The 131,710-nt window shown below is 40.6% G+C and overlaps 1 protein-coding gene across 1 annotated transcript; it reads left to right on the forward strand.

The window, feature by feature from the left end:
• The first annotated feature begins 58,594 nt into the window (after positions 1-58,594).
• Positions 58,595-120,100, forward strand: RXFP2 (relaxin family peptide receptor 2). Its single transcript, XM_032611354.1, is given in 19 exon segments — positions 58,595-58,669; positions 74,905-75,051; positions 77,402-77,479; positions 80,951-81,056; positions 81,864-81,935; positions 89,728-89,799; positions 90,373-90,444; positions 92,051-92,122; positions 93,190-93,261; positions 96,143-96,214; positions 97,838-97,909; positions 101,251-101,322; positions 101,430-101,501; positions 103,622-103,693; positions 107,446-107,675; positions 108,281-108,691; positions 116,387-116,605; positions 119,842-119,982; positions 119,985-120,100. Coding segments are annotated over 19 exon segments (2,211 nt in total). The 5' UTR covers positions 58,595-58,626.
• Positions 120,101-131,710: the final 11,610 nt, after the last annotated feature.

A 131,710-nucleotide genomic window follows, 5' to 3' on the forward strand; every position in this document is an offset into this window, starting at 1 on the left:
GGCTTCCTAAGGCCCTCTCTTCTTATTTAGGAAGAAAATCCTCCCTGGAAGCCCCCTGAAAAACTTTTCCCTGCGTTGCTCAGCTAAAGAGGAGACTGGGGTACCAGGTTTCTAGCAAAGAGTAATGGGATTATCATGACTGTCTTAGGCTGATTATAATATAGCCCCCGAAGCTGACACAGGGTCTGCCCTCCCAAGAGATCAGAGGATTTCCTCTTGCTACCCAAACTAATTACGGTTCTGTTAGAGACAAGGAGGAAATGATAGGCAGTAAACGATTCTGGGGACCCTCTGTTAAGATATGGGCTCCATGCGGGTAAACATGGCTAATCCTCAATGGTCAGCATATTCCTGGTATATACTGGGTTCTCACGACAACCAAATGCAATGACGAAACTAATGTATTCAGCCCATCATCTAAATGCTCAGTCTTTACGATACCAAGCGTCCAGGTATTTAGGAGCATTCCCCACCCCATCGCCCTCTTTCTCCCACCTCCTTGTCCCAGGTCTTAGCTAATGTAGGCATCACATTCTGTTTCAGTCAAGGTTTTGGATGCAATGATGTAGACTCTGAATCATGGCTCAGAAAGTGCTTCCACTTCACCTCATTAAAAAAATAGAGACACAGATGTAGAGAACAAATGTATGGACACCAAGGTGGGAAAGGGGGTGGGGGCAGGTGGTGGTGGGATGAACTGGGAGATTGGATTGACATATATGCACTAATATGTATAAAATAGATAACTAATAAGAACCTACTTGTTAAAAACAACAAAAACAGTTCTCCCCAAATTCTAAAACCCTAAAAATGACTTTGTTTCATTAACGCTCACTAAAAATCATAGACCTCAAAATTTGCAGTTTCAGCTTTGACATGTAAAGAGTTTGCAAGGTGCCACCCCTGTCCTTATAACAAGAAAAGGCTGGACAGACTGAAAAACTAAAGTCTTTTCTTGGACCACAGGGCAAACAGCCACCCTAAAGTCTGGAGAGTCAGAGAAATCCAGACAGTCACAGCCAAGAACTGCTTACCTGGAGCAGAAGCTTCTGGAGTCACACTGGTGGGAACAGGTAAATGAAAATTTGGATGAACTGCTGGAGGCTGAGTGCACCAGCTTGAGAGAATTTCCTTGGGCCTGTGATGGGGGAGGGGCAGCAGCACACTTTCATTGGCTTTATCTCCATGAATCCCAATCCCACCAGCATCACAGGATGATGAACAGCTGATATTGATACCCTCCCAGCTCTGGCATGGGAGATGAGGAGGAATGCTTGTGAAATTGGCCCAGACCTTTTCTATAACTATAGTCTTCTCTCCAGAAGGAAAGACTTTACCAGAGACTTGTCCTACAGCTGTGGGGGGTGGCAGTCATTCCTCTATTTCCTGCCCCCATTTAGCCTTCTTGTCTTACCTAAGGAGCATGGGGAGGGCAACTATACAAGAAACACTCGTGGTCATAGGCTATAGACACAGGCCCAATGAAACAGACTTGGAAGATTCTAGAATGTGCCTTCTCCCAAGTAGACCACCACACCAAGAGAGCCCCAGCATAATAAGAGTTATAGCTGAAGGGGCTGAGGGAACATGGACTCCCTCCGAGTAGAACTTAGAGAATCCCGAAGTCAAGAAGGGACACATAATCAAGGACAATAAAAGAATTTGAAGCACCTGGCACCTATAGCAAACATCAGTCACTGCCCAGACCCCAGCCAGGTTAGCATAAAACCTCACACTCAAGGCCTACTGACCTCAGTTTCTATTACCCAACACACTGTGTCCAGATTTCAACAAAAAATTACTCTAAAAGGCAAGAAAAAAACAGTCTGAAGAGCCAAAGCAAAAAACAGAACCAACCTCAGAAATGACACAGATATTAGAACTGTCCAGTCATTAAAAATAAGTCTAATATTTTAAGGTCTATAATGGAAAAGTTAAACAACATGCAAGAAGAGATGCGTCTCAGACAGAAACTCTAAGAAAGAACCAAAAGAAAATCCCAGAATCGAAAACACTGTAATATAAATGAAGATTACCTTGGACGAGCTCAACCGTAGACTGGTCACAGCTGAGTCAGTGAGCTTGAATACAGGTCAGAAGTTCCCAAACTGGAAATCAAAAATAAAATATTAATAATAAAAATAACAATGAACAGAACAAGTACAAAAGGCACAACTATGCATAATGGAAATACCAGGTGAATAATAAAGAGAAACAAGAGCAAAAATAAATTTTAATTTAAAAAACCTATTTATTTTAAAAAATAAAATTTAAAAATAAATTTTAAGAATTAAAAGTTCAAAATGTATGACAGCCACTAAACCCCAGATCCAGGAAGCTCAGAGGAACCACAAAACAAGCAAATAAACAAACTCAAAGCCCAAAAAACCCCCAAATCCAGAAAAAGCCCACACCTAAATATACCATCTTCAAACTGTAGAAAGCCACAGGCAAACAGAAAACCTTGAAAGCGTCCAGGAGGTGGCGGGAGGTGGGCGGCCTTACCTGCAGAGAACCGATGGTAACAACTCTCCGACATCCAGCCCACTTCTCCCGGAAAGCAGCAAAAGCATTTATTTATTCCTTTTCCCCGGGGTCGCGGGCAGGCCCCGGATGGGCCTTGGCCTGGGCACGCGGAGCTGGGCTCCCCAGGAGGGCAAACAGGGCACGGCTGGAGCTTTGGGGGGTGCTATGTGGCCTCGGGTGCGTGGGGAGTCGCCGGGAGAGGATGAGCTGAGGTTCTGCAAGCACCGCTGGCAGCTCACGAAACCGTGAACTGAGGCCCGAGGCTCTGCCGCTGCACCCTCTCTTCCCAGAGGAAGCCTGATCTCGCGGGATCTCGCGGGATCTCAGGGTTCTACTATGCTCAGGTGGGGAGTCCTGGGATGAGAGACACCTGGGTGCTCTGGGTGCTGGAGGGTGCTGGTCCCGGACTTCATTCTCAAGGATTTCGCCCCACGCCACCCATCACGGAGACCCCAGTCCTCGCCAACGCCTTGTCCACCCCTCCCCACGGCCCTCACCTCAGGGTGAACACCTCTGGCCCAAAGCCTGTGCAGGGGCAGGACTGCCGTGGAACAGAGAGGCGAACTGGGCATGTGCAGGCAGCAAATCCAGAAGCCTTCCACAGGACCGTTTGGTGGGAAATCTAGTCCAACCCGTCAAGGTCCAAGGATACAGCAACCCTAACGTGTGGACAGTGAGATCAGTTGTCCCTCCAGCACCTGCGAGGTGGCCTCGGTTCGTCCCAGGAGACCTGTATCCAGTGAATTATCCTTCAGAAGTGAAAGGGAAATGAAGACTTTCTCACCTGGTAAGGAATTCATTACCAGTAGAGCTTCCCTGAGAGGAATGTAACAGAATTGAAGGAAGAAATATAGATAGCTCTCTAGTAATACTTGGAAACTTTAATACCCAATCTAAATAATGGATAGGACAACCAGACAGAAGGTGAGGAAGGAAATAGAGGGCTTGGACAACACAATAAACCAACTAAAACTAACACACATATACAGAACACTAATCAAAAACAGTACAATAACCATTCTTTTCAAGTGAAATGAAACTGGAACATTCACAAGTGTGTGGAATTAAACAACACACTCTTAACCAATGGATTAAAGAAGAAATCACAAGGGAAAGTAGAAAATACTTAGAGATAAATGAAAATGAGAACACAAGATACCAAAAGTTATAGGATGCAGCAAAAGCAATGCTAAAGGGGAAATCTGTAGTTATATGTGTTACATTTAAAAGGTTAAACAACCAGGTCTTAAAAAGCTACATAATGCTGGGTCTTAAAAAGCTACATAATGTATGATTCTAATTAGATGACATTCTGGAAATGGCAAAACTATAGAGATGGTAATCAGGTCAGTGGTTGCCAGGAACTTGGAGGAGAGGTGGAAAGTTGACTAGGGGAAGCATAGGAAATTTCACAGGGAGTGAAACTATTCTGTATGATACTTTAACGGTGAATATAAGACATTAAGCATTTGTCAAAACCCAGAGAACTTTATAGCACAAAGAGTAAACCTTAATGTATACAAATTTTTAAAAAGTCATTTGGGAGATAAGGGATCCCAGGATGGAATGCAGAATGTGACCAAAGAATCTAAATACATTATGAATGTATGAAACAATTTCACTGAAGAAAGTGAAAGAATAAGATGCTGACCTAAATAACTTTGGAAGGGAATGGTTCTTAAGACTGAAGGCAAAAGGAATTATACATAAGCATTGTACTTGAGCTGATGAAGTTTTCCCCGTGGGGATATGGGTCAACAGCTCTAAAACCAGTATACTGGAATTGAGCAATTAAGTAAATGGATGCGGAATAGTGAGAGCCAGGTTTCTCACTTTTGGAGTGGGAAGTGGCAGGTGACAAGAGAAGGAGGCTAGAAGGACTGTGGTAATGGACTAGAGATGGAGACATCAGTATGAACTCATGTTTAACTTAATTCAGATACAGCTGATTACGTATAGAATAATTATAGATGTGTGTACATACACAGGTTGGTATGTACATATGTATCTCCATGCCCTGTCAGCTGAGAGGGCCTAGAAGTAATGGCAAACACTCCAGTGGCAACAAACATACCTACCACCCAGATCTTGGTTTCGAATACAATTATCCAATAAAAGGAACCAGAGCTCCTTGTAGAAATGATTGATTCTGGGACTGGGCCAGAAGACATGCAAAATGAGCCTAGAGCATATTGTAGTTAATGCCAAAAATTAAGAAAATTTCAAAAATTTTTTAAAAATGCAATGATAGGAGTATATAAAAAGGACATAGAATCCAACCAAAAGAGCTTCCAATAACCAAAGCTGGAACAGTTTGAGCAACAAGATAAATATAGTAGTGTAAAATAAATATACATGACTCTACAATAATAAAATTGCTTAAGTGAATAAACAAGGGAGAATAGACAAATCTCCCAAGCAGAAGAATTCTAAATAATTCATGTGCATATTCTGCCCTCAGGAAGATGGAACATAACTCACTACCCTTAAGCGTCAGCTTCACATAGTGACTTTCTTCCAAAGAGTACAGTATGGAAAGAAAAAATAATAATTATAGTGGAGAAACCTGACAGACGCTACCTCAGTCAGGTGATCGAGGTCAACATCAAGAATAGGTTATACTGATGGTATGTACCCTTGACACAACTTGATGAGGATGGTACTTTACTTCTCTGGTTTTCCTCCCAAAACTCATTTTCGGTCACGAGGAGAACATCAGAAGAATCCCAGCTGAGGGACCATCTACAAAATACATAACTGGTAATTCTTATAACTGTCAAGGTCAGCCAGAACAAGTAAGTACGAGAAACTGTCACAAGCCAGAGGAGCCTGAGGAGACATGATAAATAATCTAATGTGAAATCCTGAATGGGATCCTACAACAGAAAATGACATGAGGGAGAAACTGAGTAGATCTGAATAAACTATGGACTTTAGCTGTAATAATGTTTTAATATCGGTTCATTAGTTGTGACAGATGTACCTCACTAATGTAAGATGTTAGTAATAAGGGAAACTGGGTGTGAGGTGTATGGGAACTCTCTGTATTATGTCTGCGATCATTCTGTAAATCTAAAACTGGCTTCATTAAAAAAATTCTTCCTGGGCTTCCCTGGTGGCGCAGTGATTGAGAGTCCCCCTGCCGATGCAGGGGACACGGGTTCGTGCCCCGGTCCGGGAAGATCCCACATGCCGCGGAGCGGCTGGGCCCGTGAGCCATGGCCGCTGAGCCTGCGCGTCCCGAGCCTGTGCTCCGCAACGGGAGAGGCCGCGACAGTGAGAGGCCCGCGTACTGCAAAAAAAAAAAAAAATTCTTCCTCATATCTGAATGAGTTGCAAAGTGATGGATAACCAAAGATCCCTTTAGTAATAAAGGTTACTTATATATGTAACACACATTAAGCATTTTAGTACAGGTTTCACATGTGCTTTAAATAACATTTTATTTCATTAGAAAAAAGACTTGTATCAGATAACATTTAATTATATATCCATTGACTCACATTGAGGAAAATAAGTGGTTGCATGAGACCAGAACTGTTCCAAGAAAATTTAGAGCAACATAGAGATGACCACAAGGTCAGCAGTTGCACGTGCCCATCCGGAATGCCAGCAGACAGCCTGCCCAGTCTTCCAGTGACGTGGTTCTTCAGGGCTGTGCCATCCTGTAGCTGTGCCCCACATATCCCAAAAGGAAACTCCTCCGTGGGGATCACCATTAGAATATTCCGTAGCATGCCTGTCCTCCCCTCACAGAGTGTTTCTGGAGGCTTGAATATTGACTGAATTTAACTTTGTGATTCTTTAACTCTTAACTCCTTAAGAAATTTCTAGATTCTCTTAATGAATGATAAACAGCTTGAGTATTGGATGTTAGATATTTTTCTCCTTTTCCTTTTAAAAAAAAATTTAGTTGGGAATTCCCTGGCAGTCCAGTGGTTAGGATTCCGTGCTTCCACTGCACGGGGCATAGGTTCAATCCCTGGTCGGGGAAATATTAGATCCTACCTGCCACAAGGCACGGCCAAAAAAACAAAACAAAACTAAACTAAACAAAAAATAACAAATTTAGTCAATAAAGAACTATCTCTGATCTCTTACTTCCTAATAGCAAAATTACAATTCAGCCAGCTTTCAAATACAAAGGTATTGCTATATATTTCTGCATTTCTTCCCTCTGCCTCCCATTTTCAGATATTTGGCACAAAAAGGATACCTACTTAGAGAATGACAATAGAATGGATTCACTTGAAAAGCACACATGTTAAATGATATATAAATTCTCATTCCAAATCTTCCTGAGGAAAATGAAAATATTTGAACAACCTTCAAAACATCCAATTTAAGCAAGTTTAGGCAACAAAAGTGGTTTCTGGCACATCACACCTATAGCCCTATCTACACAGCATCAAGCAATGGGGGCTTCTGGATTGTGTAAATCACTCAGAGATAACAGTCACTAGTTCTCAACGCAGAGATCACCATAAATGTAGTTTCATGCCATGGTTACATCTTCTTCTAAAATGACACCAACAAGTGGTCTATTTTGTTTATTCGATTATTGAAATTTCCCAGGTCTCCACTTTATATTCCCTGGCAGTGCCTGAGGTTGCAATATTTTTAATCCTTCCCAGATCAAAACCATACACCTAGTTAGCCCTTTCAGAGATAATTTAACAAACCTATCTATGATCTTCAAACAAACATATCTATGACATTTTCATTTTAATGGCATTTTCATTTTAATGACAGCTCTTGGAAATTTTATTCCAGAGGTTATCTTCCTTTTTTTTCAGAGATTTCATTGCCTTTAACTGAAGAAAGATGAAAGTGTGAATTCTTGTGATCACAAAGCCAAGGACAAATGGTCTGGATCAACACTATCCAGTATGAATGTAACAGAAGCTATTATGAAGTTTCAAATTTTCTAGAAGTCACATCAAAAAACGTAAGAGGTAAAATTAATTTTAATAACATACTTTAACCCAACACATCTAAAATATTATTTCAACATATAATAAATACTTTAAAATTCTCATCAAGATATTTTAATTCGGGGCTTCCCTGGTGGCGCAGAGGTTGAGAGTCCGCCTGCCGATGCAGGGGACGTGGGTTTGTGCCCCGGTCTGGGAGGATCCCACATGCCGCGGCGCGTTTGCGCCCGTGAGCCGTGGCCGCTGAGCCTGCGTGTCTGGAGCCTGTGCTCCGCAACGGGAGAGGACACAACAGTGAGAGGCCTGCGTACCGCAAAAAAAAAAAAAAAAAAAAAAAAAAAAAGATATTTTAATTATTTTTCATACTGTCTGAAATCTTATGTGCTTTTCATCTTTATTTGGACTAGCCACGTTTCAAGGGCTTAATAACCATGTATGCCTAGTGGCTACCATCTTGGATTGGGCACTTATAGACACAGTGGTAATTAAGAGGAGGGAGCTGAGCTTGGATGGTTTAAGAGTTGAAGCCAGCATGACATAATGGGGAAAATGTGGGGTTTAGTTACCAGCATTCAGATTCCACCTTCCACAATTAATTAAGAACCTTCAGAAAAATTTCCTTAAATGTTTGCACGTTTGTCAAGTACAGAGCGTGTTACTTCATCGGGTTATACATAAGATTAAATGAGATAATGTGCATAAATCTTTGGTTACACTGTACATATTCATTAAATCTTATCTTGAATCCTTAAGAGGGAATATATCCTGTGAATTTATTAATTCTGCAGCATATATTTATTAAGCAACTACTCAACTGTTACACACCAGTGAACAAAACAATTATCCCTAGAAAGTAGAGGAAGACAGACAATAAAGAAATAAAATATGTTGTAGTATGTTGGAAGGTAATAAGTGCTAAAGGAAAAACAAAACAAAGCAAAGTAAGGGGAATCAGGTATGAAGAAGATGTGGCATCGTTTTAAATAAAGTGGTCAGGCTTATTGAGGGGGAGACATTTGGGCAAAGACTAAAAGTGAAGGAGTTGACTATGTAGATTTCTGAAGGACAAGCATGCCAGGAGGGGGTCGGCTGGAGCAAAGGCCCTGTTTCCTGGAGTGTTTGAGGAACAACAGGGAGAGCAAAGGGTGGAGTGCAGGGAGTGAGGGGGAAAGAGGTAGGAAAGAAAGTCGGAAAGGTCCTGATCATCTGGGGCTTGGGAGCCATTGTAAGAATTCAGGCTTTCACTCCAAGTGAGATGGGAGCTACTGTAAGATGTTAAGCAGGGACTGACATGCTCTGACTTGTAATTGAAATGCATCACTCTTACAGCTGGGTTGAGAACGGGCTGTGGGTGGTGAGGGCAGGGGGCAAGCAGTGCTGGGAGTAAGGGAAGAATCATAGAGACTGGGGAGGGGCTATGGCAGTCATTGAGGAGAAACTATGGTGGCTTGGACCAGAATGGTAGCAGAGTAGTAATGGAAGGGCTGAGAAGTGGTGAGTCTCTAGATCTATACTGAAGGTACAGCCAACAGTATTTCTCAGTCATTGCGTTGTGGAGTATGGGAGAGAGAGAAGCATTAAGAATGACACCAGCATTTTTAAATGATACAAGTGAACTTATTTACAAAACAGAAATAGACTCACAGACATAAAAAACAAACTTATGGTTACCAAAGGGGAAAGGGTGGGGAGAGATAAATTAGGAGTTTGGGGATTAACAGATATATACTACTATAAATAAAATAGGTAAATAATGAGAACCTACTATATAGCACAGGGAACTATATTCAATATCTTGTAATAAACTGTAATGGAAAAGAATCTGAAAAATTATATATATACATATATATATATAACTGATCACTTGCTGTACACCTGAAACACTGTAAATCAACTATATTTCAATAAAATAAGTAAATCAATTTTTAAAAATTAGAATGACACCAGCATTTTAGAATAAGAGACTATATATTTGTCACTAACAAATGAGAAGACTGAAGGATGAGCAGTTTTGCGGGGGAAGAGCAAGAATTCAATTTAGGAATGTACTAGGTCTGAGATGTGCTTCTATTTCCCAGAACAACAGCCACAGGTGAGAGTTTAGAAGATTCCCTCTCTGGGGAAACCAATAAGCCACGGAGAGGAAGACACCTAGGGGTCCAAGAGTGGGAAATCTCTCATCAAAATATCCCATCAAATCACTTTGCTGAGAAGCTCATCAGTAGATAGGCGTTTGTCAATTCTGAAGCTCATTTTTCCATCTTAAGAACTTTAACAACTTTTTAAGATGTATTTTAGAATAGTAAACATTGTACAATCATCCTTGGCCATGGGACAGTCATGAGGTAGATAGTGTGAAGCTGGTTTTTATTCCTGATAATGAGACTAACTCAACACCGGCAACCCTTCATTGAATATTGATGTAACTAAAAAATATGACATAAAGATATATGTGGGACCTGAATCCTCTGTTCTATTAAAGTTGGAAGTCAATACATAATGTTCTATACCAAAAGAATAAAAATAAAAAAGCAATTGAAGCTATTTTTCATTATAAAACCATGTGGCATCACATTCTTGTACAGCATTGCTAAAAATAAAAAATAAATGATAACAAATAGGACAGGATATAATGATGCAACATTTTTATGCTTTGAGTCCTTTCAGAGATCTGTCCTTCCGAAAGCCACCTTCCACACCACTACTAGAAGAATATTCTAAAACTTGCTTACATTTTGACTATTTCCAGAGATCTGTTTGGAAAATTCTGTCACAAAGTTTTCACATCTTTTAAACAAACCAGAAAAGCAGTGTTCAAAGCTGTCATGGGGGCTGGAGCCTTGAAGGAAAAGAGAAACTCCAGGAATCCTGGAGACCCAACAGGAAGTGAATCAATCTGCCGCTAGATTCCCTCGGGTGGGTGGGTGGGGGGGTCAGTTCGGACAGATGCTGCTGTAATTGTCACTGACATGAAGAAAGGTACTCTTGAGTCTAGCAGCTGAGGGTTCCTTGCCAACTCCACAGCCCACTGACAGCTGCTGATAGACCCACATGTGGCCCACGTGGAATCCTCTGGGGCTGGTGGAGTGAAGCATCAATCTTAAGTAACTGGAACTGTGTTCGTTGTTCACAGCTCAGCTGGAGCTGGGTCCTGGACAGGGATTCACACTTTTTGTTGTTCTACTGATCTATAAATCAGAAACCTATAATTGATCAATATGGCAAACCAAGCAATACAATCTTTTCTAAAGGAGAAATTGGAGGGAAAAAATAGCCTAGGAATGCCAAGTTGATCTGATGCTAAATAAAGGGAAGGATGTATATTTACAGTGAAAGTAAAATTTGAGTTTCAATGATGAAAATAAGAAATTCAATCTGCTGAAGTTGTTGAGGCAAACTAAAAACAAAAAAAGGAAACAAACAAAAATCAACAGCAAAAAAAGAGAAACGTATGTTTATTTCATCAAGTATCCAGAAAGATTAGATAATCTGAAAAACAACCTTAAAAAGATGTAATCAGTTGTATGTCCCTCAAGGTAGAATGCACAGAAATATTTGTTTCCAGCTACACAATGTCTTTTCCATAAGAAGAACAATGCAACCACAAATCTTTACAGTATGCATAAATGAATAAATAAAGTAGGTAAATACAGAACTATTCAAGAGAGCAGAACAAGAAATTAGAAAAATGAGAAAAAGAGGAAAACCATTAAGTACTTAGGGCATGGATACAGTAATGGGAGAAAAAACAAATCCCCTGCTATCAGAAAACTATATTTCAGAGGATCAGGAAAAAACAAACCCCAGTGCAGCAAACCCAAAGCCCAAAGCCCAAGGACAGTGTTAACAGCATAAACAATTCTTTTTTGGTGGCGGGGGGATGAGGATTATCACTGCTGGTATCACTCTGGTCAAGAAAATCTCCTAAACGAACATCCTTTTTTTTTTTTTTAAACATCTTTATTAGGGTATAATTGCTTTACAATGGTGTGTTAGTTTCAGCTTTATAACAAAGTGAATCAGTTATACATATACGTATGTTCCCATATCTCTTCCCTCTTGCGTCTCCCTCCCTGCCACCCTCCCTATCCCACCCCTCTAGGTGGTCACAAAGCACTGAGCTGATCTCCCTGTGCTATGCGGCTGCTTCCCACAGAACCAACTATTTTGGAGGTAGCTGTATTCTAAGAGTATGACAAAGAAATTCATCCATTAAATAGCAAACTTTTCTAGTGACTTTTCTTTTTTGAACCCAGCTATTCCACCTAGTGGGAAATAACTGCATTGGGGGAAATGGTTGACAAGCAAGTGGCTTTTCTAAAACTTGGCAGGGGGGATATAAAGCTGCATTCCTTTTCCAGCCTGAGAAATACCTGAATTCAATGACTGTGTTCCACAGTGTCACCTAGTGGTCTTGAGGGACAGGATCCAGAACTGAGGCAAATACTGGTAATATACGGTTGGTTTCAGAAGCCTGTCATTCCAGACAGCAGCCTTCTCCTTTGATTGGGGGAGGGAGTGGAACAGGATTAATAGCTGACCTCAGGGCTCTGCGGTGAGGCTAAAACTCTCAAGCCTCACCTACACTGTGTTTCACAGCACTGACCTCAATTGCTTTTATAAGCCTAAAGCCACAGCTTTGAAATTGGGTTTCCACTTACCTGATGTGAAACATCTCCATTGGGTTTTTTTTGAGATTTCTATCTGAGAACCAGATAGCGAAAATATCAGATAAATAGATGCATGATTTTCTGCAAGTGTCATTTCTGAGTTGTGTGGAAATGAGTTGTACACAAACAGCCTCATCTCAGGTTCCAGTGTCTCCAGGCTGGTTTGTCATTTCATTACAAGATCGTGGGCCTCACTGACACGGAAATGTTTAGCTCAGGACAGTCTCCTTTGTTTCCAGAATCATTGCAACTGACTTGCCTGCCTGCAGCCTGGGCCCCACAGCAGTTATCACCCACAGCGCTTCCAGTCCACTTTCTAAAACATAAACGTGATTGTGTTGCTCCCGGCCTTAGATCCTTTATGGCTTTCTCTTTGCCCTCCACAGAAAGTTCAGATCCCTTAAGGGACAGGCAAGGCCCCAGACCTCTCCCTGTTTACCTCCCAGGTAGAGCCAGCCACTTCCATTCACACTCCACGCCTGGCCAGACTGAGCCCTCCCGGCGCACACCTGGGACCTGGCCTCTGGTGCTCCCACTGCTACAACACTCTTCCCCATCCTCCTTTACCTGTGTTATTCCTGCTCATCCTTTGTCCTTCTCCAACCTCAAGCCTGGGTTAGTGGCCTCCCCACAGTCCCCTAGAGAATTCCACATGTGATACATCCATAATGTGAAATATAATACTCTGTTTGATAAGTACTCGTTCATCAAACTCCTAACTCCTGCAGTGTCTTACAGCTCCATATCTCTAGTGCCTGGAAGAGTGCCAGGGACATAGTCACTCTTGATAAATACTGGAATAAAAGAAGGCACAAATGATTGAGTCAATGCCCTGCTTCTCTGTCCCCTAGCATATCCAGCCAATCAACTTAGTTCCAAATATAAATGTGACCTGATGCCTAGTGGGACTAGCCTGTGACTATTAAACCATAGAGTCATAGACAAGAAAGTGTGACACATTCTAAAGAGAGCCCACAACAAGAAAAGCCGGATGTCCATCCCTGACCCCAGGCCCTACTACAACTAACCACCACCTACATTCAGCATCCCCCAAGTCTCCTCTGAGAAGAGGTCCTGGGAAAGGGAGGAAAGTGGCCATCATTAGCCTTATGGGGTTGGCGGTATTCCTGTGGGATTTATCCCTCTGCCTCCAATATCAAGTGAAGGAGGAGAGTCCTAGGCACCCATGTGCATCCATGAGGAGTGCCAGCAAGAAAGGAAGCCCAGTTCTTGTTCCCCAACTCGGTGCTGGCTGAGCATGGTGAGAGAGTTCCTGGGAAAGTCTGGGGTGTCCTCAGGAATAAGGATGTAAAAATATGGAAAGTGGGGTTTGCTTCTCAGGTGGATATTCCCAAAGGCAGGAGGATTGATGGTGGAGCCCACATCAAGTAAATAGTTTAGTAAGCAAAAAGGGGCCTTATTATAGTAGCCTAGTGTGCCTGGAAAGAAAAGGACAGGAGTGGACACCCTCATGCTAATTCCTCATGTCCTTTGGTCCCATGAAGGAGCTTGGAGTAGAGGACCAGACACAGGAGGTATGGAGTGGCCAAGATGGACACCAGGCCAGGAGGGAGTCCCCTGCTGGGCGGTGTAAGTAAATGTCCTGCCTGAAGGGATCCTCAGCAACAGAGCGAGCCAGAGAGACACTCAACACCACGTATCCATCTACAGTGACCACTGTGTCAGCAGAGGACACCCAGGAGCAGGTATAACCTGAATAAGGCCAGCAACACTCCCTGCCACCAGCATCAGCCAGTGGATATAAGACATTCCTTATCTTCTCTGTGATTCCTTTCTTCCTCCTTCCAAGTTAGGAGGGACTGGTCCTAACTGAGAGAAGCGTTATTGCAGAGGCAGACCATGCACCCCACCACCTCCTTCAATTCCAAGCAGATGGGTTTACAGGTCAAGCCTATGCTGGGATGTAGGAGCCAGAATAGGCTAGGTGCAGAATAGGCTGCAGCATCTCAGAAAAGTCCCATGTCTCAAAGGCTCAACACAGCAGGTTACTTCTCACTCATGCTGCTTCCGAACCACGTTGGCAGGGGGCTGTACTCACAGTGGTCACTCACAGGCCTGGGCTGAAGGAGCCTTCACCTGGACATGTACTTCCCTCACCAGCATAGGAAGGAAGGGGATGCAGCAAATCATGCACTAGCTCTTAAAACTTCTGCCCAGATGTGATACATGTCATTTCTGCTCGTATTTCATTGGCCAAACCCAAGTCATATGGCCACCCTAAGTTCAAAGGCTGTGGGAGTTCTTTCCTGCCATGTCCTCAGAAGGAGGACGAGAAGATTCTTAAACAGTTCTAATGATGACCACATTGGGGAGTAGGGGAGAAGAGCTTCAGAATGAAATCCAAAACTTGTTTAAGCTTGAGATGTTGAACCAGAGTGGATTATAATATCTGAAAGTGAACAGAAAGATCTAGAATCTGCTGAAGGGACATTAAGGGACCATGAAGCATGATGCCAAAGAACACAGTTGGTGGTAATGCTTAGAGAAGAGAAAACTGCTCATGTGTAGACTTACTCAGTAGATGTTTCTTTCAATTCTTCACACAGAGTCCCATCCTCTACAGCTATGGGAACCAAACTCCAAGGAGGCACTGAATAAATCCTCACTCCTCAGCACATCGTTTCACAGCCTCTTTCCCCTGTCTAATGTCTATTCCAACTCGTATCTACCCATGCTTGTTTGAGCTAAGGAATATGTGCCTGTGTGTTGGAGGGAGGGTATGCAATTCTGAAATTTCTTGAGAAGAAAAGTATTTTCCAGTAAAAATGTTACATTGGCATGCAGAGGAATTACTTAAAAATTAACCCTAACATCCTGGATCCGTGCATGAAAATTCTCAAATATCTAAGGGAATTATTTCACTTTAGAAAATTCCTATTTGAATTTTTTTCACTATATTGTAAACACAAAATTCATTCTGATTCCTTTACGTTTACCTAAGTTGAGTAGAACCCTAATTCAAATATGAACTCCTTCTAAATTGCCTTTATGAAGAAACCGGTGGCTTAGATTTTTCACTTTGCCAAGTGGAAAATACCATCAGATGCTTGGAAAGGCTCCCAACAACTTGATAGACAGTGATTATTTCCATTTGTTGAAATGTTTCCAATTTGTTGAAACTGGTTTTTCTTGATTTATTCCCTATCAAATAGTGGTACGAAAAGAATTTTTAGTGTCAAGGATGATCTAAGGAAATAACAATTTAATATATTTGGTGTTGAATAAATGAGAAATTTTTATATTCTTTTCACTTGTATCAAAGTAAAGGAGGAAAGCCATGTAATAAAATGTGATATAAAGTTTTATTTCAGATCTTATAGAAAAATTTTGGAGGCAATAAATTTTTACATTATGTGTCAAGTATTTTTGTTGAACTAGTAACAACTCTATTAGCAGATGAAAATTTTCTCTCATTGGATGTATCAAGCCTGCCAATCTCCTCCCCAAAGAAATTTATACAGAGTAGTTTTTATACTTATATGAAACAGAGACTTAGTGGGCTTTGTAAATATCTTGAGTGGCCTCTGTAAATATCTTCATAGAAGATAAACTCTGGTTCATACAGAAATGGTCCTTTTGCCATTAATGTTGGAATTTCCTTTCTTGTCCCATTCTAAAGCTATTTTATGATATCTGAAAAGGCCTCTCATACGTTGTACAACTCTCAAGATAACTAACTTCAGAAAGATCTAGAGGGTGAAGTGAAAATATTCTTTCCATTACATCTGCTGAAATGTTGAGCACTAATTACTCACATATATTTGATTTATGAAAGTATATTCCTCATGCTTAAATTTTTGTTGGAACCAAATTGAAGTATGGAATTGGAAGTCTTGTATTCTAGCTCTCTCTTGCTCATTAGCTGTGTGATTATGAATAGAATCTCTTTTTCTGGGCCTCAGGTTTCACATTTGTGAAATTAGTTGAACTAGATGATTTCCAAGATCTCTTAATTTTCATAGAGGCTGAAAGTGATTAAATGTACTAGCATGTAAAAATTGTACTTCACATCAATAGAATATTTTCTTCTCTTGAACTGCCAAACGATTTTACACTTTAATGATGCAGAATTTGCATGGACTGCTCTCTGCAATGTTTTTGAGCCTGTGCAAATTCATAAAAATACCTTCATTGAATCTATTGGTAAGAAGTATTAATCATATTTTTCTTTGAGATTAGAACCTGAGGAAGTGTCTGTTAGATTAGCACTTGATTATAGTTTCAGTTATACATCCTCTAGCCAACATTTCCCAAAATGTATTTCCAAATTGCCTTTATGAAGAAGCTGATGGCTTAGAAATTATTTCACTTTTCACAGTGAAAACCACCAGCTGATACTTAGAAAGGCTTCAGATGCCAAGCTTGATTGACAGTGGTAACTTCCATTTGTTGAAATTGGTTTCTTTTACTCTACTTCTAGCTCTACAGTGAGTTAACAGATATTCTGCTTTTTAGAAAGGAGTCTTGTTGGCAACTCATTTGGAGAAATGATGGGCTGACAGAGTTAAACCAGTCTCCTTACCATGTTCAGGCTATTAAACTTGCTAGTATGATTTTCATTCTCCTATACAGGAGCGCAGTGCGCTGTAAAGGGAGGGGCCTGCTGCCAGACCAGTAGGTAACCCCCTGCACACCCCACTCCACCCCTCAACACAGCTCTCACAGTGAGTAAGAAGACAATGCGAGTTTTGGCCGGAGCAAGTCTTTCTGCACCAGGGATATAGATACTTAGCCAAAGCAGTTTTGTTATGAGAAGTAGGGCAGATCTTGAACCAGTCCAAACATGTTCGATTCATAGTTCAATTTAAGCCATTTACAGTTCTATCTAAAGAAGGACTCTTTACAAAGCAGAGCTAAGTAAAAATGGAAAGGACTCTTTCTGGAGGCAGTGGGTTTTGATCCTGGGAAATGTCCGTGCAGAGGCAATCTGGAATTACAGGAAACAGGTACTCTGAGCATTTCCTGTGGGAAAGGTAGGGTGTGATTTTTAGTTCAGGAACTGATATTTGCTTCAGCTACCTTGTGAAGGGCAGGAGCTTACTCAGTGACAGGCTTCATGGCAGGGCCCTGCCATCCAGTCATTTTGCTGGGGGTGTGGGTTGATACCCATGTGGTAGGGGACAGAGCTTATCTGTATGGCCTCTGGTCTAGGCTAAATAAAGGCCAGGGAAAGGAGTGGCATCTTCCCTGAGGTCTAGTCCTAATTCAGCAGTGCCCACCTCTAGCACCATGGACAACTGGCCCAGCCTGACCCCATGTACTGTCCACAGGACAAAGTTTAACAAACAGGCAGCAGAATTTAGGGGCTAAGAGCATGGCCTCTGAAGTCAGACTCCCTGGGTTCGACCCTTGAACAGGTGTGTACTTTCTGTATCTTAGTTTCCCCATCATAAAATGGACATGACCTTAAGAGCTGACCCAGAGTGTCGTTTTGAGAGACAAATGAGTTAGTCCATGTAAAACAATTCACAAATGTCATCATAATATGTAATACTTAGCATTACTACAGAAGATTTAATTTTTGAAGTAGTATTTCCAAACCTATTATCTTACTTGAATCTCATATAACAACCCTTTAAATTAGGTAGGGCAGATATGGAGTATTATGCTTTTTTTCCCTAAGATATGGATATCGAGATACAAAGCAATTGAGTGACTTAGGTAGTTAAGAGCTTTAGAATCAGGGAGAACTCCTTTTGAATCTGAGTCTACCAAATCACTAGCTCTGTGACCTTTAGCAAGTAACATAACCTGTCTGTGCCTTTATTTCCTCATCTCTGAAATGGGCATAATAATAATATTTACCTCACAATGCTGTGGTGAGAAACCAAAGCGTTAGTACATGTAAAAGCACTTATAACAATGCCTGGCAAGTAAGAACTAGTCATTTTAATTGTTGTGTTTACTATTTCTCCCCTCTGGTTAGTTATATTATTTTCCTACTGCCCCAATTCTTGGTATAGTACTTGATACATAAAAGGTGATCAATATTTTTTTTGAATGAAAATGCTATAGGATTTCAGAAGAGATCATGAGACCTAGGGAATTCTAGAAGGTTTTATGAAGGAGATGGGGCTTGGGTTGGTTTCATTTATGATAGAAAACACTTCAGTATTTTTGAAGGTGACAGAAGAGAGATTATATATTATACATATACTCCTGGATTACATATTTTACATTTTCTCTTGGATTTAATGAATTCTACATTATTTAATTTCCTCCATTTCTAGTTAATTAATGGCAAAACCTGTACAAATTGCATTATAAAACCTAGCTTTATCTTACACATATCTTTTGTGTGTTTGTTGTAAATTCCAGTTAACATAATCAGAAATCAAACTGAATTTTATCATCATTATAAGATATGAAAAAAATCATACCAAACAGCCTTAGGGATATTGTTCAGCTGCATTACAAAAAATGAACCACAATAATTTCACAGAGAACTTTCATTTTATCTAAATTTTACTTTTGTTAAATGAGTCCAATTATAGCTCTGTTTCTCTTAGTAGCTTGGGATTTTTTTTTTTTTTTTAATAGTCTCCAGGCAAAACCTCTATATTTAATCTGCCTGGAGTGAATCTCCTTCTTCCAATGTAAGAAACAATTGAGTTATTACTATGCTTTTCACCTACCATTTTGCTACCAGCCCTAGAGCATCTTGATTTCTTTGTTCAAATGTCTGCCACTGCCAGTGGGGGTACATTAAGCATACTGTAATGTAATTAACACTGAGCGTTCTTCAGAAAGCAGAGGTTTTCTTCCTCTTTTTAACTCTGTATTTGTAGCCCTTCCCCACACTGTGCCACAATATCCAAACAAAAATGAAACAGCACAGGCAACCAGCTGCACATCTGACCGCTCTGATGTTGGTGTCCAGATCATGTGATCATTTGTAACTCGGCAGATGACCAACACCTCTCACCTGAAATCCACGCCATCACACTTGACCTCTTGCTGCTCCTCTTGTTGCTGTCTGTAAACCCCTCCCCACTCCCTCTCATCCTTTGATGATTTCACCAACTGTGCTCTTTCTCGCTCCTGTCATCAATCTTAACAACTTCAACATCCACATAGACAACTGATTCAGTATCCTGGTCTCTCAAATCCTTGGGCTGTTTGCTTCCAGCGATGTGTTCATTCTTCCCACCTCAGCAGCTCTTCTGGAATCTTTAAAAAGCCCTCTGCCTGGTAACCACATCTTTTCCTTCCAGGTTTCCTACCCTGAGTGTCCACTCCAGAAATTCTCAGACCTACCAGAGCATCGACCTGATCCTTTCCTACTACCACGCCCTTGGGCTTGTGCCCCTTCTTGCTCAGCATAGCTTCCATAGATCATTATTAGAAACATAATCCCCTCACGCCTCCCTCCCTAACTTCACTGGCCTTGCAAAGCTGAAACCCTACTTAAGCCCCACTATGCATCTGCTTCCCACCCGCACCCAAGCAGCTCAACAATGCTGCGTCACATATACAATCAAGCAGCCTTGTTTCTCTTTAAGTATATAGTGACAACTCAGATGAGCACGCTTTCTATTATGTGTGCTTGTTCACGCTCCAAAAAGATAATTTCCTGTCTTCTCCTTTCTGCTCAGTTCTACTCATCTCACACACACACACACACACACACACCTGTTCTCTCCTCTCTGCAATCTTTGCTTTCACCAGTGAGCCTGCTTCGTGTGCTACTAAAAGAAATACACAATCAGATATGCACAGTATTGATTGACTTTACCTGGACAAACCTAGATTAAGCTTTGCTCTTAGGTACAATGACAAATCAAGATAGAGAACATGTTTAATAAAAGTATAATTACATTGTTTTGTTTATCTGACTTTGTGAATTGAGAACATTATATCTTCAGTAAAAGCGGGATATTTGACAGTCTTTTAAACCTTCATTAAAGAATATTTTTTAAATATTGCTACAAGATAGTATAATTAGCTGTGTTCCTATCTGGTTGAATAAAAAGAAATCCAGCACTATCTGAAGGATCAGTGGCAACTAAAGATGATCTGTAGGGCCATAAAGCTATGGTCTTGGATCGATCTCTTTGATATCTTATGGGTAAAGGTACACAGATACTAAAAAGTTGGAGAAAAAACTAATATGCTGGATGAAAAAAATGTTGAAAAGATTTGATGTGCTAAAAAAATAGGCTGAAACAAATAAGATAAAATTTAATAAGGATAAATATAAAATCCTTCATTTACCTTTAAAAACAAATTTGTGATATAGTGCAGGAGGGACGACACTGAATTAACAGAAATAAATGCACAGAGTAGTCTTTCATTAACAAAGAAATAGGTTCATCGCCAAAAAAAAATTTATGTTCATCACAAAGAAAGCAATAGACCAACCATCCTATGCACAGGCCAGACCTCAGCTGAAAGAGGAGATTTAATTTGAAAGAGTTGTAACATCTACAGCACATCAAATGAAGGGGAGACAGGGCAGTGAAGAATGGAGACCTTGTATGAAACACCACTCCGAGAGGCTATGGGTGGATCCTGCAGTGACTGAAGGACAAATCCAAGGCTGTCTGGCATAACTGAGTCAGGTGCCCTTCATAAGAAAAGTTCGAGGCTTCCCTGGTGGCGCAGTGGTTGAGAATCTGCCTGCCAATGCAGGGGACACGGGTTCGAGCCCTGGTCTGGGAAGATCCCACAAGCCGCGGAGCAACTAGGCCCGTGAGCCACAACTACTGAGCCTGCGCGTCTGGAGCCTGTGCTCCACAACATGAAAGGCCGTGACAGTGAGAGGCCCGCGCACCGCAATGAAGAGTGGCCCCCGCTTGCCACAACTAGAGAAAGGCCTCGCACAGAAACGAAGACCCAACACAGCAAAAATAAATAAATTAATTAATAAACTCCTACCCCCAACATCTTCTTTAAAAAAAAAAAAGAAAAGTTCGAATCCCAGCTCTGCCAGTGATGCACCTTGTGAACTTGGGGAAGTTATTCCCATCTCCAAGCTTCAGTAGCTTCATTTACAAAAAAATTATGAGATAATCTTATTAACAACTGCCTCATGAGAAATGGTATGAAAACTGAATGAGATAATCCATTTGAAGAACTCTGCCCATTCCTAGAACATAATAAATGTTAAATAAAATTTGTTCTTGGGCAAGGGCAGAGCTGGTAGGAGAAGAACAGAGTGTTACCCAGGAGCCCAAAGTTGGTATTTTCAAAGTTCAGTACTTTTTTTATGTTCAGAAAATATTGCTCTATTTTATCAGTTAATTTGGGAGGGTTTTTTTGTTGCTGTTTTTCCAACCCAGATGATTTTAGTCCTGGTTAGGGGGAAAGTCGAAAAGAATGATATGTTTTTTCCACATGTGAGCCTGAGGGCAGAGGGACAGAAGTGTCTGAACGCTTTACACAGGGGCACATTGTCAGAAACTACTTGGTTTCTGTCCCCCAGAGTCTCTTTTTGAAACCTTTGCTCCTGTCTTGAGGATATGTTTTGTCTTTACGAGGGGGGCGTTTCCTTACCTGCTGCATCAAGGGGACTGGATCCTGAGCTTAGGGACAGAAAGTGACATCCTGTGGGAGAAAGTCAAAATGGCCATTTGACTAGAGCTCCCGCCACTGTGCAGAGCAGCCCAGGCCGAGCTGGGAGCCTTCCTATCGCCATTCAGGAATTAGGCTTCGGGGCCTTACCTCTGCAACAAATACGGCGCTTTTGTCATCGACCCTTTCCAGTTGGGTCCTAACAAGGGTCCTCCTGCCCTGTGTCGCCGGCACCAATGAAACGAGTTCAGAATTTGGTTCAGAAGCAGAAGAAAGCTTTCCTCTTTGATCAGAGAATGGAGAGACGAGCGTTCCCACGATAGAGCAGACGTTCTCCGGACAAACAGTGGGTGGGGCTGCTTCATACGGAAATCAGAAATCAACTGCAGGGAGGGGAGGAGGAGGAGTCTTTGTGACTGGGCGCAGGCGCAGTTGTGCTGCTCTCGCTCCAGCTCCAGTGCCCGGCACCGCCTCTCTGCACACGCCGCTGCCGCCATCTTGGATTGAGTGCCGTGTGCAGACGCTGGGCTGGGGTGTTAGCACAGCCGTTTGTTACCGGGAGCTCTGGTGTAAAGTGCCGGGTGTGACGCCTCGGAATGCAGCACCCTGTGAGCCAGTGAAACTAGACTAAGCACAAAGGAAAAGAAAAGGTTAGACTTTATTTTGTTACCCAGATTCTATTTTTATTTCCCGGGAATTGTGAATGGGCTTTGCCGGTGACGCTTTGACCTACATCCCTCTCGTCGGTGTTAACCATGCTCTTCCTAGACTTGGCCCATCAGAGGAAGAGAAGTGCTAGTCGCTCCTCCTTCAGGAAGAGCACAGCTGCAAAGCTTGCCGGAAGCCTGTTTCTTGGTCCCCGGACCTCCTCTGATGGGCCCTGCAAGGCTGCTAAGCGTGTTTCCACTCTCCCCTGTATCTTCAGCTTCCCAGTCTGTCTTTTGAAAAAGTGCTTTTCTTGCCGTCTTCCCGCTCTGGCTTACATCACTCACTTTATTCTGTCCTTTAGAATCAAACTTCTTGAAAAAGCGGCCCTCAGGGCCCGGTAGATGCAATAGAATTGGCTTGCTCTGCTCTATAGGCAAGTGGTGGTGTTCATTTCATCACTATGTTCCATGACTTACATGCATGTTACATAATGTGTTGTGTTTTTTTTTTGTTTTTTTTTTCTGCGGTACGCGGGCCTCTCACTGCTGTGGCCTCTCCCGTTGCGGAGCACAGGCTCCGGACACGCAGGCTCAGCGGCCATGGCTCACGGGCCCAGCCGCTCCACGGCATGTGGGATCTTTCCAGATCGGGGCTCGGACCCGTGTCCCCTGCATCGGCAGGCGGACTCTCAACCACTGTGCCACCAGGGAAGCCCCATAATGTGCTTTGAACATGTCAAATAAGGCAAAAGAAAAAAAGAGCAGCCCCATGAGTTCCTGTTGCCTCATTGCCTGGTCATTCCTGACCCCCCTGGAACCTGGAGCGCTCCCCAGCACTCCACTGAAACTGCTCTGCTAATGTGACCCATGGCCTTATGTGTCTGTGCCCATTTCACAGGAATTCTCTGAGGTGTTTGATGGAATTAGGACTCCACGTCTCTTGGCACCCTTTCTTGTTTTCTGGACAGCCCCTCTCCTTCCTAGTTGGCCTCTTAATCGTTTCCCCCAGCGTCTCTTTTTTTCTACTTAACCACCTGTAGCTGACCTTACTAGCACCCACTGCAGAGTGTGATCTGTAAATTCTGCTCTTCAGCACACTGCTTGTTGAAGAGGCAAAATGTTGGGGAAAGGTGAGCTGGGCTTGGGAAGGGGACTGGCTGGAGCGGGGCTGGGAATTCTTCTGGAGGCTGTGGCTCCCTCTGTGAGGGCAGGAAGGTGGAAACAGGGAGTGGATGTACAGTTGACCTTTAAAGAGTGCGGGGGTTAGGGGCACTGACCCCTCTGGACAATGGAAAACTCAAGTATAACTTTACAGCCATCCCTCTGTATCCACAGTTCTGCATCCATGGATTTCACGGCCCTGATCATGTAGCACTGCAGTATTGGGCTGGCCAAAAAGTTAATGTGGGTTTTTCCATAAGATGTTACGGAAAAACCTGGACAAACTTTTTGGCCAACCCAGTACATATTTGTTGGGGAAAAAAAAAAACCCTGTCTAAACTGACTGTACTGCTGAACTGAATGAATAAGCATTTTCAGAACTCTAATGGAAAACTGATGAATTCATAAAAGTGGTAACAAAAGATCAAAATAAAAAATATTAATTACATGGGACTGAGTGAACTGATAAGGATGAGTATAATTTTTGTGACTTTCTGTTTGAATAAAAAAAAAATTCCCACAAGGACTCAGAGGCAAAAAATATACAAATCAATTTTCACTGCAAAGTAAAGGAGCTGTTACAGTGGAGGATTCCTGGACTGAATGTCAATATTATGACATAGTATGAGTGTGTTTCGTGTTTGGTAATTGCAGTCGTTGTTGCTTTTGTTGCGGTCATCCATTTACAGTGCCTGGTGTCAGTCTATTTATCTCTTGTAAAAATAAAATACAGTGTGTGTGTGTGAAAAACAAAACAAAAAAACCTGTCTTTATGGGCCCTTGCAGTTCAAATCCATGTTGTTCAAGGGTCAACTGTATACAAAATCCACAGTCTATGTGGCAACATTCCCAGCAGAAGGACGTTTTACTCAACTGTGTGAGCATCAACCTCCATTTGACTGTAGGTCTGAGGCAAGTGGGTGATTTAGACCTGGCTTAGTCTTAAAAGTGTTTTCATGAGGCCTTTTGTTTTTGTTTTTTGCGGGCCTCTCACTGTTTTGTGGGCCTCTCACTGTTGTGGCCTCTCCCGTTGCGGAGCACAGGCTCCGGACGCACAGGCTCAGCGGCCATGGCTCACGGGCCCAGCCGCTCTGTGGCATGTGGGATCTTCCCGGACCGGGGCACGAACCCATGTCCCCTGCGTCGGCAGGCGGACTCTGAACCACTGCGCCACCAGGGAAGCCCTCATGAGGCTTTTTGATAATTGGATAAAATCTGAGACTTCCAGATCTCAGAAGGTGTAGTCAGGAAGGCAGAGAAGGGGAAGAAGCTTTACAAATATAAACATGTGAACCTAGCTTCAGGGAGGCCTCGGCCACAATAGGGTTCTTATCCCCAAAATCAGGCCAAAGTCAGCCCTCTCTGCTCCATGACAAAATGCTCATGTCTTAGCTTATTAAAAAGTCAACTGGGTGCCTGTATGGGGGACCCTCACTATTCTCTCCAGGCAACCGACACAATGTAGAATGGAAGCAGAAGATTGCCTTTCTCTTTCCTCCTGTTAACACCTTAAGCTCAGAGCAAGCAATCAGTTTTCAGTCGGGTGCTACCCAACCCTTCAGATCTCCAGACTGAAATCAGTGGGAGATCATCCAGGCCCCAGGTCAGTCAGCAAGGAGAGAAGCAGGGGGGAGAGAACACTTGGGAAAATGCTTCCTTTAACTTAAAATATTGATCTAGTCTCTAGCTTTCCTACCAGAGGTCTCTACTCCTGTCTTGTGAGGTCTGAAAAGGACTGAAGATTGAGGGGCAGAGTAGGAGGATAGAGGAATCTAAGTTTGCATGTTTCTAGAAATCCATCCTGAAGGTCAATCAGTGGCCTATCTCCAGGGCCTGCTTCGCTCTCCTCTTTTCACCAAGTCGTCCAACCCCCTCCACAGGCTGCCCCAGGCTGTGCTGTGCTGCTCTGCCCAAGTCCATGGGACTCAGGCACACAGCTGAAGACCCAAACTAACACTTGATGGCAATTCACAGAAGACTTGGGGGAATAACACAACTTCAGATGGAAACAAGGTGAATGTCTTAGCCTGCTCAGCTGCTCTAACAGGACACCACAGACTGAGTGGCTTAGAATTTCTCACAGTTCTGGAGGCTGGCAAGTCCAAAATCAGGGTCTCTGGTGAGAGCCCACTGCCTGGTTTGCAGATGGCCATTAGAGGCAAACAAACATACATTCTGTAGCTAGGAGCCTTTTCTCAAGAGTCTGCATGCCCCAAACCCTCCAAATAGGCCCTTGTGGTTCCACCTTTTCTCTGACCCTGGTATGATGCTAAATCTTGCTCCTCACATGGGCAGTGGGCCTCTCCTTGACAAATGTCCCTCCTGCATAGTGTCTAGTTGCCAATATGAAGAAAATGACAAACTCTCCCAATAGATGTAACAGTTGGATAAATGGAGAGATCCACTGAGTTCTCAGGTGGGAATACTGAATCTTTTAAAGATAATGACCCTATTATCTTAGAGGATTAATATAATTACAATTTAAAAGTCCCAAAAGAGCTCTGGAAATTTGCAAACTGATTGAAAATTACTGACAAAGTAATCAGGCAAAAATTGCTTTAAAAACATGAAGTGAACTACTGGGTTTGAAAATCCATCTTAAAGAAAGCTAATGACAGTGATGATGATGATAAACTATCATTTCTTGAGCACTTGTGAGGTGCTGGGCATTATGCTAACCACTTTCTGCACATTCTCTTTTCTAATCTTCACAATAATGCTGTGAAATAGGCACTATTCATATTTTACAGAAGAAGTGATGGAATTAAAGTGGTTGTTCAAGATCACTAACTTCTTCAAGATCAAACAGCTAATCAGCTGTGAAGCCAGGGTCTGCCTAATTCCTGGGCTTATCTCTTCACCCTTCTACACTGACGTGGAACCCACACGCTACTGATGAAAGAATAGGCAGATGGAGCAATAGAATAGAACAGAATGCTCAGGGTAATTTTCTTAGTTAAAAGTGATGAAATAAGACACCAGGAAAATGTCTGTGAAAGTAACTATGCAGAAATTTAAGCCTATATTGTTACAAACACTAACACCCAATACACATACAAATGAAGGCTAAAACAGCCAAAATGACAGCAAATATAACAAAGAGTTGGAATGGGGTTAAGGTCAGAATTGCAGTCTGCAGCTGGGAGAGGAGAACAAGTGCAAGCAGAAGGGAGTTGAGGATGAAAGAAAACCTGGAAACACTTGGAGTAAATTTCTAGCTCAGTATCAGCTGCCCTTTGGCTTATTTGGCTGAAAGCATCAAGGATAAAGCAGACAATGTGTGAGAAACCATATTAAAACAATAAGCTACTCACTCTTACCCACCAAATGATCTCCCCTCCTAGGGATCCACAGCCCCAACCCAGGGCAAATGAGTGACCCAGATGGCAGACTGCCGTCTTCATGCTGGGGCACAATTGTTACTGGATCAGGGGTGGGTGAGAGCCACCCCCGCCCCCAACCAGCTGCCCACTGAACACGCTGTGGAAGCACCAGCAGGAGTGGCCAGGTGCCCAACCCTGACCTTCCTTATATTCGAGTCCAGGAAATGCCCCTACCGGGTTGACGCCCAGGTGGAGGGTAGCAGTGGTTGCAGGGACAGAGAGGGCCCGGGGCTTCCTGGGGTGGAGAGCATATAGCAGAGAACCCATCGTGAGGAGGCGGGGGTCCACGGGAGCCAAGCTCCAAGCCCTCAGCATGTGCTCCATTGTCCCGATGGACGTCACTTATAAAACACAAATTCAAATATGAAATTATTAAGAATTTGGAGGCTGCAATCACAGAGCATTAGACCCCAAGCACAGGGTTCTTCTGAGCATGGGCCCCTGTGGGACTGCGCTGGTCCCTGGCCTTGGGAAGAGCTGGGTAGTTGAGAGAGACCTTACAACCCCTAAAATAGCTATAGAAATATTTTAGAAAAACATTCACAGACCCCCTGGTCTAGAGGATTCTAATAGGTTATTGGATTTGGGGGGGATCTGAGCTTTTCATTGGCTTGACAAGTTTGCAACTCTATAGAGATAGAAGTTAATTCTTAGAGGGCCAACAGTCATGCTAACGACGCCTTTCACAAGGTGAAGATGTGATTGGCTGCTCTGTGCGAGAGGCTAGTTTTGCATCTAATCACAAGTGCACCTCTGTGTTCCTGATTGTTTATGTCTGTGTCTACTCTTTGGATTTGTCCGTGCCCCTCCCACCCTTTTTGCAACTTACTGGAAAATGAACTAAATGAAGCCTTTGACACATGTTCGTTCTGTATTTGTAGGGCCAACATGATTCACTTTTCTGAAAAAAGTTATCCTTTAACAGAATATTGTTATTTATCCTTTAACAAAGTATTGCTATTCTTCCTTTGACAGAATATTGTTATTTATCTGTTGACTTTCCTTTATTCAACTTGAGAAAATGTGTGTTGGTTCAGTATCAGGAGTTGAAGCAGCTTTTTTTCTTTTGTTTTGTTTTGTGTTTGAGATTGCGTGTTAAACCTTTCAGCGGTTGCCAAATAGTGAAAGAGGAAAATTTACATTTTCTAAAGTTTTATTTTACCACAGTGTGGTCCCCATGGGCTGTGAGGTATGAGGGTAGAATGATGAGAAGCCTGACCTGCCGGCTGAGCGATTGTTCTGGGCAGTGAGGTAGGTGCACAGGCACGGCTTGGGGGTGGAGACTTCCTGCTCTGCGGGGTCTTCCTCCAGGAGGACAGGTCTGACTTGCCCTAATCTCCTGCTGGCGGTGGGGTGAGGAGTGGGGGAGAGAAGAGGCTGCCGTGGGCGGAACCATCCCTGCTGCTGTTCCCTGTGTGGGTAATGCAGCACGACCACTGTCATCACGAGCCCACTGCCGACCCGTGTCAGTGAAGACTGGGGCAAAAGTGGGGGAAACTGGTGCTGTTAAGCAGGTATCACCCCTGCACCCCGTGGACTGATGGATGGCCAGCCTTCTCTTCCGGTGTCTGAGGTTTCCCAGGGCTCGTTGGGGTCCCTTTGGGGGATCCTGTGCACTCATTTCCTAGGTGAGGTCTCTCCTTTGCTCATGCTGAAATGTAAGCAGTCTTCTCTGGTTCCTGCTATATAGTCTAAAAATGATTCGTTATTTTCCCCTTGTTTATAGTAATGTCCCTAATTTTTCAGAGCTGATACGGGATTTCCTCTTAAAAATTTCCTCTTAATTCTTTGCCAATTTCAGTAGAATTAAGGACAGGGCAAATCAGTGGACTCAAACAGTTATCAATCTACCTCATTTCTACTTTTTAGCTTCTGTAAATAGCGACGATGTCATCTTCATATTTGGATGATTTTCTCAGGATCTAGTCTCACAGTGAGATTACTGATCTATGCATATTGACATATTTATGTCTCTTGATATATAATTACTAAATTGCTTTTCTAAAAGGTCAGTTCCTTTTCCAGTGACTTCAGTGATATATGGAGGTACGAAATGGCAAGACTGTAGCTCATTGTGAATGTTTCCCTCCCTATTTTGATAGCTAAAATAGTGCCTGGTGCTTATTTTAATTTGTCCACCTTTTATTCTTTTGAGGAAGAATCTGTTACCTTCACATAAGCTGCAGGGATGTTAGCAAGCTCTCCTGCTTGCTGGTTTCACCTTGTTCCATTATATTTATTTATTTTTAAATTATTATTTTTAAATTTATTTTTGGCTGCATTGGGTCTTCTTTGCTGTGCACGGGCTTTCTCTAGTTATGGCAAGCAGGGGCTACTCTTCGTTGCGGTGTGTGGGCTTCTCATTGCGGTGGCTTCTCTTGTTGTGGAGCACAGGCTCCAGGCACACGGGCTTCAGTAGTTGCAGCATGTGGGCTCAGTAGTTGTGGCTTGTGGGCTCTAGAGCGCGGGCTCAGTAGTTGTGATGCATGGGCTTAGTTGCTCTGTGGCATGTGGGATCTTCCCCAACCAGGGCTGGAACCCGTGTCCCCTGCATTGGCAGACAAATTCTTAACCACTGTCCCACGAGGGAAGTCCCTCCGTTACATTTAAATTAAAATATTCAGTAGCTTCAGTTCCCTTGGGTGATGAAAACCTAGTGTCCACTGTGACAGATCTGGAGTCTTGATACTTTTTGTCTAGTCAATTCTTATTCCAATTTTTTGAATCAATGGAACTCTCAGTCTCTCCCATTTCTTACATCATGTGACTCTCATCACTCTGTCCCCTTTTCTTCATTCCCCTCAAACACTCTTCATACGAGGGGCAGCAAAGGAGGGATGGAACTTGCAAGTATACAAAACCTCTTAGGACGGCAAACAACCTAAAAGTTAAACATGAGACGTTTCTATCATAAAAGGGCACAGCTGGGACCTCCCTGACGGTCCAATTGTTAAGACTCCACGCTTCCACTGCAGGGGTACAGGTTTGAGCCTTGGTTGTGGAACTAAGATCCCACATGCCATGTGGGCAAAAAAAAATTTTTTTAATTAAAAAAACAGTTATCTCATTTACTTTAATTTACTTATAAAAAATAAAATAAATAAAAGGGCCCAGCCATTCCTGCTCCTCGGAAATGCTCATTGATCCCTTTCCTTCTTCGATCCTGGTTCCCTGCATCTGGCTGGCCTGCCTCTTCCTGGCCGCACCTTGTCAAGCTCCCCTCTCTCCCTTGAGTCCTGCGCTCCTTGCCCTGTGCTTCTCAGAGGGCTGTAGTCCCCCTCTCCTTTCCACCTGGCCATGTCCTAGGGCTATCGTTTCACAATCTGAAATGGCCCATTTAGTGTTTTGCTAAACAAACGCAGTTTTCTCCCTGAGTAATTATGCCAATCACTTTTAACCATTATTTTTTCCTCCCTTTTTCTCCAGCCGTATTTCCTCTTTTGTCTGTTTTCTGCTCAGGCTCTTTGCTCATTTATCTACTGATGTCTTAATGTTTCTCTTATTGGTTAATGCCCTCTTTTCGTTCACTTAAAGATTCCTGAATTAAGAAAAAAAAAATCATAATTAACAGATGTTCTCTTTACAATAAACAGAAGGTACTATTTCTTAGTTTCTGAAGAAAACTACTTTCTCCTGGAAGAATCAATAAATCTTTCAAAAGATTCCATATATGGCTTCAAGCTAAAAAGCAGAAACTCAGATCCCATTTTATATATATATATATATATATATATATATATATATATATATATTTATATATATATATATATATAAAATCAGAAGAAATTTCCCATAATTGTGTTTATTTATCTCTGGTTTATCTTGGTAATCAGTATCACATTGTTACCCATAAAAATACAATAAATAGTCAATATCTGAACTTTACTAGACAAAACAAACATCTTTGCTTTGAATATTAGACATGTGTTCTTTTATTTTGAATCTTATACTTAATAGTTTGAAAATCATCTAGTTCTAGAAACTTATTCTATCACACTCAAATCTTTGGCCATGTCTTTGCAGAAGTTACCTTATCTTGCTGTTTATTATATTTCAAATGAAAAGCGGTAGATTTTTAGAAAATGCAATTCATAGTTGTGTACGTTATATTTTCTTTTAAAATCTGAGCAGCTACATGGCCAGTGCAAATTAATAAAAATTCCCAGACCTTTGCCAGCGTTTCTCAAGTCTTCCCCAGTATACATGCAGTGACCCTTTGAGGAAAGGGGAAGTGCTCTTTACAAAAAAAAAAAAAGAGTCAAGAATGATGTACAAAGGCAGACTATAAAGAATCAATGGGGAATCAAAATAAATAGAATATAAATGAAATAAATATTCAAATGTATTTTATAAATTTAAAAATCACATCAAAATAAAGGGGTTTGCCAAGGCTTCTCTGGTGGCACAGTGGTTAAGAATCTGCCTGCCAATGCAGGGGACACGGGTTTGAGCCCTGGTCTGGGAAGATCCCACATGCCACAGAGCAACTAAGCCTGTGCACCACAACTACTGAGCCTGGGCTCTAGAGCCCGCGAGCCACAACTACTGAGCCCACGTGCCACAACTACTGAAGCCCACATGCCTAGAGCCTGTGCTCTGCAATAAGAGAAGCCACTGCAATGAGAAGCCCGTGCAACGAAGAATAGCCCCCACTCGCCACAACTAGAGAAAGCCTGCGTGCAGCAACAAAGATACAACACAGCCAAAAATAAAAACAAATAAATAAATTAACTAAAAAAATAAATTAACTAAGGGGTTGCCATGTCAAGAGCTTGAAGGTGAAAGTAATTCTCTGCCACCAAATCTGTGTGACTAGCTTTGGGCTTCTGTCAAAGGGTTGATGTGCATCTCCTGAGCAATTAGCAGGCTGCAGAAAAACAATGAGGTTTCACCTGCCTTAGATCGCAGGTGGAACCTTAACCCCCCCCCCCCCATCTCCGAATGGTGGTTAATGAATTCCAGCCTTTTCTGGAGAGGTCCCTCACGTCATCCTAGGCACAAGGTTCACCACCTGACTTTGTTCTTTATGAGGTGCTATCCAGCAGAGAGCCTGCCAAAATACAGCAAACCTCTTATTGACACTTCAGCTCCTTGCATCTGCCCATACATAAGGGAATAATTCATAAAAACTGAAAAGACCTGCAAAATATCTCCAGTAACTTTCAAGTGCTGGGAAGGAAACTATAGGTCTTAAGAACACAGACAATATTTTCAGGTTTTCTTTAACTTTGGAGGCCAGGTCATTGAAAGTGAAGAGAAGATTGATAGGATAGAAGTGAAAACTTTCTTTCATGGATGCTGCCAGGGAATGGGATTTGCTAAACACGCTTTCTACCACTGAGCTACACCCCTGTTGTGTAGGAGTTTGCCTTTCTAGATTATGGCCCAAAGTTCCCAAACAATGGGTCTTTAATAAGGGACAGAATGATTGTCCTGAAGTCCAGGAAAAAAAGCATTTTTTCCCTTTCATTCCAATTTACAAAGGCTAATTATCTGAATAAGAATTCAGATATTCTCTGAATAAGAATTCTCTTTCATCAATTTGGATGTAAATTTTTAAAAATGCTCTGTAACCCTTGATATCTGAGGCCATACTAGCTTGTGGGAAGATAAATAGAAGTGTGATTAGTATTCTTGTCATCAATGAATATATTCTTTGGTTCTGAGCCTAAAACAAAGGGTGTTGAGAGCCCAGCACCCGCTGCATCATCTCCCACATCCTAGCCTTTGCCAGGTAGATGGGTGGCTTTTCCTCTCTTGTTGTGTATGTGATGTTGGTGGGGGGTGTCAGGTGTGGAGGTGTGCTGTGCAGAGGGAACAGAATAGGTTTGTCTCCTGCTGTCTGGAGCATCTAGCACAGTTCCTGGAGCATACTTCCTACGGGTATGGTGAGGATGCATGGAATAATAGGAAGAATTGTAGCATTGTACAAAAAACCCTATTTCAGGAGTCAGATGATATGGTTTCAAATTCTTTCACTTCCTGACAGCATAACTCGGCAAATCACTTAACCTCTCTAAACCTCCAATTCTTCAGCTGAAAAATAAGGATGATAATAGTCTCTTGTTTTGAAATGTTGACTCCTTACCAAAAATAGGATAAGTCCAAATTCCTTATCAGTACATATAAGCTTCATATTTTAGCTTTGAACTAACCATTGCTGTCTCTTATCTCTTCCTAATGCACCTTATTCTCCAATCCCACCAAGCATCTGACCTTTTCCTAGTAGGACAGTAGGACACGGAAGGATCCCTTAATAATTGGTGTCTGTTAGACAAGGTAACTATTTTTCTGCCTTGTAAACTCCTTCTCACTCTGTTTCTTTCAGAAATCTCCTGCCCTTTCTGATTTCTCTAATTTGTGGGAAGGAGTTAGATCCTCTCCTCTGAGTGCACAATGAACTCTGAGTTTTCTGCTCTCTACCAAATATCTGTTTTACACTCTTTATGCTATAACTTCTGAGCATCTTGAGAGCAAAATATGTTTATCTTTGTCTACCATCTCTAGCACAGTAATGGTACACAACAGACTATCAATTAGTGTTGAATGAATTAAGTTCTTCCTTATGTGTTTTTTAACATGTTTTTTTAAAAACTAAACTTAATTTGACAAATAGTCTTATATAAGAGTTTATACAATAGCTCAATTTGATCAGTGAGTGAGGTAAATGAATCTTCTTACTATTGAACATATTCACTGATGTTCAATTCTGTACCTTGAGGCTGGTTGATTCTAACTTAGCTCATAGAAGAAGAAAAACAAATAGCCAGTAAACATGTGAAGAAAAAGGTTCAACTGAACTAATAAACAAAGAAGTTAAAGTATAACAGCAAGATATGAAGAACAAAACAAAAACAAACCCAATGGAATAAGCAAAAAAAAAAAAATTAAAGATACACAATCCTGGTTAGGGTGCTGTAAAACAAACTCTAATACATTGCAGGTAGGAGTAGTGATCTAATACTTTTGTAAAGCAACTTGATAATATGTATAAAAAGTCTTAAAAATCTTCATGTCTGTTTTGAGTAGTCAACTTCTAACAAACTCTCACGAGGAAATAAACAGAAATGTAGACAAAGCTGTGTGCACATAGGTACTCTGCACACCATAGTTTATGATAAAAATTGGAAACAATCCAACTGGGAAGAGTTAAATTATAGCCTATCCATGCAAGAAATATTATGTAGTCACTGAAAATTGTGAGTATCAAGAGTCAGTAATAGTGTTAGAAACAATGAGGTTTGAAAGGGCATCATCAACTTCAGCACAAAGATGATGGCACATAAGCAGTCCGTAATGGCAATGGCACTTCCATTGGGTACCTTTTATTTATTTTTTTTACTACATTTTTCCTGTCTATTTTCAGTTTTCCATAATGAACATATATTTTATAAAAAATTAAAGCATTAATTCAAAATTAACACACTAACTTATCAGAGAGCTACAGTCGTGGCCTCAAGTGATTTCTTCCATAAATGGATCCTCTAGCCATTCTTTCCTTTAAGAGCACTCCTCAGGCAAGCGCTCACTAATATTTAAGCTGAACTTTGAAGAATCAGAAGGGGTTTGTCAGGCAAGAAAGGAGAATAAATGGCCTTGGCACAGGACATGGGATATCTTGACAATCAGTCTTTAGGAATTGCAGAGTGGGATATGAGAGATGGGTCTGAAACAGACCACAGGTTCATGGAATGTAGGGCACTGGGGTCTGTGCTATGGAGCTTGGACTTAAACCTGCTGCTTGTGAGGAGCCTGTGGCTGAGCAGTTCTGCTCCTAGGTATTGATATATACCCAACTAAGTACACACATACGCTCACCAGAAGACACATCTACAGATGTTCATGGAACCACTGTTTGCAGTGGCCACAGACTGGAGCAGTACCAAAGTTCATCTGTGAAGGGTGGTGGATGGATCTACATACAGTCGTTGGTGGAAAACAGTGAGAATGGATGGAGGTTTAGTTGCAAAATTTAGTTGAGTTTTGCAGCTGTGGTGCTGAGTGAGGAAGGCTACTCACACAGCGGAATGTGTGCGTGATTCCACTTGTGTGGAGTAAAAGAACAGGGCCAAAAAACGTATGCTTTTGGAAGTCATAGCGGTGGTTGCCCGGTGGCAGTGGGCAGCGATAGGAGGGAGACGTAGGAGGGGCGGTCTTTGGTGCAGTGCAGTTTCATAATCTGTGTCTGCAGATCACATGAGTGCATTCACTATGTGAAGATATATTCAGCTGTACGGTTAAGATTTGCACACTTTTTTGCATGTTATACTTCAAAAATATTTACAAAAATAAAATATGTTAAAATAAAACCAACTCTGGAAAAACTTTTCTTTCCTGCTTCTCCACTGCAACATACATAGTCAGAAGTCCCAGCTTCCTGCCTACAAAGGTCTGGAGGAGTTGAACAGCTGTCTTCTGCCTTCCTAGCTCCCAATCCATCAAAGATCCACAACCACTCAGGGCTCCAAATTATTGTATCTGGCTTTTACTTAATCAATAGAGTAGCAAGGGGAGAAAAGCTGTAAAGGTTACCTTAGACCTGAGATAATGGCTGGTCTAATCCAGGAAAATCTGCAGCTGCTTCTTTGCTTTTAGAATTCCTCCTTTGTAAACAGATTCCATTCTGCCCCTAAGGAGTGATAATGTGATGAATCATAACCCTGAAGCAATCCAAATTACAGTGCCTGGCTTTCCTCATCAGGCTGGACTTCTATATTGCCAAGTAATCCAGATGTTTTTCCCTATTTCGGTTTAAAAGTTGTTACTATTTGCTACATACTTACTCATAATGGATTTCATTTCAAGCAAAAATTATGGACCAGCCCCTGCAAGGTGGTTGGAGAATTTCTTACCCAGAAAGAAGCTACATTAAAGTCATAAAATCCCTTTGGGGCAGCAAAATCATTTCAGCTCTGTTTTCTGGACTTACTTCTACTTTCCAGAGTCCTTTCTTCAAATCTTTTCTTTAGATAAGGTGACCTTAGCAGACCCTGATGGTTCTTCCTCCAGGTAATATGTTCTCAACACAGAGGAGCCTTGTGGTTTATTGAGAGCACATGTTCCCTACTGTCATCACTCGGTGTGTTGGCCGTTCCATGCACCAAAGCCACGAGCAATGACAAAGCCGTTAAGCTAGAGAAATTGCTCCCAAGTATCAGCATGCCAGCTCTTCTCTCTTAGCACTCACTGTACAGAGGTTTTCGTTCGCTCATGAGTTCACTCACTCAGTCCCTCCACATGTAATTTATTGAGCATCAGATATAGCCAAGCATGTTGTAAGTACTTGGGATAGATAATGAAGAAAACAGTCCCAGACCTTGGCCTTGAGGAACTTACATTCTAAAGACAGGAGACTGACAACAAATATATAAATATATAAAATGATTGTGGGTGGAGAGAGGGCTAAGAGGGAAAGCAGAGTGACGGGAGGTAGCGGGATGGTGTTGGATATTTTGGATAACCTAGTCAACAGGGCCTCTCTGAGCCTGGACCTGAGTGAAGTGAGAGCTTTAACTCCACCAGGATCTGGGGAAAGCGCATTCTGTGAAGAGGAACAGCCTGTGGAAAAGTCTGAGGGAAGAGCGAGTTTGCTGGGTTCAGATTTGCAGATCAGTGTCCAGCAGGTTGGCCACCTCGATCGGTTCCAAGGTTTACTCTCTGAGCCAATATCTAGTTAAATGCCCTTTAGCTTCTTCTTGGCAATTTGCTCCCCAAAATGGATTTTTCTTCTGACCATTTCCAGAAGCGTGTTGTCTGGGGAGTGCTGTCGGGAATGTCCGCCAAGATCCCTTCATCGGTGCCTTCTGGGCCTTCCTTTGATGACAGGCTAGAACACTTAGCACGGGGGCTGTATAAATCCATCCTTTGAAGAGCCACCAATGATAACAAGCTCCTTCTGGATTGTAGCATTAGGTGCCTAATGGCTGTGCTCCAAGAGCCAGGAATGTGTTCAAGGATTCAACACAGACCCAGGGCTGACTTTGGATGCTGGCTCTGCCTACCTCAAGCAACTTGACCTCTCTGTGCTTCAGTTTCTTCATCTATAAAATGGGGGCAATAATAATAACCACCTCATAAAGTTATTGTGGAAATCACTTTAAGTAATATAAAAGTTTAATATCATGCCTGGTACATACAAGAACTTCATAAATATTATGAAGTTCCACACTGCTGACAGACATATCTTTCTTATTTAATAACTTTATTTTATTTTACTTTATTTTATCTTCTTCTTTCTTTCCTTCTTTTCTTCCTCCCTTTTATTCTGAGCTGTGTGGAGGACAGGCTCTTGGTGCTCCAGCCAGGCATCAGGGCTGTGCCTCTGAGGTAGCAGAGCCAAGTTCAGGACACTGGTCCACAAGAGACCTCCCAGCTACACGTAATATCAAATGGCGAAAATTTCCCAGAGATCTCCATCTCAACGCTAAGACCCAGCTTCTCTCAATGACCAGCAAGCTACAGGGCTGGACAGCCTATGCCAAACAACTAGCAAGACAGGAACACAACCCCATCGATTAGCAGAGAGGCTGCCTAAAATGATAATAAGGCCACAGACACCCCAAAACACACCACCAGACGTGGACCTGCACACCAGAAAGACAGGTCCAGCCTCATCCAGCAGAACACAGGTACTAGTCCACTCCACCAGGAAGCCTACACAACCCACTGAACCAACCTTAGCCACTGGGGACAGACACCAGAAACAACGGGGACTACGAACCTGCAGCCTGCAAAATGGAGACTCCAAACAGTAAGTTAAGCAAAATGAGAAGACAGAAACACACAGCAGATGAAGGAGCAAGGCAAAAACCCACCAGACCTAACAAATGAAGAGGAAATAGGCAGTCTACCTGAAAAAGAATTCAGAATAATGATAGTAAGGATGATTCAAAATCTTGGAAATAGAATGGAGAAAATACAAGAAACATTTAACAAGGACCTAGAAGAACTAAAGAGCAAACAAACAGTGAGAAACAGCACAATAAATGAAATTAAAAATTCTCCGGAAGGGATCAATAGCAGAATAACTGAGGCAGAAGAACGGATAAGTGACCTGGAAGATAAAACAGTGGAAATAACTACTGCAGAGCAGAATAAAGAAAAAAGAATGAAAAGAACTGAGGACAGTCTCAGAGACCTCTGGGACAACATTAAACGCACCAACCTTCGAATTTTAGGGGTACCAGAAGAAGAAGAGAAAAAGAAAGGGACTGAGAAAATATTTGAAGAGATTATAGTTGAAAACTTCCCTAATATGGGAAAGGAAATAGTTAAGTCCAGGAAGCACAGAGAGTCCCATACAGGATAAATCCAAGGAGAAACACGCCAAGACACATATTAATCAAACTATCAAAAATTAAATACAAAGAAAACATATTAAAAGCAGCAAGGGAAAAATAACACACAAGGGAATCCCCATAAGGTTAACAGCTGATCTTTCAGCAGAAACTCTGCAAGCCAGAAGGGACTGGCAGGACATATTTAAAGTGATGAAGGAGAAAAACCTACAACCAGCATTACTCTACCCAGCAAGGATCTCATTCAGATTTGATGGAGAAATTAAAACCTTTACAGACAAGCAAAAGCTGAGAGAGTTCAGCCACCAAACCAACGTTACAACAAATGCTAAAGGAACTTCTCTAGGCAAGAAACACAAAAGAAGGAAAAGACCTACAATACCAAACCCAAAACAATTAAGAAAATGGTAATAGGGGGCTTCCCTGGTGGCGCAGTGGTTGAGAGTCCGCCTGCCGATGCAGGGGACACGGGTTCGTGCCCCGGTGTGGGAGGATCCCACATGCCGCGGAGCGGCTGGGCCCGTGAGCCATGGCCACTGAGCCTGCGCGTCCGGAGCCTGTTGCTCCGCAATGGGAGAGGCCACAACAGTGAGAGGCCCGCGTACTGCAAAAAAAAAAAAAAAAAAAAAAAAAAAAAAAAAAAATGGTAATAGGAACATACATATAGATAATTACCTTAAATGTAAATGGATTAAATGCTCCAACCAAAAGACATAGACTGGCTCAATGGATACAGAAACAAGACCCGTATATATGCTGTCTCCAAGAGACCCACTTCAGACCTAGGGACACATACAGACTGAAAGTGAGGGGATGGAAAAAGATATTCCATGCAAATAGAAATCAAGAGAAAGCTGGAGTAGTAGTTCTCATATCATATAAAATAGACTTTAAAACAAAGACTATTACAAAAGACAAAGAAGGACACTACATAATGATCAAGGGATCAATCCAAGAAGAATATATAAAATTTGTAAATATTTATGCACCCAACATGGGAGCACCTCAATACATAAGGCAAATACTAACAGCCATAAAAGGGGAAATCAACAGTAACAGAATCATAGTAGGGGACTTTAACACAGTACTTTCAACAATGGACAGATCATCCAAAATGAAAATAAGGAAACACAAGCTTTAAATGACACATTAAACAAGGTGGACTTAATTGATATTTATAGGACATTCCATCCAAAAACAACAGAATACATATTCTTCTCAAGTGCTCATGGAACATTCTCCAGGATAGATCATATCTTGGGTCACAAATCAAGCCTTGGTAAATTTAAGAAAATTGAAATCGTTGCAAGTATCTTTTCTGACCACAACGCTATGAGACTAGATATCAATTACAGAAAAAAAAATCTGTAAAATATACAAACACATGGAGACTAAACAATACACTACTTAATAACCAAGGGATCACTGAAGAAATCAAGGAGGAAATCAGAAAATACCTAGAAACAAATGACAATGGAAACACGATGATCCAAAACCTATGGGATGCAGCAAAAGCAGTTCTAAGAGGGAAGTTTATAGCAATACAATCCTACCTCAAGCAACAAGAAACATCTCAAATAAACAACCTAACCTTACACCAAAAGGAATTAGAGAAAGAAGAACAAAAAAACCCCAAAGTTAGCAGAAGGAAAGAAATCATAAAGATCAGATCAGAAATAAATGAAAAAGAAATGAAGGAAACAGTAGCAAAGATCAATAAAACTAAAAGCTGGTTCTTTGAGAAGATAAACAAAATTGATAAACCATTAGCGAGACTCATTAAGGAAAAAGGGGAGAAGACTCAAATCAACAGAATTAGAAATGAAAAAGGAGATGTAACAACGGACACTGCAGAAATACAAAGGATCATGAGAGATTACTACAAGCAACTCTATGCCAATAAAATGGACAACCTGGAAGAAATGGACAAATTCTTAGAAATGCACAACCTTCTGAGACTGAACCAGGAAGAAATAGAAAATATAAACAGACCAATCACAAGCACTGAAATTGAAACTGTGATTAAAAATCTTCCAACAAACGAAAGCCCAGGACCAGATGGCTTCACAGGCGAATTCTATCAAACATTTAGAGGAGAGCTGACACCTAGCCTTCTCAAACTCTTCCAAACTATAGCAGAGGGAGGAGCACTCCCAAACTCATTCTACGAGGCCACCATCACCCTGATACCAAAATCAGACAAAGATGTCACAAAGAAAGAAAACTGCAGACCAATATCCCTGAGGAACATAGATGCAAAAAATCCTCAACAAGATACTAGAAAACAGAATCCAACAGCACATTAAGAGGATCATACACCATGATCAAGTGGCTTTTATCCCAGGAATGCAACGATTCTTCAATATACACAAATCAATCAATGTGATACACCGTATTAACAAATTAAAGGAAAAAAACCATATGATCATCTCAATCGATGCAGAGAAAGTTTTCGACAAAATTCAACACCCATTTATGGTAAAAACCCTCCAGAAAGTAGGCATAGAGGGAACTTTCCTCAAAATAATAAAGGCCATATATGACAAACCCACAGCCAACATCGTCCCCAATGGTGAAAACCTTAAACCATTTCCACTAAGATCAGGAACAAGACAAGGTTGCCCACTCTCACCACTCTTATTCAACATAATTTTGGAAGTTTTAGCCACAGCAATCAGAGATGAAAAAGAAATAAAAGGAATCCAAATTGGAAAAGAAGAAGTAAAGCTGACACTGTTTGCAGGTGACCTGATACTATATATAGAGAATCCTAATGATGCTACCAGAAAACTACTAGAGCTAATCAATGAATTTGGCAAAGTAGCAGGATACAAAACTAATGCACAGAAATCTCTAGCATTCCTATACACTAATGATGAAAAATCTGAAAGTGAAATTAAGGAAACACTCCCATTTAGCATTGCAACAAAAAGAATTAACTATCTAGGAATAAACCTACCTAAGGAGACAGAAGACCTGTATGCAGAAAATTATAAGACACTGATGAAAGCAATTAAAGATGATACAAATAAATGGAGAGATATACCATGTTTTTGGATTGGAAGAGTCAACATTTGCATATTTGCAAATCCTATATCTAATAAGGGGCTAATACCCAAAATATATAAAGAACTCCTTCAACTCAATAGGAATAAAAATTTGATTAGAAAATGGGCAGAGGGTCTGTATAGACATTTTTCCAAAGAGGACATTCAAATGACCAACATGTATGTAAAAAGATGCTCAACATCACTAATCTTCAAGGAAATGCAAATCAAAAACCACAATGAAATATTGTCTCACACCTATTAAAATGACTACTATAAAAAAGACAAGAAATGACAAGTGTTAGGGAGAATGTGAAGAAAAAGGAACTCTTGTGCACTGTTGGTGGGAATGTAAATTGGTGCAACCACTGTGGAAAACAGCATGGAGTTTCCTCAAAAAAGTAAAAATAGAACTACCGTGTAATCCAGCAATTCATATGGGGCATTTATTCAAAGAAAACAAAAATTCAAAAAGTTATATGCACCCCCATGTCCATTGCAGTTTTACTTACAATAGCCAAGACATGGAAAGAACCTAGGTGACCACCAGTGGTTGAATGAGTAAAGAAAATGTGGTATAGGGGAAGGCGGGGGGGGGGCCCGGTTGCGGGCCGAGAGGCCGGGGGTTGGAGTCGCGGGGCCGGCCCCGCGGGCCCCTTGCCCTGGGGGGGGCCCGTGCGGGGCCGGAGGGTCCGGCGGCACGCGCGTGCCGCCGGGGACGCGTCCGGGTCCCTCGGCGCGGGCCGGGGGCTGCCCGGACGCTCGCGTCCCTCGCGCCCTTCCTTCCCCAAAAAAAAAAAAAAAGAAAAAAAAAAAAAAAAGAAAATGTGGTATATATGTATATACAAAGTGGAATACATTCGTCCATAAAAAGAATGAAATCTTGCCAAGTTTTACAACATGTTTGGACCTTGAAGGTATGCTAAATGAAGTAAGTCAGACAGAGGCAAATACCATATAATCTCACTAATATGTGAAGTTTAAAACAAAAACAAAGAAACCGAGCTCATAGATACAGAAAACAGGTTGGTAGTTGCCAGGGACAGGGAGGGAGTAAGGGTTGAAATGGGTAAAGGTGTCAAAAGGTACAAATCTCCAGTTATAAAATAAATAAGTCATGGACATGTACACCATGATGACTATGGTTAATAATACTGTGTTGTATATTTGCAAGCTGCTGAGACAGTAAATCTTTAAAGTTTTTATCACAGGAAAACCAAATTTTGTAACTATACATGGTGAGGGATAACTAGACTTATTGTGGCGATAGTTTCACAATATATACAAATATCAAATTGTTATGTTGTACACCTGAAAGTAATATAATGTTATACGTCAATTATACCTCAATATTAAAATATGTATGAAGAAGAAAGATACTCTCAATGGAGACCAATTACCTGTGAGAATATTTGGGCTAAAATCTTACTATTTTAATTTTTCAATATTAAGAATAAGCTAGAATCAAATATATCCTTAATTTAGCAAAATTTTCTCTGAGCTTGACACTTAGCATGTTTCCTGGGTCCTTGCCAACCCCATTCCTACCCCCAGGTGGTTTGTAAACAAGTCAGCCAATTTTGAAGCCTGAAACCAAGCTTGCGATCTTGCTTCTAAATGAGGTGTTTGATTTCTGAGAAAGGGGCACAAAGGTGTCTATGAAAAGCACAGTTTTCCTCAGTTCTCATGTTCATAATACACCAGGGGTGGGGCTTTGTTCCCACACCCACCGATTCTCCCACACCAGCTGAGTGTCCTACAATTCCATTCATTTCTAACACTAAACAGAGTTATCTTGGAGTTATCAGTGCCCCCTCCTGATATCACAGAGGTATCACAGAGTTATCAGTTTAGTGTTATATCTAACACTAAACAGAGTTATCACCGCCCCCTCCTTCAGATGCCCGTCACAAGGGTTGAGTCCTCAGGTTACCCACCATTTATGTCCTTCTTGGCTAAAATTAGAGGTTCCCGTGACCCTCTCCTTGGGTTCAGTAATATGCGTAAGCAGCTCACAGAACTCAGGGAAACAGTTTACTTACTACTGCTGATTTATTACAAAGGATATTTCAGTGGATACAGATGAACAACAGGAGAGAAGTGTTACATCGGGCGAGGTCTGGAAGGGTCCTGGGCCCAGGAGCTTCTGTCCCTATAGAGTTGGAGTGCGTCTTCCCCCAGCTTGTAGATGTGTTCACCAACCTAGAAGTTTCTCTGAACCCTGCACTCTTAGGGATTCTTTTATGAAGGTTTGATCATTTATTTACTCAATTGCTAGCCCCTCTCGCCTCTCCCGAGAATGGGAGGTGGGCCTGAAAGTTCCAAGCTTCTGATCATGGCTTGGTCTTTCTGGTGACCAGCTCCAATCCAGGAATCCATCAAAAGTCACCTCATTAGAACAAAAGACATTCCTATCACGAGGAGATTACAAGGGATTTAGGAGCTTTGTGTCAGGAACCAGCATCGAGGAACAAACGTTATCAGGAACCAGGGGCAGAAGCCATTAGATATTTATTTCCTATTATTTCACAAAAGGTTTGTCCTGATCTCAATTTCAGCAGTGCCTGCCTTACCCATTCATCCTCTTTTTCAAAGAACTCCTTTTTTGTTTTCACAATTATTTTACAACTAGTCACAAGGGAAAGTGAAGACTTTGGGGAAGAACAATAATTAATTATAAGAAACTCCACAATACACTTAAGGTTCCCTGCCCTTGTGTGTCTCTTCCCCAGAGCCCCACTGTTGGGTGGTCTTAAGGAAGATCTGTAGGACTTCTTCCCTCAGGGAGCCTGCCAGCAACCCCATTTCCTGCTATAGAATGAGAAGGGGGATAATCATATCTGTTCTGCTTCACGCTGAAGGATGATGGGGGGATCAACTGAGAATAGGTATTTAAAAGTGCTTTGGTAACTATAAAAATCTCTATTCAGATAGAATGGATCGGTATTTGGTTTCCAAAACAGGCTTCACTACTAGGAGGGATAATGTGTTGATATTCCCTGTCAACATTCCTGGCAATCATTTTCCTCATTAAAAATGGCTAAGTTGGCTTTTTGCTTCAACTTGAACTGCTATGGGTTTGGACAGCATCGCCCTATTTCCCAGAGTTTTATTGCTCTAGGTTAACTCAGCCACAAAAGAAGCTTGAGATTTCAATTCTGCCAAGCTGACAGAGCAAACGGAAGTCATGCGTCTTTTCTCACCACCATTGGGAAATAATCATAAACGAGAATCTTTAAAGTGGGGCTAGTGCATTAGACAAGGAGCTGAGATACATGGGCAGTGCTGAAGTGACCTTGAGGAAGCCATTTGAACTCTGTCAGCCTGAATTTGTCACCTGATAAAAAAATGGGGTGAAAAATATTAATCCTGCCTATTTCAGAGCTGTTACGAAGATTAAACGAGGTCTGTAAAGACACTTTGCAAAGTATAAAGTGGCCCATGGAAGTGAAATATTATCAGTTATTATATTTATTGTTATATAACTGAATTACTAATTAGAAAAGGGATCAAGTTAAAACCGAATTGAAAAGTCAGGCATTTCTCATAAAAGCCAGTATTTGAGGAGGTCATAAAATAACAAGGCTAATAAACCATGGTTGAAATGTATTATCTCATTTACTGCTCATAAGAACAAAGCTCCCAAGAGGAGGGGAAAGTCTCCCACTTTCATTTTTCAAACTTGAGATCAGACATACCTTTTATATTACAGTGAGCAGATAATTACAGAGGAATTACTATAACCGACACACTTTAATGCACCATGGACATCAAGATCTCTGCCACTGAAGAGCTTAGAACTTAGAAGAGGAATGAGAACATATACCCAAAAGAGCAAATAATGTCACCACACTATATAGGCAGCAATAAATTATATATTGTGAACAAAAACTGCCTTAGAAATTGAGAAGAGGGAGAAATCTGTGAGCTGGGAAATTTGGAAGAGTTTTGATGAGAAGGCAGTGGGACTTTTATCAGGTCTTGAAGGACGCATTATATGTATTTGGACAACATAGACTCCTAGGCAACCACTGCAGGCAGGGAGAACAGTATGTGAGCAGAGGTTGTAGGTGAAAAATCACAGATGCATTTGAAAAGCATTAAGGTAGACTGAGTAGCTGGAGTCAAGGAAGCATGAAGTGGCCAAAGGAAAACAGGGTTGCAGGCTTTCCCAGCTCTGCTTTGTCTCCATCAGTAATTCAACTCCAGGGATCCTCCATTCCCAACTTCAGCCCCAGCCCAGTCATCACTCCTACCCCATTTGCAGTGACCTCCCAAGGGAGTCCCAGTCCACTGTGTGGCACACATATACCATCTCAAGTTAGGAAATGAACTATAGGGAAGACACCGCAAAGGAGGAATATTCTAAGATAATACTTGTGTCAAAGCATTTTTTCTAATTGTAATTAAGTATCTTTTCGTTAGGACATACCTGTTCTTGATTTATGTAACGTGGTTAAGCTTAAAAACAATGATCCTGAGTGTTTAAAGTAAACCTTTTAGAGCCTAGTAACTTGGGAAAAGAAGCAAAGCAAAAGTTTTGCTTACTTCAGTGCTGCTCTCTTAAAATTGTTTTTGGTGCTTTTCTAATAATGATGTTTAGTTAGTTCATCAAGTAGTTAAGAGCAATAAAATAATTTTTTTCTCTCAATAACTTATGTCAAAGAGAGAAATCAACTAAGATTTAAAAATAATCTCTTTTTCTTTTCTGAGAACTATAAAACAGTCAATTTATCACTTTACTCATGGAGTACATAAATCCTAAAATTCTTTTCAGCAAATAAATTCTTTTATGGAACTAAAACCATTGGAATCTAAATGTATTTGAGCTCCATGTTGTATTAATTTAAATGAAGGAAACAGTGAAAAAGAAAACGAAAAAGAAGGCGATGAGAGGTGGTGAGAAACAGAGATTAAAGAGAAAGATTGATGAAGGAAATATCCCCCCCTTTACACAATCAGCAAATGTTTACTGAGAGTCTACTCTGCACCTGGACCAACGCTAAAAAGGAAGAGGGGGAGGAAGAAGGAAGGAATAATAAACAACAGCAACAACAGCAACAACAGCAGCAAAGGAGAAGCCCTGTGGTTTCTGGACCAGAGGGAGTCCAGGGTGAACTGCTTTTCTCTAAAGCTGTGCTGTCTAAGGTGCTGTTACCTGGAAGCTGAACCTTCTGTCCTTCAACATTTTGTTGAGTTAAAATCTGCAGTTCATTGGTCTCCCAAAGCATCATTAAACCTTCACAGACTCTTCTCAAATTTGAATAATCCCAGCAATAAAATTGCCCTGAGGGCTGCAGAAGCTGCTGTGAGGCCCACACTCACACAGGGGATACTTGTCAAGATTCAGATGAACTAGAGTTGAAGCCAAATTCGGCCCATGGGCTGGAGATTTGCCAAATCCAAAGTAATCCAACATGTTTCTCCAGCAAATATTATACAATATGTGATCATGTTCTGAGTTCAGAGTTTCATGATCCTAATCAAAAGTTACGTATTTATGGAATGCCAACCTGTTTATATTCCTAAAAGACACATTAACTGAAAAGTGGTCAATTATTCAATATAACTGAATATATAATTATTCAAATACATAATTGGTGCCTGTTATATAATCCAACAGATTCAATTTGCTAAATTCAGTACTTAATTTTTAAGCTACAGAACTACTTCAACATATGCTAAAGACAGACTCTGCCGACTTATCAGAGTCTCAGTGTTTGTTTCAGCAAATGAGGTTTTCTGGTTTATTCAATGGCCAGACTTTCTGGATTGTTAACACTATTTTGCTCTTTCAGTTTTTTCAGACTCAGGATTCTCTCTCCCCTCCCCCTCCCCCTCCCTTTCAGTCTCCTCTTCTCTCTCTCTCTCTCTTTCTCTCTCTCTCTCTCTCTCTCTCTCTCTCTCATACATACACACATACTACATACACATATCCTCCTCTATTTCTGTAGTGTTCTGTTAGCAATGGCTTCTGAAAGGGACAGAAAACATGTCTGAGAATACAAACCAAGGAAAGATGAAATATATTCTGCTTTAAAATATTGGAGAAAGAGTTTTACAAAGCTGCAACTTTCTAATTTAGCAAAAGTGTAAACTTCATATTATTTACCATTTAGAGCTTTAAGCAAAACAAGAAAAAGAATTGTGTAGATTTAAAATATATATATTATTAGAGTTTATTTGCATTTGTTTATTTATTTTACTGGAACTGCAAAATCTTTCTTTATATAAATTAAAGGATATGCTGTATCATGAAACATGGTTTTCCTGATATTTTAGGGCCAAATGTTTTCTAGAGAAATATATTTTTGGTTTTATAATGAAAATCAATGGGTCTTATTGACTCAATGGAAAGACATGTATTTTACAGATACTATTGTTGGGAATGCAACTATTTCAAGATTCTGTTATACATTAAGAATCTGAAGTTTTGGCAAGATTTTTTATTTTTTTTGAGAAGACAATTCCCATGGAAATTCTATAATGTGGGATCTCTGTAATAAAATAGAACCCAACTAGTGGCCCCTGATTTGCCTCCTGCCAACCTGTCTTTAAAATAGTCATGAAAACAAGAACAAGGTATAGAACTGATGCACCAGTAGAAGCTAGAAACATGGGTCAACATTTATGGGAAGAATTCACCTATCCAAAGTGAAGATGGGGCCCTCAGGTAGAAGAGTGGGAGTGAGGGAGAACAATATGGCACCTCACATGTCTCTCTGTGAAGTCCCCACTTCACAGTTAATGGAGAGTTTACTGGGCAAGCATGGACAGTCAGCCGTTTAGATCACAAAGTCTCTTCTTCAGGTAAATGAGCTCTTTAACAAATATAGTAAACGCTTCCCTCCTTAGAAAAGCTCTTTCTATTTAATTTAGGGACTATAATTTCCAATGACACGATAAAGCCATGAGTAGAAGTGGCAGGAGTTGTTCAAGCAATATAATTCAACATATTATACATATGTATATGACAAGGACTGTGATAAGAACTCAGGATAAAATGATGATGAAGTAGTCTTTGCTATTGAATATAGTGGTAAAGTGAACAGACATGAATTACTATATAAAAAGCATCCAAACACTGTGGTAATCTAAACGGGAGGGAAGTCCAGAAGGGAGGGGATATCTGTGTGTGTATGCCTCATTCATTTTGTTGTGCAGTGGAGGCTAACACAACATTGTAAAGCAACCATACTCCAATAAAAATGATTTTTTTAAAAAAAAAAAAAGCATCCTAAAAGAGGTTTCCTAAGACCTGCAAGCTAAGGAAGGGTGCTTTAGAGATTGCAAGTTGACCATTGCAACATCCCTCTCTCCTTCCTTCCTAGTAACTTAGCCCTGCTTTTTCGTTTGCATGTTTCCACCTGGAATGAAAGACTACATCTCCTATTCTCGGTGTGGCATGAGCCCTTGTTGACATAGCGAATCTACCAAGCCAGCCTGGACAGCCAACTTTCCAGAATTATTTTATGTGAGAGTTGGTTAAATTTTTCTTTTACACCATTATGCAGGGGTCTAACAGGTGAACCCCTAAATATGATACAAGGGCTAGTCAGAGGCGGAGAAAAGGAAGAAAGTGCTGCTTGGAAGAAAAAAGACCTCTGAGAGCAGAGCACTCTGCTATTGTAGTTTTTCATACCCTACTTCTAATAAAGGAAGACCTAAAATCACAGAGCAGCTGCTTCTCATTCTAATAGAGCCACAGTAGATAAATGAAACCCTGGCCCAATATGTTAAACAGAAAGACCAGCACATCAACACATCACCCAGCATTCTAGTAGGCAATGAGCTAACACAACAGTGAGGGTTCCCATGAGAAAGCACCAGTAGTAAGCATATATGTATATATATTTTTTCTTTTATTACCTTTGCATTTTTTTTTTTTTTTTTTTATGCGTTACGCGGGCCTCTCACTGTTGTGGCCTCTCCCGTTGCGGAGGACAGGCTCCGGACGTGCAGGCTCAGCGGCCATGGCTCACGGGCCCAGCCGCTCCGCGGCATGTGGGATCCTCCCAGACCGGGGCACGAACCCGTGTCCCCTGCATCGGCAGGCGGACTCTCAACCACTGCGCCACCAGGGAAGCCCACCTTTGCATTTTGATTCATAGTTAGAAAGTCTTTCCTTACACCTTAAAGAAGAATTCATGTTGTCTTCTAGTGCTTGTGTGCTTTCATCTTTTACCTTTTGAGCCCTAATCCATTTGGAGTTAATTCTGATGTTCAATGTGAGATGCAGATCTAATTTTATCTTTTTTCCAAATTGCTCTCCTATTTTCTGGTCTCTCCCTCTTAACTCTGTTCCATCGTTCACACCACTGCTTGACCTGTCTCCCCAAACATACCTTCCCACACACGCTTCTCCTGCTCAGTGGCCACAGACGGCTTCTTGTCACCTGCTGCATCAAGCCCAAAGCCTTCATGCCAAAAAAATTAAAGCCCTCTATAATATTTACCATCCAGCATATTCAGTGCGTCTCCATAATCCTAGACTGTAACAATTTTCTGGTCTTTTAAACTTAAATGTAAGAGCTAAAATTTATATAAATACATACACAAAATTGGTATATAGGCTATATTTTTAAAAAAGTTTATTGTATATAATCTACAACTCAGTAAAGTTGTTAAAATATATAAATATATACGTATTATTGTACACAACATTTTGGTTTACATTGCATATAATAGAAGAATGAGTTAGAAGTGATTTTCCCCTGGGAAGATAGTGTTTAAAGAGTGCTCTGTTCACACCATGAGCTCATTTAGGACCCAGAGGTCTGTCCTGGGAAAGTCTTAGAAATCAAATATCTCCATTTCTTAAGAAACACAGAGTTGCATATTCTGTTTTAATTTTGTAGGGATTTCCTGTGTGTATCTGTTATATCCACTGGCGACTTCATTGCTACATTTGGCAATAGTTACAAAATTATAATGTGAGTTTCAGATTTTTTCTGAAAAACTTCAACAGCAAAAAACTGAAGGTAAAAATTGAACAGCATAAAGATAAGGAAATGACAAAAGAACTCTGCTATAGGAAAGTCAAAATTCTTTGGAAAATTTTATAGGAATTTTTTTGGGAAATTTTATAGAAGAGCTAAATATTTCTTGAGCGCCGGTTCACGTAAATGTCATATAGTCCGTGATGATGTAAGCTATGGCCTTCCTCAAAAATCATCATCCAAGCCACTCCTGGGAAAACTGCTGTTTATTGCTGAGCCTTGGATTGTTGTTCTATTAACAATTGTCTGTATATGATCCTGCCTGGTATGGTTGTGTGACTTCCAGAATAACTGGTTATTAACTGTCTCGAATAGAAAAATAACACTACCAGATGTGAGATGAACAAAAACTGTAATTATTATTAACATATTTTTGGAAGCTTTTTCACCCTCTGAGCTTTCCTGAGCAGAAAAGAAAAAAATGTATATAAGTATACAATTCTGGATTTTCCCTTTTCTTCCATGGGCTCACTCTTAAGTATGGCTGTGACATTTGGAAACATCTCATTTTAGCCTATTTTTCTTCATTGTTCTCCAGTGTACATGTTCACTTCGTAAGTTCTTGTTATCAATTGTTCTACTACTTAGTTCCTTCCTCTTGGCCTATTTGCTTCTCAAATACTGTACTCTGATGAGGCATCCCCTCCCTCTACCATCTTCCTATGTCATGTGTGTCTGTGTGTGTATACACACACACATATATATATGTTAAATATGACTAAAAGAATGGGAGATGTCTTAAGCCTACAGAGGCATGTGGACAGGAAGAAAGTATTGATTCTAGGCAGCCTGCTATGTTGCCTGACTCACGTAAGAACTTTAGGCCACGGTTGGCACTAGCCAGTGAGATCATTTCTCTTTCTCTCTCTCTCACCTCAGCTCCTATCCAGGCTGCCTTCCAGAGTCTCTTTGAGCTCCCTTGGTGCTCATCGGAGCTCAGGGGACTCCTAAAATACCTAGAGAAGTCATCCTTACATGCATCTGCCTCAGGGACAGCTCTGTGATTTAATAGAGGATTTTAACCTTTATCTAGCCCTGTGCTTGGCCCTACTTATTTGGATTCATCAACTTGGTTCTGAAGTTAGCTGCTGTATCAGATCCCACAACATAAAACTTTTCGATATTTTCACGAAGTTTAGTGTTTACTCCTATTCATTTGTCAGCTTTATGTGCCTAAAGTATGCATTCTAAAATCCAGTACCATTGTATTGACAGGATCTAACTGATTTTCTGCATATGTGCTTGGAATATCCATGTGTACATATAATTACTTCACCTACTCCCTGTGATATTGTCATTTTTTTTCCCGTAGATCTTTTACTTTGGTTTACCCAAATGGAGACCAGGTATACTAGTCCTATAATGAATGTTCATTAGATGGTAATCTGAAATTAGCTGTGTGTAGCTCTAGTGCCTTAGAATTTTAATGACTTTTAAGTAAAGCTTCTAATGAATATCTTCTTATATATATGTATAGCAACTATATGATTAAAATTTTTTAATTGTAGCTTTTCAATGTCTTTGTTTTAAAGTATTTTAGGTGATTATTCTATGAACGAGACTCCTTGTTTCCCACACCTTACCTCTTTCCTGAATTCTAACTTCTGTTTCCAACTGTTGGCTAGACATTGCTATCTGGATGTGCCTCAGGACCCTCAAGTTCAGCACATGGAAATATTCAGTCAACATTGTCTCTGATAAAACACTCCTCCTCCTGGGTCTATTACCCAGTGGCTCGGTTTAGAGATTGAGAATCACCTGAGGCATCTTTCTCTCCCTTCCTTCCATTGCTCACCATATCCCTTCAATTTTACCTCCTAAGTATATCTTAGATTTGTTCCCTCTTCTCTGTTCCTTCTGCCTTGGTCCATGCCTTCCTGGGCTACTGCAGTGGATCTAATGGGCCCTCCTGCTTCCAGACTGTGTCCTCTCCAGCATACCCTCCACACAGTGGCCAGCCCGCTCCCCCTTCTGTTTGATTAAAGCTTCTCAACAACTCTGCCTTTCCTGCCACATAAAGTCTACGTTTCTTCCCATGGCTTAAAAAGCACTCCCTAAGCTTGTCCCTGTTCCACGAAAGCATTGGGCATCCTCCCACAGCCCCGTTCAGTCCACCCTCTGTAAGGCCACATGCCCCCCACTCTTCAGCTCCAACATAAGTAAACTCAATAAAGGTTTGTTGAATGAATAAGTCCACAAGTGAAATGAAAATATCCATCATGAGTTAACAAAGAGTTGCACAAAGGTGAACAGCGTTAACTCTGCTATCCAGAAATTAACCGGTTTATTACTTATTTAGGGTCTTCCGCTCACTCTCCCATCTGAGGCCAACAATTTGGGCACTTTTCTGGATACTGCATCCAGCTGTCAGAATGTAAAATTATAGAATGAAGAAGCAGTGCACAGATCAGTGTTCATACTCAAGGAAAAGGCAAAATAAGAGAACAGGATGAGAATAATGGCCGTCATGAGCATTCGGGCTGATTTGAGGGCATTGGTAGGCTCTCCCAGGTTTGTGTTTTTATGATCCTATAAAACGAAGGGCTGACATAATGCGAGAAGAATTTAGATAAAAATGATATGTGGCTTTTCACTTTACATCAAAGATCATTACTCAGCAATATACATGATTGTATTTTATAAATAAAGGTACGTTCATTCAGGGTAAACTCAATACACAGACCTGAAAATTAAAACATTCACCAAATAGTGTTCTAATTTATTTTGTTACCTGAACCTTTAAAATGAAGGCAATTAGAGACCACGGTACACATGCACTAGAAAACAGCACCTATTTGTTTATTTAAGCTCAGTCATATTATACAGAATTTCAGAAAAACAAAAGAACTTAGTAACTTTAGGAATGATTTTGTGAATAATGAAGGGAATGTCACCTCTGCAAGTAATACCTGAATAATTTACTCTCAGAAATTTGGGAATAGTATATAATGTAAAAGACATTCCAAAAGAAGAAAATTTCTTCAAATAAAAATGGAATTTGTGCACTAATTTATTCCATATATGTAGCACATGCTGCTAACCCAATATCCTCAGTTTTTGTCCTGAAAAACTAAGATCAGGACCAATGACTTCCAGATCCATCTGTCTGAGTTAGGGTTTGTTGTGGCAACCAAAACAGCAGCAATAAGATAGAAATCTCAGTGGCTTACAACAATAAACCCACGGGTCTGTGGGTCATCTGTGGCTCTTCTGGGCTTGGCTGGACTCAGGTTCAAGCATGCTGCACGTGACTCTCGTTCTGGCTAGGGAGTGTGGGGGGAACCCAGCCGCACCACACAAGCAGATTTAAAGCCTCTGCTGGAACGTGGCACATGCTACATCTAGTCACATTTGATTGGTCAAAATCAGTCTCACGACAAAGGCAAAAGTCAATGCAGCAGAGAAATATACACTACCTATAAGAGGTACTGCCAAGTCACGTGGCAAAAAGTGGGAGTGCCTAATCCTTTTACAGAAAGTGGAATAATCAGGAATGCTAATCTAATGTACCACAATATCTCTCATATGCTTTTTGAGTAACTGTCCTCTTTTTGGTCTGGCCATGTATGTGTGGGCTGTATGTATTCTCTCAGTCTCACTCAGGTACAAGAATCTGCTTTGCTTCCTTCTGCCATCAGCCTGACTTGAGAGTATCTTAATACCTCTGTAGAATAGCTGACATGACTTCTTAATCTCTCAATCCGTTATATTCAAGATGTGCAGAGCACAGGTTTCATCTAATGGTCTTTGCATCTCAAACAGATTGTTCCCTTCTCTGAAAGGCCGTTTAACTTCTTATCTGTATCCTTCATTTGGGTTCTTACTTAACTTTTTAATATATCTTTTGCTCCCTTTAAAATATAGTTTTCCTAGGAACACGGTTTTTAGTTGCCAGTCATTTTCTCTTAGAATTTAAATGCTATTGCACCTATGCTGGCTTCCCTCATTGTTGCTGAGAAGTCTGCTAGTATTCTAATTTTCCCTTTGTAGCTCACCTGTTTTTTCTCTCTGCTTTCCTTTAAAGCCTTCTCTGTATATTTGATATTGCCCAATTTCAACACCAAATGTCCAGATGTGGATTTATTTTTATTTGCACTGCCTACTAGAAATTGTTCTTCCTATATCTGTAAATTTTATATTTTATCATTTCTAGAAAATTCTTAGTCATGATCTCCCCCAAATATTCTCACAATTCACTCCTTCTGGGACTCTAATTAGCTGTATGTTGAAACTTTTCACTCTTTCCTCCTAACTCTTAACTTCTTTAATTTTGTTCATTCCCTGTTTATCTGTACTACATTCTGGATAATTTCTTTACCTCTTTATTCCAATCTACAACTTTTTTTCTCAACTATGTCTTAATGACTACTTTTACCCATCCATGGAGTTCTTAAGTTCCACAAATATGTTGTTTGTGTCTGAAAATTCTCTTTGGTTCTTTTGAATGGTTTCTTATTTCTTACTCATTTTTGTGATTCCATGTATTTCTTCCTGTAAACATTTTATATTCCATAACTGATAATGTCAATATTTGAAGTTCTTGGGGTTCTAAATCCATTGCTTTTATTTCTGCTAAGTGTCACCCAGGTGTGCTTGGTTGATCTTTGATAATGAGCCTATATTTGGTTGATGTTAATCTGGGTAAACCCTAAGGAACTAAATTAAGGATGTTTTCTACAGAGTTTATGTTTCTATTTCACGGTGCTACAGGGTGCCTCTTTGACATTGCTCAGCTTAATCCTCTGGGGAGGCTGAGGCTGATCCCTGAGGCCTTGCCACTGACACAAGCTTGGTCTGAAATTTGGTCTAAAAGTTGATATCCGCATTTGTTTGCAGGCACGTCTTGCCTTTTATGTTTGTTTACTTGTTTACTGTTCTGCATTGCCGTTTCAGCATTTTGTTTTTGTGTTGTCTTGCGCTTTTCCTTTAGACTTAATTCTTCTCATTTTTAACACTCCAGAAATGCAGTGAAAATTGTTTTATGCAGGAGCTATTATTTTCAAGCAAGAAGGCTTTTTCAGAGTATCTAATTTACCATCCTGCCAGGAGTGGATGTCTTGGTGATATTTTTTACTCTGGGTTTGTAGCTATGCTCCTAATCACTGAGCTTGCCAAGAGTTGAAATTCCCAGATAAATGGAGCATGACTTAAATTATTTTAAATGTAAAATATCAGAGTTAGAACACCTAACTGACACTTCCCCTCTCAAAATGGACCCTGTATCAGGACTGGTTTGCTTAATTGACTGCACTCTATGCTAATGAGATTATGTGATTCAGTTAGGTTTGCTCTGTCTACAGAGTGCAAATAAGTCTGCTACCATTGCTGAAAAGGTTACTCAAAATATCAGTCTTACTGAATGACGAGTTAATGATGTAATCTCATGAAGAAAGGTTAACATAATCACAAATACTTAGCTGGTATAGCTGAATATCTAAGGTTTTACTCTAGCTTCATATATGGAGGCTATTCAAGTGAACATTGCCATTGTTGGCCTAATATCATGAGCGTGGGATCCCTATATTTATTATTCTATAATTTATCTTTTTGGGGAAAATCTTATCTATTAACATAATTACTTCATTGACTATCCTATGTCCTTTCCCTCAAAACAGAAAGTGATACTAAACAGCTAATGAATAGGTTTTGTGAATGAAAGACTAGAGACTGTGGAAATAAGAGGCATTTAACAAGCCTATACAGTGTGAGTGTTTAGCAAATATCTTGATTGAAAATATTGATTTAGCAAGATAGTAGCTTATATGAAAAACAATCACACACTTCTGAAAGTGAGTTAATATCAGGGTTTTCTGACCATATTTAAATTATGTTCTGGATTTCAGAACTTTATATGTAACAATGGCTTCTAAGATGTGAATAAAAGTTACAGTAGAGGCTAAGAAAATGCCCCTACCTCTCCACCAACCCCGCCCCCCCACTATTAAACTAGGTAATTAGTCATTTCAGTAAATAAATTCCCTTGAATTAGCGAGAATTGTATTGAATTATGCTATTTATTAAATACTATATTTATATGAGCTTTTATACTGTTATTGCCAAAAATATGAGTGCTACCCACAGGAGATTGGAATGAAGGAATAAACTGATTCAGGCAAGGATCAATAAAATACACTTGTGCAAATTTGAAGTTAATATCCAGGGATGAATCAGTTTGTACAAGTCTTCCTCTCAGCTCTGCATGAAGCACTCTCTGGAGCTTCCTTACCAACTGTGTCTCCAAGGAAAGAGTAAATCCGTTCACCCTTATTTAAACACATATATTATATCCTTGTGTACCTTTCAACCATTTGGGCTTCGGTTCAAATGCTGGATACTCATACTAAGTAAATCAAAGTTAAAACGTATTAAATGAAACACGTTTCAGTACTTGCACTCTCCGTCTTTAGAAACCAGTAATGAATGAGCCTAACGTGTCCTTAACTATTATTTATAATTATGGAGTTCTGAATTTTTTATGTTAATATTTCAAAGATTAACTTTGAAAAGCTTAACACAAAGGGATGGTGATTCAACTTTTTAACAATTTAAATCTATTTCTAAGGCTTAATATTCACGAAGAAATGGAAATTAAGTTCTTTGAAATCTTGACATTTCTTTCTCCAAAAATTGTGTTTTCATGGAGTATATATTTAAACTTCAAATAAACTTGTGATGGGCAATTCATGGTATTTAATTGCACTTAAAAATTCATGCTTAAAATTTCAGTACCAGAAACTAGCACCCGTCATCTTGTTAGTAGAACACAAAATGTAAGAAAAACTGATCACTCTGAATTTTTTTTACATGAACTAAGGCAAATTTTATCCAAAAAGACCTCGAGGTTAATGAAGAAAAAAAGGTGCTTGAAATATAAGAAAAAACCTTGAAATACTTCTTTTCATTGTTTTTCCTTTATTTTCTTTGTTGCTTTCTCTTTTGGTTTGAAAAATAAGATGAGAACACATCTAAATGTATCTGGAAAAAGTCTTAGGGAATTTAGCTCACTTCTTAAAAGCGAAAAGAACTAACTACATTATGTGATAAATAAAATATTTTCTATTTGAAATTCCCTTTGAATCCTTATTCTATCAAAGGCTGGAATGAAAGAAAGAGCAATGAAAACCCCATCTCTTATGATTTGTGATGACAATAGCCATTTGTCACAGGATAGTTTTTCAGTGTTGTTATGATTAATAAAAACATATAAGAGAACCTGTATCATTCCCTTACAAAATCCTATGCCCAAATCAGAACTACAAAATGTTTCATATGTCTACATAGACATTTCTCAGAATTTCATAGACAACAAAATTCTACAATGTCCTTTTGTAGACTCTTTATCATTACACTAGGATCAACTGAATCCTACAACCAAAGTCCCTTTCTATACTTTAACTTGCACTAACTATGCTGTTTTAAAAGCTGCTTTCAGGATGTGAGAACTGAATTATAATTAATATTTTCTAATAGGTATGCAACATGGGATTGAAAGCAAGAATAAAATTATCCATTTTAAAAAAGAATATGATTATAGAGGAAGTAAATGAAGTTTAAAATATTGTGTGAGGACTTCCCTGGTGGCGCAGTGGTTGAGAGTCCACCTGCCGATGCAGGGGACACGGGTTCGTGCCCCGGTCCGGGAAGATCCCACATGCCGCTGAGCAGCTGGGCCCGTGAGCCATGGCCGCTGAGCCTGTGCGTCCGGAGCCTGTGCTCTGCAACAGGAGAGGCCACAACAGTGAGAGGCTTGCGTACCACAAAAAAAAAAAAAAAAAAAAAAATTGTGTGAATGTCTTACAATAAGTAACTATTAAACATAGGGCCGTATATTTTAGTTATTACTTTCTGTATGTCATTTGAAAGCATTTAAGTGCATTTGAATGGAAGTAGGAGTTCTTCACGTATTTGCCAGTGAGTAGTTTTTTTGTCACTTTTTTATTGCATGAAAAATACGCTTGCAAAAAGTTTCGTCACCTTTTCAGTGTAAATCTATATCCCTTTCTATTTGAGAATTTCTGTATATGTTTGGATTTAAATTAAGAGCAAATTGTACTACATGCTCTAAGGGGAACATATTTTTAGAGTGATTTTAAAAAATGTTTCTTATCTAATAATACCAGAGTCTTATATATGTCTCTCTGTGCATACTATAATAAATTAATGACCCAGAATACAACTGTAGATTTAAAATAAAATGAAACCAAAAAGGAAAGTATGAAAAAGATAGGCTGCACAGTGACAAAGACCGTCTCCTCTCGTGCCAGTAAAGTTCTAGCTGTTGAGCATGCTCAGACACGGGGGAGGCACTGAAGTTACTATATCAGAACTCCTTCTGAGGTTAAGGAGCATACATCTAATAACTCAATTGCTGTGAACCCGTTGTTATTTTTCTGGTATTAAGCGTCTCTTCAGCCGCAGATTGATTGCAATGTTCCTTCTACTTCATTTCATCGTTCTGATGGATGTCAAAGGTAAGGTTACTGCTTTCTTGCTTGAATGAGTGCAATTCCAAAAGAACAGAATACTTCTACTTGGTTCTATCATATTTTTAATACACTCATTGCAATGTTTGATAGACATCCAGTTTGCATTGTCATTATCACTAGTTGCCTATAGTCCCATCCTAGCAATTTCTAGATGCAACAAATTTTTCATGGAAACCTGCCTTTAAATGTTGTTAAAATTGTAATAAGATTAGCTTTAAAAAACAATGTTGAAGAAATCAGTTATAATGAAGAAACTTTTTTTAGTATTTGAAAAAATGTATGACAATTAATAACTTAAAATTTTGCCTTATGAAATTTCAACCTGTTGAAATCTGTTCATAAATTTTATATAATTGTTAGTTGCTATGTTTCATTGTTAATACAGTTAAACTGGGAACTGCAAAGCCGAAGGCAAATCTAAAAATCAGTATCTCTCCCTAAGAGCAAACCTATGTAAAATAAAATAATTAAAAATGGACAAAAGTTACCTATTCAGATAATTCTATTTTCTGTTTTTTATTTTTAAACTTTTCATTTTAGCCAAACTGCTCATTTTCAAGTTGGCAGTATTTTTATTGTAAAGCTGAAAAAATAAAATAAAATTTAATCTTCCCCTGGTTTTAAAGAAAAATATAGACTTGTTTTGTTATGAGCGTGTCCACTTGTAAATAATCTATTCATCATACCCAAGGCATGTTGGGTTTATTATTATTATTTTAAAATGTATTTAAATTCATAGTCTTGCTTAAAGACTTTTGATAAACCTCTGAGACTAAAGTTAGAATTCAAAATTATTTTTCTTTTCTGAGAAATTCATTTTAGGTTTTTAAAATGTTTAATTTTATTAAATGAAGTCAGCTGAATATTTTAAATATTGAAATAAAATGCAGTATTTATGAGCAGTGATTTAAGAACTTCTAACAGATAAAAGATTTTTTAATATTTAAATTTGTTTGAATTTGAAATACTAAAACTTTGTTGCAAATTATTTTAAAATATTTTAATACATGTAACATGATTTTTGTCTTATATTTTAATCTTTCTTACATGAAAACTTAAGTGTTATCTAAGGAGAAACAATCTATGAACTCATTTTGCAGGTAATACAGTTGTAGAAAGCAGTCTACTCTTGATATAAGGTCTTCTTCCCTCAGAAGTTAGTGCCCTATGCACATTTATAATATTCACTTCTTTATGATTTTTAAGGATAGACAGTTACAAAGTAGGTTCTTGGATTCAACACATTTCATAGAGGTTATCTATGCCCTTAAAAAATTCTTTGATGTACAAGACTGTAACTATAGTTAACCAGTTTTAACTACTTTTGCTTATGGTAATGCATCTAATTGATTTGCCTTAGAAAAACAAAATCTTTATGAGAAAAAAAATATCTATTACTAAAATAATGTTTCAAGATTTACCACAAAGTAATGGTGTTCTTTAAAAAAAAGAAGAAAAGAGGGCTTCCCTGGTGGGAAGATCCCACATGCCGCGGAGCGGCTGGGCCCGTGAGCCATGGCCGAGCCATGGCCGCTGAGCCTGCATGTCCGGAGCCTGTGCGCCGCAACGGGAGAGGCCACAAGAGTGAGAGGCCCGCGTACGGCAAAAAAAAAAAAAAAGAAGGAAAGAAATTTTAAACATGATTTTTTTTTATTTCTAAGTAAATGTCATATTTAAAATCCATAGTATCAATCTGATATTTGATTGTAATTCCCTGGAAATTTTTACTTTCTAATTTTATATTATTTTCAATTGATAATTTATATTTAAAATCATTTATTTTCAAAGTTAGATATGTTAACCAATGCTTTGATATCTTATTCCTACTTATAAAAATAATAATTTGCTATATATATTAACAAAATTTTTTTCTTTTTCACAATAAAATTAAATTAGTTAAAGCAGTTAAAATTATACAGTTAAAGCAGTAAGGCTCTTTATCATAAACAAAGAAAAGTCATTTAGAATTATGTAAGAGTAAAAATTGCTTTTTAAATTTAAATGAATATTTGTGATAGATTCTTAGACCAGATGTAAACAGAGGGAAAAGTTAACAATTATATGATTGTCTTTTCTCTTCTGGCCATGATCACCCTTGCATGCCTAATGGATAAATGATGCAACCATCTTAAGCTATAGACATTAATTGATAAGTAAAGATAACATGTCTTATTATCACTTTTTCCATGTATTTTATCATCCATTTATTCACTGGGTATCCTTGTTAACCAGCTTCAAACTCCCTCCAAAAAAAAGTTTTTTATGGACTAATTATGAACAATATTGCAAACCAAAAAACATGGGCTTATATGGGAAACTGAAAGCATGAAGTATTGAGAATGCTACTGGATAACTACCAGTTGCTACTTATTCAAATAATTTGCTAACCTTGAAAAAGGTAGTCATCAAAAGCAGGGCTAGAGCAGCATTTGGATGTGAACAGTATTTGACTGCCCCCTAATGGACTAGTTCAAATCGCATCTTGGTCCTTTCTCAGTAATGTCAGTTCGACTTGGATGCTGTGACTTAAGAAAACGTTTTTGAACTAAATTTTAATTTCACACAATTATATCCATGCTGCCGATAGCTGTGAAAATCAATTATATTGCAGGACAGTCATACTGAGAGGCCAGAGCAGCACCACTAATGAAAAAGAAACTCACTTGCTTCAGGGCTGAATGGAGCCTGCTGTGAGGGAAGAGGAAAAATATCAGAAACCCAGAAGTTAAGGCCATTTGAGATAAGTTATCTCTAAAGGCACTAACTAAATACACCTCACAACAGATGTTTATTCATTTGTTCATCTTACTGTGAATGAATGTGACCAGATGCAATAAAAGATTTTTAAGGACTCTCACTTGAAGTGACAAAATTGGCTGTCACCTGAATTTTAAAGACGAAAATGGGGATGTTGCTTCAAATAAGCTGACGTTGAAAAATGGCACATTCGTCCTAAGAAATTGTGGCTTGAATAAAATTCAATTAACTAAGAATAGTTTTTGTATACATAGTTATATGATGATAAATGCACAGACTTTTTAGGAGTATATATATGTTTGAGAACCCAAAACAGCTTGGTTTCCTTGTTTGGTAAAAATGTAACTTACCCTTCATCAGGCAAGATGAATGTGCTTGGTTTATGTAAGAAATCATAGTGGAGGGCTTCCCTGGTGGCGCAGTGTTGAGAGTCCGCCTGCCAGTGCGGAGGACACGTGTTCGAGCCCTGTTTGGGGAAGAGCCCACATGCCACAGAGCAACTAAGCCCGTGAGGCACAACTCCTGAGCCTACGCTCTAGAGCCCGTGTGCCACAAGTACTGAGCCCACGCACCACAACTACTGAACCCTGTGCACCTAGAGCCCATGCTCCGCAATGGGAGAAGCCACTGCAATAAGAAGCCCGTGCACTGCAACGAGGGGTGGCCCCTGCTCGCCACAACTAGAAAAAGCACATGCACAGCAATGAAGATCCAATGCAGCCAAAAATTAATTAATTAATTAAAAAGAAATCATAGTGGAATTAGAGGAAACATTTTTAAGTGCTTTGTTCACATGCATCAATTCTTCATCCCTGTAATTCTAGATGTTGTGTGTGTATAGAAAAAAACTAAGGTTGCAATAAATATTGTTCTCATCAGTGGTATATCACTTTTTTTTTGCCCAGGGAAGTTCTGTGTTAATAGGATATGTTTGATAAGGGGAAGATAATGTTATCTCCCAGTTCCCCAGGTATGAATTCTTTCTTTTTTGGAGGCCTGGATATTTTCATGAAGTTGGAGGGATTTTTCTCCTGCACATGTCTCCCTATGAGTGGTCTCCGAATTGCCTCAACAGAGTCCACTGGAGTGTTCAGTTCTGAGCCATAGTTTATGAGTATCTCAGGGATTTTACCTTGTGGGTGATCCAGTTCCAAATCTCATGCTCAGTTTGCAGAGATAGCACCACTGCTTTCCCTACTGGCCATGGGCAAGGGGCAATATTCAAATCACAACCTCAGGTGATCAGCAGAGGCATTTCATCCCCCATGCATTGTTAGGGGCTCTGTCCCAGCAGGTAGCTTCATGTAGGGCCCAGCCTCTGCCGGTCAGGCTGCATTCAGCCAATTTCTCAAACAGGCATGGGAGTCAGATCTAACTGCTCATCCAATCTAGGCTCCTGTCAACCAAGTGGGCTTAGCTCCTCTCACAACAGCAGCTTTTTCTCTGTTCACGTTCTGTGGAGATTCTCTCTTCAATAAACTGAGTATTTCAGTGAAAAAACATAGTAACAGTCTTCTCTATCTTTGGAAAAGTAAATGTTGTGGGAAGCATATTTAGGATTTGCTCACAATAGATCATCTTTGACCCAAAGCTCAGAAAAGAAGGTAGTTTTTAATTCTTCAGATTTTGCTTAATCAGAGACTGGACATGAAAGGGCATACACACCAGAGGTTTGAAATCATGAAGGGGTTAGGATAGGAGAGGCAGCAGAGTGGCAAGGATGCTAGATTTAGGGGTGAGCCAACCTGTGTTCAAGCCACAGCCCTGATCCTCTGAAGCCTTTGACCTTCAGCATACCAGAGAACCTCTCAGCCATAGCCAAACATAGGTGCAATTATTGAATTGCTAAGAATCACTTGTGATAATGGTAAAGAAATAGATTCTAGGACTCTAGTCCCCCCATAGATCTGATAAGTCTAGGGTGGGGTGTGGGACTCTGTACATTTAAGAAGCATTCTAGGTGGTGTGATGAATCTGCCCCATAGGTCACACCTCTGGAAACACTGGTAATTGCACTTAGCACATCAAAATATGAGTAGGCTTTTTTTTCTGTAAGGGATGCTAATTCCTTGTTATACTCTTTGTGCGTACCAGGATTGTTAATTGGATTCACTTGGATTATTTGACATGTTAATACTACCTGAAAAGTCTTCTTTTTTCAATTTTGGGGGTTATAAGGACAAATTAAGTATTCAGCAAGGGAATAGCTGATCTAATGATCAATATACTGACTCAGTAGACAGTAAAATTCAAAAAAGTATAATTAATACACAAGTTTAGCTATAAAGTAGTCTTGTTGCTAATTACCACTCCCTCCTTAAGAAATAAAAATTAGCAAACCAACGACACAATGGTTTTGCTGAGTACACAAGAAATTAAAGATGATACAAACAGATGGAGAGATATAGCGTGTTCTTGGATTGGAAGAATCAACATTGTGAAAATGACTACTACCCAAAGCAATCTACAGATTCAATGCAATCCCTATCAAACTACCACTAGCATTTTTCACAGAACTAGAACAAAAAATTTCACAATTTGTATGGAAACACAAAAGACCCCGAATAGCCAAAGCAATCTTGAGAAAGAAAAACGGAGCTGGAGGAATCAGACTCCCAGACTTCAAACTATATTACAAAGCTACCATAATCAAGACAATATGGTACTGGCACAAAAACAGAAATATAAATCAATGGAACAGGATAGAAAGCCCAGAGATAAACCCATGCACATATGGTCACCTTGTTTTTGACAAAGGAGGCAAGAATATACAATGGAGAAAAGACAGCCTCTTCAGTAAGTGGTGCTGGGAAAACTGGACAGCTACATGTAAAAGAATGAAATTAGAACACTACCTAACACCATACACAAAAATAAACTCAAAATGGATTAAAGACCTAAATGTAAGGCCAGACACTATAAAACTCTTAGAGGAAAACATAGGTAGAACCCTTTATGACATAAATCACAGCAAGATCCTTTTTGACCCACCTGCTAGAGAAATGGAAATAAAAACAAAAACAAACAAATGGGACCTAATGAAACTTAAAAGCTTTTGCACAGCAAAGGAAACCATAAACGAGACCAACAGACAACCCTCAGAATGGGGGAAAATATTTGCAAATGAAGCAACTGACAAAGGATTAATCTCCAAAATTTACAAGCAGCTCATGCAGCTCAATATCAAAAAAACAAACAACCCAATCCAAAAATGGGCAGAAGACCTAAATAGACATTTCTCCAAAGAAGAGATACAGATTGCCAACAAACACATGAAAGGATGCTCAACATCACTAATCATTAGAGAAATGCAAATCAAAACTACAATGAGGTATCACCTCACACCAGTCAGAATGGCCATCATCAAAAAATCTACAGACGGTAAATGCTGGAGAGGGTGTGGAGAAAAGGGAACCCTCTTGCACTGCTGGTGGGAATGTAAATTGATACAGCCACTATGGAGAACAGGATGGAGGTTCCTTAAAAAACTAAAAATAGAACTACCATACGACTCAGCAATCCCACTACTGGGTATATATGCTGAGAAAACCATAATTCAAAAAGAGTCATGTGCCACAATGTTCATTGCAGCTCTATTTACAATAGCCAGGACACGGAAGCAACCTAAGTGTCCATCAACAGATGAATGGATAAAGAAGATGTGGCACATATATACAATGGAATATTACTCAGCCATAAAAAGAAACGAAATTGAGTCATTTGTAATGAGGTGGATGGACCTAGAGTCTGTCATAGAGTGAAGTAAGTCAGAAAGAGAAAAACAAATACTGTATGCTAACACATATATATGGAATCTAAAAAAAAAAAAATGGTTCTGATGAACCTAGGGGCAGGACAGGAATAAAGACACAGATGTAGAGAATGGACTTGAGGACACAGGGAGTGGGAAGGGTATGCTGGGATGAAGTGAGAGAGTGGCATGGACATATATACATTACCAAATGTAAAATAGATAGCTAGTGGGAAGCAGCCACATAGCACAGGGAGATCAGCTCGGTGCTTTGTGTCCACGTAGAGGAGTGAGGTAGGGAGGGTGGGAGGGAGATACAAGAGGGAGGAGATATGGGGATATATGTATATGTATAGCTGATTCACTTTATTATAAAGCAGAAACTAGCACACCATTGTAAAGCAATTATACTCCAATAAAGATGTTAAAAAAAAAAAAAGTAAAGGAGAACTGCTCACTGGCTATGCTTGATCTGAAATCACTTTGAATGACTTTTTGTTCATTTTCAATACTATATAGTATACCATTGATAAATATACCACAATTTTTATCCACCTTATTTTTTTCAAGGACGTTTGTATTGTTTCCAGTTTGGGGCTATTATAAGTAATGTCTCTGTGAATATTGCTGTCTGTCTGAGTCTCTTGGTGCACATGTGCATGCATTTCTTTTTTTTTTTTTTTTTTTGCGGTACGTGGTCCTCTCACGGTTGTGGCCTCTCCCGTTGCGGAGCACAGGCTCCGGACGCGCAGGCTCAGCAGCCATGGCTCATGGGCCGAGCAGCTCTGCGGCATGTGGGATCTTCCCGGACCGGGGCACGAACCCATGTCCCCTGCATCAGCAGGCGGACTCTCAACCATTGCGCCACCAGGGAAGCCCAGCCTCTACATATTCTTAATGGTGACTTTGTTTTATTTTTATTTTGGGGTTAACAGAAGTTCTGAATTTTTATATAGTCTAATTTAGCTATCTTTTATGATTAATGCTTTCATTTTTTGTTTTGTTTTTTATTTCCCTTAAAATCCTACCCTAAAGTGATAAATCTTTTCTCCTATATTATCTTCCAGAAACTCTGTTGTTTCACCTTTAATCTTTAGATCCATAATCTACTTAGAGGTGACTAACCCCCAGTACTGCTCTGCAGTGCCACTTGGTCCTAAATCAAATGTCTGTGTGTATCTGTATTTTTCTGAACTTTCTGAAGTATTGTATCATTATCGTAAGTCCTGATATACAGGTAAACAGTTCTCTCACCTTGTGTTCCTTCTTCAAGACACAGCTAGCTCCTCCTGTCCTTTATCATCACCATATGCCTTGGAGAAACAGCTTCTCCGTTTCTACGCACACATACATATACATGTACACTCCTGGATTCTTATTGGAATTGCTGTGAACCCATAGGTCAATTTGAGAAAAGAATTAACTCCATTTATTTAGGTCTTTTTCTTTTTAATGTCAGCTTTTCAATTATATATATATAAAGCTGTTTTTAAAAATATTTACTTATTTTTTATTTATTTTCTTTATTTTTTTGGCCGTGTCGGGTCTTAGTTGCAGCACGTGGGATCTTTGTTGTGGCACTTGGGCTTCTCTCTAGTTGTGGCGTGCAGATTTTCTCTCTAGTCGTAGCACGTGGGCTCCAGGGCACATAGGCTCTGTAGTTTGCGGCACACAGCTGTCTCATTGAGGCACGCGAGCTCAGTAGTTGTGGCACGCGGGCTTAGTTGCCCCGGCGGCATGTGGGATCTTAGTTCCCCGACCAGGGATCAAACCCGCGTCCCCTGCATTGGAAGGCGGATTCTTTACCATTGGACCCCCAGGGGATTCCCCAGTTTGAGAGCACTAACTCCATTTATTTAGGTCTTTAATGTCTATCAGTAATTTTATATACTTTACATAAATGTCTTGCAGGCTTTTGTTCGATGTATTCCTAAATATGACACAGTTGATGCTATAGTAAAAGTATTTTTTAAACATTTCACTTTCTAATTGTTTGTAGATGATATATAGAAATTAAATTGATTTTACAGAAACCTTGACAAACTCTCTAACACTAATAATTTATTATTTTGGATTTTTTATGTTCACACTCATATCATTCATGAATAATGACAGTTTTATTTTTCGCAACTTGTATATGATTGATTTGTTTGCCTTGCGTCACTACATTTGCTAAGTCCTCCACGACAGCCTTGAAAAGATGTAGTAATGATGGACATCACTGCCCTGATCCCAACCTCAAACTAAACGTCTTCAGAAAGTTACCATTAAGTATATTATATGCTAGGGGCTTTTATTATAGAATATTTAAATATTTTATATAGAATATTCTAAAAATAGAATGTTTTCTATTTTTAGTTTGCATAGTTATTTTAAAGTCAGGATCAGATCTTTCCTCTCTGGAGCCTCTGTTGTAAGCAAAGTTAAAGACAAGTGACAAACTGGGAGAAACTATTTGTGAGTTATAGAACAGAGGGCTAACTGCCCTGAAGAATTCTGGTCAACATTGCCAGATTTGGTTTTCTCACACATAGTTCCAGACACTGTGTTCCAGGCCACTGCTGTCAGGAATGAAAGTTTCACCAGTCCGTGAGCAAAAATAAGTTCGCTTTTTTGTAAAGCTAAATGTATTCCTTTCAAAGGATTGTCTTTTATTCTGTGCATATATTCTCTCAAATTTTTAGCAATAAAATACCGTTTTTCTTATAATCATTATTATAATGGTGGTAATTTAAGTTTTTTTAATGTTCTTGTTTGACAAACTAAAATACTAGAAACTCTTTGCAGGTCCCTCTAAATTCTCTAATTGATTTGATTCTGACCCAATGCATATCAGTGACATTCAGGATATTGACAAAGAAAAAAAGAGCCAATGCATTAAGGAGATGGGTGGGAATAGAGACAGGGCCATTAGAGAGTGTGGAGAAGAAGGAAGTAGACCAGGACAGTGAGACATCACAAAGCCAAGGGAGAAAAGGTTTCAACTGGGTGACTGTGGTTGGCCGTGTCACATGCTGCAGAGAACTAGGTAAAATGAAGACTATAAAATATGTCTGGTGTTAGTAACGAAGAGGACATTAGTGATTCCAGTGGGAAGGATTTCAGTGGAGCAGCAAGGCCAAGACTGAATGCTGTGAACTGAAGAAAGGGTGGCAAGGAAGTGGAAACAGTGGCTAGTATGATCTTTCTGAGAAATTTAACTTTGAAGAGAGAAGGGTGTCTCAGTTCCAGTGTGACTAGAATAGGATTTGGGTTGGTTAGTTGGTTGGTTAGTTGCTTGCTTGCTTGACTGGTTAGTTGGTTGATTGATTTGTTTGTTTTGAAGATGGGAGATGATTGAATAAGATTAGTGTGAACAGAAAAACCAGTGGAAAGACAGGAATATTGGAAATACAGGAGAGAAAGGAGATAATGGAGAGAGATTCTGAGAAGAGGAGATGGAGTGGAATATAGAACACAGATGCGAGGCTTTCCCATGGGCAGGAAGGGAGCCCATCAACCTTTGTGCATCATAAAAGAAGCATCCAGGGCCTCAGCCTTGTACTGTGTGGCTTCTACACAGCTCAACACTAGCAGCTGTGTGAACGTGCCCCGTACTTGTGCGAGGTACATCCTGCCCAGTCATATGCAGCAGCCTAGGATACAGGTAAATATGTAAGTTGATTTGACTAGAATTTGAGAGAATTACCACCAAGAAGAACAGCCGGTGAAAGTCCCTAGAGACAGAGCAGTCAGCCACTCAGAGAGGAATTGGAAGAGACAGCCATGAAGGGAAAAAGCTATCATCTTCTCTCCTCTGCACATTTCCCTTGCCCAGTTTCTGTCAGGTGTCACCCTGTCTCTTTCATAATCACCCTTTCCATGTTCTTCTTCCCTTGATCCGCCACAGTGTTCGTTCTCTGAGTTCATTGTACACAGGCAGATTTTAGGAAGAAGCCAGTCTCTCAAACTCATGCAGAACAAGATAAGAATTTAAATACTAAAAAACAAGATATGAACCTAAAAGAATGCATCCCTTAAAATGAAGCTTCAGCAGTTTACTGGTCAGTAGAAGAGATGTTTGGGGAAGAGAAATCCTTCTTGTGCCTGCGTATACCTTAGACCCCACCAAGAACCATGGTGTTCAGTTTGTGACCCACATAAAAGCACCCAGCCAAGGGGGACATAGGATGGAAATCCATCCCTGGTGAGCATGATGTTGGCAATTTAAAATTCTGGTTTTCTCCTATTTAAATCAACACGTATTGAAGCTATACTCTGTCCCACATAGTTAAGCATCATTTCCCCAAATCTGTCCAAACATTGGGCAATAGTCTGAAGAGGGAGATGGGGTGATGGTTTCTGCAGAAAATCTGTGAGTAGGATCCCGAAGGTCATTCACCAGTCAGAGGTGGTGGGTTTGTCTCAGAAGAACACTACAGAAAATAGGGGCTTAGAGAAACTCAGTTAAGGTAGGAATCTTTGAAATGGGAAGAAGTTGGGGTGAATGTGTGCATGCAACTAGATCTGAATTCTACACATACTGACTGATATGGCCACACAATATTGTCAAAGCTGGGAGGACTGAACAGTAGCATTAAGGGACAAGATTTCTAACTTCAAAAAACAACCACCAAGAGGGTAATTTCTCTCCACTCACCTTAACATAACCACTTTTCCCGTTGCGGAGCACAGGCTCTGGACGCGCAGGCTCAGCGGCCATGGCTCACGGGCCCAGCCGCTCTGCGGCACGTGGGATCTTCCCAGACCGGGGCACGAACCTGTGTCCGCTGCATCAGCAGGCAGACTCAACCACTGCACCATCAGGGAAGCCCTTCAACATAACCACTTTTTAAAGCAGACTTTACTAGTTTCCTTCAAACAAATAATAAATTTGGTGCCCTAGAAAGGTGAGGTTTTAGTGGCGTTCAGACTCTTCCCAGAAGGAGGGGGGCGTCCAGTAGGTGGACTCAGTGAATGAACTGGTTCACCTTTGCTTCACTGAGTAGCACGCTGCTCCTCTTGGAGATCCTGCCACCTGAGCTCCAGGTGGGAATGGACGTTGTCTGCCTTGTTGAGGTAGCACGTAGTACGCACTCAGCTAAAATTTCCTAGATGTTAAATGAATGTTTCTTCCTGTGCTGCAGTAACTGGCTCTTTAGAGTAAATGGCAGAGGCTCCCCTGCATCCGAACTGGATTAAACTCCACTAGGAGCAGTGCACGCTGGGAAATGTTCTCACTGGCCAGGTTCCTCTGGGCTCCCTGGGGGTGGTGGGACCTTCATCCCTGGCGGGGCTGTGGAGAGAGTCTCAGCCAGAAAACTAGGCTGAGACGATAAAGGCTTGCTTCAGCTTCATGCAGGACAAGCATTGGCAGAGAATCAGAGAAAGCAGAGAGGGTCTTGATCACCTCCGTCGATTCTCAAACTGAGCACCTATAAGATCATTCTCACCAGTAGTTTCCCAACAAGGAAGGGGTTTCTGGGCAACAAAGTATGTCCTTAGGTAGCAGTCAGTTGGTTTCCAAAAGCTATCAAGGAGTCATTTTAGAATCCCTTTGCACAGATATGTCCAGAACATTGACCAGAAGAGAGACGAGAAAGACCATTATGGAGAAACGTTCTTTCATATGTTCAAACCTCCTCTCAGCTGTGTGTTTGACACAGGTCCCATAGAAACTGCTGCAGAAACTACTGACACAGCTTGTATGTAGGCATCCTCCGTTTTTATAATCCCCGAGTTTCAGTAAAACTATCTCCACTTCCACAGATGGCAGGAGGAATAGACAGCATAATATGCTGTCTACAGATGGGTATTGATTCTTTTTCAGTATGTGCCAAATACAGCAACGATTCTTTTTTTTTTTTTTTTGCGGTACGCGAGCCTCTCACTGCTGTGGCCTCTCCCGTTGCGGAGCACAGGCTCCGGACGCGCAGGCCCAGCGGCCATGGCTCACGGGCCCAGCTGCTCCGCGGCATGTGGGATCTTCCCGGACCGGGGCACAAACCCGTGTCCCCTGCATCGGCAGGCGGACTCCCAACCACTGTGCCACCGGGGAAGCCCAGCAGGGATTCTTAATCATTTTCTAAATTGTATAATAACCGAACGATAAATACCTTGAAGACTAAAAAAATACTTTCTCATCAAAATAAAACCATTACCCTGCACCTATGGCAATTCTGCATTTTTAAAGGGGCTATTCCTTCAACTGTTCTTTTATTCCTAAATCACCCATTAATTCATTTGTTCATTAAAAAAATTTTATTGAGCACCAAGTAAGTATGAGGCACTAGGTTAGACAACTGGGATTTAGGATACAGAAGGCAAGGGGTAGGTAGGGAATAGATTCTATTTATTTATTTTCCTTCCACACGAAATTTATACCTTGAGTCGTTTTCAGGAATGTTCCATTCTGGGGTGAAAATGTAGAATTTTGAGAAATACAGTTGGTAGGTGCCGTTTGTACATGGTCAGTCTTTCTCCTCCCCTTTCTTCACCCATACTTGCTAGGTGAAACCCATTTTTTCCCCAGGGAAAAGGAAATAATCTTGATCCTTCTTGTCTGTGACACTTGATTGTTTGTCTCCCTCGGAATGAGTCTGCATCTGTGAGGATGCACATTCAGTTGAGTCCAACCCTCGGAGAATTCAAGGATATCTTCATGATAAAACCCTGTCACGGAAGACAATATTCCACCTTCAAAATATCTCACACAGCCTCAGTTTTCTGTTTCAAAATTGTCTTTAATCAAATGCTTAATCACCTCTTCTAGATCGATAAAAAATATTATTAGGAAGTTGTAAGGACATTTTTGTTGCTTAATCATTTACAACCCCCCTTCAGCTTTCAAAAGAGATTTGAGGCTGCTTAAAATAGAAAGCATATATGTCACATGGCTTTTAAAATAGAATAACATGAAGAAGTTGGAGAAACTTTACTATAGTCCTATTATTTCTTTCATAGAAGTCATATAAAAAGATCGTGCAATTCTAAGGCACGGCAACCTTCCATTAAAGTCCTAATTTTTCACTTTGCATTGAAATTGCCTGTATGCCAACGTTAACCAAGGGTCTACCGGGGACCAAGCACTCTTCAGCACCTCACAAGCACTAACTTGTCTGGTTCCTGGGATATTATCATTACCCCTATTTTAAATATGAGAAAACTAAAGTTTAAAGAGGTTAAGCAGCTTGCTCGGAGTCACACAGCTTGGGAGTGGCAGAGAGGGTTATAATCTGGGTCTGATGGTCTCCAGAGGACTTCATTACTAATGAATATTTTAAAATAGTGGGTCCCGTGCCATTAGTGGCCCGTGAGATCAACCTTTTGATGCCTTTTCAACTGAATAAGATAGAATAGCAATGATCAGAGTTCATCCACTGTAGTAAAAGGTAAGTAATATTTCAAGAAATTTTGCTTTCTGTGTGTGTGTATGTGTGTGTGAGTTTGTCTGCCAGACTGTGATGTGATACCAAACATTTCTAACTTGAGTTACTATTTTAAACAATTCTAAAGCTGCTACACTAAGAAATATTGACCCTTATTCATGTTCCAAACACAGGAGGACAGCTAGTTTTTATAAATCTGCCCTCTGTAGAAATCGTTATAAGAAAGAAGTTAAGAGATTTTAAAATCTGTGACTCAGCATCCCTCTCCCTGTGTGAATAGGCTTAACAAGCCAAACCCCAGAGCCACACAGCAGAGAGTTTTCCTAAAATAGTCAGACCTGACTGGTCTTATGCCCAGTTGCTCATACTAAATCATTCATCGACCACTGCAGCAGAAGCAGAGAAAATGGTTCTTGCTTTTGTAAAAACAAAAATCCAGTGGGTAGAAAAGAATCTGAGGGCCACACTCGCCACTCAGGGCAGGCCTAGTGGATGCAGCAGCAGCAGCTTCCATGGGAGGATGGACACTGCTTCATCTGCCTGTGCCCAGGAAAGGGCCAGATGCTGCTCTTTTATGTGTTTGCTGGGTCTTGAGGGTCACCATGACTAAAGGACTAAAGCTCAAAAACTCAAATAATCTACTCATCCTCTCTAACAATATCACTAAAAGCTTGACAATGCACCGTAACTCAGACATAGCTTTAGTGCCTGTAGCACAAGGAAGGCCAGCAGCCTTCACCGACTTTAGGAGAGCCTGGTGATCCGTCTGGTGGGAGAACACCTCCATGCAAGGCAGCATTTGCTTGGAGCGCCCAGACCTCGCCAGGGTGTTTTCCCAAGAACCAGAGTAGAAGTGCCTTCATATTCTCAGCCTTCATTCCTCATCTTTACTTGGAGATAATAATACCAACAACACAAAGTTGTTGTTAGGATTACGTGAAATAATTAGGAAACACCCAGCACACAGTAGAAGATGCTCCACGAAGGTTGGTTCTCTAGTTCTCTGCAGTATTAAAAAGCCCCGTACCCCCAGCCCAAGAAAATTCCTGGCCATGACGCCAACCTTCAGTGGTGTGGTTAGGAAAACTTTGCCAACAGCCCTTGTTCCCTTCAATTAGGATGAGTAGACTACTGCACTACTCTAAGTCTGCATTCTCCTTAAATCTGTTTCTGTGAAGTTTCATCTTGCACTCCTTTCCCCCCACCCCCACACTCACATTTTATACCCTTGACTCATTCATTTTGCAGCTGGGAGTTTGTACCTCTTAATCTCCCTCGCCTATTTCTGTCCAACCCATACTCCCTTTAAAAAAAAAAATAACATGACTTGTAAATTTTTACTAAAGTATTTACGAAAAAAACACATCTGTTTATTTTCTGGAAAGTACTCTTTCAAAATTAAAAGAGTGTCTCTTGCATCTAAAATTCTGGAATTCCTTTGGTCATCCTATCCACAGTTATAGTAACTTTGTAAATGTTAATTATATTTCCTTCCTGTGCTTTCTCATTCAACCCAGCAGTTGTTCAACTCTCATTCATCTTCTCTTACATTCCCAGCACAAGAAGACTTTTAAATTCACCCTCATAGAGGACTTATGCTCCTTGAAGTGCAGGTTCCTGATTACCCCTAGCAAGATGGTTAAAAATGGGCCTCTGGGGTCAGAGGGATGATCAAATCTACCTGTGTGATTTTGCATTCTACTTCCCTAACCCTGAAATAGGAAGGATACTATCACCCACACATAGACTTGTTGAAGGAATAACTGAGATTAACCACTGCGCAAACTACCTGGCACACGATAAGCCCAGTGAGTGTTAGATGTTATTACTCAGTATTATCTCTCCTTGTTCCAATGCGGTTCTGGATTTCACTGTCATGCACACCTAAACTCTCCTTTTGCATGTGTATTTTCATTATGTCACCTCAAATCTTCCTTATAAAGGATTAATAGATAAATAAATACACCTATTTGGTCCTGTTAGCTCATAGTTTTACCTTTTGATTTCCAGGAGTGGAAACCAAAATTAAACAGGTCTTTAATTTCATACAAAAGTAGGACAATTGCTTTGGTTTGTTTACCGTTGCCTTCCTGAAGCAAATTCAAAATGAGCCTTGATTCCACTCTTGGTATAGCTGGTGTTTGGTATGATTGTGATTATTTTAAATGTTATAATTAAAACTATAACATTATATTTTTTTCAGAGAAACTGTACACCAAGAATAACACCAGACAAACTCAACTCATAGCATTTTGTGAAAATTAAATGGAATAACACAAAAAGAGCTTGGCCACGTTAACAAGTTCTTCTCATTACGTAAGACTTCTGTCCCCTCTTTCTCATAGATTTTGCACTGACCGAAGGAAGTACAATCACTCCTTTGTGCCCAAAAGGGTACTTTCCCTGTGGGAACCTGACCCAGTGCTTACCCCGTGCTTTTCACTGTGACGGCGTGGACGACTGCGGGAACGGAGCTGATGAGGAGAACTGTGGTGAGTCCTGGGCTCAACTCCATACGGACGCCACCCCTTGTGAACCGCCCAAAACTGTGGGTGGATCAGATGCTAATGGTGATGAAAAAGGGGAAAAGGGGATTTGGTACTCTATAGGGAATGCTATTGGGACACAACTAATTGCTTCCCGATGGATTTGTGATAATTACCAGAATTTTCATATATTGAGGTTGCTTAAATCAGAAGTACAGTATTACAAAAAGTTGTATTTGATGAAAAAATAAAATTATTTAAAGTTCTACTTGGATACCCATATGTTAATTTTAAATGGCTTACTGTGACCACTTCCCTATGGCTTGGTAATTTGGTTCAGCTTCAGGAATATCCTTAAAGTGCAAATGGGCCTGCCTAGAGAATTAAGTTATTCAGTAGACCTATATCCAGTGCCCCTTGTGAGCTCTCCAAGTCACCAGGACTCAGCAGGCTCAAGGGAGCCTCATAAGCCTGCCCTTATGCAGTTCACAGGGACCATGTGAAGAAGCAGGACAGTAAACTTGTACGTAAACAAATTAAATAATTTCAGAGAGCGATAAGTGCCATGAAGTCTATAGAACAGGATAATGGGATAGAAAGTGAGTTGGGGGAAAGGCTACTTTAAAGATATAGCCAGAAAAACCCTCTCTGAGATGATGACATTTGAATTGAGAATGAAATGAAAAGAAGAAAGAAACCATGAAATATTCTGGCAAAGTTCCAGGCAAAGGAGACAGCAAATGCAAAGGCCCTGAGGCTGAATGAAACAAGACAATGTGTTTGTGGGAAGGAAAAGCTGGATTGGCTTGGGCGGAGTGAACAAGGATAAAGAAGAGGTTACAGGGGTCAGATCACGAAAGGTCTTATAGGCCATTTTAGGTCTGTATATCAGGACTGTACATGTCATCTAATCTAACCCGTGTATTTTTCTCTCGAAGAAACTGAAGCCAAGAGAGGTTGACATGTCTAGTTAGTCACAGAGTATACGCTAGAACCCAGGTCTCCTGAATCTGAATGAATCCTGTGTGATTTATACCACACAGAACTGCCACTCCTTGGCACTGCCCAGCTAGCAATCAGAGGCGATGGCAAAGTCCAGGAATGCCGGTGTGCAATGCCAGTAGAATCTGCTCTCCTGCCCCAGCACCGCTGCCTTCACCACCTGTGAATCACTCCTGCTCAGCCTGTAGGGTGCAGTTTAGGTGTCCCCTCCTCCCCTGAGAAGCTTGGCTTTCCCAGCCATGCCTCCCCACCCTGAAGCTCCACCCCAGGTCTAGGGCAAGCACCCTTTCTCTCTGTTGCCATAGCACCCTTGGTATACCCGGACGACTGTACTAAGGACTGCCTTGTCTTCACACTGTACTTCTCTCACTAGACATAAACTCCTTGAGGAGAGTTCTCATTTGTTTTAGTGTCGCCAGATCCTGGAACAGTAGAGTACAATCAGTGCTCGTGATGGGGCAGCTCTCCGGATGCCAATGGCAAGCCACTCAAATTCTTGGCCTTTCCTCTTCAGTGGAAATCTTAGACCGTGCATGTTAGCTACCTCATGAGGGTGTTAGGAACGCAAATTAAATAGTTCATGTAAAGGCATCAAATAGAATAATTTTAAAAACCACTGAGGTTATCAGCAAGAAATAAACTAAAATTTTCAGAGATCAAAGGGACCTGCGGGCAGTTATTTAAATTTACTTTTCTATTTGTATGAACTTCAGTATCATACATCATATTGTGTGTTTTATCATTTAATAGCTTATGCTAAAGTAATGATGCTTCAAAAATCAAGCCTTCTTTTTTAAAAGAATGCAATTTTATTGCAGAAAACGGAAGACTTGGCAAATAAGCAGATTTTATCATCTGACAAGTTGAGAAAATATTTTTCTCATCAGGACTAGACAGACTTTATTAAAAGGAACTTGGTTTTTTCCTTATTAAAAAGGTCAGGTGCCATAAACTTTGTCAGAACTCATTGCGTATATCAAGTATGTATCTACATACACGTATGCATATGACAAAATAAATTTCAGATTATATTTTCTTCTGAGGACCTCAAAATTAAGATCAAACATTTAAAATGTCAGCATTAGAAACAGGTGACATTTTTCAAGATGGATACACGTATGGAAAATAATCATCTATTTTCATTATATATTTTATGATACACACATTTAAACTACTTGTAATTGCAGAAAAAGACTCCAGATGTTTGCCTACCTTTCCCTCCCTTGTTATCTTTCTATTACTTAAACAAATTTTTAGAATTGATTTCATGATCAAATTTTTATACTTTTGTTTTGTAATTTGATATTTTATTTCTAGAATAACTGACACATGTTCATCGCCGTGTGTTTCACAGGAGACACCAGTGGATGGGCGACTCTGTTCGGCACAGTCCATGGAGATGCTAATAATGTGGCATTAACACAGGAGTGCTGTAAGTGGTATTGGTTTGAAGACTCAGCCTCAGCTTTGCGAGCAACGTTATTTATGGGGCATGGATTTATATGGGTAGTGTGATAAATTCCCTTTAGAATTTCAATTTCAGTTCAATGTATGTCAGTGGTCAACTGGTCTGTTATCTGCTCTTGGGACTGAAAAGATAGAAAGAAGAAAACAACATGCTCCACTCATGCTCATTCTGTGTATTAGCCTGAGTGCAAGAATGCATAGGTACTGAATACTTGTGACAAATAATAAAGATCTTGCTCCCTTTGCTTACTTTCTTTAATACAGATATTAAGCACCAACTACTTTCTAGGACCTATGTTAGGCACTGAGAGTGCAAGGATGACTACGGTCCTCAAATACCTCACACTGTTGCAGGAAAGACAGACCCTTATAGAAGCAGGAATGGTACAGTATTTGTGCGAAACTGAAGGAAGGATGTTTGCACAAGGGAATGTGGAAGCCCTTTGGGAGGAATGATGGCTGTGCCAGGGATGGGGAGAAATCCACAGACAAGGTGACATTGAGATGGGCTTGGATGGAGGGAAGGGGAAGAGGTGACAGGATGAGCAGGGTAGTACGATCTGCACAACAGCGGGGTCAGTCAGAGCCTGCTTCACATTCATTCTAGTACCTGCGTTGGAAGGGTGGAGCCAGCCCCCAAAGGGTTTGGGGTGCACTCTTTGGAGTCCAGCCTCTATCCCAGAGATAGAATTATATCTCTCTATATACACAGATTATATTATATGTTAATATATTACATATAATATGTATATACATAGATATAATTATGTAGGTCTATATACAATTACAAGCATACATTAGTATGTATACATAATATATGTATATAAAGTCCATATATTAAATACTACACTATAGTATATTATGCACTTTATAATACCTGGTTATAATTACCACTTATTATGTACTTTATTATACACAAATATATCATACATAAAATTAGAAATTGAAAAGAGTAAACTAAAAAGCTTAAAAATAAATATAACTGAAAATTCTAACATTTTCTTCCGGAACCACAATGGGTCATCTTGCACACATGCCATTGTGGAGATCACTGCTGTACACAAGGTGTAACCACCAAAGTTGTGAGCTTATTTCCATTTAGTGAAGAGGAAGATGAAGTGATAAGAAGTGTATGTGAAAATGATTCTTCTACCAGAATTTTAAAGAATGGATTAGAACATTGTTCTCACCCTGAGACAATTCTGCCCCTGGAGAACGTTTGGCAATGTCTGGAGACATTCTGGGTCGTCACAGCCGGAGAGGGGTGGGTGACTGCTGGCATCTAGCGGATGCAGGCCAAAGGTGCTGCTGAACCTCCTACAGTGCACAGGACAGCTCCTCACGACAGAGAATGATCCTGACCTGACCCCAATGTCAACTTTGCCGAGGTTGAGGAGAAAGCTTGGTGAAAGAGACACTGAACATTATGTTTCTTGCAATGCTCCAGACTAATACTAAGAACCTGAGCCCAGAAAATACCTCTGGGAAGAGTGAGGTAGAGAGAGCTTCAAGAGGCACTTCAGAAGAAGAATCCAGAGGTTGGGGTTTGACTGACCTACAGGTGAGGGAGTTACACTCACATTTCTGGTTTAGTCAACTGGCTCAGCTTGGAGTACACGAAATTCTCTTATTGGTAAATAAGAGCTTCCAGTCCTAGGCTTTCAATCTAATAATGTAACCGCTATTTTCAATGTCAATTAAACATTGAAGTAAACAGTCTGGAGTTATCTTTAGGAAGTTGAGATGATTAGCATAAGCCTACGAACACCACAGAATATTTTCTAAACACTTATACACTAGAATGCATCTTTTGGATTAGGGAGGCACTCAATAAAAGTTTGTTGGATTTACTAAAATTTGGTGAAATTGATTTTAAAGATAAAGTTTGAATAAAAGTGATCTAAAAGAAGCAGAGCAATTAGAACTTATAATCAGACTTAAATAAATAATAAACATTTGAAAATAACTCTCACTTCTTTTAGCTCCTTCAAAAAAAATACCCACAGGATCAGAGGCAACATCAAATGCTCCATTAATATCATCCCCCAACTCTCTCTCTCTCTCTCTCTCTCTCTCTCTCTCTCTCTCTCTCACACACACACACACACACACACACACACACACACACACACACACGAGTCATTGTTCTGTGGACCAACTTGGCCTGGTTTCTCCACAGATTTCTCATATGCCATTATTTTAACAACTAACATAATTAATAACTACATAATATATAAATAAAAGAATTATGTGATAGTGTTTATATATTATTAATATGATAAATCTTACTGATTATGGTAATATGCCATTGTATTAATAATTATGTGAGTTCCTTCAAGGTAAATCCTAAAGTGTTTTTCTTCCTTCTGAATGCTTCAGATAGATGGATCTTTGGTCTTTTTCTGCTTTACAGTTTCTCTACAACTTTTACCTACCACGTTAACTTCATAGTAATGAAAAGCTAGTGCCTTTTTAAAGGCACCGGACCCCGATTCTCTAGTAATGAAAAGCTAAGAGCCGGAATGATAGGGTGTTTGGGTTGGTTGATTTCACTAAGGCACAGTGATGGCCATGCCCAGCCTGCATCTCACTCTTGTCGCAGCTCTAAGAGAAGTTTGAAAGGGGGAAAATAATTGAGTTTAATTTTAACCAACAAGCATTTACTCAGCAAACTCTTTGTGCCATTCAGTTAAATGGAATTGACTCAGTTACACCCATTAAAGATTTACTCAATCATACTCATGTTTTTCATTGAGAAGAACTTAATCTTGTTCACCATATGCTTTTATGCTATTTAAACATCCCTGTGGTTTCTTTCTAATCCCTTGTTAAATGCCTCTGAAATGACCACTGGAAGCTAGAACTGAGATGAATACCACATGAGTCTATATTTGTTTTTGGTTTTGTTTTTCATACTTTATTTATTTATTTATTTTTGGCTGCATTGGGTCTTCACTGCTGTGCACGGGCTTTCTCTAGTTGTGGCAAGCAGGGGCTACTCTGTTGCAGTGCACGGGCTTCTCATTGTGGTGGCTTCTCTTGTTGCGGAGCACGGGCTCTAGGCACGCGGGCTTCAGTAGGTGCAGCACGCAGGCTCACTAGTTGTGGCTTCTGGGCTCTAACGCGCAGGCTTAGTAGTTGTGGTGCACGGGCTTAGTTGCTCTGCAGCATGTGGGATCTTCCCAGACCAGGGCTCGAACCTGTGTGCCCTGCATTGGCAGGCGGATTCTTAACCACTGCGCCACCAGGGCCAAGTCTATATTTGACTAGGAGAAAATTCTTGTTTGCTTTTATTATGGACCAGAATAAGTTCATTTAACAAGATGTGAATGTTATACATTCAATGGAAAAAGAACAATGCCAGTTACTAGAAATAAAGTCATAATTAAAGAGGGTTTTTTTTTCCTATTGAATCGTTACTCTTTTTGCCCCCTAGTTTTAAATCAGTACCCACAACGCTGTGACTGCAAAGGAACTGAGTTGGAATGTATAAATGCTGGCTTGAAGTCTGTGCCAACCGTTTCCAGCAATGTGACATTACTGTGAGTAAAGTTCAAATCTGATATTTGCTCTTGAAGTCACATGAAAACCGTGTAGTCTAGTCTAACCTCTCTTTGTTCTGTTTTATGCTACTTATATATTAGCAAAATCATAGAAAGTCCCTTTAAAACCACCAGCCATCAGAGAACTCTGCATGCGTCTTCTCCAGGGAAAAAATGTTTTAAACACTGTATGTTAGATTTGCCAGGTTATCGTTTAGCTCACAAACATCTGTGGCCTGGAGTTATTTTCAATTTCCAATTCATGTATTATTACTAATATGCCAGGACTATACAAGTAAAAATAAAAATTTGAAAAAAAAAGGAAAGGTACTCACTTATTCTATCTCATTTTAAATAGTGGTAATTTGTCCAGGACTTTAAGGTATAAAAGATCCACGAAGCTAGCTGTGACATAATTGTGCAAGTTTTTCTGAACTCTGCATAAAAGTTTTGAGAGCCTCAGGAATTTGCCTGCGGACATATCATAATTTGGGCATGCATGAGTTGGTTAGGATTTTTGTTGTGTTTTGTTAAATTATCTAGAGAAGAAAAAGTTAAATCACCATAGATGTTCCAGTCTATTATATTGCACTAACTGGCTAACCTTGTCAGATATTTGCAAACTGCTTTAATTTTGCTTTATGGACTTTTCGTTCTCACACGAAGGTTCTTATTTATTATGGGCATTTTCAAACGTGTGTGACGTAGTATGGAGCATCATCAAGTATTCTCAAGCATGCAGCTTCTAGGGAAGAGTTTGGTTGGTCATAAAATCCATAATAACGTTTTCTTTCCATGTTATTTTAGGTCTCTTAAGAAAAACAGTATTCACAGTCTTTCAGATAAAGTTTTCATCAAATACACAGAACTTAAAAAGATGTAAGTAACTATTAATAGTGTTTTTATGGGAAAATCTATGGGATGTTTTGTTTAAGATGTTTTTAATCTAAGAGTAAAATGAAGTATAAGGTTGATTACCTTTATCATTAAAGTTATTTTTCTAAATGTAATTAAGATTAGACAATAAAGCATTGAACAGTATGCTTTCTTTCCATTTCATAATTTAAAATAACAACTGGTTTTACTTAAACCTTCCGTAGAGAGTTAAACTGGATTGAGCATCTCAGTAAGAAAATACATAATTCCACGGTTTTACTCCAGATCATTTGGAAAATGACATTGCCGATTCAGAGGCACTAGATGCACTTTTTAACCTGGAAGAGTGTTAGCATAGACAAGAACCATCGTTTAAAACATACAATGATAGGATATGGACTGTCTCCCAGGACAAAAAGAGCAAAAACACGATCTTGGTGAAATCGGTGATATTAGCATATCTGAGGAAAGAAAATAACAAATAGGACAAGGTCAGCCATGAGAAACAAAGTGTCAGGATGCTTCCAGCATCATCAGAAAAAGAAAACCAGAATCTGAGAGATACAATCCCTAGAGATAGTCTCTGTTGGGGGGCAGGGATGGATTGTGCATCTCCACCATAACTCCCATGAACTTTACTGTGACGCTGTTCATATCAAGATGGAGAATGTCTTTGCTTTGATTCCCTGCTCATCAATCAACCTTATGATGACTAATTAACTTCCTAAATTATTCATACTAAAGTATCTGGGAGGTTACCTTGGATGGGGAATAATAACATTCTAATTAGTGGAATGGAATACATCCTATTTAAATAAAGCAATTAGGGCATTCCCTGGCAGTCCAGTGGTTAGGGCTTCACACTTCCACTGCAGGGGGCATGGGTTCGATCCCTGGTCGGGGAACTGAAATCCCACATGCTGCACGGCGTGGCCAATAATTAAAAAGATAGACAGATAGGTAAATAACTAAATAAAGCAATTAAATACTCAACCTCTTGAGAGTTTGGTTACTCTGTGTCAGTCCCTCTGAGCCTGAGTCACTCTGGGATAATGGAGAGGTCAACTTTCTGCGCTTGCCAAGGTGGTCATTAGACTAGATTAGAAAATTAGCAAGACAATGTTGTAAGGCCCCTAAGTAGTACCATCATCTTACAATTTTGCCCTTTAACGTTCAGAATAGAAGGGAAAGTTTCTAGAAATGTGATATATATGAAAATCCAGGATAGAAAAGAATCTGATCCTTTGCTGATACTGGACAAACATGTTTGGTTTGAAATGCCATCAGCAGTTCTGTGCTGCTCATGTATTTGGGTACGGACTCCCTTATACAAGAAAGGAAGTCCCTGAAGGAAGTCCATTAGCGAGGAAGCATCTTGTGTGAGCATAGAGCATCATGCCTGTGTTTGATTGTAGCCTCTGTGATTCAGTGAGCTCCTTCTTCTCCATCCTGGAGAATGTGGTCCTGTTGTTATTGTCCCCTGGAGCAGCTATGCATTGGCTCTGGGGTTCCAGATTCCTCTAGAGAAGAAATCTTAACTATACTGCTTCTGGTCTTACTGGAAATGCTTAGAATCACAGCCTGTGCATTTCTACAAATCAGTATTGTCCTTGCGCTCCCTGAATAATGCTGAAGGGAAGAAAACTAAAATAGCCTAGCAGAAAGGAAGGAAAAATATTCATGCTTTAGAGTAGCTGTTTAAAACTATTATCTAGAGTCATAGAAGTCTTATGAATTCCTAATTAAGTCTTCTCATTATTTACAAGGTAACTAAAGTCTGCAACAGTTAAATGACTTACCTAAGATCTACAACTAACTAGTAGAAGAGCTAGAATTTACAGCCCATATCTTCTGATGCCCAGTGCAGTGTTTATTCTACAATAACCAGAAACCTAGAGATGGAAAGAAATTGCTCTAGCATCTAACTGAATCTTCTACCAACACATACTCTTCTGTCCCACGCAGGACTCCCTTCTATATCTTTTGCCCCCGAATTTGGGGAAAGCTGACTTCTGGGGAGGCAGAGGTATCACTAGAAGGTTAAGCAAGGAGATTTAAAATTAGACTTCACAGGCCAAGTCCTTCCCTGGCCCACTGATTCATAGCTTTGTTCTAAGCCTGAGAAAACTTAGGTACCACATCATAACCTGAGTACCACTCAGCAGGGCTTCTCTGAATGCAAGCTGTTATTTGATGCTTTCGAGGCAATTTGATTCTCCCAGAGACTCAGAGAGAAAAAAATTACAAGACTCTTATCAATAAACATTCACCAAGTGTCTCTTAATGCAAGGCACATGAAGGGGGATTAAACGCCATTTCTTACATCCATCTACCACTTTTTAAAGTTGACAAAGACTTCCAACATTTGGAATTCTCATTTGGACTTTGACCCTCAAGGTCTGTGAGGTAGGGCAGACAGCGTCAGGTTCCTTTCAGGAATGAGGAAACCATCCTTGGGGAAGAAAGGTTGTTTGTCCAAAGTCAGCCAGCTGACAAGTATTAGAACTTGGCTTCAAAGCCAGACCTCTGACTGTAGTCCTCTGGAAGTCCACCCACATGGGCCAATCTCAGAATATTGTTACCATCGATGAAAGTGTCCAGAAAACAAACTTTGGTTTCAAAATAACCGAAGTTCTTTATAAACATTATTCAAATATCCTAAAGCAGCTCATAAGCCCAGCAACTCTTCTTTAAATCTCCTTCCCCTCCCCCATCCCGTTTTCATACCACTCAGCTCCTCCCGTCACTCTCCGGAACCCGCAGAAAAATCTCCCCAGTGTCAGCAAGCCCTTGTCCTGTCCTGTCCCTTCCTGATCCTTCATTACAACAGTCCAAACAACCAACGTAGCAAAACACAAACCATCCCCAGGAAGAGGTGTCAGGGGAAGGAGGAAACTAGATGGACAGCCCCAGAACTCTTGGTAGAGACAGCAGGAGGGTAAAAGCTGGCCAAGCCCACATGTTCGTTCATTCTTTCAACAAATATTTATTGATACCTATGAGGTGTCAAGGATATAGCGGTAAACAACACATATGAAAAGCCCTCTCCTCAAGGAGCTCAACTTCCAATGGAGAAAGATAAAAATGCGTAGTGTGTTAGATGGTGATTATGGGGGAAAAAAATAAACCAGGAAGGGAATTAGGAGGTGCTGAGGGAAAGGAATTTCAAACGATATGCAAATAAACTGTCCTGTCATATAACTCTACTACCTCCCAAAACATCTGAAAAGCTCCCCTTGATTCTGGGCTTTACCCCAGGAGACTGATCAGAACACACCCAGTAAGTCTTCTATGTAACTCCTCTGATATTCAAAGCTGGCCATTATCACCATGCACCCCACCACAGGTTTCTCCCCATGCAGCCTCGAGTCCTTAACTTCTTCCCCAAAGGGCCTGGTTTCAAATCTGTTTGTCACTCCGTATATGGTCACCTACATATTCCTTACGTGTAGTATCTAGAATAAATGTAATATTATCACTTGTATGACACATACAAGGGCAGAACAGGGGGAAGCTAGCAGCCCTTCCTTTCTAAACTCCTTATGCCCTAAGGTTACGTTTGTTCTTTTTGTGGCTACTTCATACTCTTAACTCCTAGTGATTGTGTCTCTAAAATCCCTCATCCTGTACCATATGCATAACTGACAAGTGACAGCTTCTCCATCCTGTACTTGTGCGCTTAGCACCTGAGAGCTAGTTGTGACACTTCAGATTTATCCCTGTTCAGTTTCACCCTGTTAGATTCAGCTTTTCTTACCAGACTAGGAAGATCTTTTAGGCTCATCCAACAGATTCACTCTTCATCCCAGCACTCTGTCATCTAAAAATAAGATGAGCCGTCTTTACCTAAGTCATGGAGCAGAATATTGAGCAGGACAGTGCCAATATTCTTTATTTTGTCTATAAAAGCATCATAAAACCACTTAATCAATGCCTGGTAGACATATAAGCAAAGTCGACCACACATTTTTATCTAATCAGTCTTTGAATGAAGAAAATCAAGTTGGTCTGACGTGCCCTGTTTTTCGTGAACTGCCCTGTTCCTGTTCTCTCTGAGGTGCTCACGAAGCAGCATCAGAATATCCTGTCCTACGACCTCGCCCAGAACCAACTTCAAGCTCATCCAACTATAGCTTGTGAAATCGACTTACCTTTTGGAAAATCAAAACGGCATTTGCCCCCTTTAATTTTCCAGCCGCTCTTCCTTTTTCCAGATTCCATTGATCACGACTGAGTGTATGCATTTTCAGTGTTTCTCAGTTTCTAGGAGAAATTGTCCAAACCAGAGGCTTTAACTCATTTTGATTAACTTATTCTACCATTTTGGGATTTCACTGCCACAATGCTGTATCCTATTTATTCACTTCAGTCCTGAGATCACCTTCGTTGACCAAGAAGACAAGAACAATGTAGGAGTTGAGAATTTATATTTTTTTATTATTTCATGATAATATAAAACATGTCCCACACAGCAGGCTTGGGCTTTTCCTTAGCATTTTCTTGTTTCCAAAATATAACTAGAAATTCATTTCTACTGCCCATTGTATTCTTCACTGTCTGAGTTTTGAACATGTCTTAGGTCATTCTTTCAATTATGATTCCATTTTGTGAACCCCTCACCTTCATCCTTGGACTTTGAAGAAACCCCTTATTACCATCCTATCCTCTTCCTGGACTGGATGGTCCTCTGGCTCTCTCCTAGTACCATGTACCGCCACTGCCAGCACCCCTCATTGTCACATACGCTGAAACATATATGAGGATCAGTGTGCATTTGTTAAAGGAATGATGTGTAGGACTAACACACAGGGCTAAAGAGAAGGTGGGGCGCATCTTCAGCAAGGAGGACCAAAAAAGCATAAGCAGAAACACTCAAAGGATGTTAGGAAGAGAGTGACCAGCGAAGTTTGTCTAAAGGAAAAGAGTTCCCACAGGACTGATGGAGTGTATGCTGGAGAGGTCATTGAATCATGATTCTAGGGCCTTTGAACGCTAGGCTAGAGCATCTGGGCTTTATTCTGTTTGACCAGGGAAAAGACATGCATGAATATGTGTTTTAGATTGTATTGAGCTTATAAAGTTGATATGCATCTTTAAGTTGTATTGGGATATATCCTAAGGGATCACCCAATTTAACGTCAAGTGCGTCTCCGGTCTCGCATGCTCTAAATATTCACAGTGAAATTAAGGTCATTTAGGCATCCAGAAAAAGAAATTCCTAAGTCAAAATAAAATGTTAATTGCTAGATGAACAAATGTCACTTATCTGAATGCTTTCACTAGCGATCAGTTTATTCTTTTTAATATTCTTTTAAGCTTTCTAACATTAGGGGGTAAGAAGCAATTTAAGATGATCTTTGAGAGAAAGAAATAAAATACAGTTTATGAACTTGACCATAGTACTTCATCACTGCTACCACGGAAACCAACAGCAGTTCCTCTCCTCACTGTGACATAAATTTTATTTAAATTAGGAATTCCTTCTTAAACTGGGTTCCTGTTCAACGCAATCATTGGCAACAAAATGTAATTCAAGGAGTCTGCCTGGCTCGTGAATACAAAATGTTGCATTAAAAAAATAGCCTATAAACATGCATGCCATTAAAGCATTTATTTGCTTTAGTTTCAGGTACATAAATTCCTGGCGTTTCTGCTTGAAAAGTCCTGACAGCTGAAACAGCAGGAATTCATGAACCAGTAAGTTATTCTTAGAAGAACCATTCAGTGTAAAGTGTATCAAACGGGCTCATGTCTCAGCTGTGAAGAAAAAGAGGACACCACTTGCCAAATTGTCATGTTTCCAAATTTCCCCTCATATTCACCAAGCTACTATTCTGTAAAGAAGAAAGCAGATACTGAAAGATCAAGTTAAAAAATTCAGCAGCCTAAGTCTGAGATGAGAGACCTGGGACTCTAGTTCTCCGTGGGGTGCCAGCAAACTGGCTAAATAGAAGACTAGAGCTTCTTTATTATTTAAGACGTTGGAGTCTTAACTGGTGTCAGTGAAGGCAGATAGACTGAACATATCGGGTGAGTCGTGCAGATCAAAGGCACAAGGTCAAATTCACAGTTTACAACTGCCCCCATCTCTTCAAGACTGACAGCGTGTAGGTAAAATGCGCAGTGCACTTCTGACTTAATTATCTTAAATGAAATGTAAATAACACTAGTTAGGTAGTAAATTTTATACTTAAGAGGAACTTCAAATATGTAGATTATGGTATTATATTCTTTTTCTATTTTCATTTGCTACTGTAATATAATTCACCATATTAACTTTCATTACATCACTCTAAGGGCTCTGAAAATGCTAAAACAGATATTGATATGTATGGGCTCATTCTATTCATAGCAGAACTTTAAAGCAAAAGCAGAATTTATGCTACAGTGTGAAGCATCTCCTTACAGACATGTTGCAGCAGGGAGAGGGGGATGGAATGGTACGAGTTCTTACAGGGTTTCAAGTTTACTTTGTAGGATTGAAATTGTTGCTTTGTGTGTCACTATAATGGTAATGCATGTGCTCTGTAGTAAGCAGCTTTTCCACATGGTGGTACACAGAGAAAATGACAATATTTGGGTTAAATATTCAATATTCGTAAAATATTTGGGTTCAATATTTGGGATAAAAGATGGGTTTGTTAATAACTGGAAGCTAATCTTGGCTTTACTTTGCCACCTTGTGGGCTGAGGACATCGATATCCCAGCACAGCTACAACGCAGTCATGACTCAAAGGCTGGGAAGCTTCGCTGGGAATAATTGTGGTGTAACAAAATTCAGAGTACAGCCAGCTGCTGAACAAGCAAAAGATCTACCAGTAGTTTTGCAGTGAAGTATCACAACAATGAGAAAGTGTAAAATATTTTAGGAAGCAGTGGCGGTCCAGTGGTTAGGACTCTGCACTTCCACTGCAGGGGGCATGGGTTCAGTCCCTGGTTGGGGAGACTAAGATCCCACAAGCCACGTGGCCAAAAACAAAACAAATCAAAACAAAACTTTAGGACCCAAATCAAATCAAAATAAGAGATAGGGAAGCCACTCAGAAGATTATGTAGACCTTAGTTACTATTGATAGCGTGAGTATTTCCTGCCTAAAGTTCTTTAGAAAATATGAAATCAAGGCTAACCTCCCATTGTATTAATATACTGAGCACAGGAAATGGAAGTTGTTTGCTTAGATACTCCTGAAAGTGCTATTATTGAATCCATACACTCTTGCTAGATTGCTTCAGCGGTTAAGTAGCTCATGGCCCTGTGGGCTGAAGTTGGTACACTGGCCCCAGTTCAGCCACTGATGCCATTTGCGACCTTGAGCCCCTCTCTAACTAGCCGCACCCTTCTTACTCTGCATCTTGAAACAGAGCGAGACTTGCCCTCACCTCGTTTCGTGGGAATAGAGTGAAGAGAAGTGAGGAGTTGAAGGTGGAACTCTGTACTGAAAGAGCGAGAAAGCTTGGCAGTGAGAGCCTGGCTCATCTCACGTGGTGGGCAGCTCCTGCGTGTCACAGAAGGGCGGCCACCAGAGCGCCAGTTTGCAGAAATAAGACTAGTTCTGTCCCCACACACAGCATACTGGACCTCAGTGGTTCAAGTCAGAGATGTCGGGGTCTCATTGCACGGGCGCTGTCAGGACAGCAGGCACAGCCTTCTCTCATTGGCAGTGCTTCTACCTCCCAACGTGAGAATAAGACAGGACTTTGTGTGCCAGGTGCACAAATTGTCTTTAGGTGAAGAAACCACCTAACAAATACATGAACCATAATCACATGGCTCTTCTATCTTATTCCTACCAGATTCCTTCAGCATAATTGTATTAGACATATATCCAGGAAAGCATTCTTTGGATTACATAATCTGCAAATACTGTGAGTAACTTCTTTATGAGTACAATATTAAGTAACAATTAAAAGGGTAGAATGAATGGTACTTTTTTAAAGGCTCGACTTTGGATGTAGAGAAATGGGAGAAATAAGTTTTCACAAAGTACAGTGTAATTAGTTATTACATTGAAAGAACTGCTAAAAAATTCCAAGTTTTACCCGAAGACAGGTGTAAGGCTCTCTTTAATCTTGTCTCCTCAAGTTTGGGTCCTTTCCACAAATAGAAAATATATAACTTACCTATACACTTTCTTAAACTGTTAGTCTACTAAGGATGTGACCAAAAGGACAAAAGCAAAAGTCACCTCACATATTTATTCTGCCGTTATACTCTAACATAATATAATATCCCAATACATTGTCTTTGGCGACTTTCCTGGTCCTGACCCTGGTGCTTGTCTCACTGGGCTTTGGGTTATCTGTATCTCCTGCCTGTTCTTTGATCTTCTGGCCTCTGCTCATCCAGTAGAGTGCTTTCAGAAACAGATGTCCAGTAATTATACGTGACTAAAGTGGAGTATTAAGTTTGCCTCATTTACTCACCCGTGCTATTTGTAGATATCTCAACCACAACTGCATTACAACTCTCAGACCTGGAGTATTCAAAGACTTACATCACCTAACTTGGCTGTAAGTATTCTAGCTTTTCCTTCCCTCGGATCACAGTCCTAAGGATAGTCATCAAGGCTCATAGTTTCCATGTGTTTATGTATCTTGTTTATTATACTTATTTTTCTGCTTGCCACATAACCTGGAGCATGTTACCCAAGCAGTTCAGATAATGGCTTGCCAAATGGTGGTTGTGTGAAGAGAAATCACTGCTACGTTTTTTCAGGTGACCTCTGCGCCCAGAAGTCGGCTTGCTAAGTCATCCATCCACCTGGTGTTTACCTATAGCAGGGTGTCTCAGCCCAGCTCTACTGGCATTTTGGCCCAGATAATTCTTTGATTGTCGGAGGCGGGGGGGGCGTGCATTTTAGGATGTTTAGTACCATCTGTGGCCTCTACCCCACTACCCCACTAGATGCCAACAGTACTCGTTCCCAGAGTTGTGACAATCAAAAATGTCTTCAGACAATCCCAAATATCCCTTGGGGGAAAGAGTGCCCTCTGTTGAAAACCACAGACCTAGAAAGTAAGCAAGATAAGGCCTTTTTTGATTTCCAGAGAATTCATAGAAAAGACTGAAAATATGTGAGCTTGTTGTGTTTCATCACTTATCAAGCTGAGCCACCAGCTCCATCCTAAGGAGTCTCACATCAGAGATCTGTGTTTTCATCAGGAAGAATGAACAAAGGGCAGTTAGAAGGCTGTGTCAGTTTTCCCATTTTCTGTAGGCCAGCCTGGTCTAGGGGAAAGAGCTAGGACCTCAGCTTTATCCAGATCCTTGTGTATGCCATGGCCCCATGCTTAATGTTGCAGACAATTTTCATGATCTTCCTAGGCCTCTTTTTCCTCATCTTTATAATCATTCCTTTTTTCTAAGAGGGATGTTGTGAGAATTAAATCATATAACATATATAAAGTGTCACATGCAGAATGCCTGGCATATAGTAGGTGCTCAGAAGGCCCCTTCTCCAAATCCTACCCTCAGGTACCTCTGAAAGTAAGAGGAAATGGTACCTGGCTTCAAAGGCAACGAGAGAAAAGAAGGCATATTTCCTCTTATCTATTTTTTTTTCTAGGAAAATACCATATAGAATTAAAAACAGTGATTTGAATTTATAAGTCTTTTCACTCTTTCACCCTCAAAGCTTCAAATAAGTTCGTTTGCATAGGCCCCACTAATTACATCATTTAAACGCCGTGAGACCAAGGAACCATTTGTGATTTCCTAAGAATTTTTTTTCATTCATTTTTCATTCGGTCAATCAGTAGGTCAAAGCATTTATGGAGTCCATGATCAGCCAATAGCTAAGTGCAGCTTGTCTGGACCCAGGAACCCAGAGGTGAAGGTTCTTAAGTCCAAAGGGAGGTGGATACAAGGAGCAAAGACCATCGGGATGGACGTGAGAAATCCTGGGATGGGGATTATGGGGGTTTGGAGGAAAGTGCTGCCCCAGCCACGGGGTGAAGGAAAAGCTCTCTGGGAAGAGCCCTGAGCCAAGTGTGGACAGACAGGAAGGAGGAGAACAGGTGTTGGGGGGAGACAGGATTGACACGGCCTTTTATTTCTTCCTGATTTAATTTCGCAAATGTATGTAACATTGGAAATGTTTGTGATACGTTTTGTCAGAATTCTAGATGACAATCCCATAACCAGAATTTCACAGCGGTTGTTTACTGGATTAAACTCCTTGTTTTTCCTGTAAGTATTCATCTACCTTTTAATCCACCTGTCTATAAATTGCAATGACATCTAAAACTAGCTTACAAAAAGAGCTTTAAGAAAATCAAGCCCCCTAAAATTTATACTAGTCAAAACCTTTCCTGTATTTCAAGCCACAATTACTGTTGCTACTTCCTGTCCATGACTCATGATATATTTTAAGCCGACTAGTTCAATTCCTTTTGATCTCCTTTAATTCCCTTTAGTCCTAAGGCATGTTCTGTTTTGTTTTTTTAAGGCATGTTTTTATTTGCAGTGGTTCACCAAAGATAGTATTCATTTTTATCTCCTTACTACATTTAAATTTGTTAGAGTCTTCCAGGGGTTCAGCTCCAACTACATTTTTAACAAAGGAAAACGTGTCTTTATCCAGCAAGAGTAACTGAAAATTCCAAAATCTTTGTCTTAGCAACTAAGCTTTTCTCGTAATTACATTTTCAGTGTTTATTAATATACTGGGATGATTTAGCAGCAGGGGATTATTACGTTCCTTTACAGTTGATCATACAGCATCATCAATTTTCCATTTGTGAAAAGGGACCGCAGTATCATGTTAGTCATACAGCTTAACATGCTCATGAGTTGTTTTCTTCCCCAAATGCCTCCCACTATCACTTCTTAGATTTCATGCAGTTTCCAATGTGGCCTTTTAATATTGTAAATGATTAACATTTCTCTTAAAATGAAACTTTGGATGTGTGATGCTGGAAATGATTGCAAATTTGAAGTTTACAAGGAAAATTACCATGAACTTCAAAATTATTACCCAGTATATACTTTTGTTTCATCTCATAAAGTCAAACTGTTTCATATTTATTCTTAGGTTATGTATCGCACTTATGCATTCATAGTTTCTCTGACATCTGCTCCCTTATCCATGCCACACACATATCTAGAGACCATTTTGAAGAGGTAGTTATGTTTGTATTCTTCATCCTGATATATTAATTTTAGCATACAAGTTCCCAAACTGTGGAAATAGTAAAAATACTGTTCTTAAAGTGGCATATCATTTCGTTTCTAATTAATCTCTTCTTTGTGTAAAGGTCTATGGTGAATAACTACTTAGAAGCCCTTCCCAAGCATATGTGTGCCCAAATGCCTCAACTCAACTGGATGTGAGTATACACTTAGCAGCTAATTTGTTATTCGCCCAGATTCAGGAAACTAGCCCTGAAGTTAATTCACAATTACACAAAAAGCTCATCTCTGCTTTTCTTTCTAAAACCAAAATCTGATCATGTCACTTCCAGGTTGAAGCACCTGGGAATCCCCACGGGTGTGAGGGTAAAGTTCAAGCCTCCCAGTTTAGCACCAGAGACCCATTGTCCTCTATCCCTGGTCTCTTTGCCAGCCCCTTCTCCTCTTGTGCCTTCCTTTCAGATACACCAAACTACTGCTCCTTCAGTCAGTTCCCTGAACACATGTTGTTCCTTCAACTTGAAAGGTCTTGCTTCTTTACTCTCCGACATTTCCTTCAAAAATCAATTTAAGCGTCACCTTCAGGAAGCCGTCTCTGACACACCCACCAGTTCAGTGGCTGCCTCTGTGCCCCGATTATGTTAGGAGAGCCTCCACCACGCCTCCCCTCCTCCCACTGCACTGCTGTCTCAGGGCACTGTCATCATAGAACCATCTGTTTACCTGTTTATCCCCTACCGTTCAGTAAATTCCGTGATTTTATACCCAGCACAAGGATCAGCACATAATAGTGCTCAAAAAGAACTCTGTAAATGAACATGCTAAACCATTTCCACTCCTTGGTAGCTTTCGACCAATACACATTTAAGCCATTCATTTGGTTTCACCACCACTACCCACCATTCCACCATGTTCATATTCACGGTCTCCTGAGACAGGCAGGATTGGCACAGGAGCGACTTCCTGTGCTGGGAAAATGCCAGTTGTACTGTCCCCCCAGAGCTCTCCCCATTGTCAAATCAGGGGACTCAATACCCATAATATGATAAAATTTTAGTACCTCAGCTTTGGATCCTCTCTGAATTAGCCTAACTTGTTACAGCACTATTAGATGACCTTGTGTTTATTTACTGACTTAAATTATTTACATACCTTTATCAAAAGGCTTTTAAGGCAATGGGGGTCTCACGTAAGTGTGCTAAATGTTAAAAATGGGAGTGATGGGACTTCCCTGGCAGTCCAGTGGTTTAGACTCCATGCTCCCAATGCAGGGGGCACAGGTTTGATCCCTGGTCAGGGAACTAAGATCCCACATGCTGTGCAGAACTGCCTTAAAAAAACAAAGGTGAGGGGGGGGAAATTGATGATCTGAAAAACATGAGAATAAAACTCATTAAGAATAGGTGGGAAATACTTAGAAACTAAGCAAGTACATCCACACAATGGGAAAGCAACAGGAAGGAGTAAAGTTAACAGAAAAATATCAGGCCTCCAGCCTGTACCCATCCCGTCCCCAAAATGGGCATCAGCAACGAGGAGGAGACCCGGAAGCAACATCCAAGCCCTGGGTTCTGGGGACACTCATTTTCACTCTAGGCTCCCACAGGCACGAGGGAAAAAATAGACACTCAGTGAAAAGATGTCATTAGCAAGATTGGCTGATCACAAATGAGAGCTGAGAGGTCAGACCCAAATCGCCCCAGTTCAAAGGCAGAAAAAACCCCGCCCTGGCCACGCTTCTCCTCCCTCACTTGCTATCAGCTAGGACTGTTGCTCACAACTGCAAAGTGTTATGAGATGTAAAAACATTTTCCCTATTCTACTGAACAATATTTAGACTTTCAAGGGACTACACTGTTTATTATTTGCAATTGCTGTATTTTAAGAGTGAAGAAAATAGTTGAGTTCCTGCAAGACCTCCAAGATGGCTTTAAAATAGGATTTTAAAGGCAATGACAAAGGAACTGGTGATATTAACGTGAACGTGAGAAAGGTTCAGGGGCAGCAAAACAGCTATTGTCGTGTACGGGAAGCCTGTAGGAAGCCAACGGTAAACGGAATGAGGAGAGTTGGCAGAAGAGCTGATCCTCTCCTTCCTTGGCGCTGCTGGAAGCGGCCATGTCAGAGTGTTCCTGAGGTTGTTCCCTGACAATGTGGGTGCTGCTGTCATAAGGTTCACCTTGGCAGAACGTAATCTCTCCACCAGTGCTTCTCCAACGTCAGTGTACAGCACAGGCAACGCAAAGACTTAGGACAGACCGCTGGGCCTCAGTCCTAGGGCTTCTGATTCAGTGGGTCTGGGGTGGAGCCTGGAAATCTGCATTTTGACAAGTTCCCAGGTGATGCTGGGACCCAGGACCCTCTGAGCAGCACTGCCCTCAGCATCAGCATCACGGAGGGAGGTAGAAAGAGCCGGCACTTGCCTTCACACAGCTTGGGACTCGCCATCCTGACTCTGGCATCCAGTATTTGGTAGACAGTTTGGCCTGAGTTTCTCCTGCAGCAAAATAGAGACACATATCTACCTGACCCTGGGGGAGGGGAGGGGAGAATATAGCGATCTACGATGCCACGACTAAGTGTCTGGGCATTAGATTCAGATGGGTCTGAGTGAGAAGGTCAGTTCTACCCCTCAATAGCTGTGTGACCAGAAGAAAAGTAAATTTCCAAGATCCTCGGATTCCTCCTATGTTAAATGGGAGGTAATGATGCCAACTTTGTGGGGGTGTGTGTTATGCACTCAGAACAGTACCTGACACTATAAAAGCCCAATAAATGGGAGTTACTATTATTATAGTACAAATTTTATGCTAATTAATAGCATGGTATCTGGCACAGAGACACATTCACTAAATGGCGGGCTGCCCTTTCGGTCAATTTTATTAAGTTCTAACACTAATTAGAAGGGGAAAAAGACGCAGAATATTAATTATACTGACCCTGCAATAAGTAGGAGGAAAGCCTAAAATTTGGAATGAAGTAAAAATAAAGTTCAGAGCTGTTGTATCACCAGAAACTGCCTTTAGACATATGATTTGTGCAAAAACATTAAAAATGTTTTTCCTCCATGCCTTTTAGGGATTTGGAAGGCAATGGAATAAAATACCTTACGAATTCCACCTTTCTGTCGTGCAATTCACTCACAGTGCTGTAAGTATACAGTGTAATTCAGAAAATGAGGGGAAACCCAGTAGCTTTGGAAATCGAAAGAAAATATTGGCAAGGAATTTTAGAGTATGTTTTATTTACAGCCTTGGTCTGAAACTGCAGTACTAGAAAATGTACACATGGATCTATTGACTTGGATGGTAGGGCCAAGCCTTATGTTTAGCTGCCAACCATTTAAGCCTCCTTCTTTCTGAGGGCAATCATCGTTTCTGTGCACCCTCTCTGCTGAACTTGTACCTAACCCCATGGTCAACAAGGAAATGAGATAATGTATGTGAAAGTGGTTACTGCTAATAACACTTATCACTTGATGTCTCTCTCTTTAAAGAAAACAAAATTTTATGCTAAAGAGAAGAGCCTCTAATGTATTCTGATTGGCCAAAGGTTCTGCCTGGTGATTCTGATTGCTGACTGTGTTTTTTATGGGGGCAGGAAGGCAGATGGATCGGTTAATTGGCACATTTGCACTGGTAAGCTTAAAAACACAAGAATGTGCTTTTGTTTTCATCATAGTTCTCCATATATAGTAAGTACTTAGTAATGTTTGTTGCTTGGATGGGTGGTTGGAAAAGAAGAATCAGAGCACATCCATTTGTAGTAATCGAACCACTTTTCTCCAACAGACTAAGAGATAAGGCTGTTGCCAGGTTGCAGATTTATCAATCAGATTGAAGATTAGCATATTAAGTAAGAAAAGAGGCTGTCCCACATAGGAGATGCAAAGAGTTTATTCTTTGTCTCACGGATAATGAGAGAGAACACTGGAAGATAAACAAATACCATCCACACCTCCTATTTGCCGTACGTACGCGGGCCTCTCACTGTTGTGGCCTCTCCCGTTGCGGAGCACAGGCTCCAGACATGCAGGCTCAGCAGCCATGGCTCACGGGCCCAGCCGCTCCGCGGCATGTGGGATCTTCCTGGACCAGGGCACGAACCCGCGTCCCCTGCATCGGCAGGTGGACTCTCAACCACTGTGCCACCAGGGAAGCCCCACGCCTCCTATTTTATAACACCATGTAGCTTTTGAATCACCTTCATACTCATTATCTCATTTGTTTACACCCCTATAAGGTAGTTAGCTGATGACCCCCTCTTTTTTGCCGTTTGTCCTGGAGGATTCCATTTCTAGACAGAGGAAATGTAAAATCACTGTTCCCCCACCAAATTTAAAATTTGTTTGTGGCCCAGATGGGGTTGGTTCAAGCTTTGCTCTTTTTCTGGACTTCTTCTTATAAGGAATGTGCCTTACCCAAAGATCGTCTCAAAGCCTTCACAGAACTATTAACAGGGTCCAAATTTGACTTTGCGTGTGTGTATGTTGGGAAAGAAACACTTTCTAAAGTAATCAGAATCCAAAGGAAGTGCAGCTCCGTAAGCCACACTCAGCAGCTCAAGTTCCTTCCGGGAGCATGTCCTGGAGAGAGCCTATGGATACATCCTCTGGAAGAAACGCCTGCCTGTGTTCCACACCAGAGCATGCCTTGCTTTGAGACTTCAAAGGAGGCTTATTAAATTACACGTGGATCAGTGGCATCTCCCAATGAGAACTGATTACTACAGCAGACACAAATCAACAGTGCTGACTCTTACCATGTCTTACAGGTTTCTGCCTAGAAATCAAATTGATTTTGTTCCAGAGAAGACATTTTCTTCATTAAAAAATTTAGGAGAACTGTAAGTAGCGTTGTCTACTAGGAAAATATGATTTTGCTTCTTCAGGATTACAAATCTAAATGACTAGTGAGACTGCTTTTCATTAGTGGCAATCAAAATCCCGTAGACTACTGGATATTCAAAATCAATTAAGAAAACCAACATTATCCTAAAAGCAAATTAAAAATCAGACAGTGGGCTTAATATGGATTTAGCCTACTCTAATTTCTCTGCCCATTTTCTTTGACTGATTTCATACATATGTGTGTTTGGGAGTAAATGAGTTTTCCATGGCTCCTTAAGCTCAGGGATTCTCCTCTCTAATGTCTGGAGTACAGTTAATTCTCAGTACGTGCTTGCTGAATGAATAAATGACTGCAATAATATTAATCAATCATAACTAAACAAAAGAATGAACATGCTTATGATCCCTTAAGATATTATGACTTCCAGAGCAGATGACGCAACTAGAAATGTCTAGAAAGAGGCTCATTGCAAAATATTCAGAGAGCTCATGTACATTTCTCTGTTCAAACATATGTTGTGTAGATCTAAACCTTTTGAAACTCATCTGTCTTGCTATTAATTCATCGCTACCTGCAAAATGGTGCATCATTGGCATTTAAAACTGTCTGTTACATTACAAATAGTGGTGATTAGGGTAGAGATCTCCTCGTCCTGATCTGAAGTCTAAAAATTGGAAATGAATTTCTTAATCACCTTCTCCCCCATTCTTTATACCTTGCTTTGAAATCCAGAGGGGACTGTGAAAAGTAGTTCAATAAGAGGAATTTGAAAAACAATGCACAAATAATTAAGATAATTTAATCTAATGAATGAGTATCATAAACCAAATCGACAAATATTTAAGTGCCTATAATGCGCAAAGCACCACATTAGAACCAAAATATTAGCATTCTGTGGCAAGAAATTAAAGACAGCTCACTCAGAAGACCTCACTGCTTTCTCACAGGGGCATTCCTCATCAGACCTTGGAGGATGGATACAGATTTGGGTTACGGGGGTGGAATGGAGGAGTAGCCCAGGACAAACAGGAGTGTGTTTTTATACAAACTAAAGGAGACAGTGGTATGGAGTCCACATTCTGAACATTTTCCTAATCCTCTTCTTATACTACACTTAGGCAAAGCCAACCCCCTGCCCCCGCCAAAATAAAAGAGCCTAAATAAGAGACGCTACCTTTCTTCTTTTAGGACCACCAGTAATTCATTCCAATCCAGATAGCACCAGTATGCTAGAAGAAATTCAGAACTCAGTAGAATTAACTTGAGCAAGGCATTTACGTTTCTTAAGTTTACAAAAATGTTAGATAATTTTACTGTGCCCTCTTGACCACAAACCCCTTCTGGAGAGGAATAAGCACTTAGATGAGGCCACTCAGATCCTTTTCGCACAGAAGACTGTACTTTATTTTGCAAGGTAACACTTTGCAGGGCGTTCTCCGGGCGTACAAGGTCATCGTCATTTTGTTTTGTTGTCACTCTCCCTCTGATCTGTGCACACCCGTGGCTTTCTTCTGTGCCATAACCCACTTGTGCTCCTTGCATCCGGAGCACCAGATCAGAACACCAGCTGGCAGGCTGTCTACACTTGGATGTCATGATAGTCCCTCAAAATCTATTTGTTTAAGTTAATTTGCAGATGACCCTTACCCCACAGCCAGCTTCTTCCCCTAGGCTTGTCTGTCTTAGTGGAATCTGCATTCTTTCTGGCAGCCTGGCTAGAAGACTGTTCCCTTTCCTTCTAACTCTCTTTACACTTGATGTCCTATCAGACCGTAAACCCTGCCAGTGCCTCCTTCAACCCGTATCAGCTCTCACCTGGTCCAGGGTCACAGCCTCCTGCCAGGTCTCCCTCCTCTGAATCTCTGGCATTTCATCCTATCTTTCATTCTTCGAACAGAATTATCATCCCATAACCCAGGGCATATGTTCCCACTGTCCTGTTTAACATTCTCCTTCCTTGTTGCCTGCCATAAAGCAGAGTCCTTGACATAATTCTCAAATGTTAACGTTCAGAAGAATCACAAGGAATGCTGGCTTTAAATGCATGTTACCAGCCTCCCTTCCAGAGATTCGGGTGTGATAGTTCTGGAGTGGCACCAGGAAAGTGCTCTTATTATAAGCATCTTCCTTGTTTCCGATGCCTGAACTGCACTCTGGGAAATACTGCCTTGGAATGCATTCATGGCCTTCCCATTTTGTCTCCAGGCTCTTTTCCAGGCTCACCTCCTCTACATCTCCCCATCCTTTCTATCCTCCACGCACGTTGGACGACTTGCTGACTCCTGGAGATGTCACTGACTTCCAAGCATCTGTTTCTCTGGTCCTGCGTAATCCTCACTTGAAAATCTGCTCTTGTTTGACTCCACCTATAAAAATCATCAAACTTTGCTCAAACGCTTCCTAATTTCCCAGGCCAAGTTTGATGATTCCTTCCTCTGTTTTTCCTCCGTACTTGTGTAATAACACTTGTTTCATTCTTTTGTTTCATAATCTAGTTGTTTACTCTAACTGTAAGCTTTTTTAGAGAAAGAACTAAGTCATAGTTATTTGTCGCTCCCATATATCCATCAGGAGCACCAAAAAATCAAAAATAGATTAAGATCTTTTGTTTGACTCCTAGGCTATTTCACATCTGTTTCACTTTTAACATCTTTTCTGGCTTAGAGGATATTTTGGACCCTTCAAGATTCCTGATTCCTTCTTATCCTGACAAATCTCTTTTTCCCATTCTGTAGGGATACTGCCCTGCAATTCTTTCTGGATTGGACAGCCCTATTATATTTAGATCTCAATTCTCAATTTCTTCTAAAAAAGAAGTACCATATAAAAGTAGACTAAAAATATGTGAACTTATCCATTCAAGATCATCTGGGCAGATATTATGTGGTCAAAACTCTCTTAGTTGGAATGCAAAATAAGTGGAGACATAGGTCTTGATCTCAGAAAGCTTCTAATGTAGTCGGATAAACAAGATATCCCATACATGAACCGGATAGGAATCACAGAAACAGTGAATGGTTGAAGGTACAAAGAGTACCTAAAACAGAGGGAATTAATCAAAGTAGACATTGAAGCCATGTTGGGAGTGTGTTGGGGAGGGGCTGAGAGGAAATTCCAGATGGGAACTGGGTGAGCAAAATGTCACCTATCTGAAAGCGATGGAGGACATATCCATTTGGCTGACACACATGACTTTGTTGGGTAACAAGCTATCAGTTTGGTTAAATTGGATTGTGTTTTCTGTTACATCAAATGGGATGATGACAGTTGTGAGGAGTGATAACTATGTCATTTATTTCCAATGTAATTGCTTTGGGGTTTCACTGTCACCAACAGGGACCTGTCTAGCAATATGATAATGGAGCTACCACCCCACATTTTCAAAGACCTGAAGCTTCTTCAAAAACTGTAAGTCCTTCTTCCCACTGTCATCAGATTTAAATGGCAACATCTTGAGTTTCCAAAATAATAATATCCTCATGCTTCTTTCCTCCTCCCTTCTAATGGTACAAAAGGAATCTGTCGTCCAATCCTCTTTTGTATCTCCACAAGAACCAGTTTGAAAGTCTTAAACAGCTTCAGTCTCTGTAAGTCAAGTGTAACCATATGTTGATTATAATTTTAGTGTGTGTGCTTTACCTAGGACCACATTTATTTTCAAACAGGTATTTGACACACAGGAGGGCTTTTAATTTGAGCATGCGTCCTCAGACAGTTGTTAATATCATGATTACCATCAAGTATGTACCGAATGACAACAAAATCTCATTTTTTACCATTCAGTGTGTGTCAAGACCATTTCTGTGTTTAAAGCTACATATAGCTCCTTCCTGAAAACAGGATTCATATGGAAAAATCTCTTACAGTTTTCACAAAGAATTAAATTTGCAATAGTTTTGTTACTAAGCGGTCGGTAAAAAAAAATAGCAAATTATATAAGACCTCTACTTTTTCACTTTTTCCCTTTCTTCTTTCCTACAACAGTCTACTTATACCAATCCTCAGAGCATGCTTTTTACTTTTCAATCAGTAAAGAAAATATTATCCCATAAATATGAACATTCAGACAATTAATATTGTTTAGTATTTTAAAATTTCAAACATACTAGATTTTAAATGGTCCCAAGAACTCTGCCAGTTGTTCTTTGAACCGCATGGGAGTTCCTCTCCCATGAATAGCCATTGTTGGTTAAAGTTTGGTTTTCTTTTCCCCACAGAGTGCATATTACTTTACCTCATCCCAGCCCAAAGCCTTTCTTCATTTAATTCCAAAGACCAATCCTTAATGTCACTTTTTATTCTTGCGAAATAGTTTTCTGTTGGAAATTAATACAAGATTTAGATTCTCAATAGATATTAGTGAACATCCAGTGATGAAAAAGACTTGGTTCCTGCTCTTATGAAGCCATAAGATGTGGAGAAAATGATCTTCCCTTCACTCACTACGTACTGAATTCCGAAAGGCAAAGTATCAAGTTACACATCGTGCCTTTCTGAAAAGTCAAAGTAGTAACTATTTACCCCATACTTCCCTTTCTTCATTTCTTTTCTTTCTTTATTGTCCCATTTTCTTTTCTCTAAAGATTCATTTACACATTTATTTTACAAACATTTATTAGCCACCAACTTAATCATAGCACTGTCTTGGGCACTCAGTGTATAGTAGCCTCTGCTCTTTTGAAAACCACAGGCTATTCATCAAATAATCACATAATCCATGTAATGGTAAAATTGTGATAAGTTCAGGAGAAGCTAGAGACCAAAAGAAAGAAGTGGGGGCGGGGGGCGGAATCCTTTAAAAAGGACTCCAGAGTTTCCTGCAGGAGGGGCCCTGTGATGATTCAGTGGTAGAATTGTTTCCTAAGTCTCATTTCTGACCACCAAGGCCCTCTATAAAGGACTCAGTATGCAAAGGAAAACTCAGAACCTTGTCCAGAAATCCTTATTCAGATTTGCCCAAAAGAAGCTGAGTGAGAATCAAACGTCTTTCGAAATAAGCCTTTAAAAAGCAAAAGGTTTCTATCTTTTTAGATTATCCTCTTTCCGTCTATGTTTCCTGAGAACATGGCAGACTCCCCCTAATTCATGCCATCCTAAAGTGTCTTCTAAGAATCCATATTTGAAGAAGCTTCTGGATAAATGAGGAGTGTTAGGGGTTATCATTGGAGCCCCGTGTGGACATTTTATGGGGTTGGAGGAATTACAGGAATTGTGCTTCCCACTGTTGTCTTAGAAAATGATTGTCCTGAATCGGAGCTCCTTTGATAATTACTTCCATGGTTTTCTACCTTAAAGATACATAGGCCAGGAAGAAATTACTGTGTTTAAATCCAGATTCTGACAAAACTCAGGCTGATAATATCAAGTCCTGTCTGAAACCCTCTAACTCATATTTCGTGGTTTATAAAATCAAACTACAGAGCCAGTTCCACAATCATACAAATCACAACTGTCGTTTTTCAATCAAAGAAATGAATGAACGTATTTTATTAGAAGGTTGTTCTGCATATGAAAGTGATAAATCAGCTCCAAGTTACCGGAGGCATAAATAGAAATGGCAGTTTTCTAAGACAGTTTATTGTAAAATTTTCATCTTAATTTGAATTTATAACAAGATTTTAAAGCATGGTTTTTAAGATTGACCAAGAATACAATGATTTAAAAGTTAAATCCTAAAAACATGAAGCCTATTGTGCATATTTTCCAGAGACCTGGAAAGGATAGAGATTCCAAGTATAAACACACAAATGTTTCAGCCCATGAAGAATCTTTCTCACATGTACGTATGTATGAAAGAATGGGGGAAAAAGTATGGTGAAATGTTGCCGATGTTCTCTTTTAAACTGTCTGATGTATCACTGCAATGTGTTTTTTTTTTTAGTTTATTTATTTATTTATTTATTTTTGGCTGCATTGGGTCTTCATCGCTGTGCGTGGGCTTTCTCTAGTTGTGGCGAGTGGGGGCTACTCATTGTTGCGGTGGCTTCTCCTGTTGCGGAGCACGGGCTCTAGGCGTGCAGGCATCAGTAGTTATAGCACGCGGGCTCAGTAGTTGTGGTGCACGGGCTTAGTTGCTCTGCGGCATGTGGGATCTTCCCGGACCAGGGCTCGAAGCTGTGTCCCCTGCCGTGGCAGGTGGATTCTTAACCACTGCACCACCAGGGAAGCCCCTGCAATGTGTTTTTATGCAAGAAAAGTCTTTTTATTGAGAACTTTTAAATTTTGTCACCTTTGGTCCCTGTTCAAATAGAGCTCAATATTATGATGTGCTGATATGAATGATACTTCTCTCTGGAAACATGCTGTTTATCCAGTTGAGGCCCAATAAGAGATTAGGGTACCAGAATGCCACATATGACACAAGATGAGGTCACTGGCTAATGGTACTCAGGAGACCTGGAAACATTAATTCACCTCACATGAGTGAGCAGTCAGCTACTCTAAGTTTTGAGCCCTTAAGAGGAAAGGTGCTATGTAAATTCCAGGTGTTGTTTCTGTTACTGAGTGCACTGCAAAACGGAGGTAATTAATCTTTATAGTAGGTCTGATAAGTCACGTTAATATATTTGGCTAAAGTGCACTGTGTAAGTTGTCTTAATATAGGAGTTTATGACATGATCATTTGTTTATCAACTGTGTAATCTAATGTGTTCATGACTTCAGAAATCAACCATTGTTATCCACAACAATAGGGAGGATTCGATGTAAGATATCAAGTTGTGATCAGCAAGGGGCTGAAATGGTTGGTGTGAAGGAGACCTTTTGGGAGAATATTTTGTTTATGTCTATGCGGTGGGTGTGATTACCCAAAGACAAGTATTTGATGTATATCCACATGGTTTTCATAACTTCTCTTTCTGTGGCTCTAGTAGGTAAATATTTCATGAGGCTATCATTTCCTTGCTGCAGGCAGAATGTGAAGTCTCCTTAGAAAAGAGAAATTCAACCTTTGTAGAACTTGATGGAGAAGCTGCTGCTCTAAATATGAACCGCAGGCTGAGGTCAAGAAGGACCCAACAATTAACAGAAAATGTGTGAACTTAGTTACTTCCCTACTAAGTGACCTAGCGATTCTTCTTTCATCTTCCTTGCCCATCATTTATTGAAACACGTCCACCTGCCAACCAGCGTCCTGGTCCCAGTGGGAGGAGAGGTTGGACCACCATAAGCTACTTGAGGGCAGGGATAGCCTTCAGTATCTCTGTGTGACATACCCAGCACTAAACCATGCATCATTCATTTGCCATCTAACAAGTATTTGTTGAGTACTTCCCTCATGCCAGGGAGAACACAGGGATGAATGGGAGAGAGAAGTGTCTGCCTCACGGAGCTTCCATTTAGCTTTGGGAACCAGAAAGTAAACTAGTTGACAAATTAATCATTAAGAAATGCTGGGAAGAAAAGTATAGCAAGATAAAGGGAAGGAAGGAGGATGTAGGTAGTTCACCTAGAAGTCAGAGATGTGACAGTCAGGCAGCCCTGAGTGGAAGGAGACAATTCTTCCTGGAAGATTCTTCCAGCAAGAGAGAAAAGCAAAAGCACTGCACTGAGAAGGGGGTGAGCCTGGCTTGTTTCGAGGATTAGAAGGGAGCTGACGTGTCTGGGTGGAGTGAGCACGGACGGGAAGCACTGAGGCGGATCAGGGCAGCCGGGGGTCCAATCATGGGAGGCCTGGAAGCCGGGGCAAAGTAAAGCTTTCTTTTTTTTTTTTTCCCTGCCTCTCATTTTTTTTTCAAATTTTCTTCTACTTTATTTTTATTTTCACTTTTTTACTGTGATATAATTGACATACAACATTATGGTTTCCTGTGTACAACGCAATGATTCAATATTTGTATATATTGCAAAATGATCACCACAGTGAGTCTAGTTAACAGCCGTCACCACACATTGTTACAAATTTTTTCTGGTGATGAGAACTTTTAAGATCTACTCTCTTAGCTACTTTTAAATATACAAGACAGTATTATTAACTATAATCACCATGCTGTACCTTATCTTTCAAATGTTTTTAAATTGTTGTATTATATTGAACGTCAGAAGTTTTTAAAAAGTGCAGAGGATATAGTATTCATATGTTGAGAACATTGGCTTTTTAAAATAAAACAGTTAATTGCTCTTCTAATTGTATCCAATGGAATTTTTTTTACCAAAGCAATTTTATCTACATATATAAATATAAAAAATATATAAACAAACTTTCTTTAACTTGCTAGTTTAGCAATTGACTGGGCAGATGACAAAAAAATATTAGATGAAGAGAAAAGAACTAAAAGAGGTGGTGAACGAGTATAAAAATAAAATGAGTTTTATGGGAGAAAATCCTAAACATAACAGGTTTGGAGAATGGCAGTAAACCAAATGATCTCCCCAATTCCAGCCCTTCAAGATTCCACACACTTAGACCATAAACACATTGATCACAGACAGGCCTGTATTTTTCTCTGGAAATGGAAATGGTCTAAGTCCTTCCAGGCCCTATTAAGGAATCTGTGTTTAAGGCAGCTGCTTCTCCTCCTCACTTCAATGAGACTGAATTCTCCTAGTCTCAGGGGCCTTCCCTTCCTGCCTGTATCAGGGAAAAGAAGGCTAGTTTAAGTGAATATACTTAAAACTAAGTACAAGACAGGAATGTTTTTGTTTGTTTGTTTGTTTTGTTGTTGTTGTTTTGTTGTTGTTGTTTTGCGGTACGCGGGCCTCTCACTGTTGTGGCCTCTCCCGTTGCGGAGCACAGGCTCCGGACGCGCAGGCTCAGCGGTCATGGCTCACGGGCCCAGCCACTCCGCGGCATGTGGGATCTTCCCGGACCGGGGCACGAACCCGTGTCCCCTGCATCGGCAGGCGGACTCTCAACCACTGTGCCACCAGGGAAGCCCAACAGGAATGTTTTTAGTGAGCTACTCCGTGGGTCCCTTATATCCCAAACTGAAGCCCCTGAATGTTTGCTAAAGATCAATTTAACAATGACAATCTACTTTTTTGTAATACCCTAGACAATCACCCAATGTGATGGGGAAAAGTAGAGTCCTGGAGATTTCCCATTCTCATGTCCTCCCCGACTCACCTCAGACAAGCCACAGCATATACCTATGTTCTTTAGGTTCTTCACCTTTAAAGGAAGAACACTGCCTAGAGTAATGTAATATTTAATGAAGAACTCTGTAATTACGTAATCACTACTAAACAAAAATAACCAAGCCTAGGGGCTTCCCTGGTGGCGCAGTGGTTGAGAGTCCGCCTGCCGATGCAGGGGACACGGGTTCGTGCCCCGGTCCGGGAAGATCCCACATGCCGCAGAGCGGCTGGGCCCGTGAGCCATGGCCGCTGAGCCTGCGCGTCCGGAGCCTGTGCTCCGCAACGGGAGAAGCCACAACAGTGAGAGGCCCGCGTACCGAAAAATAAAATAAAATAAAATAAAATAACCAAGCCTAGTGAAGCCACATACCTAACACAGCTGCAGCCCCAATAGGACTGCAACTGTCATTTCTGTGTCATTGCTGTAAAGTGACTCTTTTTTCCCTTTGACTTTAGTTATTTCAAAAACTTTCGATACTGCTCCTATGCTTCCCATGTCCGAATATGTATGCCCTTGACTGACGGCATTTCTTCATTTGAGGACCTCTTGGCTAACAATATCCTCAGAATATTTGTCTGGGTTATAGCTTTCATAACCTGCTTTGGAAATCTTTTTGTCATTGGCATGAGATCTTTCATTAAAGCTGAAAACATGACCCATGCTACGTCCATCAAAATCCTTTGTTGTAAGTATGTTTCCTATATAAATGAATTAAGGATATCTTCGGAGAGCTATGCTCTAGATTATATTGGCATTCAGCAGATGGCGTTTAATATGAATTATATATGCTGGGCAGTTTTTTTAAGTATGAAGGTACTATTGTTCTCTTTGGCTACTCTTTTCTGGATTGCATGAATCTGCAGTGAGTTATGTCTTCGAAATGGGGTAACAGGGAGCCAGTGAGTTAAGGGATGGATTATAGAGGACAGGTTGTGGGTTACAGAACTATGTTTTGTTTAACCTTCAATTGCAATAGCATCCATGCTCCTCAAGCCCAGAAAATTATTCCTTTTATTAACTATGTTAGTAATATTTTTTACTGTTTAAAACCTAGACCTCCCCATACCCCTGCAAATTATCTTCCCACCACCATTTTTTTCAAAATTGTAAAACAAAGATGCAGTGTAGTACTTAAGACATAGTACACCTTTTGAAGTCCATTGGCTTCTAGGCACCATTGTAGGTTTTCCGTTAGTTCATTTAATACAGGAAGAAGGAAGCAGACCTAAATCAGAAAACTAAGACAGAGGTGCTGGAACTACCAACATACATTCTATGACTCTTCAATAGGTGCGGACTGCCTGATGGGTGTTTATTTGTTCTTCGTTGGCTTCTTTGATCTAAAATACCGCGGGCAGTATCAGAAGTACGCGTTGCTGTGGATGGAGAGCTTACAGTGCCGCCTCCTGGGCTTCCTGGCCATGCTGTCCACCGAGGTCTCCGTCCTCTTGCTGACGTACTTGACTTTGGAGAAGTTCCTGGCCGTCGTCTTTCCCTTCAGTAACATCCGTCCTGGAAAACGGCAGACCTCGGTCATCCTCATTGGCATCTGGATTGTGGGATTTTTAATAGCTGTGATTCCATTTTGGAAGGAGGATTATTTTGGAAACTTTTATGGAAAAAATGGAGTATGTTTCCCACTTTATTATGACCAAACAGAAGATATTGGAAGCAAAGGGTATTCTCTTGGAATTTTCCTAGGTAAATTATATTTTTCATTTCCTGGACAAACGTTATTTTTGTAGCAATACCATGGATTTCAGTAAAGCCATAGTTCTCCGTTTCAGAAAGTAAACAAATATAGTCAAGACTGTTTTCTTTTTTAAAGAAAAGTCCTTGCTGTGTATTTATAGGAGGTTTTATTAAATTTTTTATTATAGAGATTTAGTATGGAAAGCAAACACATACTGTCAGGATCTCTGAATGATCTTTTTATTATCTGTAAGACCCTTTGATTTCATGTTCATACAAAGTGACAATGAGCTGGAGGAATTCTAGTTCACTGCCTTGTCCTGTGACACTACCAAGTTATTTGAACTCATTTTTTTACAGTCTAGATATGAGCTAAATAAATAACAATAAAATTCTTGAAACTGACTAGCAGGAGATTATCTGAATGGAAATACCAGGAAGGTTTATTACCTTTTGTAAATGCAGTTCCAAAGTCCGCAACGGAAGGGTGCTTAATAAAACTCTTTGCTTTTTAGTTTTCTTAATTCTCCCTAATTAAAGAGGGAGAATTAAGGGTTTTAGAAAAGAAAACGCTACCTTTTCTATTACAAATGAATGAGAAGTTTAGCCCTTAAAGATTAAAAAGACTTTTAAAATTGTCTAGTAGGTATCTCTCTTGCTTAAAACTAAGGCCATTCCCATGTCCCCTCTTTAACTAGGACAGTATTATCATTTTGATTCTCCCTTCTCATCTTGTCCCCTCATCTAAGAAGTCAATAAGCTCCATCATCCTTTCGTTTTTTTTAATATTCGTTACCTTTTTAAAAAATTAATTAATTTATTTTTGGCTGATTTGGGTGTTCGTTGCTGTGCGCGGGCTTTCTCTCGTTGTGGTGAGCGGGGGCTACTCTTTGTTGCGGTGCGCAGGCTTCTCATTGCGGTGGCTTCTCTTGTTGTGGAACACAGGCTCTAGGCGCGCGGGCTCAATAGTTGTGGCTCGCGGGCTCTGGAGTACAGGCTCAGTAGTTGTGGTGCTTGGGCTTAGTTGCTCTGTGGCATGTGGGATCTTCCCGGACCAGGGATTGAAGCTGTGTCCCCTGCATTGGCAGGCAGGTTCTTAACCAGTGCGCCACCAGAGAAGTCCTTATCCTTTCTTTTTCATCAAATACTTTTCCCTCGAAATACACCTTTGCCTTCTCTTTCTTCCAGTCTCTACCTACTGCTGTCACCTTTGCTTAAAGCCTTATGACCTCTGCCCTGAATTATTAGCCCTCACTGGTCTTTTGGCTTCTGGGGTCTTCTCTTTCCTATTTATCTGTTCACTACCTGAGTACCAAAAGGACTGAGTATCTTCTGCTCAGAGACTTTCAGGAACTCCCTACAACCAAGGCCAAGTTTAAATTAGTCACTTAAAGCCCATCACAAAATGGTCCTAACCACCCCTCCCAGCTATTCTCCATCTATTCCTTCTCTTCTTCCTTTGAAAAAGAAAACACTTTATTTGCACCATTTTAATAATACTCCTCACATAAACCCTATTTGATAGCCATTTTTTCGTGGCTATGGCACACCTACAATGTTGTAAGCCATTCCTGGCATAGGTGCACTTCGTGGAAACCCTCTCTCCCTCACACACACATATGCACACACACTACTGTACATTCATTGGTTCAAACAGGATTTATTAAGCACCTCCTATAGGCCAGGCACTATTTTAGGAACTGGAGAAAAAACAGTTCTGGCCCCACAGATCTGCAGCCAGAAAGAAGGATGAAGACAAGGAAACACGTCCTCATGTCACAGGCTGACAGATGCCACGAAGGAGGAGTACAGGATGTTCTAGGAGCCCCAGATCTGAGGATCAGGGAAGACATCCCAGTAGAAATGAATCCAAACAGAGCCCCAGAGGATGAGGACACATTAGCCAAGTGAAGGCAGAGGTCGTGTTCCAGGAGCTAGAGACCCACAGCCAGGGAAAAGGCCCAGATAAAGGGCAAAAGAACTATCATCTATTGAGATGATCATATGGTTTTTCTCCTTCAGTTTGTTAATATGGTGTATCACATTGATTGATTTGCGTATACTGAAGAATCCTTGCATTCCTGGGATAAACCCCACTTGATCATGGTGTATGATCCTTTTAATGTGCTGTTGGATTCTGTTTGCTAGTATTTTGTTGAGGATTTTTGCATCTATGTTCATCAGTGATATTAGCCTGTAGTTTTCTTTCTTTGTGACATCTTTGTCTGGTTTTGGTATCAGGGTGATGGTGGCCTCGTAGAATGAGTTTGGGAGTGTACCTCCCTCTGCTATATTTTGGAAGAGTTTGAGAAGGATAGGTGACAATTCTTCTCTAAATGTTTGATAGAATTCGCCTGTGAAGCCGTCCGGTCCTGGGCTTTGGTTTTTTAGAAGATTTTTAATTACAGTTTCAATTTCAGTGCTTGTGATTGGTCTGTTCATATTTTCTATTTCTTCCTGGTTCAGTCTTGGAAGGTTGTGCATTTCTAAGAATTTGTCCATTTCTTCCAGGTTGCCCATTTTATTGGCATAGAGCTGCTTGTAGTAATCTCTCATGATCTTTTGTACTTCTGCAGTGTCAGTTGTTACTTCTCCTTTTCCATTTCTAATTCTATTGATTTGAGTCTTCTCCCTTTTTTTCTTGATGAGTCTGGCTAATGGTTTATCAATTTTGTTTATCTTCTCAAAGAACCAGCTTTTAGTTTTACTGATCCTTGCTATTGTTTCCTTCATTTCTTTTTCATTTATTTCTGATCTGATCTTTATGATTTCTTTCCTTCTGCTAACGTTGGGTTTTTTTTGTTCTTCTTTCTCTAATTGCTTTAGGTGTAAGGTTAGGTTTTTTATTTGAGATGTTTCTTGTTTCTTAAGGTAGGATTGTATTGCTATAAACTTCCCTCTTAGAACTGCTTCTGCTGCATCCCAAAGGTTTTGGGTGGTCCTGTTTTCATTGTAATTTGTTTCTAGGTATTTTTTGACTTCCTCTTTGATTTCTTCAGTGGTATCTTGGTTATTTAGTAGTGTATTGTTTAGCCTCCATGTGTTTGTATTTTTTAACAGATTTTTTTTCCTGTAATTGATATCTAGTCTCATAGCGTTGTGGTCAGAAAAGATACTTGGTACGATTTCAATTTTCTTAAATTTACCAAGGCTTGATTTGTGACACAAGATATGATCTCTTCTGGAGAATGTTCCATGAGCACTTGAGAAGAAGGTGTATTCTGTTGTTTTTGGATGGAATGTCCAATAAATATCAATTAAGTCCATCTTTTCTAATGTACCATTTAAAGCTTGTGTTTCCTTATTTATATTCATTTTGGATGATCTGTCCATTGGTTAAAGTGGGGTGTTAAAGTCCCCTACTATGAATGTGTTACTGTCGATTTCCCCTTTTATGGCTGTTAGTATTTGCCTTATGTATTGAGGTGCTCCTATGTTGGGTGCATAAATATTTACAATTGTTATATCTTCTTCTTGGATCGATCCCCTGATCATTAGGTAGTGTCCTTCTTTGTCTCTTGTAATACTCTTTATTTTAAAGTCTATTTTGTGTGATATGAGAATTGCTACTCCAGCTTTCTTCTGATTTCCATTTGCATGGAATATCTTTTTCCATCCCCTCACTTTCAGTCTCTATGTGTCCTAGGTCTGAAGCGGGTCTCTTGTAGACAGCATATATATGGCTCTTGTTTTTGTATCCATTCATCTAGTCTGTGTCTTTTCATGGGAGCATTTAATCCATTTACATTTAAGGTAATTATCAATATGTATGTTCCTATTACCATTTTCTTAATTGTTTTGGGTTTGTTATTGTAGGTTGTTTCCTTCTCCTGTGGTTCCTGCCTAGAGAAGTACCTTTAGCATTTGTTGTAAAGCTGGTTTGGTGGTGCTGAATTCTCTTAGCTTTTGCTTGTCTGTAAAGGTTTTAATTTCTCCATCAAATCTGAATGAGATCCTTGCTGGGTAGAGTAATGCTGGGTGTAGGGTTTTCTCCTTCACCACTTTAAATATGTCCTGCCAGTCCTTTCTGGCTTGCAGAGTTTCTGCTGAAAGATCAGCTGTTAACCTTATGGGGATTCCCTTATGTGTTATTTGTTGTTTTTCCCTTGCTGCTTTTAATATTTTTTCTTTGTATTTAATTTTTGATAGTTTGATTAATATGTGTCTTGGCGTTTCTCCTTGGATTTATCCTGTATGGGACTCTCTGTGCTTCCTGGACTTGATTAACTATTTCCTTTTCCATATTAGGGAAATTTTCAACTATAATCTCTTCAGATATTTTCTCAGTACCTTTCTTTTTCTCTTCTTCTTCTGGGACCCCTGTAATTCGAATGTTGGTGCATTTAATGTTGTCCCAGAGGGCTCTGAGACTGTCCTCAATTCTTTTCATTCTTTTTTCTTTATTCTGCTGTGCAGTTATTTCCACTATTTTATCTTCCAGGTCTATTATCCATTCTTCTGCCTCAGTTATTCTGCTATTGATCCCTTCTAGAGAATCTTAAATTTCATTTATTGTGTTGTTCATCATTGTCTGTTTGTTCTTTAGTTCTTCTAGGTCCTTGTTAAATGTTTCTTGTATTTTCTCTATTCTATTTCCAAGATTTTGGATCATCTTTACTATCATCACTCTGAATTCTTTTTCAGGTAGACTGCCTATTTCCTCTTCATTTGTTAGGTCTGGTGGGTTTTTGCCTTGCTCCTTCACCTGCTGTGTGTTTTTCTGTCTTCTCATTTTGCTTAACTTACTGTGTTTGGGATCTCCTTTTCACAGGCTGCAGGTTCATAGTTCCCATTGTTTTTGGTGTCTGTCCCCAGTGGCTAAGGTTGGTTCAGTGGGTTGTGTAGGCTTTCTGGTGGAGGGGACTTGTGCCTGTGTTCTGGTGGATGAGGCTGGATCTTGTCTTTCTGGTGGGCAGGTCCATGTCTGGTGGTGTGTTTTGGGGTGTCTGTGGCCTTATTATGATTTTAGGCAGCCTCTCTGCTAATGGGTGGGGTTGTGTTCCTGTCTTGCTAGTTGTTTGACATCGGGTGTCCAGCACTGTAGCTTGCTGGTCATTGAGTGAAGCTGGGTCTTCGCGTTGAGATGGAGATCTCTGGGAGATTTTTCGCCGTTTGGTATTACCTGGAGCTGGGAGCTCTCTTGTGGACCAGTGTCCTGAACTTGGCTCTCCCACCTCAGAGGCACAGCCCTGACGCCTGGCTGGAGCACCAAGAGCCTGTCCTCCGCACGGCTCAGAATAAAAGGGAGAAAAAATAGAAAGCAATAGAGAAAGAAGATAAAATAAAGTAAAATAATATAAAATAAAGTTATTAAAAGAAAAAATAATTATTGAGAAAAAAAATTTTTAAGTAATAAAAAGAAAACACACACACAAAAAAAGGACAGACAGAACCCTAGGACAAATGGTAAAAGCAAAGCTATAAAGACAAAATCACACACAGAAGCATACACATACACACTCACAAAAAGAGAAAAAGGAAAAAAATATATATATCTTTGCTCCCAAAGTCCACCTCCTCAATTTGGGATGATTCGTTGTCTATTCAGGTATTCCACAGATGCAGGTATATCAAGTTGACTGTGGAGCTTTAATCCGCTGCTCCTGACGCTGCTGGAAGAGATTTCCCTTTCTCTTCTTTGTTCACACAGCCCCCAGGGGCTCAGGTTTGGATTTGGCCCCGCCTCTGCGTGTAGGTCACCTGAGGGCATCTGTTCCCCCGCGCAGACGGGACGGGGTTAAAGGAGCAGCTGATTCGGGGGCTCTGGCTCACTCAGGCCGGGGGGGATGGAGGGGTACAGATGCAGGGCGAGCCTGCGGCGGCAGAGGCCGGCATGACGTTGCACCAGCCTCAGGCGCACCGTGCGTTCTCCCGGGGAAGTTGTCCCTGGGTCACGGGACCCTGGCAGTGGCGGGCTGCACAGGCTCACCGGAGGGGAGTTGTGGACAGTGACCTGTGCTTGCACACATGATTCTTGGTGGCTGCAGCAGCAGCCTTAGTGTCCCATGCCCGTCTCTGGGGTCTGCGCTGAAGCCGCGGCTCGCTCCCGTCTCTGGAGCTCGTTTAGGCGGCGCTCTGAATCCCGTCTCCTCGCGCACCCCGACACAATGGCCTCTTGCCTCTTCGGCAGGTCCAGACTTTGTCCCAGACTCCCTCCCAGCTGGTGCACTAGCCCGCTTCAGGCTGTGTTCACACCGCCAACCCCAGTCCTCTCCCTGCGCTCCGACCGAAGCTGAGCCTCCGCTCGCAGCCCCGCCTGCCCCGGCGGGTGAGCAGACAAGCCTCTCGGGCTGGTGAGTGCCGGTCTGCACCAATCCTCTGTGCGGGAATCTCTCCGCTTTGCCCCCCGCACCCCTCTTGCTGTGCTCTCCTCCGCGGCTCCGAAGCTTCCCCCCTCTGCCTCCCGCAGTCTCCGCCCCCGAAGGGGCTTCCTAGTGTGTGGAAACCTTTCCTCCTTCACAGCTCCCTCCCACTGGTGCAGGTCCCGTCCCTATTCTTTTGTCTCTGTTTTTTCCTTTTTCTTTTGCCCTACCCAGGTACGTGGGGGAGTTTCGTGCCTTTTGGGAGGTCTGAGGTCTTCTGCCAGCGTTCAGTAGGTGTTCTGTAGGAGTTGGTCCACGTGTAGATGTATTTCGGCTGTATCTGTGGGGAGGAAGGTGATCTCCGCATCTTACTCTTCAGCCATCTTGAAGCTCCTCCCTTATTTTATTCTTAACTAAACTTTCTGACAATAGGCCTGAGATAAATTAATTTTGTGAAATTCTATTTATATGAATATATAATGAGGTTCCATGGAATATGAAATCTTTTGGATAAAAACAATGGGACACCTTGAATTTGTAGATTTTTTCCCTAGACTTCACCAGTCTTACATACAGTCTAATCAGAAGAACATTTTTTAAATAACTTTGAAATTATATGGGAATTTTATGTTCACTATAAGGAATAAGATGATCAGTTTTAGGATTTTTACGATAGCAAGAATATAACAGAGCAACAAAGAAGTCAGCATTATATGATAATGATAAGTGAGAATCTTCTGAACATATTTGACCCTAAAAGAGTAATTTATATAGTTGAATTTTTAATTTTTCTGTTATTCCTTGTTTTTCTAAAACAAGTCTCAAAGGTTCTGAATTTTAGTTTAGATTACTGTGGGCAATCTGAAGAAAAAATAAAAATGTATTTTAGTCCTATGTATTATTTTTTTAAGACCAAAAAACATAAAAAATAATGTTTCTGAGGCTATTGTCTTCTTGATATTCCAAGGATATCTTATTCATATTTATAAGTTAAAGGAATAGGGGCATATTGATTTCTTGAGCTGTGCATGTGATTACAGTAATCCCTTAAGGTTTGAATTTGCAGAGAACTAAAAATGAAATAGCTGTTTTCCTGCTTTAAAAAAGCTAAAGTTTACCTCATGATATACGTAGATCTGAATTTCAAAGTCTACAATTCTTGGAAAAGTGTTTATGTATTTAAAATATCTTTTTGATCTGGCAAACCCAGTTTTTTTAACTTGTTCCAGTTTATAGCCTTGGATTCAGGGTTTTAGCTGATATACCACTGGGCTTATAACAAGAATGCTTCCTGGAAGTACAGGGGAGGGGAAGAGGCACCATATTGAACATCTGAGTAACACAGTATTTCTACTGTTGATTTATACACCTGAGATGTTAAGAGGTGTGCTTTTCCCAACAGGTGTGAATTCGCTGGCTTTTCTCACCATTGTGTTTTCCTATACTATTATGTTCTGTTCCATTCAAAAAACTGCCTTGCAGACTTCAGAAGTGAGGAATAACACTGGAAGAGAGGCGGCTGTCGCAAACCGTTTCTTTTTTATAGTGTTCTCTGATGCCATCTGCTGGATTCCTGTATTTGTAATTACAATCCTTTCCCTCTTCCGGGTGGAAATACCAGGTCAGTCCCTTCTGTTGTTCCCAAGTACGTTGTGCTTTCTTATGCCCTTTGTTTGACGAGGCGAGAATACAGTCCGTCACATATAGTAAGTTCTCCATAAATACCTACAACTTGAATACAAAGGTTTAGGATTTCCTAAGTGTTTTATAATCAGTATTCTAAGATAGGAACCGAGTAATGGTGCAACCCAGACAAGAATCACAAAAACACCGGAGACAGAGGAAAACTAAGTCTTAGTGTCTTGCTTCCACTTGAGCTGCATAGTGGTGCTTCACGAAGAGTACCTAAAACAAAACAAAATATACATGTCCAGGTTTCACCCTGGGCCTCTGAATTTAGCCTATAGGGGCCAAGGCGTCTACATAGGCGTTTTGTGATTCTAAGGTGCACACCCCTGGGTAAGAACCACCAGCCTGTTTCATGGCCCTAGCCATGTGGTTGTCACACTGTGCCCTGTGGAGGTCTAATGTTCCCGAAAGTGCCTATCTAAAAGGCCACACCCCTACTTCAACCAGAGAAAATCACCTTTCATTAGTTAGGATTTTGCTTGAAGGCCTTTCTGGGACCTAGAAATTGTAGCCATCCTAGGGTCCACCCAGGGCTTTTGCCCAACCCTCAGGGAAACAAACTTTGGGATCATCTTCAACTCACTTTTTCAGCCTATTGCAAATCTATTTGGAGTGTTCCTCCGGGGCAGGAATTGTCTTCTTCATCTTGGTAGAAGATGTTTTCAGGATTTCTACCAGAGGAACATCTTTAACAGTCATCTTATTTTATTCTTAACTAAACTTTCTGACAATAGGCCTAAGATAAATCGATTTTGTGAAATTCTATTTGTATGACTTTATAATGAGATTCCATGGAATATGAAATCTTTTGGATAAAAACAAGAGAAGTGTCAAGCATGGGGTTGACACATCGGAAGCCCTTATAAAAGAGTGATGAATGTACAAATAACAAACACCTGCAACTATTTATGTCCCTCTGCCTTGCCAAATGCCTCACTGCAAAATGACATACAACATTTGCAGCATTCCCTTAACCTATGAGCTTAGTCTCACAACAAGGTTTTCTGATAGCAGGGATAGTAATCATAATTCTTGGAGAGACGCTAAGACATTTTAGATCATGATATGGAACTAGAACAGGAAAAAAAATCATGAAAATGTTATTGGGCCACACATTGGTCTTTCTCTACATTTTATAGTTCAGTCCTTTGAGGTCTGTCTTGAATACCTCAGTGCACCTAGGAGAGAAGTCTTTACCACACTTGACTAAGCCCCTCCTCGTTTGCCCAACTCCCCATGGTATTGTAAAAATTGCTACATTCATGGACCTAAATGCCCCCTGTCCCCACCCTCCAAGAACTCTGGGGTCTGCTCCATCATGGTAGGTCACTGAGAGTACATGGGGTCAGCCCCAAAGATAAGCTGGCTTCAGCCCTCCCATCTCAGGACTTACCTGCTAACCTTACATCAGTGAGTCATCCTGAGACGAACAGAAGTCTCATTCCTGATCACAACCTCCTTTGGGGACACAACAGACAAAAAACAACTGACTGTTTTTCTTCAGTCACAAACTGTTCATATCTAATTTTTTTTTAATTAAGGACAGATAATATAGTAATATCATTTAATAAATCTAAGGTATGCTAAATACAAATGTATTTCTTCCGTATTCTTTCCAGTTAAAAAGAAATAAGGAAAAGAAAGAGAAGATGGGGTGGAAAAGAGGAAAGGCAAACATAGAAAAAGGAGAAGGGAGAGGTCAAAGGGAAGGAGGAAAGGGCAGATAAAGTCAGAGAAGAAGTGGAAAAGTAAACGGGAGGAGGAACAGACGGGATGTAGGGAACAGAGCAGGGCTAAGAGAAGAACAAGCAACAGTGTCTGAAGGATAAGAAATTTACAGGATGGGGAGGGGAGGAGGGGGTCACAGAGGAGAGGGGGAGAGGAAGGATGCTAGGCTTATGTCCAGCTCTCACCTGAGATGGCAGTTCTCAGACTTTTGAAGATGGGGGAGGAGACAGCAGAGTGTGGTGGGACTGGAGAACCCCAGGTTCTGAAAATGTGCTGAAAATGGTTGTCTGCAGAGCCGGCCCAGCTCACTGACTTCAGTCATATAAGTTATCGTCAGCCCCTTTCACAGATAAGGCAGTTGAGGTCTGGGGAGCTTGGGGGATTTGCCCACAGTCACACAGCTAAGAAGTGTGTAACCCCGGGAGCAGGCTCTGTTTAAGGGAGAAAATAGATTTCATCCTAACCAAGCAGCTGATGTACCGTCGGCCCTCCGTAGCCCTGCGTTCCAAGTCCATGCCTTCAACCAACTGCAGACGGAAAATATTGGAAACAAATGTCCAGAGAGTTCCAAAAAGCAAAACTTTAATTTGCCTTGTGCTGGCAAATATTTATGTAGCATTTGCATTGTATTTACAACTCTTTACATGGCTGTACATTGTATTAGGTGAAGTAATCTAGAGCTGATGTAAAGTATACGGGGGGGATGTGCATAGGTTATATGCAAATACTATGCCATTTTATTGAACGGACTTGAGAACCTGTGGATTTCGGTGTCTGTGGAGCTCCTGGAACCACTTCCATGGTGGATACTGAGGGACAGCTGAATTCAGAAAGGACACTGCCATCCTAAATTTCTCCTCACTTTTTCTGGCATATTTCCCTTAATATTCTATTAGCCTTTGTAAACCCTCACACAGAAGGAATTCGTTGAGTTTGGAGATATATTCTTTTTTGCTCTTCAAATCTTCTGACTGCACTCTGAATATAGCAGCGGGGATATGAGGGCGGGGCAGGAAGACCTTCAGGACTGAAATTCAGACCAAGGTCAGAGCTGACTCTGGACCAGAACCTTCTAGTTCTGGACACTGTCCTATTGATTATGAATTCTTTCCTCATTTTCTTATTTTTCTATAAGAAAGGGCAATAAAAACAAGAAAAATACGTTATGTATCCATTTATAGTGTATGAAGTGTTTTCACATATCTCCTCCCATGTTGTTTCGTAACAACGTGCGAAGTCGTTTCTGAAACTCAGAAAAGTCGGTGGTAGGACCTTGAATTCGTAGCTCCCGTGCTCTTCCAGCAGAGAGCTTTTCCATGAGGTGAGAGAGGACGTAAATGAGCCAGGTAGCCGTCTCAAAAGTAGCTTTGACTATAAAATGTTATGTGTCTTGTGTCTATGAAAACCTCAGCTTTCTTTCACACTTCGTTTCCTTCTCAGAAACAATCACTTCCTGGGTCGTCATTTTTTTCCTCCCAGTAAACAGTGCCTTGAACCCAATCCTCTACACTCTCACAACCAGCTTTTTCAAAGACAAGTCGAAACAGCTGCTACACAAACATCAGAGGAAATCGATTTTCAGAACCAAAAAAAAAGTTTGTCTACATCCATCGTGTGGGCCGATGACCCCTCTTCACTGAAACTTGGAGTTTTGAACAAAATAGACCTCAAGGAGAATATAGTGAAGCCAGCTTCCTAGTACTGGTTTTGGAGCACTGGACTTTCAATGGACTACCTAAAAAAGCACAGCATTTGGAAGATGACACCTGCAGTCCTTTTCATCTTTACCAACAGCGAACCTTTCCACACAGACCGCACGGCAGGGTGATGTCAGGCACTGCATTCCGGCGGCAGCTGTACTGTTTATCAGCTGGGCTGAGAACTGTACCTGAGAGTTCTCCTCACCGATGTGCCTGAAATGCACAAGTGAATCCATAAATAGTAGGCTGATAAGCAGTTGTTCTCTAGCTCGTCAACGCGGCCAACCTACCCGCGGATGCCCACACGTTGGCGCTGCATGGTCTGTTTTTAAATTGAATTGTGCTGTCCATAAAATAAAAACAGTCACGACATCTAACGCTAGCGTGGCGGAAACAGCATAAGCCTAACATCTCTCTCCTTGCTTTTTCAACGTCAAATGAAATCATCAGCGTCCTGCTGAACTGATAGCAAAGGATTTCCGAGATGTCCACCCACCTCCAGTCCTGCCCTGTGGAGGCCCGCAGATTAGCGGCTCTGAAAGCAGAACTTCATACGAGGTTCGAAGTCGAACATGTGACCAGAGAGGCACGCTGACCATGTGCCTAGTACCATTCACCTTTTCAGCTTGTATTTAATGTGAGAAGAACTGAGCTCTCAAAATATTTTTCTTAAGGTTGCCCCATGCCATAAAGGAAAATTGGGCACTCCAACTGCCAAAAACTACATTTTAATATGTTTTAAAGTATAATTTCTTAAGAGCAGTATCCCTATTGCCGGCAAGTTCTGCCATCATAGAACACACAGGTAAGAACTGTTAAGTGGGATTTAAGAACACTGGACTCAGATCAATTCCTATTGTTTTTAACCAAAAGGCTGGTAAGTTCGGATTTGTTTTTTGAAAATGAAAAGTAGTTGTGAAGTCCTGGGCATGTTTTTATATGGAAAGTTTATATGTCAAAAAAAAAAAGAATCAGGTAAATAAAATTATATTTTGCATTTATCTATACATTATTTTAAATTCAATAAAGACCACAGGTAGGGCTTATTGACTGTTACCCATGTTTTTCTTGGTAGAGAATATACCTAGGAAACAAACACAGCACCGCAGTTAACAAGACACCTCTTTACACTTTTCTTTCTCTTCCACCCTCTTCCAAAGCATGAAGCAGTAACTTAATTTCTTTACTCTTCACTTCATTCTGAGTTCCTTTAATGAGATGAAATGTAAGCAGCTGACTAAGAACTCCACATCACCTCCTACTGCATATTAAATGAGATGCCCTTTTATCCGGTAGCATCCAGGAAAGAAAGAATCCCAGAGTTTCTGCATCACAGCTGTGTCGGTAATTTACCTGTCAGTATCTAATATTGACTAAAACCATCATGGGAGTTCCTTTATTTTGATCAAGTGAGATATTTCTTACATCAGGGAAATCTTTTCACTCTTATTCTAGAAATAATGTCCCTACCCATTGACTAGGCCACCCTTTTGCCTTATAGTTTCAAGATTTCCTCCATCTTATCTTCTCACTATGATTCGTTGCTTCCCAACTTGTCTATTTTTTAAAATGTCCTTTGCCGGTCCTTGAACATCACATGATTTATTTCTAATATATTTTCCAACATCAAAAGCATAAATAAGGAATAGACGCTGAGCGTAGGGTATCTCAATCTTAGCACAAATGTGTCTCCCAGTTTCCCATTCTCGAGCCTCAGGCATGGGCCGGGAAGCGAGGATCTGGGAACTGTGTTTGTGAATATCTGCACTCTTACTGTTGAGCTTTGGACATGAGGAGAAGCACAAGGTCAGATGCACCAGGGAATTTGGCAGCATATTTCACGGAAAAATGGAGGCTCTGTCTTGGTCAGCAGAATGATAAATGGTATAAAATTGAATTCTAATAGCTTAGTGATTTACAATCTTATTCTATACTGCTATATAAATAGAGAACCATCAGAAATACGTTTGATTTTAGCTAATGATAGTGTTTTATCTGGGCTGAGTGAAGTCTTTTGTGTTGGGTCAGACTTGTTTTCTAAACCCAGTATTTCTATGTGGTTGTGAAAATACCACCTCTGTTCATGAGCCATTTTCCATGACAAGGTAAACATCAATTAAATGTCACTCCAGAATTTAAGGGGCCACAGACTGTGCCATCTCTGAGTAGGAGAGGGTGAGGGCAAATTACCTGATACCACATCCGATTATGCCTCTGTGTATAACGTATCTTGTCTTGAAAAGAAAAAGATATTCTAAAAAATCAATATGGAACCTCAGACATCAGTGCAAAGAGAGGCTTTGTGGTTTATCTGTACTAGACATAGCCAAGCTTTTCTAGTTTATGCCAATCACAGTTGCTGAAATAGCTTTTTTTTTTTTTTTTTCCCCCCCCCCGGTACGCGGTCCTCTCACTGCTGTGGCCTCTCCCGCTGCGGAGCACAGGCTCCGGACGCGCAGGCTCAGCGACCATGGCTCACGGGCCCAGCCGCTCCGCGGCATGTGGGATCTTCCCGGACTGGGGCACGAACCCGTGTCCCCTGTATCAGCAGGTGGACTCTGAACCACTGTGCCACCAGGGAAGCCCTGAAATAGCTTCTTGATGGTCAGGTGCTTTAAGTGATATTAGGCATATCTGAGCTTTTGTATAAATAGTAGTATCACCTTCCCCCAATCCCATCTTGCACCCCAATTCTGAGGCTTCATCTACCTGGTCCCTATAAAAGCAAGGAGCCACAGAAGCAGACCCATCTCCCCAGTGTTTGTCTCCTAAGGATGACTCGGTTGCCAGATCAAATTAGCATTTGGTGATTTGCTACCTATCTACTCATGCCACATTTTCAAGATTTTATCTCACCCCAGGTGATTCTTCACTCTGCTTTACCATCCTCAAGTTCATAAGCAGTGCAGAAATCCAGAGAATGCACATGTTAGAGATGAGAAATGGTAAAGACTTCACATCAATCATATCCACCCTATCGTTTGACAAATACTCCAAGGGAGTCTGAAGGAAATGTATCTGCCAAAATTAACAAGAAATACACGTAAGACATATTGCCTTTTAGTTTTTGCAGTATAACGTAAACGGGCATATGGTTCTGTTTAATAAATAAACTTAGGCAACTTTACTCAAGAAACAAAACATTGAAGATAAGTATTTGTGTTTTATTTCCTTATTCTGGTAGATAAGAGAGAATGATTACAAAGATCTCTCTCTGTGTATCTAGTTATATATTTATCTGTTTATGTATGTTTCTGTTTATGTGTCAGTTGTCTGACATCTTGTTTATGAAAGACAGAAGATGTATATTTAATAATGATAATGTTTATCTCTGACCAGGAAAATGAAATGAAATTAGATGATTCTCCTTTTAAATGGCTTTTCAGTGGGAGATCTCAAAGTCCTTGAGAAATGCTTCCCAAAGCCGTGAAAGCTAGTTGAAAGCTAGTACTCCATGTATTTCATTACACTGGTCTTCAGGATATTTCTCTACATGACACGTACGGAAGAACCAAATTACAAACAAAGAAATAGCGGACAAAAAGGCCAAGTGACAAAATTGCAGATCCAGAGTGGGGATCTTCTGCTATCTGAACAGCCTGGTCCCAGTCCATAGTGACACCTCCTACCCCCAGGACCTGAAGAAACTCATAACAGTTTTGAGTTACAAACTCGTAACTACTTTATACAGAAGAAATTATTTCTGGACTGTCTTCTGGGAGCTGGTAAAACGTTCACTTGTTTTGTGATTCTCTGACATCATAGTGCGAGGGTGTCTGATTCAGTATAGGTTTTGTAATGAAAGCTGTATACTTTCTTGCTAAGAACACACACATTTAATACAAGGAAATACACTGTCAAAAGTGAGGGTGCTGGTGACGTAGTTCAAGGTCAGCCATCAACTACTTCCAAGACCTCAGACAAATATCTTTAAATCTCTATCATTGTCTATAACTGACTTTCCTTAAGATTATATCACATAAACTGACGTCTTGGCCCGTTTCTGGGAAGATCTATTATGTGGATTAAAACACTTGCTGAAGGTTGATATGGATTAAAAATGCAAAAGTTTACATAAAGTTCAAAGATCATTCAATTCTCAATTTCCCTTTTCTCAGGAAGAATCAATGCACAGAGCCACCAATGTTCAGAAATCCACCCCTTTCAGTGGATTTCCTTCCAGGAGGCTTCTATTCTGGAAAAAATACTGAAGCAAAGCCTCAGACATTGAAGCTTTTCTAGGACACAGGCACTTACAACAATACAGCAGTAAGTACAACTTAAAAATTAGGTGGCCTATTGCTAGCAAAATCCAGGAATGCAGAGATCAGGATAATTAACAAGCAAACATCTTAACTACAAATCAGACTGATCTCTTCACATAAGTGTAAAAATAGGTCTACTATCACCATTCTCCTCTTAAACAGACATAGATGCACAGGGATGTCCAGCACTTATGACTGGGTATACTCCTGGGAAAAATGTTGTTAGGATAAAGAGACAATGACATACCTGATTTCCCCGTGGAACCAGCATAGAACATATGGTTCTTGACCCAGGATTCAGTTCCACCTCCAACTTTGCACCATCACCTGTAAACTCCCTCCCCGTGTCACCAGCCTCTCCCTCCCTCTGCTGGCTCTTTCTCCTCAGCTCACAATGCTACAATTCTCACCGCAGAGAAGACAGTCCCACCATCCTGCACCCTCCTTTAGCATCTGTCTTATTCTCACCTTCTCTTTATAGCTAAACATTTTGAAAGAATAGTACATTCTTGGTCATCAGCATCTCACCTCCCATGACTTCTCAACCACTGACCTCCACCCTCACCACTGCACTGAGCTGCTCTCATGAAGATCGAGCCACTATGTTGTACACATGAAACTAATGTAATGTTATGTCAATTACACTTCAATAAAAATAAATAACTTTTTTTCATTGAAGTATAGATGATTTACAATGTTTCAGGTGTACAAGAGTCTCTGGCTCTTCCATCACTTCCTGTTCAGGAAGACGCATCAGGCCACAGGAGGGGGAGAGCGGAGGAGGGGTAGTAGAATCTGCCTTCTCCAGCAGCTACTGAAGAGGCCAGGGCATGTAATCTGAAAGTGCACGGTGATTTACTCCACTCTGAATGAACTTTGTCCATAGTTCAGTAGAGAGAGAAGAGAGAAGGGGGCCAACAGATCCATTTCCACTTGTCCTGCTCCAGGGAACTGTTCCTAGGAATATGTTCCCCTAAAGCCTATCCAGAGACACCTCATGTGGCCAAGTGGGTCCACCTGCCCAGCTGCTCGTCTTGGCTCGTTCTGAAGCTGTGGCATTTGCACAAACCTTGCATTTGCTCCCTGTCCTTCTCTGCCTCACATTCTGCTTCTGTCAGCCTCACTGCTCTAGGATTGGCTTCCTCATAAAGCACTAGCTCTTAAACCTTGCCTCAGGCTCTGATCTTTCTAGGGGATCCAGGCTAAGACATCCCACAAACCAGCAATTCAACTTGCAGGTGTTCACCCTAGAGAAATCGAAGCACATGGGCACAAAGAGATGAATGCAGAGATGTTCAGTGCTACAATGTTTGTTCAATATTTGTATTAGCACAAAAGCAGAGGCAATCTAACTGTCCTGCAGTAGGAGAATGGGTAAACTATGGCTTACTAATTAAAACAATCCATTATCATACAACAGTTAAAGTGATCTCATGTATCAAAGTAGAGAAGTGTCAAGAACGTAATATTGAGTGAAACAAAGTTATAAAATATGGAGTACACTATATCATTTACACAAAATTTTAAAACACAAAACAATATATCCCTTATATATCTTATCCATGGGAATGATATTCTGCAATTTTAAGAAAGGATTTACCTCTGGGAAAGAGAAAAAAATTTTAATCTAACAATTGTTCTAAAAAAGAAAAAAAAGACCTAAAGCAAATATCACTAATGTGATTACCTGTTTAATTTTGCCAGTGTATATATTGTTATCAGTTATATTGGGTTGGCCAAAAAGTTTGTTCAGGTTTTCCATAGCATTTTATGGAAAACCCGAACGAACTTTTTGGCCAACCCAATATTAGTTCATAAACTTTTTTGTGGTTCCACCATCTTTTAGAATTAAAATTTAAATGACTCAAGCCCTCATCCTGCATATCATAACGTTAGAATGTCCAAAAGTCTCTTCAGGCGAGGTTTCTTTGAATTTTCAGGGGATTTACAATTGGCTAAATCGGTTTCTGTTCTGTGAGCACTTTCCTTCTCCCCTGATCCCCAGCTCTGGGCCTCCTCTAGCCTCAACTGTCTGGACCATGGGCCTCAGTCCTCCCTCGATATGCTGCTGCCACCAACACACTCACAGAGCAGAGGGATACTGGAGGGAGGGCTGTGTTATCCCTCAACTCCGTGTACCATTAACAGACTTACAGTTGAGGGTAATGAAGACAGATTACAGTTCAGTTAAAAATAAAAAAAAAAAGAACACAAAACTTAAATTAAATGTGTTCTAAAGCTCATTCAGTCATTTCCCTCTCTACATTTAGGCCCATGCTGTCTCCATCTTCTGGGGCTTTTCTGTTACACACACACACACACACACACACACACACACACACACACACACACCCCTTCTCCCTACCCTGACTGCCAGCCGTTCTATCCCACAAATTCTGTTAATCCCTTCTTCAGAATAGTTTTGTTTTTCACCCCTGCCCCAAACTGACTTTCAAGCCTACCCTTGCTTATTCCAAAATAGGAATCCACATCGTTAAACAACAGGCCTTCTATTTAGGATCTCTGCCCTTTGGCTGCACAAAACAGAAGGAAAAGCTTTGAAATTACAGGCTTTCCTTTCGCATGAACAAATTTTATGAAAGATAGCTTCCCCCTGCAAGTCTTTCTCAAAACAGAAGGAAAACAGTGTGAAAATTCACTTTACGTCTGTTCAGAATAAATCTGCAAGGGTGGGGAATCTCCCCCAACGCCCCACCACAGTTTACCCAACTCAGCGCCCCTACACATATATACAAGTGCTAAAAGCCCTGAAATCTAGGTCTGTTTAGTATAGGGGCAAATAATTCCGTACACCTTAGTTGATACTGAAGAAACATCTGCATTATGATCCAGTATTAGAATTACTGTCCATAAGGATGATGCCTTAGATGTGCATAGCCTTCCACAGTTTACAAGGAACTTTTATATAGAACACAATCTGTAAAGAAATACGTAAGGAGACGCAAATAATTTTTAGCAGAACTGAAACTAAAATCCAGTTCTCTCGACACAATAAAATTCTTTCCACTCTACCAAGCTGCATCTAAACTTATGTCACCTAGAAAAGATTAGATTAGTATGAGTACTATAGAAAGGATAAGGTGAAAAGAAATCTAAAAGATTTCAGAAGAATTCATTTCAAAGTTTAAGCTTTGGTGGACAAATGGTTGTCTAGAACAGTGCCTAATGCATAGTAGGTGCTCAAGAATTTGTTGAATGAATGAATGAAATGTGTATGTCCCTGGCTGCCTGAAATCACTATTTAGTTATCCAGAATAACCCAAGGGTTTTAGATGTTTGAAATGGTGATATCCAGGATGGAGGGAGATGTGTTTATATGTATGGAGATACATATATATCTCCAGAAATTCCCCATCTCTATTACTCTCTTCCTTGCCTACATCCTTTGTCTTCAAAGCCACATTAGAAAGTATAGATCATTAATATATAAGAAAACATACCCAGGGGTATAAAAACCATACCTAGAAGAAGACACTGAGATTCAGATAAGATTTTTTCACAACTTTATTACCTACTGAATAGAGTACCCTTTGTGTAATCTTTGGTGAAATCAGACTTTGTTAAAGGAGAGAGCATATGTGACTTCCTTCCTTCTTCCTGGTGCTGAGGGTGAATGTGGCCGTGCAGAGCGCAGAGGTAAAGTAAAACCCTTGACTTTGATTCACAAGAAGGGGAAAATTTGCTCAGAGAATGGGACACATCAGAGAACAGACCTCGGTCCCACTCTTGCCCAGTGGCTGAGCAAACAGCAGAGTTTTATTTGGCAGAATTTGCTTCAGAGAGTTAAGAGAAGAGAGAAGGGATCCAAAGAGGAAGAGTGAGGGTCGGGTTTTAAACCCCTGTACAAATAGTGCAGTCAGGTTGAAGCACCCTGGAGAATTTAGAACACTAGCCAAAATGGAATCAATATCTATCTAGCAAAAATGCCAGAATGTTATTAAGTCACCTGCAAAGCATATGAAGGAGAGAAAAGGGGTCTCTTTCTGCACCAAAAGACAGCAATCCCTGAATAGGTTCGTGGTCTATCACCATGAGAAGCTTAAAGAACACCGCCAAATAATGAACTTGTATGATTGTATTGAATAAAAAATTTGCTAAAGGATTCAAACATCTTGTGATAAGTGAACGTGAATCAAAAGGAACTCAATGCAATTATGAATCAGCAGATATTGAGGATTCAATTTAAGAGTTAAAAAGATTTGGGAAGAGTCTCTAGCCGAGGAGATAACGTCTTCCCTGGGGGTGGATTAAGGAAGTAAAGTATAGCATTCCCCGACTTCCAGAGTGGCTGAATGGCTTCGACCGCCAGATCTCCTCCCCATGTCAATAAACCCCAGCTCACTGCTGGGGCTCAACAGCCTCACTCCCAGGCCGACAGTGCTGCTGGAAAAGCCACAAACTGGTGATTTGTTTTCTTTTCTTTTTAACAACGTAATTAGTATTGCACAAACTAAACTATGGCAACACTGAAAGAAACATAAATAAAAAAATGAAAATCACCCGTAATCCCCTCACTTTAATATATGATTTTCATTTATTTATTTTCTATTATGTTAATAGATACGTTTTCCCTCATTGCAAACCCAGCACATATACAATTACATGGTGCTATTTTTCTTTGGCGAGAGTGTAAAATTTTTTCATGTTCCCCAGTTTTCATAATTGTTATTTTTTCTGTATTGAGATTCAGTGATTTTCCATTGAAGTATTAATCCTAATTGATTTAACCGCTTCCCTGCTGTGAAGCATTTTGGTTCTTTCCAACTTTGTTCATTCATTCAGAAAGCATGAAGTGTCTTTTACGTGCCAAACACTATCCTAAACATTAGAGACGTAAATAGTCCCTGCTCTTGACAAATTCAGGGGAAAAGAGATGTGGTCACTGAAGGGGGGACCTGGAACCAAACTGCCTGGATCCAGAGCTCCCCGTGGCATTAGTCTTGCATCCGAGCTCACTTCTCCCTCTGCCTAATCTTCTTCCTCCCTCTCCTTTCCACAGGGGTTGATCCCGAGAGTACACCCTAATAAGCCCCCTGAACACTAGGCTGTCTCAGAGTCTGCTTTCTGAATACACCAACCTGTGAAACACCATAAAAGAAAGATGAGCTTTTCAAACCCTTGGGTAGAAATGGAACATAATTCTCACACCAGGGATCAAAAGACCTAGTTCAAGTCCCAGATCAGCCACAGAGAGGCAGTGTGATCTTGAACAAGCCTCTTACTGTCTTGAACCTCAGATGTTTCTAAGAGAAGAATAATTCCTCCCCATCTATCTTACAGGGTTATGGCATGAGGATTTAATAAGATGTGTCTTGGGAAAACGCTGCAGAGTGTAAGATGCTGGGTAATTTGTTATTCAGTAGATTCTGGAGGTGTTCTTTTCTTTGTCTGTTAAGTTCATCCTTCTCAGCATTAAACCATTCAGATTGCTCTAGAAAAATATTCTCATAGGTGGCTGGAACGAACTCTCTAAGGCTCATAAACAGATTTAAAAGATCAAGAACACTGAGAGAATATCAAAGCACTCTGCATATTTACAACAAACATTTCTACATAAAATATTTTATGACTACACACCCAGATCCCAGGCTACATGAAGCCCTGTAGTCTTGGGTATAAATGAACTAAGACGTAAGAGAGTCTGAGGCAGACACAGGACCAGATATAAAGAAGATTGTGTGGCCCCAGTCCTGTTAATGATAGGAAGTTATAGTATAATGATTTTATGGGGAGGAGGGTCTATTGCTAATATTTCAGCCCTTCCTGTCTAGAGAACTCTTCAAGCACGCCTTGGTTCATTTTTCTTTCTGTTGTTGAAATTTCTTCATAATAATTAGGAGTCTCATCAGAGAGGTGGTAGCTCGACTGGAAATCAGAAGAATGATGGATATTTCGATTTTCGGTGGAAGGAAAGACTGGTAATGCAGAGACTGGACATAGCGGGGATGGCAGCTCTTCAGTGCACAGCGTCACTGGGAGCCTCTCCCATTGAGAAGGTGTGACCACCGTGTCACAACTTCTCTTCCTCTGACCACCGTGTCCTATGCCAAGTCGGTAAGACATAGCAGCCAGTGAACCGCAGCCACTGCAAACACTCCGTCTATGTATCCAGCTATCTATCTACCATCTGTCTACCTACCTAATCTGTCAATCGTCTATCTATATCTTACTTATCTATCTATGTATCATCTATCTATCATCTCTATCTCTTTTTTTGAGAGAGAAAGTCTCAGATCAGTGTAACAATTCACTGACCTGTAAATTGTTATAAAAGAAAAATTAGGGGGGGTTATAATGAGGGTCTTAGCCTCTGTCCACCTTCAGCAACCTTCAGAGATCTTTGATTTCCTCATCTCGATTCAATGAAAAACACAATATTAATTCAAAGTTAAAGCATTTTCCCTTTGCTAAGGGCAGCAATCTTTCTCTTAGCCCTTTTCCAGCACTAATGAGGAGAAAGCAACTCCCATTCAAAAAGCCCACTGTAGAAAGTGGAGCTGCTCTGTCAACACCAGCAAACAAGAGTGAACAAATTATCCTTAATTTTCCCCAAAAAAATTAATAAATAATTAATAGAGAAAGTGGGAGTTCATTTGACAGTAAACAGAATAAGATCCAGGCTAAACAAAGAAAAACGAAAAAAGCAGAGTTGGTTTAAGTGTCTCTTCTCTTCCCCTCTCTGTTTATGTCAGTTTTCTGTCTCCCTTAGGGTCTACCAACCTTTGTACAGGTTTTTTCCCCTTGCAATCCCTTGCCCTCCCAAACTCCTCACCCTAATTTGGCTGTCCGTGACTCAGTATCTTTATTTACCTCCACTCCCCAACCCAAGTGGCACTCCTTCCCCACTCATAACCCCATTAGTCAATGGGTCTTATGCCCTCAGGTTTTAAGGGCTAACTAGCTAGTCCGGAGGCTAACATAGATTACAGAAAGAGGCTGGGTAGGGAGGGGCTGCTCCCAGATAACATATAGCAAATACATGTTAATAATAACTTCCTAAAGACAAGTGGTCCATGGGAACCATTTTCCCCATTAGAGATTCCAATGGTGGACATTTCAGACTTGACAGCTAAGGAGGACCAAGCCCTGGCTGGCTGGGGGGAGCAAAGAGAACTGCAGCTGGAATGACCACTTTCACCCCAATCTGAGGAGGTTCCTCCCAGGCCTAATCTCTTGATGTAGAGGCCCTCTACCTGCTAGTTTCCTTCCTTCAAAGTTCTGGGAACGTCGATACCATCTTGCCAAGAGCCTTTTTGACTCCCTGGATTCCCTTCAGTCTGGTAGTATACCTTGGCTTCAGAACAGAGAGGACTGAACTGTCAA

The sequence above is a fragment of the Phocoena sinus genome, chromosome 18, assembly GCF_008692025.1.
Source record: "Phocoena sinus isolate mPhoSin1 chromosome 18, mPhoSin1.pri, whole genome shotgun sequence".
NCBI classification, from domain to species: Eukaryota; Metazoa; Chordata; class Mammalia; order Artiodactyla; family Phocoenidae; genus Phocoena; species Phocoena sinus.